At 35.3% G+C, this 144,179-nt stretch overlaps 1 protein-coding gene, 1 long non-coding RNA gene and 1 pseudogene across 3 annotated transcripts; 2 read left to right on the forward strand and 1 right to left on the reverse strand.

Moving 5' to 3' along the window:
- Positions 1–15,639: 15,639 nt before the first annotated feature.
- Positions 15,640–75,740, reverse strand: LOC149783600 (uncharacterized). The gene is made up of 8 exons (XM_089932872.1): positions 75,607–75,740; positions 74,000–74,674; positions 69,318–69,624; positions 66,830–66,940; positions 64,181–64,381; positions 59,419–59,715; positions 33,203–33,429; positions 15,640–15,792 (listed from the first exon to the last, which is right to left on the reverse strand). Exons 2-8 carry the CDS (start codon positions 74,627–74,629, stop codon positions 15,640–15,642), a joined length of 1,926 nt encoding a protein of 641 aa, XP_089788998.1. The 5' UTR covers positions 74,630–74,674; positions 75,607–75,740.
- A 20,595-nt stretch (positions 75,741–96,335) lies between these two features.
- On the forward strand, positions 96,336–107,420 carry LOC149783601 (uncharacterized). Its single transcript, XR_016414043.1, has 3 exons — positions 96,336–96,567; positions 104,235–104,331; positions 107,371–107,420. It is a non-coding gene; the product is annotated as an uncharacterized LOC149783601 (long non-coding RNA).
- Positions 107,421–116,666: 9,246 nt separating this feature from the next.
- LOC149783602 (uncharacterized) lies at positions 116,667–120,249 on the forward strand (annotated as a pseudogene). The gene is made up of 2 exons (XR_016413969.1): positions 116,667–116,803; positions 118,575–120,249. The product of XR_016413969.1 is annotated as an uncharacterized LOC149783602 (transcript).
- Positions 120,250–144,179: the final 23,930 nt, after the last annotated feature.

Consider the following 144,179-nt stretch of genomic DNA (forward strand, 5'->3'; position numbering starts at 1 on the left):
TTCAAGTATAACTTATTAGAAAGAAGATGAATCAGTATCCTCCTTGATATTTGGATAAATGTGTTCTAGGACGAAGTACAAAAGAAAAATGAACTAATAAAATTATTCTTTGAATGGACAATGCATTTGTTTGTTAATTGTGCATGTTGGTGTATTTGTATGTTTAGAGAGAGAGAGAGTATCTTGTGTAAGTTGCAATATCCTATTTTAAGCTGAAAAAGTACGAGTCGTATGAAAATTTGTCTTCATTTTTGACCCCCACATTTTTTATTTGACCCCCAGTTTTGACACCTAGGGGTTTTTTGTACCCTCAATTTTACACCCCTGGGGGATACACTGCGGCCTATAACTCGGGCAGAATTCAAGTGAACAGCTCAAACTTGTTCTGCAGATTTTATCCAAAATACTTCAAGAGTCATAGCTTTAGAATCGGAGCAGCAACAACTGCTGTGGCGCTGGGCTTGTCTAGTCAGATTCGTCAGTTAGGGTGATGGAAATCGCATGCTTTCAAATGATATATTAGATGTTCTGAACGTCATTCCAACCTCTAATTTCTTTCCATTTTCAAGTAAGTTAGCACACAAATGGGTATCGGGTGTTCTTAGTCACATTTTTGAAAAATCCACCTTCAGGTACATTTTCCATCATAATCATAAGCTAAATAGATATCACGTTCACCACTCATCCCTACATTATATATAGATATGTTATATCACGTTATTTTCATGTCACATAAATACTCACGTTTCTTTCCATTTCAGGTCTAGTGTGTTCACAGACCTGAACACCCTGAACACACTGTATAATCACATAGAATAGCAAGTGGGTTCACTGCTGATGAATATGACAGGAAAAGTACACACAATGGAGCCTCTGCTGAATAATTACAACAACCACGAATTTCTAAATAACTTGATTTGGTGGAAGTCAAGAACCATATAACTCAAACGTGAATATAACGGAATTGATAGTTGTTCACTAGGTGCAACTTCACAGTTGGCACTTCTATCGTTCTCACTTGGGAGTCTCAAATGTCAGTGAGCAGAATGAGAAAGGCATGGTTGATGCGGGCCACGGGCCATTTTGAGGATGCACGAACCACATGCAAAGTGGGTGACTTGCATGGTTCCTGTGTTATGGTGGTCTCAGCTCCCATATTGATTGTTTTTTGGTTTGATGGTTACAAATTTACATTCAGGTCTGAATTTAAACTATGCAGTTTATCAATTACTATGTTAAAGTAATTTTGTAAATAACCTTATGCATGTTAGATCATATGAATATATTATTATTTTCAATACAATTGTCACTTATGTGGCCTGCATCAACAAATCGTTTTTCAGTGTTATTCATTATGCTCAAATTCTTACTTTCCTGCTTAGTATTGTTATCCTCTCACGCACGCTTCATCACAAATGTTTAATTTAATGAAAAATGTATACAACATGATTTTGTACCAAGTCTGTTATTGAAACACAGCAGTATAATTCCAGGCTTGAATTCACTATAAATCCCAGTGAATGTCTCTGTCCAAGAAACTTATTTTTTATGAGCACTCTATAGTTCCACAGAAAAATTCAGTGACTTAAATAATTTTAAATAAATAAATTCCAGCCTAAATGAACTTCTGGACACAACAATAACACAAACTGATTCTGCAAGATCTTAAAGCACGAATAACAGACTTTCAGAAAAAATCAGTTACAGGACAAACTAAATGCAAAACAAAACCCTAGACTAGTGTTAAAAGTTCAGTATTCTAGAAAGAATTGAAAGTTTGTTACTATATGACACATAATGGACATCATGTAGTCCAAGTATAACTGCATTAAAAAATGCAATGTCCTTGATTCAGCTTACTATAATGATTCTCACACTAAGAGAAAAGTTGTTAACCAAACTGATATAGGGAGGGAAGGTGGGGTCCATCTTACAACAATGTAATTGAATGTTGCTAGAAGTCCCCCCCCCCCTTCAAATCCATCTATCTACATAAACTGATGATTATTTTCACTTGTAATGAGCTATGTGTTCATTGGATGATTTAATATAAGATCCCTCAGTGTATTTCAGACCACAGGTCCTCTACTTGAGCTTAATGTTGAAAAAAGCAATTACCTGAAGAGGAAAAAAATCATACTGAGTGAAAATAATTACTTCAAATTATCCCCATATTCCATTTTAACATAGGACTCTGTCTCTTTTACAGTAGCTGTATAAGTCTATTACGTCATTCGCTACACGTGGATATGCTCTTAGTACTTTGTTATGTAATGAAATCAAAATAACTGGTTCGGGTTTAGCACCTGCAGGAAAAGAAATTTTGTATATTTTCATGGATCCAGTACAGCTCTGCATTAATAATAATACAGGTCAGGGGCAACAATTCCAGGTGCACTTGTAGTTCAATGGATTAGGTTTAAATAGCTTTTTGTTAAAAAAAAACAACATAAAAGACCAAACAAAAAACAGTCTTTGACACATTTAGTCCCAACTGAATCTTAACTAAACTTTCCAGTCATATAAGCTAGGAAAGAAAGAAAGGAAGGAAGAAGCCAGAAATGAACAGGTAAAAAAAAGAAAGGAATGAACCAAATGGTTACAGAATCACTGCATTTATGTATGGATATAATGCTGAAGCAAACAAGAAATAAAGAGTTTAACAGAAACAACTTTATTCTCTATTTAAAGAAGACATCTCAAAAAATATTTCAATATGTAAACAATGAAATGTCGACCAGGATTAACGCTGGAAATGTCAAACTAAATGAGCATTTATGACACAAGAAGATGGCTCTACAAAGATTTCAATATGTAAACAATGAAATGTCAACAAGGATTAAAAGTAGAATATAAAAATAATGAGTATTTATGACACTAGCTATGCCATGCAACCAGGTTTTTTTGTTCTTAATTACCCCATGTGAAAGGCATCAACCAAGTTTGGTAATTGTAGATGGAAAACTAAATGTACTCCAAATTACTTGCTGGTTTACAAAATTTACAGTTATAGAGTGTTTATCAGCAAATGTCATTCTCTTTCATTTTGTTGAAACAAAACTCATACAGGTACAACCACCAGTGATGATGTCGTTACATCAATAGCAGATGTTGCATCAACCTCCACAAGAACAACATCAGGGCTTGTAATGAATGAGAAAATAACCAAGTAAAGAGATTTATCTGGACTATCATGTAGAAATTTAATGGCAGCCTGAAAATACAATTTTCAGATCCATTCATTAAATACAGAAACATTTCATTCATCATCCAGCACTCCAAGATTTCTGCATTCATTTTGTCTTCATCAGTGCACTGCACTTAGTTTTTGTCTCACTTGTAAAATTAGCCATTTCAAGGTCTGTAGCTAGATAGATTTCCAGTCTAATATCAATATATACCTGTGCACAGTAATTAAAACTTTATACTATTATCCAAATACAGATTTATAAACATTACTGTCTAATCACATAATGACATTTTAATTCTCTTATGCTGCATTGATTTCTTGCCACATATTAAATTTAAAGTATCTTTATATTAAAAATGAGATTCAAAGAACATGTAAACCTCTATAATGTAACTAATCAACAATTAGTTCAAATAAATGACTGTCTGAACTTTATTAGAAGCATTATAAAAAAAACATAATATCAAAATGTTTACAGAAAATCACATAACTTTTTGGGTACATGGTAAAAACTATATGTTAGCACAGCTGAATTTTTTAAAAATTATTTAAATAGTAGTTTAATGCAGATCAGAATATATATATATATATATATATATATATATATATATATATATATATATATGAATGTTTGATGACAAACATTTAAACAAAAATTACAAAATACTGCATATTCTCCTTGTTAAGAAAAATAAAATTAACACATCATTTTAAGAATTTAAACTACTACATTGCATGATTCCTTTTAAGAATTTTTCCAAGTCATTAATTCTGTATACGTTTATCTAGTACATCACATGATAAATTCTCAAGTTCTGATTGTCTGATTAGATGGACATAATTAGCAACAGCAGCTCAGTAGATAAAGGTTGTGTAATCCAAAGATCACAATTTGGATACTCATCATCCAGGCCAATCCAGGTCAGGTGACAGAACCTGGGCCATGTAATCCAATGATCACAATTTGTATACTCATCATCCAGGCCAATCCAGTTCAGGTGACAGAACCTGGGCTATGTAATCCAAAGATCACAATTTGGATACTCGTCCAGGCCAACCCTTATCAGCTGCCTGTGTGGACTTGAGAAAAGAACTTTGCTCATATTTCCTCAGAATGATAAACCCAGTAATGTATTCAAAGATCCTTGGGAACTGTTCCTTTATGTTGCCATCTGGTAGAGCATACACCTTCAGCTCAAGCGCTATATAGACCAGAAAACATGACAGTGAAACCCCCACAAATCTGAAAGGTCAGTATAGCAGAATCACTTCAGGACAAAAACTTCCTTAGTCCCAAAATTTTCTTTAATATTATCATTTTCACCCCAGTAAATTAGAAACCCCTCAACACTAAACACCAAAAAAAATTTGATACCAAATTTAAACTATACTCTTAAAAATACCCCATAAACGAAAACTCATTTAAAACATGGAAATATAATTGATCTGCTAAATTCCTGACATTCTGGAACAGATTAGTTATGATTAACAGGTAATGTAGTGGTCAGATCTGTGAGACAAGGACCCAGAAAATGTTCCAAGGGCACGCGAGGTTGAAAGAGCACTTGATGCACACCAACACAGATTAGGGTGATCTTAAGTCTTTGCATCATCCAAAAGAGCTGCTTTTATGATTAATTATATTAACAACTGTTTGTAGGCAAGGCATTTGAGAAATACTGTTTATGTGCTTATCATCTAATTGTTATTGATGCTATTCATTTGTATACATGATCTATATATAGAACAGTATTCGCTTTTTTTTTCTTCACTCAAATCTCGGGGCTTTGTTAACTATGCATGTGAACTCTGAAAGCAAATATCCACTGGATTTTGAAATCCTGGTCAGAGGCAGTGCCAGCTACAGTCAGGAGGTGCTTTCAAGTTGCCAGCTTCCCTATTAAAGATAACATTAGTAAGGATGATTATGAGGACAATATTCCCTTGGCAAGATTGGTTCATCAATAATAACTGGACACTGACCCCGAGTCCTTATATAAGTTTGACAATGATGTTCCTGTTGAACATTTGTAATAAGACAAATTGCAACATGAATGGCACAGTATATGCCCATGTTTAATAGTCCTCTATGCAGGCTCTAGTCTTACAGTGGAAATTACTTGCCAAATTGTCTCATTGACTCAGACCTTTGGACAATAAATGCAATCTTGAACCAAATTAAATGTACTGAGACCATTACTGTATTGGACTTACCTCTGACCTTTAGACACTAGAATATATTGGTTTCTCTATTAACTAAGTGCATGCCATCAACAAATTGTCAAAGAACTTAACACTTTAACAAAAATTATTCTGCAAAACAAATTTTTCTTCGAACTACAATGACACTGATTAGACCTTTTAACAACAAAAAATGCAATAGGCCTCTTCCATACCTTAAGTGGCAGCCCTCCTCAAACTTTAGTCATTTTATGAGGTCAAGAACTCAAGTTATTTTGCAAAAACATTTTTCTCTTTCCAGTCAGAGTAACCTTGACATTTTGACCCCAAAATCAACAGGCTTCTTTCTTATTTACAAGTTAGTCACAAGCTTTGGAAAAGGTACATGATTTAAAAGTTATATTTTGTGCTGAAATTATTTTTCTTCTCTCAGTCAATGAATTTGGCCTTTGATGTATTGACCCCAAAATGAAATGGTTTCTTTTTTACCTCAAAGACAAGCCATCCACAAAGTTTGATCCAGGTCTTTGATGCAGTGCTAATGATATTCTACAGATAACATTTTTCTTCTCGCCATCACAGCATTTGTCATATTTTATCCCACAAATATACTTCTTCCACACCCTACTTTCAAGCTACCCACAACGTTTTGTCATTTATAAAAACATTATTGTACAGAATTCATTTTTCAGTGATTTTGGCCTCTGCTGCTTTGACCCCCAGATCAAACGGCTTCTTCCTATCACCATGATCTTCGACCTTTTGACTCCAAAATCAATATTGCTTACCCTGAGTACAAAGTCTGGTAAGTATAAATGGTAGAGGACTTAATTATGGTGCAGAAAACAAAACTGGTAGTATATGGATGGACTGACAGACAATCAAACATATAAACATTGTAGGATTTAATGACACATCAACACAATACTGGTTATATGATGCTGTTTACAAGTTTTTGAAAAAATGTAAACAGGAAAAAATTACACAAAAAGTTATTAAGTTTAACCCTTCTAAATAAACATAAACTTGATGTACTATATGATAAAAGATGCAAGGTAAAGATGTTAAAATTCTGCAAAAGTTATATACAATAAAAGACGGGTAAAACAATATGTAACCCTTAAAAAACAGTGTTTACATTTTTGTTATGCAAACAGTATTCCCTTGAAAGTCAAAGATTTCCTCTGACATTGTATCATCATGAAGTTTGGATCAAAAATTTTTGTACCACTGAGTAGGGTAATACAGTCAATAAAAATGTGTTCCACCAATAATGGACACTGGCATGTGTGCTCTTGGGTTGAAGTTCAGTATTCAGGAGGTATATATGTGTCCTATATGAGTGTAGTATCACCTCACCTCTATCAGCTGTTCAATAAGATTCATACATCTTTCCCATTATGGACTTTATGTTATGAATATTATTTGTGGAGTGTTCATTTCACACATATTTCCAAATGTAAACGAAATGACAGTTCATATAAAGTATGAAGAGGGGAGCTCCTATGCTTTATCAGCCTATCCATTACCCTAATGACAATATGATAAGGCCATCAACAGGACAGAATACTTTTTCCACACTGCTTTATCAGTCTATCCATTATCCTAATATCAATGTTACTAGGGTATCAGCAGTACAGAATACCTTTCCAAGCATTATTAACAAAATCATGTTTCTATCAAATTTGGGATATTAACTGGCTGTAAAATTATCGGTTTTGCAACCCTTTCTACATACATCAATACATGGCAACAATGGGAGGGTGATTTGATTCATCTTACCCTGAATAATTGAAAAAACAAAATAAGAGGATATGTTGAATATCAAATAGTCTGAAAAGGATTTTAATAACCAAAGTGCTGATTCAGAAACACAGAATTCTGCAATACTTGCAGCATTGATATTTTCTGCCTGTATGTAAGGATGAATTTGTATGCCAAAAGGTGGAATGAAATTTGATGTTTGAGCAAACATGGTTTGGAATTATGTTCATCTGAGTTAACGTGATACTAAATCCTAGGCTTTTCAACATTTGTCCCCAATATATCTAATATGTGGAAGGAAATGCTACTGTATGGTAAAAAATTAGCATGAATATTTTAGTCTCCTCCACAAAATAAGAGAATCATCAAGAAAGAGTTTAATGTCATCATCAATTTGGTGTCACTGAGCGAATAGCATGCAAACAGTTTAGATTTTACATATTACCTTCTGACAATTTCTGAACTGTATTTGAACATACTGCATTGGATGTTTGGTAGCATGCAAAACCTTGGATCCATTGCAAATCAAAAAAGTCATGCACATATAATCAGTCACTGCCAGGATTATGACCTACCATCATGCTGTTAATTTTCGTACTGAATAGAGTGAATAACATTCAAAAAGTGTGCCAATATATGTTCTTTGTTCATGAAAGCTTCTCTAATGAAAACTTTAAGTCCAAATAGATAGTCAATTGTGCTCTTCTGGCAAGTCTGTTATTTATCATTTGCTCCATGGTTATAAAAGTACAGTTTATAAGCGATATAGGGCAATAGTTGGAAGGGTCTGTATGGTCCTTTTCCAGTTTAGATATTGTGTCTTGCCATTATGGTAGAAAATTGCCAGTTTTCGACAAATTTTAGTAAACATGTTTAGTATTGAGATCTCTGTTAGGTATATGTTTCAAAAGTTTATACTGCATATCATATGGTCCTGCTGTAGTGTCATTACCTTGTTTAGGAGAGACTTCTCTGAGAGAATAAGATTTATTGTAATCTTTAGCATTAGGAACTTTTAAAATTCAATAAAGGTTTTCTTAAACTTTTTGACATGGTGTAAGTTTATTTTCATGATATTTTTTTATCTGTCCAAAAAGGTTTTTGGTAAGGTCAAAACTATTTCAACAGATTTCTGTAAGTGTTTGATACAATTGTTTTGATTTTTTACAATGATTTTCTGTGCCGCATTCCAAACTTATCTAATGAATGAATGAGAGTTCAACCCAGAGACATAGAATCTCTGTTCCTGACCCATTCTCTCTAACCATGATTTACTGACATATTCAGGAATCGCCAAGAGCAAACAATATATTAAGCCACGGGTTCATACTGTGTTCTCATCTAAATTATTTTTCATTGCAATGTTCTATGCTGCAATTTACAAGCCATTAATTTGTGCCATAACTTGCATATTTTCAATAAAATATGTCAACAGTAAAAATGTACAATGAGAAATTTTAAAAATATGCATTCTGTACTGAAATTTCAGGACAGTATAAAATATAGTTCAAATCAGTATCGACTATGTTTCAAGTCATTATAAAATATTTTTCAACTCAATATAAAATATGTTTCAAGTAATTATATAATATTTTTCAAGTATTTATAAAATATGCCTGTGCACAAGAAGTCTAACCTGCTGGTAAAATGCAAGACTAGTTTTTGTACTGCCCATTGCCATTGAGGGGTGGATCCAAATCAGTTGAATCTGAAAGTGTGTGAATTTATGTGAAGTGTGCATGTATGTTGGAAAAATTTACTTAAGAGTCTTTGAATTAAAACAATGAGTAGTTCAAACTGATAACAGTAATGCAAGGAAGATTTTTTAGATTGCTTCAATTTTGGCCTGAATGATCAAATATCTGATTCCTATGTCATTAGAGTTGCCTCCCTTAAAATAAATCCAACCACAATTGCAAAATTACTGCCAGGTTGACAAAACATAGAGGCAGCATGCAGGTTCATAGCAACAGATACCTTATTACTTTTCTTTTTTTTCCCTTGGTCTTTGTCAAAAATTAAACTCTAATTAATAAAGTGAGTAAATTCATAAATTGGATTACAATCACATCTAGGAAGTTATCTACATGTTTTGCTATATAGTCCATAAAAAGATAAATCTGATAATTTGAAAAGACTGTTACAAAATAAAGGCAAAAGGCCACCACAGAAAGTTTCAAAAACAAAATCAGATGTTCTTTTTCCACTCATGTTTGTAATAAACTATTTTATCTAGGACAAATTTTCCAAGTTTCAATATAAATTTTGTAAGATAACATGCTTAGCAATGAAAATAACAATGAATAGATTTGGAGTACCAATAACTACATAGACACGTAAATTTAACAGTTGAACAACATAGTTATCAATCCTATTCATGATTTATATTAAAGGCACAAAGGTATTATCACACACACATATAAAATATATATATATATATATATATATATATATATATATATAAAGAAATGCAATAATATCACATGTATAAATTAATTATATGTTCTTAACACTATACTCACAACATAACATTAGGTTACTGTACATGTCAGTACAAAAACTGAATGGTTACCATGAAGTAGATCTCTGTATGAAACACAGTTTAACCTTTTCTGAAAATATAGGATTTATCCTTTTTAAAACTAATAACAAAGGACTTGAAGAATATAGTCCTTGAGATCCTCAACGCTGTGCATTTGTTATTTTGTGTTTCACTGTAATATCAATCAACATTTATTGAAGCAAACAGCTCATCAAATTTGGAATATTTGCTTTTTCACTGTGTGTCCTCCTACCACAGAGGTTAAATTAATGATCACTGTATGTCACTGAAAAAGTATTCATAATTTTGGGCATGCTCCAAGGAATATCAAGTTGTTCATAATATTCTTTTTCATAGGACTCAACAAAAACTGCAAGTCCAAAACATAACATGACCAATTAAAGCAAGGTAAAGTAAGTTATGACATCCGGGAAATACCTTTATAGCCAAAGAATTTACAAAAAGCCATGCCTTCTCAGGGATATTATTGACCAAAAACTTATAAAATGAATGATGCTTTAAGATTGAATTTTTGTACCAGGCTGTCACAAACATGTGATACAACACTATAGATATAACTCTGCCAATGGTAGTATGGATGGACCGCAAAGCTTTGCTTTGTTTAAATAGTGTAGTACATTTTATGATGCCTCTTATGTGTCAAGTTACATCATTGCATTAACAGATCTAGGAAACTAAGCTAAATCCAAATGTTACACAAATCAATGAAGCTTGGACAATTGGCCACAGTGACTTTGCTTTGACTGATGAGTGCAGTATATTTCATGAAGCATCTACAAACCAAGTCACATGACTCTGCAAGCAAAGATATAAGAACCACAGAAAATTAGTTGAAAATGATGGCTCACACAAGTAACTGCTGGAAAATATAACTCACAGTGACCTAATTTTGACTGAAGATGGTAGTCCTCATGATAAATCTTCATCCCTAGTAACATGGCTCTGAAATCAACAGTGTCAAACTGAGCTACATGCAAACATAAACCAAGAAAAACTGAGCTCAAAGTAAGTACAAATATGAGCATAAAATGCAGGTCAGTGACCTAGTTTGCAAATCTGTGGCATTCATCATTAAACATCTGCATACCAAGTCATATGACTCTACAAGAAACAGTTTCTGAGACAATGACCTAAATACAAACATTAACCAAGAGAAAATGAGCTTAACATTTAGGTAGGCAGAAAAACACTGAAGATATTCACCATGACTAATCTTCACTGACGGATGTAATGCACATAACGAAACATTTATATGCCATTTCATGTGACTCTATAAGATATGGTTTGGAAAAAGAAAGAAATATCAACACCTAAATGCAAATGCTAATGTGAGCACTGACAGCATACAAATAGATAAGTCACAAAGATGGACAGATATCATCAATCCATTTGCCAAAACTGTACTGAATTCTAATAAAAACCTGACCCCCTGAAATACAAAGGAATCTACATAAAGTGCTCTGGCTGTGGAAAGACTATTGTGTCACTTGACAACAAGTTTTAAAATACCTAAGCTATATATATATATATATATATATATACATATATATATATATATATATATATATATATATATATATATATGGGAGAGAGATACATAAAAATCAATGACAAATTAAATATGTTCACAGTGACTAATTTGCACTGATGGCTGTAATACTCTTGACAAAGCATTTACATACCATGTCAAATGACCCTACAAGATATAGTGTGGTAAAAAATGAAAAATGGCCTAAACAGCAATATCTAAATGTGAACCCTAACCACAGTACTGACATCATACAGAGACAGATGAACAGACATCAGTAATACATAAGCCAAAACTTCTTTGCATTATGATCAAATACTGATACCCTGAAAAAGGAATCTACAAGTTCCACGACAGTAGAAAGACTACTGAGTCAATTGATAGGAGCTTAATATATATAAATAACAGAACTAATAATTATTTCACATTCAATACAGTTTTTTCATAAAAAGATGTGAGAAAGCACTTGAATATTTGCTTTTGGTGTCATACTGACAAGTCTTCTAAACCTTCAATAAACATGGCCATAGTCAGCAAACTACTGATGCCCAAATTCTTCTGTAAACAATTGTAGAAAAACTCAGGGGCCTGAAATGGAAGAGAGAAATTATACAACTTATTTGATAATATTTTTGAATTAAAATATTTTCACTGTATAATCAATCTTGGTTTCCAATAGTAATTCTGCTTTTAGCTATCATTAGCATACATACTGGCCAATCTATTCCTATTTGCAAACTGATGACTGGGAAACAGCAGTATTTCTCCAATGATAAGGCCTCAATGTCTACATTGTAAACTATTTTGTCTATGATAAGTGTTGAGTGCCTTCATTGTAAACTAGTTTTTTTTCTGTAAGGCCTTGATTCCTACATGTAAGCTACTTTTTTTACAAGGCCTGGATGCCTACATTGTAAAATTTTATTTTCAGTGATAAAGTATGAATGCCTACACTGTAAACTAGTTTTTTCTATGATAAGGCTTGGACAACAACACTGTAAACTATTTTTTATATGATAAGGCCTGGATACCTACTCTGTAAACTATTTTTTCTATGATAAGGCCTGGACACCTACACTGTAAACTATTTTTTCTATGATAAGGCCTGGATACCTACTCTGTAAACTATTTTTCTACGATAAGGCCTGAATGCCTACATTGTAAGCAATTTAAATAGTTCGGAAATGTAATGAGACTAGTGCAGCAAAAGCAAACAATATATTCAACTAAAACATATATAAAGTGCACCTTGACATTAATTACCAGTATAGATTTCTGAAACTGCAATTCAAGACAACTTGGATATCATAGGTTTCTTGCTTATTCTCCCAACCTGAAATAATCTTTGGGTTTATGTTGAACTTTATGAAACAATGGTTGTCGTTTCTTCTGCCATGAAACATAATGGTATTCAAATCAAAAGACGATGTCCAATAAACATAACCATATCCATTCCTGCCTTTCTTCTCCCTAAAGATCTGAATATTCCTTTTCATACTTACATGCCATTTAAACTTCTTTTGTTTGATTGACTGATTGATTGTCATTTTACAGCACACCAGCACTGTAAGGGTATTTAGCTCCACAAAAATGATTATATGATAAATGATTAATGTGCAAAAAGTGGTTCATTATCAACAGCAATAAAAAGGCAAAAACAAACCAATGAGATGGTGAGGATAATACAGTATAAGAAGGTTCCCAATCAATGGAAAATGTAAATAAAGGGTAATTAGATATTGAAAGATATTTTGGGTAATTGACAATACATGTGATCATTGAAAATACTCAAAGAAAACAGATTACAAACAAGCTATATAGGTCTATCTTTTTCATCAGCAATGTATTTTCTTTCATTTGCTGCCCATTTGGAGAGACACCATTTGGAGACAATGCTATATTTGCAACAGTTTGATAATGTATGGGCAGTTTAAAGTGTCTTCGGTAATCCTTTAAGTTAGACTGGTCCTTCATGAACTCCACTGAATCCAGCATGAAACCCTTATCTGGACCAAACACAGACCAGCCAATATTTGAAATTGACCGCAACAATCATATTTTTGTAATCTTTGCTATTATTCTAAATGTGCATAATGTAAGAGTCATTTCAGTAAGGCTTACAGTCAAATTGTAAGGGTTGCAGGTCTTAATGGTAGGGCATGAGAATCTGAACTGAAATGGAATGGCTTTCCAATGTTGCATAAATATTTTATAGAATAAAAGTATCCAGAGCTAAACTTTTCATACAAGTAAATTTTCTACCTACTGTATACACTCATGTAAAAGTCAGATCCAACTGCTTACAGCACAGACCCTGATCTTCCCTGACATAATGAGCTGGCTGTTTTGGGTCCATGAAGTTTGTTAGGAGTTATAGACCCTGACCTGCTGGACCTGCATTATGCAACAGCAGGTCAGAGTCAATGTTGTTTGCAAATAGACCTGACTTACACAAGAATTTACATGTTAGTTTTTCAATGTTCTTGGATTCACAATTGGGTGGTCTTCATACCTCTAATCTCATTGTGACCAAAAGTGCAAGCTCTCTACCCGTCAATTTCTCAAAGTTTTTTCTGAAATGAAAATGAATTAGTTGACACATTTTCAGGCATAAATGCAATACAAAATTAATGCATTGTCATTTCTCATTACCACAATTATTTATTCAAAAGAAGATGCTGAATGGATCTAAGATTGCTAATCTTGATAATTGATCCAAGACGGCTAATCTAGATAACATTGTCTTAAATGTAATATAGTGTCCCAGTAATCAGCATTAAGACTTGCCTTATTTGATGGAGGATCTGCATCATCTCTATGCATTTCAAATGGCACAATTCAGAAAAACACTGCATATACATGTGTTCTGTAATTTTCATAATTATCTTTTTCGTATCTATGCATGATGTGGCATTATTATTATCTATTCTGTGATTTTGACTTTCATAGAATTTTAATGATGCAAGTTAAAAGAAAATGTTTCTCTTTAAAATCGTGGCAAAAAATGTCTGAGAGCTTGTAATATGCAAGGCAGGATAAAATATCTAAAGGCAAATTTATCTGACCGGACCATGAATCATCAACAAATTCACGAACATAGCAAGGGTCTTATAGAGCTCCCATTTTATATCGCTGATCTTGAAGGCCATAAAAGTGACCCACATTATAAGTGAGGAAGCCTAATAACACGGGATGTTTCAACATGAAAAGGGAGTAATAGTTACCATGAAGACACCAAAATAGGGTATGTAACCATGTAAAAACACATCATACCTTAAATTCACTATTTTTTGTGGGATACTATTTTTCATGGATATCGCTGTAGGTAGAAACCAAGAAATTAAAGATGGAATAAAGAGTAATGGAAACAATAGAAGCTATTTCCCAAAGCATGAAATTAAGTACAAATAACATTTCATAAAACTGTTAAAACTGACACCCATAAAATTAAAAGAATTCACAGTAATTGGTCATATGCAAAATGTAAAACTTGAAAAATGAAATTAAATAAATCAAGCAAGAATAAAAGACAACTTAACTAATAATTGATAAAAATACCTGAATTATCAGACCAACAGCAGTATACTGAGGGATTTAATAATGAGGCACATTTTACATGCATATACAATTTATTTACATTCAATTTGGAAATTTGTGTTTTTCAATTCATTAGCTGACATGTAATGGGACCCACTGCCATATCCCAACTTGCAACGAGCTTGTGTCTCTGTATTGTATGTTTATTAAAGTTTTTCAGCACAAGATAAGCTATACATGGTTGCCAGTATATCTGGTGAAGCAAGAAACCAGAAGAACCTCAGGATGAACAACCAGCCCACAAAAAGCCACTTGCAAGGTTTCTCACATATTTTTCTTGTCCAAGCCAAGACTCAAATCCATGCCAACAGGTGTCATGTCAGTGATCTGTAAAGGCAAGTGCTCTAGACCACTCAGTCACCGGGAGCCCAAATCATTAGAAAGGCAGCTGCATGTTAAGGGGATTTATAGTTAGAAACTATCGTATGAGCATGTCAATTTACCTATGTTAATAGGTTGCATTTTCCTGTCCATTTGATTGCATTTAATGGAATCCATGACCTAGCCTAAATAATGAGAGACATTAGTAAAATGTTGGGCATTACACTTGAAGGGTGTGCAATTTACTTAGGTTGGAAGGTTGTGTCTTTCAATCCATTTGTCGAGATTTAACGAGATCTGTAACTAAACCTGAACTATGTGAGGCACTAATATAATAATGGGTTTTAAAGTCAGGGACTGTTGTACTTACTTTGGAAGGAAGTTTTTTAATTCACTTCTTGACATTTAATGGGATCTATAACCACACCAAAAATTGTAACAGTATACTGGGGGACTTTAAAATGAGGGACCACTGTAGATGGGTCTACAATTCACTTACTTTGGAAGGCTGTGTTTTTCAATCCATTTGTTGACATCATTAGGAGTCCATTTCCGTACTACAGCTACAGGTGCAGGATGACCAGAGTAGACTGGTTTCCTTGTTGTTACTGCTACAGGTACACCATCCACTGTGTCCATGGTCTCCTCCTGTGTATTCATGTATTTGATCACATGACTACTGTGTTATACAGCTTACATTAACATTAGTTTTATATTAAATCATTAAAAAAACAATACACATGTATGAAGCATTGCATGTCAGTCATTTCACTACAATGTATTATGGTTTCAAGAAACAAAATCAGGGGGTCATTTTTTGTCATGTGATAAAATAATCTTAAATTAATTTTGTGCCAACTCCAAATTAAACAAATCGAACAGTTTTCACTCAAAAGTAGAAATTATTCATCCCACTTCATGAACTTCACTTGAAATTTTTGTGAAGAAACAAAAATTTTCAAGATGACTGCCATGACAGCCATATTGGATGAAAGATCAGCACCATTTTTATTTAGGCCAAGCAGATATTATTATAAGTCTTTTAGTACGAATCCCATGCTAATATTATTGTAAGTCTTTTAGTACGAATCCAATGCTAATATTATTTTAAGTCTTTTAGTACAAATCCCATGCTAGTATGACCATTCCTTCAGCAGTAACAGTAACAAGATTTTCAAGATGGCTGCCATGGAGGCCATAATGGAGGTCAGATTAGCAACATTTTTATTTAGGTCCATCTAGTTATTTTAAGAAGTCTTTTAGAGAAAACCTTATATTGATATGACCATCCATGTAGGAAAAGTACCAATAACAAGATCTTCAAAGTTTCCATTGTAACAGTCATATTGGGCATCAGTTTGGCCAGTTTGCATTGAGGACTAACTAGACATCATAAGTACTTTGGTGAAAACCTCATGTTCAAAAGACCAGAAGTAGTAACAAAATTTTAAACATGGCTGCCATGGTGGCTATATTGGATTTCAGACTGGCACCATTTTCATTTAGGATGAACTAGACATCATAAGAAGTCTTTTAGAAAACCCCATGTTGGTATGATGATCAAATGGTAAGAAGTAGCCATAACACTTTTTTCAAGATGGTCATTGTTGTGGCCATATTGGTTGTCTGAGCTTGACTATTTTTCATTATGACCAACTTGACCAAAGGATAAATGTGTTTGTAAAGTCTGATGACAATCCTCCAAGTAGTTTAGGAGGAGGAGCAATAAAAATCTTAATATATACTAATAATAGACCATCCCATTAGCTCTTCTAGGCTATGACCAGTAGAACTAAAACTTCGCCAGAATTTTCTTAAAGTGGAGGAAGGTTTTACAAAACTAAAAATAGAACTGATTTACAATGCAATCAAACGTGTTTATTACATGTAACAATGAGAGAGAGATTATGTGCCATAACTTTTCATCCACATCACCCTTAATTTACATTGGTAACTTCAAAATGCATTGATAACGACTTACAAAATTTTGAAAAAGCAATTTAATTAAGCTTTAGTTGTAGGGTTTAACATCATTTTATCAGCACATGATAGGCTATACATGGCGGCCATTATTAAGCTCTTCATTTCAAATAAGTATGTAAACTGCTGCTTATCAAATCATGCTTATCAAATCATGTTCTATTTAACATAAATCTGTGTAATAAATTGCATTATCAACCTGCTAGCAGTCTGATTTTCTTATGCTCTAACTATCCATTGTCAAATCTGGTCAAATTTCACATGTATGAACTTAAATGCTTCAGAAATTTAATAGACAGAAAGTCAGATGAGTCAGCATTACTGCAGTAACATTTATGACAATGTTAGAATTAATAAGTACAGTTCAAGATAACAAAAATTAATAGGGATTTATATTTCAATCTACATTACAGAGTAAATGAAGTAATAAAAGGGAAACATTTTTAAAGCCATTTAAAAAAAAGCCAATTATTAATAATCAGTGCAATTAGCAATGCATTTTACAGCCTTGACAAAAACGTGGTTTAGCCATTTAGGGTGATCTACAACACATTATTGATAGATATCATGTGATCAGCTTGTTCATACAAAAGCAGACATTGTTGAAGGGTTTAACGCCATTTTTCAGCACATGATGGGCTATACATGGCGGCCAGTATTAATGGTGGAGGAAGAACCCAGAAAAACCCCGGAAAGAACCACCGACCCTCGAGAAGTTACTGGCAAGCTTTCTCACATACCCACATTGGCCGAATCCAAGACTTGAACCTATGCAGACAGAGGTGAGATGGCAGTGATCCATAACGGAGAGTGTTTTAGGCCACTTGGCCACTTGGGGCCCCTTGCAGAAGTTAAATAAGTGGCCAAAAGGTGCGAACAAGAAAAATTACACTTAGATAAAGTTTTAATAAAGAAGAGGCATATAAAACTGAAGGCTATTTATTGCATAGTAAATACAATCGTACCTATTGATGATACCCATTTCACAACAAAGTTTGCAGAATGAGAGGCATTTCTGTTTAACTGCAAAAGATGATGGGTGATTCTTGCTGGATATGATATTGAGCAGCAGGGAGGGTGTACAGACCAGGTGGCTCAGATAAATTTAACCCTCCCACACAAACTTTCTCCGTAGAAGCCTCAGAAAGCAGAAATAACGCCTCCTACGTAAATTAATCCGCAAAATTTCAACCCAAAGTGTATTTTCAGACATAAAAAAAAATGGCAGCTTTTTGGGGGGGGTATTGTAAAATTTGTTTGCCATAATTGAATTTGGGTTGCAATTTTATGAGTAAATTTGATCAAGACCGACTCGATATCTACTACGAGGATCATGAAGATTAATCGTGACAAAACCGTGTGGTGTTGCCTGAGCGTGACTGAAGAAATTTTTAAACTTATTTATATCCATGTCGCCATTGCACCAAGTTTGATGGATATTCCTTAGCGTGTGAGTATCAACGCCATTGAAAACTGATAAAATATTACAATTATCTCTAATCACCTTTGGAATTTGCGTATATCGCTGTGTCACGTAAATCACATCGGTGTTCTTGTGTCGGCCACGCGAGAATATCCTAGCTGGGTTAGTTTGCTTATCCAGCATCACATCATCGAAAACAACAAGATTATTAGTATCGCCGTCTAAATTTTCCACTGATGGAGATTCATTGATGTCCGTGATAAATTCTATTGTGCCATCCTCAGTATTATCGCTAAATTCTTTTAGTACTTTATAACATCGCTGATCGTCAACGGATGGCGCAACTAAATACAACTTATCCCATTTTAGCCATCTCATTATCAAATTCAACAACAACTGCGTCTTTCCAGAACCGGATGGTCCGATGATTATCATTCTAATCGAATTCGGTAATGCGTCGACGTGTTTCACTTGCTCGCGTTTTTTCGTGGCTGAAAAATCAATTACATTCATGTTATTAGAATATTATGGATTCATATTGTGTTAAGTGTCGCACTCGAACTGCCACACTAAATCCAATCGAAGTTGTCACGCGTAACAACAGGAATGCTATCAAGGGAGAATGTGCGGTTTGTAAGACAATTAAGTTTAGATTTGTAAAAAAAAAAGTAGAACCGGAGGAGACATCGCAACCTCCTTAACAAATCTGCCTGGAACTCCCTGGGCGAAATATCCCGGAGAGAAACATTTACCAGGATATAATTACTGCGGACCTGGTACAAGGCTAGATATAAGACTTAACGATAATAATCAACCAAATCCTGGCGAGGATCCAGTAAACGCCATCGATAACGCATGCTACTATCACGATCTTGCATATCGCAGCGGAGATTTACAACAAAGACATCTCGCTGATATTAAATTAATTCACGCAATAGATGCTATTCCTGATAAAAATTTCAAAGAGAAATTGGCAACTTGGTTAATAAAAGGCGCGATGAAAGGTAAATTAGTACTAGGTGCTGGTAATTTATAATGGAGCAAATATATTATTCTCCGCGAGGATTTTGGCGAGGAAAATCAGCAATAGACAAACTTGCTAAGGCAGCAAAAGTAAAGCAATCTGTCGCTGAATCGTGGTTATCGAGGCAAGCAATTTGGCAAATTTATCTTCCTCCGCCTAAGAAAATATCATATGCGAGTTTCTCTGTCAGTGTCCCTAATGAAGTCCATCAGGCTGATCTTATGTTTCTTCCTTACGATACCGTTGACGGAGTTACATACAAATATGTTCTGACGGTTGTTGATATTGCAAGTAGGTACAAGGAAGCGGAACCGTTATCGAATAAAACAGCAACAGATATTGCTAAGGCGTTTAGCGAAATTTATTCACGATCTCCATTAACATGGCCGAAGCTTCTCCAGGTTGATCCAGGACGAGAATTTCTTGGCGCGGTTACTTCACTGATGAAAAAGAATAATGTTAAAATCCGTCGCGGTATTGTAGGTGTTCATCACAATCAAGCTATCGTTGAGAGATTCAATAAAACTCTTGCAGAACGATTATTCGGATATCAGTACGCGAGAGAATTTATTCAAGATAAACGATCTCACGATTGGGTAACAAGATTACCTCACGTGATTAACGCATTAAATAATGAAGTAACACGAACGATATCAATGAAACCCGCAATTGCAATTACAAAAGCAAAAATACCACTAAAGCGAGATTCTACTATTCCACCGGTACTAGGTAGCGTCACGGTTAGATATTTATATAAAGAAGGAGAAGCTGAAGGTGGCAGAAAAAGAGCAACCGATCCAAACTGGAGTGTTACGACACATAAAATATTGGCAGTAACAAGATCATCAGGAAGACCAGCAATTTATTTTCTAGATTCATCGGCACCACAACGAGGATTTACCAAGGAGGAATTACAAGTAATTCCAAATGATACTCAATTACCGCCATCTTCGTTAATGTGAAATTTAATCCTACCCAACTGAGATAATTTTCTTACTCGAGAAACTGCCAGATAAACTAAATTTGACCAGGAAATTCTATCATCGACGATCCAGACCTGGCCATCTACTGTTAATCCTTGTGATGAATGTATCGTTGCTGCGTATCCGAGTTTCCACGGTGATCTTTCTGCGTTTATTGCATCATTGACAAGATTAATATCAACGAAAATAATATCATTCAAAACTAATATTTTTTCTTCTCCACATGGCAAAATAACATTGATATTTTGTTTCCTAGTATCAGTTGGCCTATAACACAACGGCACCTGCAATGTTGGAAATTTATCACAATGAAGTTTGAATAATATTTCCTGAATAACATCGCGAACAATTTTTCTGCTAGCAACGATCAAATGATCTGGACGCCACAAGGTTAGAAAATTATCCATCGAAGTTTCGTCAATTATTTTTCTCATCACATCACATTGAATTTTATTAGGTTGCAACCGAATCATTTTTTTAAACTCAGTCAATAAATTATCATTAGATCTATAATCAGCATCAATCTCCTCATAATAATCTACAAAATTTCTAAGCCATCCATGTGGAGATTCACCATCAATAGGATCCGGTTGTCCATGATCACCGCACATTATTACTGCGGTGTTTTTTTCTTCTAGCCAACCCAGGAATAATTTTAACACAACTAAATTTACCGTGCAAATTTCATCAAATATTATAATCTTGTTGATATATTTGTTTCCCATTCGAGCTGGATCCCACAATCCACCGCTATACTTGAAATAACTATGATACGTACAAGAATTAACGCCACGTTGTTTTATTTCTCGCGCTAATCTATGAGTTGGAGTCAACACGATCATATCAGATTTTGAAAATAAATTTATCGCTCGTGTTGTTTTACCACTACCGCCAGGACCATTTAGGTAAACGAATTTGTTTCGTGAAATTGGATCAAACACTGATACTGCTGTTGATACTTCATCGCATTTATCTTTATGAAATTTATCGCAATCTTCTACATCCGCGTCCTCACAATAATCTAGAATATCCTCGTTTTTTATTCTCCAAGTTCCCCAGGAACCATCGGTGATTAAATTTTCCAATCTACATTGAAATTTCTTATTGATATAAAATGAATCCGTTGCAACCCTTACCGCGATATCAGAAAATTTATTTATCATCGACAGCAAATTAATACTCACATAAGCTAGCATCGATGATCTTAAATGAGTATACTGCGCTGACTCTCCATCGAGATAAGTTATCACTGTTCCTAATTTTTCTCCATCAATAATAATATTTTCTCTGTTGCAAAATATTCCACGCGACACTGTATCAGCAATAATAAAATCCATCTCAGCATCATTGATAAATAACCTAGCGTGTCTGTGTTTATGATCAACTGATCCTCCTTGAGTAAATTTACCAATTATTTTTCTTCCAATATCTTTCGCGTTCTCACAATCTGTCGGCAACCACACCTCGGTCTGCTTTCTATACGATATAATTGCTTCACTTACCGTCAATGATATTAACATCGACGAATCCAACATAAATCTCAACAATACCGTAGGGACCCATCTGCGTTGAGATAAATGCCGACCAAACCAAATATAACAAATTTTATGCAAATTTTCAGCAAGTTCGAATGAAGTAACATGAGCGAATCCTGTCATTACAAAATCGGGTAACGGTCCGTTAATTGCAACTCTAGTCATCTCGTTGGTGGGATGACCGAATTTAGCAAAGTAATCTGCACAATCACCATATCCAAGGAAACTTCCAGGGTAGCACGCGCTCATGTCAACGGAAATCATATCCTCGAAATAATACTTGGTATTCCATAATCCTCCATGGCCGTATTCGATACAGCTAAGTTGAATATCATTAAGAAACTCATTTCTCGTAGGTTTCCACGAATTTCTTTCTCTAGCAGCATGAGCAGCAACAGACGAAATGGTAAAGCAATTTGTCAGTAATCGATCTGGATTTGATGAATACTTCTCCGCGATATTTTTCATCGCTTCATGCAGTATTTCATTACGGTAAATATCTCCGCGTGGCAAGATAAATTGATCGTATCTTTCTTCGCTAGAAAATAACCAAATCGATATTGGATCGGACTTGGCTAATAGTTTGATAAACCTAAACATTGCATCGGAACTATCTTTGGATTCCACGGGATAAAACTTAACAACACGATCTCGCGGGAATATCATTACCGACTGACTCCACGCATGTGAATTATGATCAACAATTTCGATTGGTGTTCCTCGAGAATTATACGGCGATGAATATAATATTTCACCCGATAGTGTTTTAACCGTAATAGGAAATTTAAGTTTCTTACTTAACGCAGCAACATCATCGATTGATGCGCCATCAGTAACTGTCTTTGCCCATGAATTAATTTTATCCAATCTCAATTGGGTCAGACCGGATCCGCGACGAGCATTTTTCATATGCTCGATAACGCGCTCAGCTACGCAGTTTATCATCGGAGATTCCCTCATCGCAGGTAGATTTTTTGCATCAGGATTATTATTCAGCCGATAAATTCCATAGACAACAGCACTAGAAGGATACGCCCTAGCATAATAAGGACCATCAATCCCCAGCAGCAATCCTGGTTTCGAATTTTTATCAAGAACAACATTTTTCTTACCGCCGCGTACCGGATCTCGTTTATCACGAATAATCCAAATGTCATCGGGCATTTGTGCAATAAATTTTATTCCGAAAATAAATCTCTCTTCTTTGTGTGAGTTTTTTATATGTTCGATTATCTTCTTCGCTCGCTCTAGATTCATCGTAGCATCAACAAAGTTAGTTTTCCATGTCGACCAAACATGAATCGCTCCATCATCAAAAAATTCCTTCTTCGCACTATCAACTTCAGGAATGATATATTCTGCCTCATCGAGATCAAATAAATCCATTATTATATTTTAGACAAATATCTAAATATAATGAAGCAATGCGCGTGGATAACAGTCGGATCAACAAAGTCATGTGACAAATCCTGCAGAGGTGAATATTGTGGCGCTCATATATACGAAATTCGACGAGGCAACAAAGGACCACAACGATGTTTAGTTTGCCAAGTTGGTATTCGAGGAAAGACAAGATTATGTTTCTCCTGTGGAGGGAAAAAATATCGTGAGTTACGGAGATATTATGAAAAAAGATCCTCCTCGGTAATAAAATGCGAAGAAGATTATATTAATCGTTTCAAAGCAAATTTCGATTTAAACAAAGAGAATATCATATATGGAAATGAAATCAACGATTCCCATGAGTGAATATAAATCGCATCCCATCATCGAAGGTTACGAAGCATCTGAGGATGGTAATGTCAGAAACATCAAAACAAAGAAACGTGTTGGTAGTATTTGTAATTCGGGATATCTCAAATTTACAGTCCATAAAAGAAATGAAAGAACAGAATGTTATTCGAATCATAGATTTATATTCGAATGCTACAAAGGACCAATAGAGAGAGGACTTGTTATCGACCACATTGACGGTAATAAACTTAACAATAAACTTTCCAATCTGCGCGCGGTAACCCAGAGTGAAAATTCAAGATTTGGTAATAACCGTGGATTTCCTAATTATTCGAAGACTGTTAAATCAGTGAATCAAGCAACAGGTGAGGAAATCGCGTTTACATCGATGAGTGCAGCAGCAAAACATTTCTTTATTGAACCACGATCAGTACAATTTGTGGCAGAAGGAAAATATAACGCAACATTTTCTTATGATGCTGATTCATGGATCAAATTCTCCTACGTACCAATAATATTTGATTCGGAGAGTGACGAAGAATAATTGAATATCTCCGCAAAACAAAAAAAAAAGATTAATTTTTTGAAAATTCTCCTGGGTTTTATTTATTTTTTTCGCCCATTTTTCCCACGGATACAGATTTGGAAAATCTCACTTGCGATTTAAAAATCGGGAATCAGAGATTCTCACGATTTCACCAAAAGATTGATACTTACAGTTTCTCCTCGTATATCAAGTAAATTTCCTTTCTGATCCGTTAGTTTGAAATTTATTCTTGACAAAAATCGATTATGACATCGCAGGTAAAACGGATTCATTGGTTCCTTGATTATCAAATAACCGGGAGATGCGCTAGGTGAAAATGAATACAATATAAAACCCTGATTCGCTTGATTCGACACTGACGAATCAACATTATAACTACCCTCGACAACATCCGCGTGAAGATAAATCGCGATAACTTCCGTTATATTAACGATACCCGGCGATATGTGCCGTCCACCTTTGTCAGGATCGTTATTGTGTTTAAGAATCAATTCTGAATGTATTTTTTTGGTCCATGAAGCATGTAATTTCGGAAATAAATCATCGATGGTATCAGTGACGGATTTTCTCATCGCATCAAAATCAGAATTGGGAAATTTGAAATTTGGCAGTGTTTCCTCGGTTAATTCAAATACTCTCATGAATTTTTGTTTTTCACCCGAGTTCTTGATCAACTCAAATTTGCTGATAGGAAGAACATATTCGGCAATTGATATATCGTCGACTATCGCCCGAATAAACATATCATGATAATATTCAATATCATTCGCGAGTTGATTTAAAATTTTCACGTGCTTTATAATTTCGCTACATGAACTAGATTTATTTAGGATGCATTCATGAAATGATCCTCGCAATAAATTTAATTGTAATTCGTGTTCTTGAATAAACTCGTCTAATGTTCTTCTTACCAAGATACCGTCTATGGGGGCTATTATCCTGTTAATGTGGGTAGCGTCGAAGATTTTCATATCTGGGGGGATTTTAGGAAGAGGCAACCATGAGAGAATTCTTTCGTTAATAAAAGTGAAAGCGAACATTACCAGGTTAAATTTGTGGTTATTCATGAGATTGATGGCGCTGTGGATCAAAGGTTTGTGTTTGATATCTCCATACCATCCTTCGTCGGTTGTAAAATCTTCCTTTTTTGGTTCCGGTAGTTCTGGAAGAGTTTCATCATACCAACCTGGAATAATAACATCCGATTTCTTTGGTTTTATCAGAGGTGCGACCTCGGGCCAACCTAATATATTCCTGATCGATGATTGGTAAATATCTACCACGTACGGTGATTTCACTTCTATCATTGACGATAGTGTTGGATCATGTGAAGATATCTTTATTCCTGGAGTAGCATCGCCGGTTAAATTTGATATTCTAGTGGTAAACTCATTATTCAGCTGATCAATTTCATAACTGCCCGTTGGTATACCAACAACGATCCAATCGGGTGTTCCATCGGGTTTATTTTTATTTGCAAAAACAAGTGAATTATTTGGCATCAAATTACCGAATGATTTCGATCTAACATTAGGCCAGCTGTTGTAGACGCGCAATTGTGTTAATGCAATTTCGTTAACGCTAATTGGTGTTGAGAAATTAATACTAAACTCGGGTTTCGTTGAACTTAGCGATATTAACGTTGTTGTTGGTGGTGTCGTGTTTGTCACGATCTGGGCTAACTCGGACATTATTAATATTCATTTGTTCAATCTCCGAGTAAATACTAATCATTGAAGAAAATTCTAGATCGGATATAATACCATCGTTGAGACTTTCAGAAAGTAACAATGATAACTTCGAGTACGCGTCACTTACCTTAGTTAGTTTACTTTTGTACGAAGATAACTTTTCACTTGTGCACGATGATATTTTTTTCGCGATGATATTAAGAACACCCGCGATTGCTGTTGCTGACGAGATTATTATTGTTGCTGCAATTGGCGCTATCATTGTTACCGCGGATAGAATTATTCCTGCACCAGCGACCACGGCCGATACCGCGTAAACAGCAACATCAATGATAACTAATTTGCGCTGGTATTTATTTATTTTTGTTTGATAATCGTCAAGTTGTTTTCGCAACGAATCCTGCCATGATCGCGCAAGATTATATCGATAATCCGATGCGGTCATTTATTAGTTATTTATCATTCCAAATCAACAGGGAAAAATAACCTTTCATAATCCGAAATACGTTCGGCTAAAAATTCGAAAACTATACTATAACCAATTGGTCCCATATTGGTTCTATCTGGTGGTTCCAGCACAAATGTATTCTCGTAACCTGTGTACATAATATAATTAAAAAATTCACCAAAAATTTTACCACCTGCGGCTATTATTTTAAAACCTATCGGAGATTGAATGAATATTCGATAATATCCACTAATTGGCGGGTTAAATGTAAATTTGTTATTCACGGGTGTCCACCATGCCTCTTTTCGTACCTCTACCACAAGTGGCACACTACAGGTAAGATTTTTTGTTTCTACTTCCTTTGGTATCGAAATTCGCGATAATCTTCCAAGGTTCATTGACGATATTTTTGTGGTTATTTCGATAATTTCCTTACCTAATTGCTTTACGTCAGTGGCGTGACCAGTTTTATCGACGGATTGGTCAATCTTTGCTATTGTAGCGAGAAGTTTCGTGTTTAAATCTTGAATTTTTTCGTCGTACGTTGATGTATCGACCTTTTGACGCGCTAATTCACGTACCACGTTAATTTCATCGTTGATGGATTTTATTTGTCCTTGCATCGCGTTAATTCCCCTAGTAAATTCAGGAACAACAACATTGCCGAGTTTAATAATTTCCTCGTTGATTTTTTTGTTGAGATCGTCGATCGATGGTTTCTGACCCATCGAGATATTTACTTCGTTAATTTCGGCAAGAATATTAGTAATTTCCTCGTTGATTTTTTTTATTTTTTTGTTGAGATCGTCGATTGATGTTTTATCGATTTTCTGACTCATCGAGATATTTACTTCGTTAATTTCGGCAAGAATATTAGTAATTTCCTCGTTGATTTTTTTTATTTTCTCGCTAAGATCGTCATCGGCTTTCTTATTTGCTAGTTCGTTTGCGGCGGAGGAAGTATCACTGGATGTTTTTATATTCTCGTCAAATTTTTTGCTAAATTTATCTAAAGCATCGTCAAGTTTTTTAAGGTCGTTATTTAGCCTATTAAGTCTTTTTGTCATTCTATCTTGAAGATCGTCGTGTAATGCTTTATCGGCCTTCAGGGGTAACTTTGCTATAATATCGGCGATATCAGCAATAGATTTTAATACCATCTCCGATTGGCGAGTAAATTGACTAATGTGATCGCGGTATTCGTCTCGCTTGATTATGTCAGTTATTTTAACGTTGCTAGTTTGTAATCGCCCTTCGGTATTTTGAAAAACAGCAACTTCACCAGGATCCACCTCTGACAGTGATAAAAGATTGTTAATATCGCTCTTGGTTGCAAACTTTGATGTATCGATGTCGACTGCATCTTTTTTTTCTTTCCTAAAGAGAGATCTACCGTAAATGTCAACCATGATATTTATCTACGGTATATTCAAATAAAATTTTGCGAAAAGGACGAGATGATTTTGAAATTGCATCAAGGACGTTAATTGTCTCCCGGCCGCATATTGGTGGATCTACTAGTGTTTGTGTTGGAAGTGTTGAATACCAAACCGGAAGTTTTAATTTTGACACATATTTGATAAATTCATTCGGCGGTGCTAATCCGTATGAATCGAAATAAATAACTTCGCGAGGATTAATCGCGTAAGCAACCCAGTGAGTGCCAGGACCGGAATTTTTATCGAGATTTATTATTCCTGTCTCGGTGGGATTTGGTTTGTCCGGTAGTTGATCTCGCATAAATACGCCTCTAAAAAATTTTATTTTCTTTTTTTTTACTTCGTTGATTAAATCTAAATTTGAGGTTGGTAAGCTCGACTTAACCCGGATCCGTACGGGGGTCGTCTTAGGTAAAGGCCGGATCCTTGTCGTTGTTGCTGCGTCATCATTTTTGCGAGAAGAAGGGGTAAGAGAAGTCCGCCCTTTTTTTTACGATATCCCTTTCCCATAATTTTTCCAACAACTTTTCCTGCTATTGCAGAACCCGCCCCACCAAGTGCACCTAATCCTATTGTTTTTGCAATCAGGGGAGCCGCTGCAGCTATTAATCCTGGAATAGCGGCGAATAAGGGAAAAATACCACCTATTTTGATCATATCTCTGATCGCCCCTATTGAGATATTCAGACGAATACCAGTATTTGCCGATCTGGCTTTGGTGAAATGTCCGTGTTGATTTTTAGTTAACGATAGTTTGTTAGGTCCACCGTGAAGTTGATTACTTTTCAAAGTTAAACTTAAACCTCGTCGCGCTGCTGTTGCTGATTGAAGTTTTTTTACCTGACCGGGGGTCAGAGTAACACTGACGTGATCGTATGGCATATTAATAATCACTTTATCTAAATTTAGAATTTGTTACATGTTCTCTACGGGTGCATCGATGACTCTCATTCTACCACTGATACCCTCCAGGATCATTGTTCTATCGCTGAGAATTACTGCGATTGCTCTTGCTGGTCCTCCTGTGTTAATTCTGGCTTTGAAATGAATATCAACAACCGACTGCTTTACTAAATCGAGATGTTCCAGGGAAAAATAATAGATAGGATAGAGTGTATTAAAATCTAGTTGTGATATTTGCAATCCGGTATCAATATTTTGATCGCGTCCCATAAAACTTAGTAATCGATGATACGCGCGTGCCGTGGAATTGGTGGCATAATCGATGGCTATTTCCTCGGTTGGCTCCTGTTGGCCATTTATTCTTAATGATATGTTTGTTGCCCCAAATCGATCAAATATCATGTGACTATGCAGTTGATCATTTCTATCTACAGATTGAAGGGCAACAAAGATATGTCTAGGTGCAGAAGAACCTTGTTGTGAAGCAATTCGCCAGGTAAATATTCCGTTAATATCAATATCGTAGGAGTCAGTCATAGTTGTCAGCCAGGACATAACGGATTTTCCACCTTGATTCATAAATGATAATAATTTTTCTTCTATGATCATCGATGGTGTTATTGCTGGCATCCACAAGGTAATTCTTTCAAGGACAACTTTGCCGATATCAAGGGGATCTACACTTGCACCTCGCCAGATGGCTCTGTCATCATTGACATCTCGAACGAAAGATATCGTATGCTTCGCTCCGTAAATAACTTTTCTGAAATGTCTGCAAAATCCAAAAATATGAGATAACGGAATTGCGCAGGAAAATCTTAAACTCGGACCAACCAACATAAGTTTTCGCGTGGCAAATCCGAGATTGTAATTGTCATTGACGCCAGTTATTAAAGCCATCTGGGTGGCTGGATTACCAGTTGGATCATTTGGTACAGCGATGTTATACCGATTATGTTCCGCTTCATTAGAATTATCCTTCGCGAACATCATACTAGGACCGGCTGATCTGGTAAAATCATCCGAATATCTTGCTAATCCTATGATCGTCGTTGCTATATCAACATTATTCGTGATTGACTCAATCTCTTTTCCATCGATCATGTAAGTGGCACTCTTGAATAATGACATAATGCCGTTATTGACAAATCCAACTTTAAAATCTGCTCCAAAGTTGGTATCGTTGGCTCTAACAAGCCTTCCAACAAATTCGATATACGCCTCAGATGGAAGAAAATATCTTGTTGTATCGTGGACTTGAATTTCCTTTCGATTTCTTGAATCTGGCTCAACTACCTCGTACGAGAAATACTGGAAATCTCGCATTGATGTATCCATACCTACTGGTTCATCCATGTTAAATACTTCATTTGACACTTGTGAGAACATTTATTATTAATAATATCGTCTAAAACGAAGACCATCACCTGAAACGAAACTTGTATTTGCTAGATTTGTCCTAGCAACATTCTGCGCTAGATTTGTATTAGCAACTTCCTGCGCTAGATTTGTTATAGCAGCTTCCTGTGCTAGATCATTTATTTTTTTATTTGCCGCATCATTTATGGCCTTACTGACTTCGGGTGGCATTTCTCTGGTAATGGGTAATTTGACGGGTTGCTTTTTACGTACTAAACTTAATATTTTATCTTTGATAGCGTTGAAGCCTTTACTGGCCAAATTACCGATACCAGAAATGGCAGTCTCGCCGATCTTTCCTATCGCTTTCAACCCAAATTGCTTAATCACGGGTCCAATTTTAGGTATTACTCGCGTGACAAGACTTCCAACGATATCGCCGAATCCATTACCGTGAATATATTTGTATACTGGCAATCGAGAGTTTACTATGCGGACCTGTCTTGGTCTGCGTTGATTTTTGTGAATAATCATATTATTTCAATTATGTTGTTTTAATCGATAAGCTCATCAACAAACTCCTTATAAATGTGAGAATCGATGATACCACCACGGAATAATCGCTGACAAATATCTGATGCTTCGTTGACTATCTCACGGGAGTTATTTCCGGCTCGCTTTCCTCCGATTAATACTTCAAGACGAGAAACATCGTTGACAACACTGTCGGGGCAAACTGAATATCCACTTCCATATCCTTTTCCTAATGGATCCGGTTTTGGAGATTCCAATGGCGTTACGTAGAATAAATCGTCTGACGGCGTTGAAGATGTCCCTGACGACGATAACCCTGACAGCGTTGAAGATGTCCCTGACAATGACCTTGGTGGCAAATCCCCTGTAGGACTATCTTGTTTAGGATATTTTTCCCTTATAGTAAGATAAGGACTTATTTCAGCTTTTTCAGGAGTACCACTCCTCTCAGGTGGCGAATATGGTTCTTGTGGACGAAGTGATGGAAATGGTGTTGGTCTGCCTGAATGCAACGTTGAATAATATTCAGATATACCTCTCGAAATTTCCGGATCAAGTAAATGGCTTACCCTCTCTCTCTTAGGTGGCGAAATTGTATTTCTCGTACTCGCAGTTTTGTAATTACCAACATCCGATATAAATTTCCCAAAATCTTCATCGGAATATCTTACTGGTTTTCCTAAACTACCAAAATACATTATCGCATACCAATCAACATTTTTAACTTTATCAGCATCAAATTCTTTTCGCAAAAAGAATCTTTTATTTTCCGTAGAATCATCCGCAGTCATTTGAACTACTGAATCATAGTTGCCAAGTAAATACAACTTGTTTGTATTCAAATAATTATCCGCTGTTACACTAGGATCAATTGTAAACGAACTAATAGCCGGTGATGATATAAATTCGGGAACAATTATTGGTTCATCACTCTGATCTTTTTTCTTTTTTGGTTTTCTTTCCTTTTTCTGAGGTGGAGTTTTTTCTTTTGGTCTAGCTCCTAATTCCTCTGGTTGAAATATTGGCTCCTGTGGTTGAATATCTTCCTGTGATGTTTCTTTTCTCCCTCGTGTTTTAGTTTTTTCTTTTCTTTCTTGTTGTTTTCTTTCTTTCTCTTGCTGTTTTCTTTCTTTCTCTTGCTGTTTTCTTTCTTCCGCCATTTGTTTATTATGACCATATCTATCGTCTGCTGCTGCCATAAATCTTCTAAAAGATGGATCCCTTTCACTCGCTTGCGTTTTTCCATCATAAATTCTAAATAACATACTAAACCAACTTTTACGAGTTGGATATCTTCCTCTTCCTATATCAGACAAATAATCATTTCGAATACTGAACATATCTTCAGCAAGTTGACCAAATTGATCTAAACTATATATCGTAGATAGCGGTTGTGATATTATATTCCATCCCTCATCGGTGAAATTTTCTCTTAAATCATCGATATCAAATTTCCTTTTTTTTACTTCAGGTTTTCTCCCTCTAGGTCTTGCTTCAGTTTTTCCTTTACGACCTACTTTAAAGGCAATTGCAGGTTGTCCACCCTGTTGCGCTGCCGCTGCTGCTATTGCTAATCGATCGGGTAATGTTCGTGATTGCTCCTCAATACCTTTCAACGCACGAAAAATTCCACGTTTTCTGGCTTCCTCATCTTCCTTATCTTTTTCGTCACCATATACAGTTTGTTCAATTGTTTTAGTAACTGGCTTCAACCATTTTGCCGAAGTTTCTAAAATTCCATGTTGCATATCTTCGTAACCACGAACATTTTTCTTAAATAATTGTTTTGTCGGAATAAACTTCTTTAATGCCGCTAATTGCTCTCGCGCTAATCTGGCAGAATGAGGTTCTCCAACTGTGCTAGTTTTCCGGCTCATCTTATTTTCAAAGATATTGTTTTATTGTGAAATAAAATTAATATCCGCAGCCCACCATAATTCAATTATGGCACAAACAAATTTTACAATACCCCCCCCCCCAAAAATGCTGTTTTTTTTTATGCCCGAAAATGCACTTTGGGTTGAAATTTTGCGGATTAATTTGCGTAGGAGGCTTTATTTCTGCTTTCTGAGGCTTCTACGGAGAAATGTTTGGTAGGAGGGTTAAATTTATCTGAGCCACCTGGTCTGTACACCCTCCCTGCTGCTGATATTGGCTTCAAGACCCTTGCTGGATGTAATATTGAGTACAGGACATTTGCTGGATAAAATATTGACTATAGGACTTTTGATGGACATAATATTGAATGCAGGTGTTTTGATGGACTGAATATTGACTGCAAGATTCATGATGGATCCCATATACAGTGAGGGACTAGTATACTTTACTATATATATATATATATATATATATATATATATATATATATATATATATATATGCAATGTTTTTAAATATAGCAACAAAGATTTAAATGAAGAACAAATTGAAGAGTCATAGCTTTCTATTTTCTACTTACATATTGGCTTTTAATGGGTACAACTTTAGGTTCTACACCTTCATTTCCATAGCAGATAGATATCTCACGAATGAGCTCTTTAATCTTTACTTCAAAAGGATATTTTCCACTGAACTCATAAAAAAGCTTTGCTCCAATAAGGAAGCCTAGCCATCCATCTGGTTGGTAACCTCTTTCCATCTTCAGAGGAACAATTTTCTTTCTCAGCTGAAATGCATACTCTGCTTCTGTAAAAAAAGGGTGTCCTTTAGTATAGCAGTTAATGCATCCATACAACGTTACAGTTGTTAATTCCCAATTCATAGATAACCAACTCCACCAAATGTTGCAGTATATACAAACAACTGAATTTACTTTAAATAAGAGTTTTTGCTTTAATAAAGTCTCATATTTATACAATAAGATTTTGACGATTTTCCACTTATATCAGTGTTACAAAAATTTAAGTACACCTTGCTACACTGTGAAATAATGCCTAAACTTAGCTCTTTTGCTGGGGAATGATGTAATTGATTTTACTATTCATGACATTACCACACACAGTTAGTAATTTAGGGTGAGAGAGGTAATCAACAAGCTAACAGGTACAATCCACTCTTGGAGTGAAGCTGAGTAAGAAATTACACCTGCTGAGAGAAGTACAACTAGATGCATATAATTTCACTGGAATAGTTCTACACTGAATTACACTTAAAAACACCCTCAATCAGTATGAGTGAAATATAGTTAATACAGTATTTACTATATTCCTATACTAATGACAGGTCAAGCCATCTCTACTCTGGCTATTCATCAACTGAAGTACAATTACATGCATCCAAGGCAGGTATCATATATACACATTTATAAGCCTAGTCCAACTGCAAAATGCACAGACCCAGATCTGCCACTGACTAATGTGCCAGCAAATAACGGTCCATGCAGTCTGTTAGGAGTACTAAGTAGAACAATCTACAGTGAACTTGATCTGGTGTATTAAGTGATTGTAGATCAGGGTCTATAGTGTTCAAAGTTGGACTTAACTTTCAAGTCAGTATATACAGTAGTTACCTTTGGATTCGTTAGTTTCTTCTCTTCTAATTCAAAAGACCAACTTCTGAAACATTTTATATGCATTATATGCATTGTCAGAAGTTGATAATATTATAAAAGAATCAAGTTCTGTTATCCCCAGAAATGTCCTTTGTTCCAAAAGCTGCATTTTCTTTCAAAAAGATGCAGAGTTATGAAAAATGCCCTACTTTTTACCTAATCCCTGCAAAAAACTCATAGCTGGAACACTTGTACCATATATGCAAATGTTGTGGCTCACCATTCAAACCAACAATATTGTTTCCATAACAACCTCAGCCACATAGAAGCAATATTAAATCATTAATAGGCATTGATCTTTCTCATTATCAATCCAATCAAGAACTTGATTATGTAAGCCAATATTTCAGGTTTGATCAAAATCAGATCAGAAAATATATAGCTTCCAGGGTGGTAACAATCTTATCCAATCTGATGCATGATCAAGCCAATAATATACATGCATTAACTCATTATCAAACTTCTACAAGATCCTGATGACATAACATACTCAGCCAATCAGATGCAAGATTATTTCATCATTATGCATTGATTTTTTTTCATTATAGAATTCATCCAAGGTCTTGATGACATAAACCCATAATCAGGGTTCCCCCACTTTTAAAACCAATATTTTCAGGTCTTTCCCTGGAATTTCCTGCATGGAATTGCTATGTGAAGGATTGACTTATGACCCTTACTAAACAGAAAGAAAAACATTTTAGCTTTGATAGTGTGTATTTTTTCAATGAAAAGTTTATTCATTTTTAGACTCTCCCATAACATCTGAATCAAACATACGACCATGTACTAAAACACAGGACATATCGCCAGGAACATGAATAACTATATCAATTCATATAATTATGCATGTAAAACTTTTTAATTTACAGAACTACAATGTTAACTTTACTCTGCATAACAGCATATGTTGGTATAAAGACAGTATTTAGAATAGACTTGTTTTCAATTTTGACAAGAAATCCAAAAAAATTACAAGAGCTAATTTTTTAAATCCACTTGACATGAGGGTCTGAGAGAAAAGATTTCCAAGCACTCATCCATAGAGTGAGATGAAACATACATTTGTCCCTGTCATCACTTTGTTCAATAATGTACACTTATTAGCATCACCTCACTGCTTACACTCTTACCAAAAACTGACTGGCACCTGACACAAGCTCAATACTAGAATCCTTTTAAATCTGATGTCTTTACTCTGAATATGGTATTTTCATGATCTCAAGCAATTTTAGTATAAAGTTTGCACTGTGAGTCCATATAAATTGCAAAGTTGGCACACTTTACAACATGTTCTGGACTGACAGCAAATGGACAATATATGCTAAAGTAACAGACAAATGATATAAGCTAAAAATATAGGCAATGATGAGGTTCAGAGCTTTTTATAAGCGTGAATCAGCATCACTTGGCCAATTGATGAGTAAATAGTACAATACCTTGGTACAGCCAATCTTAAAATGGTCAGATTCAGGATAGGTGGTTTTCCAAAGCACTGCTTGTCAACATTTCTACTCGCAATATAATGTGAATATTTTATAAAGTCATTGTCAAGGACACCTAGAGAATGGGATTCTGCATTGAAAATTGCCCCAAGAATTGGTAAGGTCTGAAATTAAAATTCACCATAAATGCAAGTGGGAGGTGTCAAATTACTACTGACGATAATGCTTAACACTATGTTCCCAGTACAAACTACAAAAGAATAAGCATATATTTATCAGAACACATTTTCACTGACATTACAGCTCAAAAGAGAAACTCAGTGTGATATGCTTTATTATTTTTCTGTAAGATTTATGGAGATTACATACTGCAGACATGTTGGCATAGTATTATCATAGACTGGTCTTTTTTGATCTTCAGCACAAGAAAAGATACTGATACGGAGTCGAGTAAGGGGTAACCAGCCTACTTGACCAATCTGATTACATGAGTGCTTGAAATGACTATACAAATATGTTAAGGGCAAGCACTCTAATGATCATTATAACCATTGTATCTCAACTAGCCATTTCCATAGATCTGAAACCTCTGAAAATTCCAGTAAGAACTGAACAAACTTAACTTACAATTAGTTCAATCATTATTCAGTTAAATATTTTTTTCTGCCATCAAGTTGACTCAGATCAATATTTGTGAAATTAAAAGGCTTTTCCTTATCAGGAACAAACCTATTATTTCTCCTTATACCAAATTTTCTGGCAGCTAGGAAATCCAGTGCATAATGCAAGTATGATTAAAATGGGGTCAGACATGGGCTTCAAGACAGGTAACAGGCTAAGTCAATCAGATACACGCTCGCCACATCCTGCATGGATCTTGTTCATTAATGAACTCCTATGAGATCTTACTGATAAAGGCATATATTCCAGGTTTGATAAATCTCACATTAGAAATATGGCCTTCAATGTGGTAACAACATTACGTACAAGATCCCCTCATTAATATGCATGGACCTTGCTCATCATAATGTCTGAGATTTTGATGATATAAAACCATATTCCAAGTTTTATTGAAATCAGTTAGAAATATAATCTCCTCAGTGTTAACAAGCAATTATTCTCAGACAACTGCACAATGTACAACACACAATGTACTACATATGCCAAAGCCATAACATAAGCTCTCTTGGTCTTCTGGCTTGGTAAGCTATAAACTGGACTGGATGAAGACAAAAAAACATTTGTACAGACCCTGAAACATTTACATACCCCAAATATGCATCTGATGCAAATGCTTCCAAGAGAATTTGTAAAGAAAGTAACTGCATTAGAATAAAAAATGTCTGGCTTATAATTTATCATTTATGGTTAAGCGTTTGTTGCAATTATACTTTTGTTATGAATTCTTCATTCATTATTAGTTTTTCTGCATTCACTCAGTTTTATTCTGAATTAATTTTCCATTCATTTAAGCAAAGATTTGTTCATCAGTTTGTTGTATTTCAAAGGGGTATGTAAATGTTTCTGGGTCTGTATATATATCTGGCCCTTTTTTCATCAATGTCAACAGATTTTGTCGAAAGGAGAAATAGTAGAAAGGACACAAAATCACCTTTTAGCTTTTACTTTTAGCACATGGAAATCTTTCATATTCTTGAACAAAAAGTTATAAAATCCTCAAGTTTGAGGAAGTTCTTAAAAGTTCCTCAGAGATAAGATGATACTCCTCTAAGGAAAATTAGAAATTTTATGAATGGGTTTTTAATCCCTAAATTTGTTAAATGTTCTGTGAAAAAGATAATTGTTACCAAATGAGCAATAACAAAGATATTCAAACCTCTCACTTGAGAACAGAACTTTAAAATGCTTAGTGAAAGTGGAGCCAGGGCATATATCATTTCCATACTGCAAGTTGTTCAAATCTGTTTTGTTCAATCAAAATATGGGCAATTTCTTATTACAATGCTGTCCATGGAATCTGTGAAGTACTGTTTTATAGGGAGACCACCTTATAATGAAGTACATTATCAAACTAATTTTAGTATTCCATAATAAATTCAACCCATGACCATAGCTGTCTTTAGTTAGGGAATGTGTTATAATGAATGGCACTGCTGAGATGGAATGCTGGATAGTCTTTATCATCCATTATTTATTTATCTGAGTTTCATAGTCCACTCAGTTTATAAAGCTACTTTTAAGATCAATAATCAGTGTAATTCAGTATAGGGTCAGTGGCATAGCAAATGCCCAAACAACCCTTGCAACTTTAGTGGGGGAGAGATAGTGCCAGTCGGAGACAAAATTCCCTAAAACAACTTTTCTTATTGGAGATTCAAATTGGGGGGGGGGGGGGGAAAGAGATAGTGCCAGTCAGAGACAAAATTCCCTAAAACAATTTTACTTATTGGAGATTCAAACGGGGGGGGGGGGGGGGCTGACCATAATTTCTTGATACACCACTGCCTAGGCCACTGCTTAAAAATCATTTAGTTTTATTCAGTTATAGTGACCTAGACATTTGGCCTTTTGAAACCACAATCATAGGCTTCTTCCTTATCCCAAATGTATGCCATCCACAGAATCTGGCCCTGGTCTGTATTGTAGAACCAACATTTTATTGAGAAAATCATTTTTCTTAAGTCACAGTGATCCTGACCTTTGATCTTTTGACCTCCAAAATTAATAGGCTTCTTCCTTTGCTAAAGTGTAGGTCATTCACATAGTTTGGTTCAGACAATGTTAATGTGGGGAAATCATTTCTAATCTTTAAGTCACAGTGAGCATCAAGAAGTAATTTTTGAACCTAATTAGAGTTCTTCCTTACCCCAAAAGCAAGCCATCCATAAAGTCTGGTTACTGTAGATGAGCAGCAGAGAGGGTGAACAGACCATAGAATTCCGACAAAACAAATAAAACAAACAAATAAATCATCTCGTAGAAAGGTCAAGATTTTACAAATGAACTTTTCCTTGAGATGTTTTATTTCTGCAATGACCGATTGTACTAATAAAACCTCAGTTCGAAATAGTATCTGAAAAAATAAAGTACTCTACGTGTTTATTTATTTCTTGTTTATTTTTTTGATGACCAACGTTGGTAGGTACCCTCTCTGCTGCTGCTCTTTTGCTGATATTAATTAAATTATTATGTTATAATAAAATGATACATCCAGAATCTCATACTGCAAGAACAGCACGAGAACGATTAGAAGCAATTAAAAAATTTCTTCCTGTCAAAGACTCATTCAGAAAAAATCTGCAAGCGCAGCAAGAAGCAAAAGTTGAGTATGAAGAAGACACTAAAAAACTGTTTAAACCCGTCACTGCAGCTACTGAGAAAGTTGCAACTGTCATCAAAGAAGATCTTCTTCCGGTATCAGAAAAAATAGCAAGAAGAACTAAACAGGCAAAGAAGATTTTACGAGACCTTCCAACTGACATAGCTGCGGCTCAACCTCCACCTGTTGGTGAGGAAATACTTGAAGGTATTGGAGAACTTCGTACTGAAGTCGCCGATGTGAGAAAAAAACTTGCATCTAAATCCAAATCAGGAGGAGAGAGCTTAAAATTAACTGCAAGATTTAACGAAGGAGTTGTTGAGGAAATTAGAAATATTGAAAGAGAGAAATTACCTGAGATGACATTAGATAATATATCTAATAAATCTAATTTTTTAAAACCCTCTCATGAAAATATAAGTAATGATAATTTCATTAAATGGATATATCGCGTATATTACAATAAAAAACAAGCTAGAGGTCCAGAATTTGAAAGATTTAATGAAGAAGTAAATAGACTTAGAGGGAGACGGGAACAACTAGGACAAGGAGAGTCCTCCCAGTATCAGCTTCCTCCACCTCTGCAACAAATAGAACAACAGCAATCTTCTTCGCCGCAGCAAAGGTTGAAGTCGGAAATTAAAAAGGCTAAAGAGTCACTTAAATCATACTCCTCGAAGAAAATTTCTTCACCTTTACGTAAAATTTCTGCACCAGATGTAACATTTACACCGACAGATTCACCACATGGATTTCAAGAAGGTGACTCACCCCTGGTCACCACTGAAGTACTTACTCCGGTAACGCAACCACCAGTATTTAAAACACCTCAAGATGAACCTAAAACAGGACATGGTTTATGTCCTGATAATATCATCAATGACGTATCACGGTTAGAAGTTCTCATAGGAGGAAAACGTGCCGGAAATAATTCACCAGAAATAACCAATGAAGCAGCTGATATTTGTCGGCGACTATTTCAAGGTGGTATCATGGATATTGGCGTTTACCGAGAACTTATCGATGAGCTCGTTGATGATTAGTTGTTAGATAAATGGTAAATAAAATAAGATGATTGTGCATGATAATCATCGTAAACCCACACAGGTTAGAGCGGTAAACTCACGATTACCAATCTATAGTGTTATTTACGGAAATGGACTTGGTGATGTCATTCGGGGATTATTTACGAGGATAGCTCCAAAAGTAGCACCTGTTGCAAAACAATTATCGATGAAGGCTATTGATATTGTTCGTGATAAAGCTCCTGGTGCAATTGTCAATGTTGCTGGTAAGGCGTTCTCGGCGATCAAGGAAAGACTAGCACGATTATTGCGACGAAAACAACAACCACCGGTGAAACTGGCAAGTACTGAGGTGATGCCCGCAGATGTTAGTAAAATAATAAATCAGGCTGCAAATCAAAAACTAGCGGCGATATCTGAAGAAGCAGAAAAAAATATAACAGCAAATTTAATAGCAGGAAGTGGTCTTCGTCGACGATGATCATCATTTGGAAAAATGGTAACTATAATAAAAATGTTCAGGCGCGAATCAGACCCAGCATTTGATATGGAGGCACCTGTCCTTAAGTACGAGTCGGTACGTGATTATCAATTTTATTCTTATGACGCAAGACTACCAAATCAGCGGGGGAGAATCGAATTACAGGTTCATGATACAAGTAGATATTTCTTGCCCGCTGAGGCGTTTATTGAAGTAGAAGGTAGACTTGTAAAGGGGGATGATACGGCATATGGTGCTAATTTACGTGTTGGTTTTGTCAACAACGGAATTATGGCACTGTTTGATAGCGCCACATACATGATTGATGGAAAAAATATTGAATCAATTCAGAAGGATGTTGATGTTGCTACAACAATAATTGGTCTGGCGAGATATTCTGACGACTTTACAAGATCAGCCGGTCCAACAATGATGTTTGCTAAGGATATGACCAACAACGCTGATCATGTTCAGTATACCAAAGTACGGACACCACAAGATACTGCATCTGATCCACAACCGGTTGCTGATGGTCCTGAATACGCAGCCAGACCAGCTGCTGCTTTTGATATTATAAAAAGTGTTAGTGCGACTTACAACCTGGGATTTGCAACACGCCGAACAGCGCTGTCGGGAGATAATAGAAATTTTTCGTGTGCAATTCCATTATCTCACATCTTTGGATTTTGCAGAAATGTTAGAAAGGTCATCTTTGGAGCTAAACACACAATTGTGCTCGTAAGAAAAGGTGATGATAATGATGCAATCTGGCGAGGTGCTGGTGTTGCTGATGCTGGTAAAGTAGATATAACAAAACTTTCATTGTGGATGCCAGTAATGACTCCATCTATTACTGAGGAACAAAAATTACTATCTTTTATGGATCAAGGCGGTAAATCATTGCTATCATGGTTAACAGTAACCACAGATGCTGCTCAAAGCAATATTAATGGTTTATTTACATGGCATATAGCATCACAACAGGGTGTTTCTGCACCACAACATATTTTTATTGCATTGCAAAATATTAACCGGATAAATGATCAACAACGTTCACATATGATATTTGATAACCTTGGAGTTAATGAAGTTTCCTTGCGGATAAATGGACATCAAGAACCAGCCGAGGATATACAACTAAATTTTGATCAAAATCATGTAGCGCGCGCATATCATCGTTTAATGTCATTCAATGGACGTGATCAAAATATAGATACCGGTTTGCAAATATCACAACTAGATTTTACAGGTCTATATCCGATTTATTATTTTTCACTAGAACATCTTGATTTATCCAAACAATCTGTTGTTGATATACACTTTCGAGCTCATGTTACTAACCCTCCTCCTGATATACCCGGTCCACCAATTGTTCTCGGCTTCTACAGAGCGATCGCTGTCGTACTTAGCGACAAAGCCATGTTACTTGAGGGGGGCAGTGGTCGAATGAGGGTCGTTGATGCACCGGTGGAAAATATTTAATCGTGTTATTTAGAAAAATATTATTTATATAAAAATGTCGTAAAGTCATGTTAATGTTACTCTGACCCCGGGTCAGGTAAAAAAGCTTCAATCAAAAACCGCCAACAAATGCAGAACTAAAATATCACTAAAACGAGATCATATTAGTGGTGGTCCAAACAAATTATCGCTGACAAATAATCAGATTAAACATTTCAATAAAGCCCTAGAATCAAAAACTGGAGTTCAATTCCATCTCTCCCCGAGCGCCATCAAAGACATGGTTAAAACAGGTGGTATATTTTCCCATTTCTCGCTGCCATTCTGGCATTAATAGCTGCAGCCGCTCCAGCCGTAGCAAAAGCGGCCGCGTTAGGTGTTGCTGGAGCGGCGGGTAAAAAAATTTTCGAAAAAGTTACTGGTGGACGATATAACAAAAAAAAGGGACGCGGTCTAAGATTGCCAGGATCTCGTTGGGGGAGAGGACTAAGGCTTCCAGGGTCACTTCGTTAGACGTTCCAGCATCAAATTTTGATTTACTTAATGCTGCTAAAAAATTAAAAATATCCGCCTTTAGAGGTGTTTTTATGCGAGATCAATTACCGAAACAACCAAACAAACTAGAAACAGGTATTATTAATCTCGATGAACGTTCTGGACCTGGTACTCATTGGGTATCATACGCGGTTGACCCGCATGGAATTGTTTATTTTGATTCATACGGGTTAGCTCCACCTGTTGAATTTATCAAGTATGTCGCACCACTCCACGCAACAACCAGAGGTTCCAAAGTTTGGTATTCAACGCTACCCACACAAACAATGACAGATCCGCCAATATGCGGCCGTGAAGTAATTAATGTACTCGACGCTATATCAAAATCATCCAGGCCGCCACATAAAGTCGTGCACGATTATACAAGCAACCGATTTGTTGCGCGTAAGGCGTTTTAAACAACGGATCTTATATAATGGTTGACATCTACGGAAGATCTTCTACTAGTAAGAAAATAAAATCCGATGTTGATCTGTCGAAGTATGCGACTAAGGATGACCTTGCTGATATCATGAACCTGGCTGGAGTTGACCCAGATGAAGTTGTTATTTTTCAAGATCGATATGGTAAACTAAAAACCAGCAATATCAAATGGAATGATATAGTCCGGCGAGTACTCGGTGCAGTTACAGATAATATTCCCGTGTTTACTGACGGTGGTAGAATCAGAGATTCAAGTATGTCACTTAAAACCATCAGAGATGAAATTGCAAAAAGTGTTGCTAATCGTGTGAGAAACACCGGTGACACAATGACAGGTGAACTTAGCATGAACGGGAACAAAATAGTAGCTGTAACAGCTCCAAAATCTGACAACGACGTCGCAAACAAACTATACGTCGACGACGTGGATGGAAAACTATCCACGCTGCGGGCCGAATATGATGTTCACGTAACCGGTTTTACAAGGCTTCGAAGAAATTTTCAAAAAACCGATGATGCCATAAATAAGTTCTTTGGAACTCCTTCCGTCATCGATATAAAACTTTCTGATATCAAAAGTAACCTAGACACGATCAAACGAACACAGCTAGACATCGTAGCGGGAATTCCTGAGATTATCAGTAAAACCAGTCTGATTAAAATTCCAGCTGAAATAACTCCCAGGCATATCACAAACATCGTATGCACGGTATCATCGGGATTTGCAACATGGTCAAAACAAAATAATACTATCAAATATACCGCAACAAGCACTGGCATGTACAGGCTGTCTGTGTTTAGTGCTGCAAAATTTGAAATATTTACAACGTTTCCATGGCGTCATTCCACCAACAGGTTTTCCGGGGTTGTATCTGTTATATTAAATATCGGAACCGAGGAAATATTTATTCTGGAAGCCGCTGATAGGACATTAACCGCAACATCTTACTGGTGGTGTTTGGAATTTGTAGCTGAAGCACATCAATTGGTTACTGCATAAAAATATATATGGACGGTGCACAATACAGATACAATCAAGCGCGTGAATGGCAGGCGGCGCTAAAAGATCAAGTCGATCAATATACAGTAAAAGTAAAAAAATATCGACGACGATTGGTTATCGTTGATGTGATTGTTTATTCAGTATCCGCTGTTGTTGCTGGAACCGGTGTAATATTATCAGCGTTGACAACGATGGCACCAGTAGCTGTAACTATTTGTATTTCAGCAGCAACAACTATTGCAGGTGTGCTTAATATCATCACAAAAAAAAATATGTACTTGCACGAGCGAAAAATTATCCGATTACAAAATAAAATTACATACAGCGACGGTAGCATACTCGAAATTATCCTCGTTGTTATCAGCAAGTCTCAGTGATGGAATTATATCTGATTTCGAATTTTCAATGATAACCAAAATATACGACGAAGGTATCGGTATTAAAGATACAAGTATCAATAATGACAGAATTACTCCAGCAGATCGTGACCAACACAACTCCGCCAAAGATAACGATGATCTCGGTAAGTTCAATTAATCCTGAATTTAGTGTTAATTTTCCTACTGCAATTCCAGTAAAAGAAATAGCACTAGCACAATTACGAGTATATTACAGCTGGCCAAATATCAGATCAAAATCATTTAATGGTACACCAGCAAATAATTCGCTCGTTTGCTAACAAGAACAAACCCGATGGAACACCTGACTGGGTTGTTGTTGGAATACCAACTGGCAGTTATGAGATTGAAGAGATCAGTGAGGAATTTGCGCGCAGAATAAAATCAATAACAGGAAAGGAATCAAAAATATCAATTAATGTTCATGAACCCACCCTGTCCTCGACGATTGAAATAAACTCGCCTGATTACGTAGTTGATATTTATAAATCTTCAATCAGATCCGTGCTAGGATGGCCTGAAATTCCCAGGGTGTATGAAGGACCACCAGAACCAACGAGGGGTGATTTTACGTCAAAGACCAGTCTTCGTCATGATATTAAAATGAATTCAGAATGGTTAGATTACATAGAAGTAAAACCAGGATGGAGGGGGAGGGCACCTGTATATGATACTAGAGCTCTTTTTTATAATCTTAATGAACGTGTTATTGCTTTGAATATTGATTCTATATTTGCTTCAATAAACTTCGACCATGAAATACAAGTAAATAATTTACGTGATAGTTTTCAAGAGTATTTATTTGATTCAACATCTGCGCGCGATAATATTATTAGGTACATAGAAGTTTTAAATTATATAGTTAATTCTTCTGAAGTTATCTATAATAGAATTAGAGATATGGTTCTTAAGTCATCAGGCGATTATAAAAATCCTTCGCAGCCAAGTACAAAATACCCGAAGCTGACATTGTAACGTTTAAGTTTCCTGATTATAATCCGGATAAATTAAGAAAATCTGTCAGTGATGTCATTGATGAGTTTTTCCCTAAAATACATGATGCATGGAGAAAACTAGCACCATATCCAACCGTTCTCAGATATGATAATGATCCACATGGCGGCGGAAGACACGTCTCTCCGGGAATCGTTAATATAACACCGACGGTCGCGGTCAATCTGGTTTGTGACGTAATCGATGGCAGCTATCAAATAGATCTCGGAAGATCAAATCAAGCTCAACAAGGATACATCCTGTACACGTTCACACCACAAGTTCCCCCTGGAAGTTTAATCGTGCAAGAACCAACTAATCCTGTGTATTTACGGTGTCACAATAATATGTTAACAAGAATCAATTTTAAACTCACAGACCACCTTAATCGCTTAATTGACATACGTGAAGAAGAACTTGTAATAAATCTGTATGTAAAGTCGTAAGACTTTTGTCGTAAGACTTTATCGTAGATCTTTATGTAATGGAGGGTTTACCAACTCACCCATCAGAGTTATAAATAAATAATAATTCAGAAATAAAATAATAATTCAGAAATAAATAATTTGTAAAATTAAGAAATTTGTACAATTTTATGTTTTTGATGGGGTAAATGGTACTCAAATTAAGAAATTTGTACATTTTTGTAAATTTGATGGGGTAAATGGTACTCAAATTAAGAAATTTGTACAATTTTATGCTTTTGATGGGGTAAATGGTAGTCAAAATTAAGAAATTTGTACAATTTTGTTAAATTTCAGTAAAAATAAATAAATTAATTCAGAAATAAATAAATAATAATTCAGAAATAAAATAATAATTCTGAAATAAATAATTTGTAAAATTAAGAAATTCGTACAATTTTATGCTTTTGATGGGGTAAATGGTAGTCAAAATTAAGAAATTTGTACAATTTTATGTTTTTGATGGGGTAAATGGTAGTCAAAATTAAGAAATTTGTACAATTTTATGTTTTTGATGGGGTAAATGGTAGTCAAAATTAAGAAATTTGTACAATTTTGTTAAATTTCAGTAAAAAAAAACAAATTAATTCAGTAAATAAATAAAATTAATTTATAATAAATAAAATTTATTAGGAACAATTTGACAAAGTTAGAACTTTCTTGATTTTGACTACCAATACACGTGGTCAGCGTTGACATGGACCCCAGTTACCAAAACTTTCATTTTCATTATCACCAGTAACGAAGTTACCCTGGATCGTTTCACCAGTAACGAGGTTACTCTGGACCGTTTCACCAGTAAGGAAGTTACTTTGGATCGTTTCACCAGTAACGAAGTTACTCTGGATCGTTTCACCAGTAACGAAGTTACTCTCTGACATAATTTTTCTTAATAGTCTTATACGGGTACTAATCGTTTTCTTTGCCTCATACTCGTGGGATAATAACGACTTAATTCTTTCTACGGCGGCAGAGAGAGGAACGAACTCCTTCACATGATCATCTTCTACGGTAGCTAGCGACTGAAACATTGCCGCCTGAATCCGTTTCATGAGCCTGTATTCAGATGATAGTGTGTGTGTCCCCTGGGTTTTACGTTCTTGTAAAATCTCAAAGTCAGAAACTATTTTTTCAGGATTAAGTTCATCAGATATATTAATTCCATCTTTTTTCAATTTTTTAATAGCAACAATTACATCATTGATATTTTCATGGTTCATTATATAATATATAAATCTTTAAAATAAAAAAAAATATCCCTAGAACACCTATCGAGTGTATTAGCGAGTTCGTCGGGATGTTTCAAGGACAGTACAAACATATAACTTAACTAAGGATACGCTCAGCAAAATCCCACCCACAATAATTAATCCAGTGGGTGATACGAAAATATGTATCAACCACAAGTCAATACTGTGGGTGAATTTTGCTGAGGGGGGGGGGTTTGCGGTTCCCCCCACTATTATAAAAATCGCAATTATGCGTACACCACCGACAAATTGTCAGCCATGGGGGTTTGATCCTGGACCGCGAGCGTCACAGTCCAATACCATACTGATTGAGCTATCAAACCTTGTTACGAACATATGTTTTGGAAGTTAATATATAGTTAGCTATATAGCTAAGGAACCAATATTTACACTAAACAGCGGTTTCTGAATAATAACAGTTTCTGTATTTATAACAGTTTCTGAATAATAACAGTTTCTGAATAATAACAGTTTCTGTATTTATAACAGCGTTTTCTGCATAATAACAGTTTCTGTATTTATAACAGCGTTTTTCCTAAGCAGACTGAGAATCAATAACAACAGTTTCTGTATTTATAACAGCGGTTTTCCTAAGCAGACTGAGAATCAATAATAACAGTGGCATGAACACACCCGCAGGTCGATTACCATGACAACGGTTTCTGTTCTACACACAGCTTCCTGCGGATCAATAACATTATCATGATCTCTCGTAATGTTGTATGATGGGGAAATATTTAAAAAACATAAATAATACTTCTACGAGTAATTAATTACGATGTAATTAATTACGATGTAATTAGTTAAACTGACTAATTACGATCATAAAAAAATCAAAAATCTACGAAGAAAACTATATATTACAAAGTAATCTCCCTTTTATATAATCAAAAATTCAGTAGTGTATGGAGGACCTACTGTGACATAAATTAAAAAAATTAATTCAATGTGGTGATGATAGTTAATAATGTGGTGATGATAGTTATTGATACTGAAATGTAATTTTCTGCTTATATTTTTTCGAGAAAGTAGATCTGGTTATATTTTCTGCGACGTATTTTACCACACGCGAGTTAATATCAAAATATGTCGCAGCCGCGTTCATAGACTGAAATATAATTTCTTTGCCAGTTTCTATGTTTGTGGAAATTACCGCCCTCTTTCCGATTGTCTTACATCTTCCTGTATTACCACGTGTATTATTCTCACTGTATGTGACAACACGAAGGTTGGATAAATTATTGTTTTGAGTATCCCCGTCAATATGATCAATAACAAGACCGTCATTGATCATCCCATTATGACATTCATACGTAAATCTATGACATATATAATGTTTCTTCCCCCCCTCGCATGTGAACCTTAGATAACCATGATTATTAATACAACCAACTTGTCTCTTCAACTTGCAGTGTCTGATGATACCATTAATATTTGATTCATAGTTTGTTATGACAGGATGTGGGACAAATATATTTTGCTCCATTATAATAATATTATACGTTTAAATCATTGTTTGTCTGAAATCTTGATATATAATCCCTCACGGATTTTATAGCGTTTTCACCGCTATTATTTTTTTTTGTCATAATATCTTTTAAGTTCTCTGAACCGTTTCCCGCCGCACTTTCCACATAATTCTGTTTTTCCTCGTACTCCAATACCACACCGTAGACATGGTATTGGTCCTAGACTTCCTCGTCGTATGTTTTGTGAGTGTATCCAACAAAATTCCTTTCTACAGGATTTGTTGCATCGATTTACTGAGCCGATCATCAACCATCTACATTGAGACATTGTATATATATATATATATATATATATATATATAATTTTCTTTATTTAAAAATTTGTTTTAATTATATGAACGAGTTTGAGAGATTATCCCAAACTAGGCCTGTTAAATATAAATTCAACCTTGACAGATTATCTTCTGACTTGCCAATACGAGATCTGGTTGATCCGAAAAATAAAAGTTTGATCTCGAAAATTCACGACGCCAAGAAAGAATTTTACACGGATGGTGCATCTCATACATGGTCAACGTTCAAGATTATACGCACTGACGGAGTCAAGGACGCTGTCACGGACGCCACAATGAACGACAAGCGAGCGGCAACTATCATTAACTACATCGCTGAATACGAGGGCAATCAAAAATATTTCTTCAGAGTAAAATTTATTGTATTAACAGAAACAGGTAGTTGGATTATCCGTGACAAATATGATCCTGTCCTTGGTAATACTAAAACTATCATATTAAGTAAAAATTCCAGACCGGGTCTACTGACGGGTATTGACAAACCGTATTATGAGCGAGCATATCCTGTAACGGCGGTTATTTATGGAATTTATGAGATAAATAAAAAACCCAACGTTGATAAACTAGTGCCGATGAAATTTTCAAGGTTAAATTGTGTGGCTGAACGAGTAATAGAACACTTTACAAACGCGATGCGTGGAAATGGATTAACTGATTTAAGGCGTGAAAAAATAAACTCGTGGGCTGATTCAGTTAAGGATACCAGTGCTACAATAAAAGATGTTGCTGAGTTAGGAAAAATATTAAAATTTCCAATAACTGTGGCGACAATAACGGGAGAAGTACTGTACCAGTCGAAATATAAATCGAAAGGAGCTCCAATAAATATTATCGATCATAACGCGCACGCATGGACTAACGCGGTAACAATATTTCCACGTGATCGAACTGTTAGATTTTACTCCCCAGATAATTCTGGGGCAGATATGTTTGATTTTATTAAAGAAATAAGTAAAACCGATCCTGTATCGGTATGGTTATTTAAAAGTAATGAGGAGGGTGAATTTGATCAGTTTGTCAAACCGAACGGTGAAATATATCGCACAGAATCCCTCCATGACGAGATGAAAAATCTCGCGACGTTTTTACAGTGCAAGCACGCGGAAAATACTGACAAATTACTAACTAATTGTTTTACCGTTCCATCTGTTGCGGCTCATTTCGCCAGAGAACGAAATTCATGGAAACCAACACGATTTGATTTACTCGAGGACGTACGCGCAAGTTGCGTCGAATATGGACATGGCGGATTATGGAATACCAAATATAATTACAATGATGTTATTTCAGTTGATATGGTTGCATGTTATCCAGGAAGTTTTCTGGGATACGGAGATTGTTCTGTGTACTTTGAAAGATTTGGTCACCCTACAAACGAGATGACGCGAGTGGCAATTAATGGACCATTACCTGATTTTGATCTGACTGGATTCGCCTGTATTGAGTCGTTCGAGTTTAACGAAAATCTTCACAAGATTTGTTATGTTTGGTTTGGTAGACATTTTTGTGAAAAACGTTGGGCACCTATAGTTTTGTTACGATATATGCTAGATTGTATGATACTGACATCGTTGGTGGTCAGTGAGGCAATTATATCATATCATGCACAGACCAAAGTTTGGTTGCCCATGTCAGATTCTGAAGTTATTAGCGAGTTTAAGGATGTTTCCGAAGATGATATTCCTAATAAACTCAAAACCGCAAAAGATCTCGGTAGAAAAATTATAGGTAAATTTACTCAAGGTGGTGCATATGATTATAAAAGACATCACGCACGATTAATTCTAGATGATGCCGAGTACGATTTTATAATCGCTGATACAACAGCGAAAAATATATTTGTAAATCGAGAAAGTGTTTATTTATCCGACGGAACAAAATTGGGTACAATCGTTAGTTACATAAATGACGTATCCCCACAATATACTCATCTAAGATCTTCCATGTTGGCTTATGTTTCTATAAATTTATTATCGATGATTAATAGATTTCCTGAGACCGCAGTCAGAGTCGCAACAGACTCATTTTATATTTCAAGTAAATATTTAGAACTTGTCATGAAATTTACAAGTAATGATGAACGATGGGGTTCGTGGAGAATAAAAAAGGAACTATTACACAATTACACAGAATCAGCAGATGTTACAATGAGAGATTTTTATCGTAGGGGTAATAAAATATCAGAAATGTCGAAAGCACCATCGTTGAGTGATCCAATAACCAGATATAAGACAGTATATCTCAATGGACCTGGTGGATGCGGCAAAACAACTCGAACGATTAATGTTTTTAGAAATTCAGATATAATCGTGCTGACACCCACACACAGACTTGCACGTGAGATGAAACAGCGGCAAGTACAATCGTGCACGTATCATAGTTTCTTTCGGTGGCGCAGGGATACATGGACTCCTGAACGGATGGGAGAAAAATATATACCTAAAATAATTATTTGGGATGAGATATGTACGGTGTCATTGGATACATTAAAAATGTTTCTTGATTGGTTGTTGACGAAAAATACCGCCATAATAATGTGTGGCGATCATGGTCAACCGCCGCCCTTTGTTGGACCATCTCCACATGATTGGTTAAAAAATTTCGTTGATTATTACGAAGAAATAGATGATGATCATAGAGCTCTTGATGCAAATTTGAAGGAGTTTAAAAAATTAATCAGATTACAATCAAACAAAATTCAGTGTGAAATAATACGTGGAGTGATCTCAGAGACATCAATGAGTGATTTTTTGAATTTATGGAGACCCACCGATTTGATCGTAGCAAGTAGAAAAATAATCAGAGACGCTTTACAACAACAGTTATTTCAACTACATAAAGAAAAATATTCAGAACTACCCGTACCGTTGTGTTATAGACCATCAGATACACGAAAACAGAATATTAATGTCGATATTCCAGGACCCTTGACAGAGTCAAGGAAACAGAATCTCGTATTAAATGATTTTGTCGCCGTTGATATCAGTGTGGTCGAAGATGCAATACACGCTGACAAATCTCCATGGGTGTTGGGATACGCTATGACAATCCACTCGTCTCAGGGATTAACTATTTCTGACACACGAGTCTGGATTGTAGACGATCGCATCGAGTGGTCAAATTTAGTTTATTTGGCGGTATCGAGGGTCAGAAATATATCTCAATTACGTAGAATCATAATTCCTGAAATCGTTGATAAATTTAACATCATCGATGATGATATAATAAGAAAAAAATTAATCGGATACAAACAATCTGATAAAAAAAATAAACGTGACTTTGATCTTGATGTTGAATTTATTATTGAGTTAAAACAGCAGCAGAATAATCATTGCACCAGTTGTAATTGTATAATGATATGGCGATATTCGAGTAATGATTCAAGACAATTCACCGTAGATAGAAAAGATAATAGTCGCGGTCATACACAAGAAAATACCATGTTAACCTGTCTTGAGTGTAATCGACGTAGAGGCACTGGCACCCTTGGCGCTAGTGCTAGTTAAGTGATCAAAATCACCGGAGTGATTTTGGTGGTAGTTGTGTATCCGCGGGAATTATTTGTAGTTGTTCACGTGTAAATCCACGTTGAGGAGCGGCCGAATCTAATCTGTAGATTGCAGGTCTGGAAACGCCTACATTTCTTCCAGTGGATCTTGTCACGGTAGATATTTTGTGTGTGGTAACACTCCAAATAGGATCAGTCGCTCTCGCTTTACCACCTTCAAGTTCACCAGGCTCATATAAATATCTGACTGTGACATCACCTAATATTTTTTGTTTTCCAACATCTTTTCGTTGTGTTGGTATATTTATTTTTGTGACCGCGCTAATGGGTTTCATGTTGGTTGTTCGTGTGATCTCATTATTTAATGCAGCTATCACGCCTGGTAATCTTGCAACCCATTCGCGAGATCTTTTATCCTGAATAAATTCCCTCGCGTATTGATATCCAAATAACCGCTCAGCAAGTGTTCGATTAAATCGCTCAACAATTGCTTGATCACGGTGAATTGCAGTATGACCTCGTCATATTTTGGTATTATGTTGTTTCATCAGCGATGATACTGGACCAAGAAATTCCTTACCAGGATCAACCTGTAGTAGCTGTGGCCATCGCAGACCACCTTGTGGTCCGAGTCCTCGTTGATAAATTCGTTCAAACGCATCGGCTACTTCAGATGATGTTTTCGCTGATAGCGGCTCTGCTTCTTTATATCTACTTGCAACATCAACTACAGTTAGCGCGTATTTGTATGTTTTTCCACGCACAGTATCATGCGGTAAAAACAATATCAGCTTGATGAACTTCATTAGGAACACTGACATCGAAATACGCGTACTGAATTTGTTGAGGATACTGGAGAGGCAAATTTGCCATATTGCCTGTTTAGATAACCACGTTTTAGCAGTAGAATGTTTAACCGCCGCTGCATCAGCGAGTTTACCAATTGCTGCTTTGCCTCTCCAGTATCCTCTCGGTGAATAATAAATTGATTCCATTATTAATTACCAGCCCCAATCGCTAATTTACCTTTCATCGAGGATCTTACTAACCAATTAGCTAATGATTCTCTAATATTTTTATTTTTTATAGAATTTAATGAATGAATTAATTTTACATCTGCAATATGCCTATCTTGTAGATTTTGACTTTTATAAGCTACATCATGAGCATGACAAGCTCGATCAATAGCGTTTATTGGTTCCTCGCCTGGTTTTGGTTGATCTTGATTATCGAGCCTGATATCGAGTCGAGTACCAGGACCGCAATAATTATATCCTGGTAGATGTTTTTCTCCACTGTATTTAGCCCATGGAGCACCTGGAAACTTTGACATCAAATTAGCAATATCACCACCGCGCCTATTAGGCAAAAACGAAAATTTCTTTCTACTGCATATAGAACATTTTCCACCGTACGCTATTTTTTTGTTTTTTGTTATAACTGTAGCTAAATCAGTAGTTGGAGTTTTAACTCTACAGCGTAAACAATATAAATTCATGTTATAATATATATGGATATAATTGATTTCTCAGCAACTCGGCAACGAGAGCCAGTTAAGCATCATCCTGCGCTACCGAACTCCATCAGAATGATTATCATAGGACCATCTGGATCGGGTAAGACGCAATTATTACTTAATCTGATAATGAGATGGTTGAAATGGGATAAATTATATTTAGTAGCACCATCCGTTGATGATCAGCGATGTTATGATGTACTTAAAGATTTCAATGAAAACGCGCGATTACTGGATGAAGATAATGATGTTATAGAGTTTATAACCGATATTGATGAAGCACCATCCGTAGATTCCATAGACGGATTTATTAATAATTTAGTTGTATACGACGATGTGATGCTAGATAAACAATCAAATCCAGCCAGAATATTTTCCCGAGGTAGACACAAAAATACAGACGTGATCTATGTTACTCAACGATATACACAAATTCCGAAGGTGATCAGAGACAACTGCAACATTTTAGTTGTGTTTAATGGCGTAGACACACACACGTTGCGAAATATTCATCAAACCTGGTGTGGTGGTGACATGGATATAATTAAATTCAAAAATTTCTTCTCACGAGCGCAAGCTACTCCGCATGGATTTATAACAATAAATTTACATGATCCAAGAACAAGATATCGTGTGGGTATTGATAAAATATTTGGGTAACAGGGGTGATGATAAAATTAAATTTAATTAAACAGATATCATTAATATAATGAACAAGTGTGCGTGGCTACGTCAAGGAACAACAGATAAATGCAACAAAAGGTGCCGTGGAGAATATTGCAAGAAACATAATTATCTTATAAAGAAAAACCTTCATGCTGGTCCACGAAGTTGTGCTGGTTGTAACAACGGTGTTAGAGGATTATATCAGATTTGCAAAAATTGCGGTGGAGATCGATATCGAAGTTTGATGAACTATTACAGAAAAAGAAAGAACATAAATCCAAAAATAGAAAAACCACCATCAGAACTTGAATATTACTTGAAACATAGAACAAATTCCGAAGATTCAGATGAAGATGAAACAGATGAGGAGAAACGACAGCGAGAACGCGTTGAAAAATATTCATCAAACTTGGTATGGTGGTAAATTAATAGCAGCAGAGAGGGTACCTACCAACGTTGGTCGTCAAAAAAATAAACAAGAAATAAATAAACACGTAGAGTACTTTATTTTTTCAGATACTATTTCGAACTGAGGTTTTATTAGTACAATCGGTCATTGCAGAAATAAAACATCTCAAGGAAAAGTTCATTTGTAAAATCTTGACCTTTCTACGAGATGATTTATTTGTTTGTTTTATTTGTTTTGTCGGAATTCTATGGTCTGTTCACCCTCTCTGCTGCTAGATGATTGAGAACTTAAGTTTTTGCAGAAGTCATTTTTCTTCTGTCAGTTATTGTGATCTTGACTATTGAATTTAATATTAATTGGGAATTAGCTATGACCTATAACAAATAATGTAATTGAAATTTCAAAAATATGTCACACAATAAAATAGAAGTATTCACCATACCAGATGTTATATGAGGTAACATTTAAAAGGAATGTGTTTTTGTAACAAGTAATCACTTGCATATGCCAAGAAATTGATTATTTTCAGAATAAATAGATAAAGTTAAGCTCTATTAATATACTTGCTTATAACTCAGATCCAACTGTGCACCCAGACCCCAATATAATGAAGGTCAAACTGTGCACACAGGCCCCAATATAACTCAGGTCCAACTGTGCACCCAGACCCCAGTATAACTCAGGCCTAACTGTGCACCCAGACCTCAGTATAACTCAAGTCCAACTGTGCGCACAGACCCCAATATAACTCAGGTCCAACTGTGCACACAGACCCCAGTATCATTCAGGTCCAACTGTGCACACAGACCCCAATATAACTCAGGTCCAACTGTGCACACAGACCCCAATATAACTTAGGTCCAACTGTGCACACAGACCCCAATATAACTCAGGTCCAACTGTGCACACAGACTCCAATATAAGTCAGGTCCAACTGTGCACAAAGACCCCAGTATAACTCAGGTCCAACTGTGCACACTGACCCCAATATAACTTAGGTCCAACTGTGCACACAGACCCCAATATAACTCAGGTCCAACTGTGCACTCAGACCCCAGTATATCTCAGGTCCAACTGTGCACACAAACCCCAGTATAACTCAGGTCCAGCTGTGCACACTGACCCCAATATAACTTAGATCCAACTGTGCACCAAGACCCCAATATAATGAAGGTCAAACTGTGCACACAGACCCCAATATATCTCAGGTCCAACTGTGCACACAGACCCCAATATAACTCAGGTCCAACTGTGCACACAGACCCCAGTATAACTCAGGTCCAACTGTGCACACAGACCCCAGTATAACTCAAGTCTAACTGTACACACAGACTCCAATATAACTCAGGTCCAACTGTGCACACAGACCCCGATATAACCCAGGTCCAACTGTGCACCCAGACCCCAACATAAGTCAGGTCCAACTGTGCACCCAGAGCCCAATGTAACTCAGGTCCAACTGTGCACACAGACCCCAATATAACTCAGGTTCAACTGTGCACACAGACCCCAATATAACTTAGGTCCAACTGTGCACACAGACCCCAATATAACTCAGGTCCAACTGTGCACACAGAATCCAATATAAGTCAGGTCCAACTGTGCACAAAAACCCCAGTATAACTCAGGTCCAACTGTGCACACTGACCCCAATATAACTTAGGTCCAACTGTGCACACAGACCCCAATATAACTCAGGTCCAACTGTGCACTCAGACCCCAGTATATCTCAGGTCCAACTGTGCACACAAACCCCAAAATAACTCAGGTCCAACTGTGCACTCAGACCCCAGTATATCTCAGGTCCAACTGTGCACACAAACCCCAGTATAACTCAGGTCCAACTGTGCACACTGACCCCAATATAACTTAGATCCAACTGTGCACCAAGACCCCAATATAATGAAGGTCAAACTGTGCACACAGACCCCAATATATCTCAGGTCCAACTGTGCACACAGACCCCAATATAACTCAGGTCCAACTGTGCACACAGACCCCAGTATAACTCAGGTCCAACTGTGCACACAGACCCCAGTATAACTCAAGTCTAACTGTACACACAGACTCCAATATAACTCAGGTCCAACTGTGCACACAGATCCCGATATAACTCAGGTCCAACTGTGCACCCAGACCCCAACATAAGTCAGGTCCAACTGTGCACCCAGAGCCCAATGTAACTCAGGTCCAACTGTGCATGCAGACCCCAATATAACTCAGGTCCAACTGAGCACACAGAACCCAATATCAAAAGGAATGTGTTTTTGTAACAAGTAATCACTTGCATATACCAAGAAATTGATTATTTTCAGAGTAAATAGATAAAGTTAAGTTCTATTAATATACTTGCTTATAACTCAGGTCCAACTGTGCACGCAGACCCCAATATAACTTAGATCCAACTGTGCACACAGGCCCCAATATTAACTCAGGTCCAACTGTGCACCCAGACCCCAGTATAACTCAGGCCTAACTGTGCACCCAGACCCCAGTATAACTCAAGTCCAACTGTGCACACAGACCCCAAAATAACTCAGGTCCAACTGTGCACACAGACCCCAAAATAACTCAGGTCCAACTGTGCACACAGACCCCCGTATCACTCAGGTCCAACTGTGCACACAGACCCCAATATAACTCAGGTCCAACTGTGCACACAGACCCCAATATAACTCAGGTCCAACTGTGCATACAAACCCCAATATAACTCAGGTCCAACTGTGCACACAGATCCCAATATAACTCAGGTCCAACTGTGCACACAGACCCCAATATAACTCAGGTCCAACTGTGCACACAGAACCCAATATAACTCAGGTCCAACTGAGCACACAGAACCCAATATAACTCAGGTCCAACTGTGCACACAGACCCCAATATAACTCAGGTCCAACTGTGCACACAGACCCCAGTATAACTCAAGTCTAACTGTACACACAGACTCCAATATAACTCAGGTCCAACTGTGCACACAGATCCCGATATAACTCAGGTCCAACTGTGCACCCAGACCCCAACATAAGTCAGGTCCAACTGTGCACCCAGAGCCCAATGTAACTCAGGTCCAACTGTGCATGCAGACCCCAATATAACTCAGGTCCAACTGAGCACACAGAACCCAATATCAAAAGGAATGTGTTTTTGTAACAAGTAATCACTTGCATATACCAAGAAATTGATTATTTTCAGAGTAAATAGATAAAGTTAAGTTCTATTAATATACTTGCTTATAACTCAGGTCCAACTGTGCACGCAGACCCCAATATAACTTAGATCCAACTGTGCACACAGGCCCCAATATTAACTCAGGTCCAACTGTGCACCCAGACCCCAGTATAACTCAGGCCTAACTGTGCACCCAGACCCCAGTATAACTCAAGTCCAACTGTGCACACAGACCCCAAAATAACTCAGGTCCAACTGTGCACACAGACCCCCGTATCACTCAGGTCCAACTGTGCACACAGACCCCAATATAACTCAGGTCCAACTGTGCACACAGACCCCAATATAACTCAGGTCCAACTGTGCATACAAACCCCAATATAACTCAGGTCCAACTGTGCACACAGATCCCAATATAACTCAGGTCCAACTGTGCACACAGACCCCAATATAACTCAGGTCCAACTGTGCACACAGAACCCAATATAACTCAGGTCCAACTGAGCACACAGAACCCAATATAACTCAGGTCCAACTGTGCACACAGACCCCAATATAACTCAGGTCCAACTATGCACACAGATCCCAATATAACTCAGGTCCAACTGTGCACACAGACCCCAATATAACTCAGGTCCAACTGTGCACACAGACACCAAATATAATTCACATCAAACTGTAAAAAATATAGACCCCAACATAATTCAAGTGCATGTGCAAACAACATAGACCCAAATATAATTTAGGTCCAACTGTAAACACAGATGCAATCTGTCTTTGCATAATGTGACAGATGATCATGGTCTATGTAGCTTGTTGTACATATTACTCCTAATGAAATGCATACTCCCATATCATCTGGGGCATAATGTGATGGTAGTTCTGGGCCTATGCAGTTTGCAGCTGGATCAGCAACTGCATATGAATAAATTATTATATGGATCTAAGGAATGGATTGATCCAGGGTTTTTCACCAGATCATTAGCAAGTCTAGGCTGTAAAATATGAAACCTCAATACAAACATCATTCAAATATTTGACAACATCTGAAGGGCTTTCCTGATATATACAATTTACACTGATATGCAAATCAGTAGAGGTATGTATGGTAGCCTTCTTTCTTGCCTATGACCAAAAACAAAAGAACCAAAACCTCAAGACAGAAAGCTGGACCCACACTGTTTTGAGTTTAACTGTATATTAGCCAACATTAACAATGTAAAACTACTTCACTGTTTATTTTTTTATAAAGTTTACCTGCTCTACAGTTTGGACTGTCCTTGTATTTATGTGACATACATATAAGAATAACATATGCATGTTCTACAGCCTCAGCCATGGCCTGAAGTGTTGAGCCACCCATGTTGTCAATATCCATCCACACAGAAAAACCATGTTCTTTAAGAGAGTCTCTTATCTGTACCAACTCCTTCTGATGGCTCCAGTTGTAACTGATCATGATGTGGCCTTTCCCATCTTTTACAGGTGTTCCAGAGCTCTCACTTGATTTCTTGGCTGCAGTTTTGGGTCTGTTCTTTTGTTCAAAGGAGCTCACTAAATGGATACAATTTTTAGGATAGAAATATTTATAATGAGAAACATCTTCATGGAACATAAATATTCCACTGTATTTCCTGGAAACTGACAAAAAGTAATGCTTAGCTGGATGGATGGAAAGATGGAAGGAAAGACAAATTTATGATAATCCACATTTTTGCTGAGATGCAACAACATCCAACACATGCAGCCATTTTTGCTACTGAAACATTTTAAGAATCCTATTCACAATATTGTCATGTTCAAAAGTAACACATCAAACTTTGAAAATCTATCTATCGATCTGTATCATTGTTTCATCATGGAGGTGTGACTTTACCAAACTAGTGTCAATTGTGTTAATCTGGAAAAAAGATACATTGAAATTGTCCAAATCTAATGTTTTACCCAATTAATGATGAAAATGTATGCTTATTCTGTTAACATTTAACCTTTCTGTGAAGTTTGAGCATTTGTCCCCAACAGTCATATGAATTTTTTAATCAGCTTATGAACTAAGGTTAGCAATAAAATCTACAACATTGAGTGTACCATGATATCACATCATATAACTGCCCCATGAATTTAGTCACTTTAATAGATAAATGAGACTTTTATACAGAAACCTTTTTTCTTCTTTCAATTTAATTTACCTTGACAATTGTCTCTGTGACCAAGAAATCAATAAGTTTCTTCATCAGTAAAAGCCATTCATGAAGTCTGGTTGATGTATGTCATGTAGAAGCAATATTATTGTGCAGAAATCTTTTATATTCCTAGTCAGTGACCTTGTTCTCTAGAATCCAAAAATTAATTGAGTTCATCCTAACAACAAATGTAAGCCATCCACAAATTTCCGTAAGCAAAGATTATGAATAACTCAAGCTATTGTGAATAAATCAGTATTTTATTTCTTCAGTTACATTGAACTTTAATTTTTTTATCCTTAAACACTGAAATCAATGTATTGTTCCTTGCAAAACATGCAAACTATCCACAAAATGTAATAAGTGCAAATGGCGGAGAAGCTGAGTTACTTTGCAAAAACCATTTTCAACTTTCAGTCACAATGACCTTCATCTTCAAGCTTTTGAACCCAAAATCAAAAGGATTATTCCTTACACCAAATGCAAGCTATCCACAATGCTTGGTAATTAATGATGATGGAGAACTCAAGTTACTTTGCATAAACCATTATTATTCTTTCACTCAAAGTGATCTTGACATATAGGTTTGATTTAATGGCTTCTTTATTACTGCACATGCAAACTATCTACAAAGTTCTATAACTGTAGATGGCTGAGAACTTGAGTTAAAATATGGACACAAACTTGGCAGGCACGTAAAACATTGTGTACAGTGAATCTAACAGACTCTAATGCTTATATTGACTTTATCCAGGTGGCATGAACAGATGTGGTAATTTTTACCTTCCCAGACTGTACCAGGAACAAGTAAATTAGTATTAAATTTAACCTAATTCGACATTCTGGCTTTATCCTAAAGTCCACCATATTCATCTGATGATAAACCCACCAAGCTATCACCCCATTTGTAGAAAATTTGAACACGTATTTTCTATGCATAGTTTTACAAGGCAATAAGCCTAGTACTATCTTTGGACAAATTTATTGGGATAACATTTTGGGCTTATGATGGCAGAAATACTATAGACTGTCCACCTAGTCTTTGCATGGGAAAATACTGTATGCAACCCCACCACCACCACAGTCTTATCATGGAAGAAATTCTGTTTGTTGGCAACTGGCCTTGTGATAGGACAAATGCTGTAGGCTGGTCCTTGCCTCTGCTATTATCATAAAAAAAAAATACTTCAGACTGGCCCACTTGTCTTATTATGGAAGAAATACCCTAGTCTGGCCCAAAGTCTCAAAATGGAAGAAATACAGTTAGTTGTCCCTGATCTTATCATGGGAGAAATAAAGTAAACTACCCCCCGTATCTTACCATGGGTTGTATACCATAAACTGACTCCTTGGTTTTATGATAGGAAAATTATTTTAGGTTGATCCCTGGTTTTGTTGTAGTTGTATGTTGATCCCCTGGTTTTACTGCTGGAGAAATACTATAGGCTAGCCAATCAGTTTTGCCAAAGCAGAATAATGTAGGCTGACCACTGGTCATATGTAATAAATACTGTAGGTTTGCCCCTGCTTTTATTATGAGTTAGCCCCTTTGTCTTATCATCAGAAATATATTGTAAGCTATCCCCTGTTCTTATAATAGGAGAAATACTTCAGTTTGTACCCTTATTCTTTACATGAAAGAAACACTTCTGGCTGGCCCCTAGTATAATGCTGGAAGAAATAATGTTGGCTTTGTTTGAGGAACCTGGATATAGTTTTCATTTCATACACAGAAAGATTTATGATCATGCAACAATCATGAATGTATTTCAAAATAATCCATAACAGCTATAGCAAATTTTGTTTTGATTAATGCCAAAAAATTATACTTTTGTCAGTTTTATCCTTTTTATCTAAAAATATAAACTTTGAATTTTATAAAGAATCTGAGTTTCAGAAGATATTTATAATAAAAACTGGTGGTATGCTAATAAACTATTTGCACACTGCATGAAAAAATTTGGTTAAATACAATAGCATAATTAAAATTAGCCAATCATTTATTCCATAAATACTGTAAGCTGGCCCATTGTCTCATCATGGGAGAAATATCATGTCATGGCCCATGGTCTTTTTATGGGAAAATATTGAAGGCTGACCAAAAAAGACTTACTGATGGGAGAAATATTGTAGGCTGGCCCCTTTTGTTTTGTCATGTGAGAAATACCTTTTGTTGACATCCTGTCTAACTATGCAAGAAACACTGGACAATGGCACTCTGGTCTTATTTTAAATACTGTAACATAGCACACTTAAGTTATCATGGAAGAAATACTGAAGGCTGGCCCCCTGGTCTTCTCACAAGAGAGATACTGTAGGAAACCTTTAAGTGTTATCATAATGGGAGAGATACTATAGGCTGGACCTAAGTCATATATCATAGGCTAGCCCCTTGGAATTGTCATGGCCTCCTATTCTTATAATGTAAGAAATACTGTGTGATGGCCCCATGGTCTTATCATATGAGAAATATCATATGCTGGTCCTATAATCTAATGATGCAAGAAATACTGGTCCCATGGTTATATCATGGGAGAAATAATGATGGCTGGTCCCATTCTTGAATCATAGCAGAAATACCATTGGTTGGTGCCTTTGTCTTATTGTAGGAGAAATACTTTAGGATTTGCTTAAGGATCATGGATGCAGTTTTCAGTTCATCCACAAAAGAATCCATGATAATGCAAGAGTGGTGCTTTATACAGAAGTTTTAACAACGATAAATAATTCCATGTTGTATGAAGGCCACTGATTACTACTCTTTCTTCCACTTTTTATCTATACTGATGTTGATTCTAAATTCCATATAGAATTTGACTTCAAAAAGTTATTTTTACTACTACATGCATAAACTTATGTCAAATAATCAGTACCATTAAGAATTACCAATCAGCTAGTACTAGTATTGGATTATATAGTTTGACCAGTTCAGTGTTTGCTGGTGATTACATCATTGTCAAGAAATGAATAATAAAAATACAATTATGTATCTAACATCATAGCCATAGACTGCAGACTGAATTTGAATGAACCTTGTATACATAGGCATACAATGAATGTATATATACTGTATACTCATATACAAGTCAGGTGGAACTGCAAAGGACATTGATCTGCCTTCACATAATGCACTACCAGATCAAGGTATATGTTGATTGTTTTACTGATTAATTCTAAGATGCATAGAACCAGTTATTCATAATGAATCAGCAGATCTAGGTCAGGAAAGTTACACTTGGATCAGACTTGTATCTGAGTGTTACACTTGGATCAAACTTGTATCAGAGTGTTGCACTTGGATCAGACTTGTATCAGTGTTACATTTGGGTCAGACTTGTATCAGAGTGTTATGCTTGGGTCAGACTTGTATTAGAGTATCAAAAATAAGTCATGCACAGCATGATGAATGGGTCAATTTTGGTTTTCCTTTTATAATATACTTAACAATAATTAATTTATGTTAGTTTTAGTTTTATAATGTGCTTAATAATAATTAATTTATGTTAGATTTTTTTATAACTGTAATATATTTAATGTATGTGATTTCTTATTCTTATAATATGCCTCAATTTATGTAAGTTTTTTATTTATTATGATAATATATTTTACAATTATTAGTTTATGTCACTTTCTTTTGTAACATTCTTTGGTTTCCTTGTCTGTCCCTTCGCATTTGTCATGTCATCATATTTTTCATTATATCACCAATTTAAAATGAACTTTATGCCTGGAGTGGCTCAAAACTCAATACTATACAGTAAATGGACACACACAATAATGCACAACAGAAAACTTATTGAATATTGAAAATATGAAACATATATATATATATATACCTATGTGTTTATACTTGTCGTTCTTTTGAAGCTCCTCTCGAAGAATCCATAATGTTCCATCAACAGCCTTTCTGACTTCCTTATCTGAGGATTTTCCTTTGAATTCCACCAGCAAGTCAATGATTTTCAACTTGGGATCATCTAGAATCTTTCTGTGGTTTTCTTTTTCAAAAGCCAGAACCCAAATAGCTCCAAATGACTCTGTGTTTTAAAAGAAAATAACATTATCTCTCTATCTCTCTCTCTCTCTCTCTATGCTACATGCACATTAACTAGCATGCAAGTTTAACCAATTAATATACATGTATATGCTTTATTGCTTCATAAGGTGGTCTCACTAGAACATTGTATACTCTGGCTCCCTCCAGGATATCATTTTGATTGTGGGAGGTTGTGGGTTTGAACCCTGGCCAAGTCAAACAAAAACTTATAAAAATTATACTAGCAGCTGCCTTGCTTAGAGCTCAGAACTAAGAGGTTAGTGCATAGGGCTGGTCAGCCTGGTATCTGGATAATGTGACTGAGTGAGACATCAGGCTACATTTCTGTGTCACGATGCCTTAGTGCTAGACATCACTATAAACTAACTACCACACTGCAGACATTGTAGAGATATGACTGAAAAATTGTTAAAGCCAAGTTGAAAATTTAAAACATACACACACACACCAGGACAGGATTATAATGAAGGAGTACTGTATATGTATTATTACTTCATTATAAGGTGATCTCACTATAAGGCTGCATGCTCCATACCTCCCATAGACTTATAACAAGGGAGTAACACATATGCATTATTACTTCATTATAAGGTGATCTCACTATAAGGCTGCATGCTCCATACCTCCCACAGACGGACTTGCAACAAGGGAGTAACACATATGTATTATGCACTTTATTATAAGGTAGTCTTGTCATGAGGTGAAAGTTGATATTAATAGAAACTTGACCATATCTGCATTTATGGAAGTAGGACTGAAAATAATATTACTTCCACATTTCCATAAATAAGCTCATGTCCACATTTTCCTGATTCCATGTGTGTCCATTAAATGAGATTTATAGCACATGACATGTATTAGACTGGTCACTTTAAAAAGGCTGCAAGCAAAACTGGTCACATGTAATGATGGCCAATTCATGTACGAGTTAACTATAGCTCCCTCAAACAGTGGTTATGCTGTACTCAAATTGCATTTACTGAATGCTTTAATGTGTAAAATGTTTAACAATCACATAATTTGAAAGTCTTGATGACATTTTCTATTTACCACAGTATGATTCTGAAGGTTGTAAATAGGCAACCAGCTGACCATTTTCACTCACCAGTAATAGTGGCAATTTATGGAACCAATTTAATTACAATTTAGGAGTGCTGTTTACAGTATATTTGCCTGCCCAAGTAACAATTTTCTTGCCCTATAATCAACATTTAAGTTTTAGTCATGGACAGCAGGTTGCAAATTAACCTAATAATGATTCTTAAACAAATGCTCAGATGGCAAACGTTTGTCCAAGGTCTGTGGGTTGTACTTTAAGAAAACATTTGTAAATATGCTGACATAGTCTTTTGACCTTAGAAAGTTATGGAAGCAAACTTCCTGGTCACCTTATTGTTTCTTAGGTTTTTACATTGCATTCTGATAAACAAAATTATTCATTCCTATTTTATCATCTGTCTTTGCAGAATCACCTTTTGCATTGTGTTCAGATATAATTTGAGAGGAATTACTGAGTCAAATTATTCAATGGAATTACAAAGTACTCATTGACATTTTGAACTAGCACATTATATTTATGATTATTTTGAATCCATTCAAAAAGACTCTGGACTACATCACAGTGAAACTTCAAGACTCTCAGTACATCAGCACGTTCAAGATAAAAGGTCATTCAAAACACTCTATACTTGACTATTTAATTCACAATACTGTAAGTTCCTCTTAAATTTTCATCTAATAACTTATAGAATAAAGTATTTGTTGCTTTTACAAAGCTTGCTTGCTTTACACAAAATGTATGATCTCCCTTTGAATGGTATCAACATCTTTAGGAAATATGGAGTTAACAAGGAGCTTTCGCTCGCAGTGTTTAAGAATGCACATCAACTAATATCAGTGTAAAAATAGGGGAAAAATTATTTTCTTAAGCAAACTGCCTGAATCCAGCTATGACAGTACTGTCAAAATTTGTATACAATTCTGGTATACATGCAAACAACACTGACCCCAATCTGCCACAGTGACTGCACAATGTACTAGCAGATCAGGGTCTATATTGCTTGTACACTACTGACAACTGAAAAACTGTAAAGACCCAGATTGTTAGCACATTATGCAACAGCAAGTCTGCAACAATGCAGCTGGTTTCAACTTATATGACTGTGAGGATATAAGTACAGCAAAGTCCAAAAATATTCATAAATGTCACTAAATTTGATATTTTATACATTTAATTTTAACTTCAATCAAGTAGAAGCCAGAAAAAATATACCCTCTATCATATGACTATAAAATGAACAAAATAGCCACCATAGTCTATGAATTTCCATGAACAGAATCACAATATACTGTCCTTCATGCTTGAAGGTACACCAACAATAAGGACATATTTTAACTGATAGCATCATTACATATGAATGGATTTTACCTCTTTGCTCTTCCACATTTCCACTTTTGGCCAGTTCAACTAGGTGAGGCAGACAACCCTTCTGAACAAGAAGTTTCTTGTTTGCATCATTTCTGGCCAAGCAGCGCACAGCTGTACAAAAAAGAAATCCAAATAAATGTCAGCATTTTTTCTGACCTGCATCTATCAACATATGGGGAGTAATTTTAATAAACTTTGTTAAACCAGAAAGATATTTTTTTAAAAATGTCTGCATTTTTTTTCTTGAACACATCTGCAGTCACTGCATTGATCATTTAACTGGTCATATGACTAGTTATGAAGGCTTTGTCTGAAATGGACTATTAGGCACTGTACATGACATGGTGTTTGACCCTACTAACACCAGACTGGGGTGACTACCTAAGGTGTGTCCCTGGGCAAGGAACTTTAGTCCAACTGCTTCATGTGTTGATGTGCTTTTAACAGTGAACAAATTAAACAGGGTTTTACAAATCATGTGCCTAGTGTCACTGTAGAGGCTACTATAATGACTGAACATTAATTAAGATTCCAAGTAGCCCTGTGGGCAACTGCCTGTCTGTGAATGATATAATGGCCTATTTCATATTTTTTTTTAAGCATGACTTAAAAAATTATTTCACAATGGTAAAAAATACATTTTAATTACTCATGGAAAAAATAAAGCCTTGAAGCACAGTTTACTGTGTCTTCACTGGGCACCTAAATTGATTCTTTAAAGAAATCCTGTCATAAATGGTCTGATTTATGAGTGTCCATGCACATATGCTTATTGATGCTAATTTTTAACTTTCATTATTAAAAATGTTCTCATCAAGATTATTAAAACGCTAATTGTTCAAAAGAATATTTAATGTAGGTAAATAAAAAAATACAAATAGATGATTGTGTCAATCTCAATTCTCATGATTTAAAGTGTCTCAGTTAAATATACAACATGGTAGAATTTGGGTAAATGGCCACATTTGGTTTGTGAAACTCCTCAAAACTTGGACCTTAGTAAACACAAAAATTCCACAAGATCAAAATTGACATCTTCCCTTCTTTAAGATCATTCTTTATCTTTGGTAAATTGAAACCATTCTATTGCATATACCAAAACAAATTTTGATCCTAAATTTCAATTTTACATTTAAATAAAACTCACTTCAAACTTGGAAATGTATTTAGCTGCTTAATTCCTGTCACATTCTAGACCAGACTGTTCAGTTAGCTATCGCTGTTGACCAATAAATCTGTCCCTGTAAAGATTTTATATTCTGATGGTCATTACATAAATACTGTTATGGGGACAGATTTATGTCTAGAAACACTGCAGTTGGCTTATCGTAGAAAATGTCCCAGGGGCATCTGATGTACAAACAATATTAACAAAGTCTGCTGATATTAGGCAAGTCTTGTGTTCTTGCACCATATAAAAGCCAGTACTGGTAAATTCTAAATAACTAATTGCTTGTTGATAAGCCATTTAAGAAAGATTATGTTTATCTGCTAATTATCTAATTGTGATCGATACTATTTATTTGAATAAATGGCCTATGATGTGATTGTGTTGCAAAAATATTTACAACATAAATAAACTGTTACATTCATGCGTTTTTAAAAACAATGTAAAGAACAATCCATGAATTTCATAAATACTGGTATTTTCATGTCTGATTATGAAATAATCATTTATGGGCACAGGAATTTATGGTGATTGTGGTCAAACTCCATTCTACATATCTCTTTCTCTTGCTCTCTGTCTCTATGGACCCCCTGGCTCTCTCTCTCTCTCCCAGACATATATATGTACATGTATGTGCATACACAACACACACAAACGCCTTATTTTGTGAAAATAACACAGATGGTTACAGCACAAAATGCTGGAAAAATCTCAATGTTACGAATGACTTTATCTGTCTAAATGGGTTTTTCTATTTGCTATCATATGCCACCTTTACAGATGGTCATATTTGTTAGAAAGATTAACAAATGGTCTTCCAGAAATTGAGGCACAATGAGTGCACTCACTCAGTTTTTCACCATTTCTGTATTAAGCTAACACTTTCCTCATATCAGCAATGTGTGTACTGTATCTAATAATAGACAAGGACTACGGTTGAATACAAGTCATATTCAGATTGGAAAATTCCACGTTGCAGCCTTTTCCTGGTAAATGAAATATTCAAACTTGTATTTTTCTAAGAAGAAATGGTCACTGCTTGGGAAATTTGTGTCAACTTAGCCCTTGACAACTTACTGTTAAATTATAAGTATCCACTAAGAAACAGTAAACTATAAAACTGACATCTTACAATAAACCCAAACACAATAATAAGTATATGCCCTACTTTAAGAAATTTCAGCAAATTCTGATTTCTGAAGGCTTGATTTTTTGTATTCATGACACCAACCTTGTTTCTCTCAAAATGTATCTGGGTGGCAACCTGGAATAATCACATGAGCAGTAGTCACTGAAGATAATAACTAAAATGCAACTTACTCATTGCACATTCTTGTGCCGACCACCCCAAATTCCTGTGATGAGGGTCTTTAACTGCCAATCCCAGTGTTTTCAACAAAAATTCTAAAACATCAGGCTTGTCCTGCAGAATCGCACTCTCTTTCTCATCAATGACATTTGCTAGAGTTGACAATGCTGACAAACGGTAGATTTCTTTCTTTGCATCAAGAAAAGAACTGAAAACAGGCACAATTTCAAGACTGCGTAGGCGGGGAATGTTTTGGTCCACCATGGAAGTATTGTGATATATGGATAAACACCATTTCATGACATTCTCATCATCGGGCTGAAATATTGAAGTTTTCATTTTCAACTCACTCAAACCTTCTAAGTGCATAAAACTAAAACAAATGAATTGTTGCTCTACAATAACAAACAAATTAATACATAAATCTATGATGTATAATTTAAGATGAAACTTGCAAAGAAAAATTAAAAAAAATATGAAAGACAGCCTTTAAATTCCAGTCAGACTCACTTCTGGAAAAGATTTCCACCATCCTTCTTTGATAACTTTCCAGTATATAAATAATTTCATTCATATCGCTTGAACTAAAATCTGACGCCTAATCTGCAAGAAGAAATTAAAGAAGAAGCTCTTATTTTACTGAGAGACTGTCCATAAACATTTACAATAATAAACCCGTCCAAATAAATATAAACATAAGATAGAGCAATAGTAAATAGAGAATGTAAATGTCGGAAGATTCTGTAAAATCATGTATAGAAATTAAAAAATAAAAGTAACAAATATTTTTAAAAAATCTTTAAAACATCTTGTCAAAACTTTATTATAAACTGCATTCCCCAAAAATAGATTTTGTCTGGTGGTACATCATTATGTAGTTTCTAATACAATTTACATCCAAATACTTCTGTCTCACATGCTGGAAATCAACACACTTGACAAGAATGTCTTCCACTGATGGTATGATACTAGATATGGTTCAAGCAATAGGACTTATTCCTTATCCTGATATGTATGTCTAAAATGCAATCATCACAATACCGCGTCAATTACTTCTGTAAGAGGAATGCCACTTTCCAACAGTGGGTTTTATGTTCTTATGCTTGTGTGTGGAATTTCCATTAGACACATATTGCCAAGTGTAATGAAGAATCTTCTATTCATATACGAGTGAATGCAGGGCAGCTCTGGCTGCTTTTTCTATTCTTCATTATCCTTTATACCCTGATGATTTTTTGAATTCCCAAGAGTCAATGGAGTTTTGATAACAATGGTGGGGTTTCAAAAATACAAAACCTTGACTACTGCTGATGACAGTAAAACAAGATGCAAAGGCAGAATCATGTTACTTATTATTTGGTTCTAGCTGACAATAATTATGTTTATAAGCTATTTTTTGTCAAAAGGATAAGCCTGGACAAACTTAGCTATACAATCTTGTACTGTTACAATCTGTTCATAAAGTAGTAAACTGGAAAAGTTTGATTTTGTAAGACTACAGCACATTCTGAGAGTCCAAATTATGGGTCACATCCAAGTTAATGAATCAATAAGCAATGGGGGACTTCAGATGAAATACATCCAGTATGACATGTTTTTAGTCCTGCCATCTACCAAGACAACCTTTTCGATCAAACTAGGTTACTTTCCACAACAGCCACCATTTTTGTGTTAGACTCCGTGGAAAATCTTCATATACCTCAAACATTTTGTAGATGAATGGAATTACCCAAAGTATGGATACAAAGCAGAGGTGAAATCATTAATTGTTAAATTGATATGTCAATAATGTTTTCCATATTGATACCCATATTAATACAAGAGGTGAAGAATCAATACAAAATTATACTTACCCTATACATGTTACTTTACTGTTCAGCAGTCATGAATAAATATTAGTGATTTGCCTTTTTGGTCTTAATTGGCAATTCATCTGAGATAGATATATTCTGCACATAAACCCATTACTGTCAGCAGAAGAAAACAAACTATTAACAATACCACCTGCCTTCTGCAAAATGTTAAACAAGGGAACTAAGTCACATGGTTTGAAATCTGTCAATCCTCACCAACTCCATGCAAATTATTTTATCCCATCAGAATATTCAACCCGGGACAACATATATCAACATAAAGAAGACAGTGCTGATTCCTTCCCCATGTGAGATATAGGTATCTTACTGATTCATTCCCCATGTGAGATTTAGGTATCTTACTGATCATTTAATAACTAACTTTTAACTTGGATCACATATGAATGCTACACTTCCAGTGCATCATACAGTAAAATGCGACATTTAGTTCTGACTTTTGGTTATTGCTTGTTCTGGTACAGAGTAAACAATAACCAAAACCAGAACTGTAACTTGTTTACTGTTTGGCAAACTGGATGAATTGATATATAAACTCAATCCAAACAGATACAAAACAACCTAGAAAGTTAACACAAAAGTGGCTTTTAAATTATCTGAAAAGTACTTGTACTGTACATGGAGAACAAGTTTTTGTACGTTTCTTTTTATGATGATACAAGTAACATGTAATCTGCGACTGAATGTGAGATAAGAAAATAAAAGCACAGACTCTGCTAGGGGATAGATTACAAACTGTAAAAGTGATGATTTATAGTTGCCACCTTGCTAGTTTTGCAGAAAGGCAGTGGCTGTTGTCCATAATTTCCTTTTTCAATTACAGAGGTGAGTGCTTTTGGCTGCAGCAGTTGTTTTGCATCTGCAGGAAGTACAGTGAGATGGGTTTGGTTGTCATTCATCTCCACTCCTACATACAGAGTTGTTTTTGGTGGTTTTCCTGGCATGAGGAAACTGGACTATTTTTAAGATAACACCGTAATGCCTTATAGCTTTCAAGTGAAAATATGAAATTGGTAATAAGATGTTTTTAAAGTAATCAAGCAGTACAAAACAGATGGTGTAGTTCCATGAGGAGACTGATCAATCCAGTAATGGTCTAAAAGGTTGAATTAAAATCACTGACAACAGGTAACATGTTTGGAAGCAATGTATTTTCTTTTTTTACCTTGTCAATGATGAGAATAGCATATGAACAGATGATGAATTTGCTGTAATCTGCATACTAGAAATACAACCAATCTGTCAACATGTACAAAACAGTACCACCCTACCAATGGCAGATGTTATCAAGATCAAACCACCAACAAGTTGATACATGAATGTGTATCAATAATGTATCATACATGTATCATATTCTGTGTAATGTGAATCATATATATATGTATGCAGTAGAGGGTATCATTTCACCCTGAATATAATCTCATATACCAGCCATTATCAGATTTCAGTGAGAAATTGTAACATATAATCAACCTCAAACATCTGAATTAATTTGTTCATTATGAACATTTCAAACAGGAAACATTTGACATAGAAAGCATTCTTCACATCAATGGCAGCGATGAACTCATTTTTCTGGACGACATATAACTCATGACATATGACTCATCCAGAAAAATGATTTCATCACTTCCATTGATATGAAGATGCTTATTTTAGTACATTGTATTCCAATATGTACAGTTTATAAGAAATTTATGATTCTGAATTTTATTAAAAACATAGCTTTAACAATTTTTCAGTTACACTGCCATGATGTCTGCAGTGTGGCACTTTATAGTGATGTCTGGCACTGAGGCATCATGATGCAGATATGTAGTATGATGTCCCACCCAGTCACATTATCCTGACACCAGGCCAACCAGTCCTAACACTAGTCTCTTAATGCTGAGCATATAGTGAGGCAGTTGTTAATACTATTTTTATAAGTCTTTGGTATGACCGGGGTTTGAACCCACAACCTTCTGCATCTGAGACAGTGCTCTAACCACTAGGCCACCAGAGCAGTCAAGAAATGTCTAAAGTTTATCAAGAATATGCAAGTTTTTCAACTTTTTTGTTTACCCCTTGGGGTTTCTCTTCTCCAAGAGTGTTCATCAAAATCCTTAAACCTATTTGTACATAGTTTTGACAGCAGTGCGTTAGGTGTTCCTACTATATTGATGGACTGCTTGGGTGGCCTAGTGGTTGGAGTGTCTGCCTCGGATGCAGGAGGTCGTGGGTTTAAACCCCAGCCAAGTCATACCAAAGACATACAAAAATGGTAATAACAACTGCCTCGCTAGACGCTCAGCAATAAGAGGTTAGTGTTAGGACTGTATAGTTGTGTTCCCCCAAACTATATTACAGTAGTCAAGAGGCAGTTGTAAAAAGTAACTCTGTAATGTAATGTAATGAAGGCATTGATTTTCTTTAGGAGCCTAGGATAAGAGTTTGTTTTCTCTGAAATATAATTTATATGATGAGTTCATTGCAAGTTATTACCTACTAATATTCCAAGAATTCTATCTAAACACTTCATTTTCATGTCAATGGAAGCAAAAGTCTTGTTGAAAAATACATGAGAGAAAATAGCAAGGTTGCAAACTGACATGCTGCATGTGAGAGAATAACATGCAATGTACAAATGCTCAGACTTTTGCTTTTACTTAACTAGTGCCCACATCCTTCACAAATGCTTGGATGAGGGGACAGTTTCCAAAAAGTAGACAATTTTTCATTTTACATTTATACAACTGCAGAAACAAGATGCAAGTTAAATTTGTATTTTACCAGTAAAATATACTGGGTATTTTACTAATAATATACAACTGACAAGTTACCTGTGCCTTTCCTTGCATATGTGCAGGAAGAATTGTTGAGAGAATTCCTTTTATTGTCTCCAGAAAGTTTGGCTCACCTGCAATGTCATATGTGACTTCAGGAGTACAGTCAGAATAGTTCAGTAAAGTAAGTAAAGATTTTGATAATCCATCTAACTGGTGAGTATCTGTTTTCCCCTCTTCATTTCTGTAGCCCCTCTTCCAACCATCCATTATCACTTTACACATAACACTAGTAGATTTTGACTCTGAAAGCCGCTGTCCAGCCTCACATCGATATTTCTGAATGACATCATATGGCAAAGGGCCTATATTCTTAATGGAAAAATATGATGATGAGAAAATTCTAAGACTCTTCAATAAATCTCCATTCCAACTCCCATCCTCTGTACGTAAACCTGTAATCTGCTTGACTGTATCAATTGCTTCATTTAGAGCTTTAAATATGTTCTCTTTCCTGATTTTAATTTCCTCTTCTGTTAATACCTTCTCTCCATCAACACTCTCTTCCTTCTTATCAGGTTGTGACTTTTTCTCGCTTTCCATACCTGTTGGTACTACTATTTTCTGTGGTGTAGAATTTGAGCTTGTTGCTTTATGATGTGCCTCTACTGATGAAGAGCTACCCATAGCAATACTGGTAACCACGTCATTCAGTTACGGTCAAAATTGTATCTGTAAATAAAATATTTGAATTATGAATGCATTATGGTGAATGGTTTCATTCTTAGCACTCCAACTTTTGTCCTAACGATTACATATATATATTTCCAGGTGCTGAAAGATCTCTAAATATCCACTCACCCAGTAAAGCAAGTATTAAAAATATTCACTCGCTCATATACTGGTTCATATATGTATCAGTGAAATGAAATACAATGACAATCATATTGATGTTTTACTTAATTTTGAAAAAATACAGGAATTCATAAAATACATATTTTACAAACTGATTATTCATAATAAGAGGAAAAAGTTGAGTGACGTACAGCATGCACATTGCCAATGTCTTACACAGAAATAGGAGCACTGGGCGGCAAAGTGGCCAAAGGCTATTGTCTTTGTCTGCATGCACATTGCCAATGTCTTACACAGAAATAGGAGCACTGGGCGGCAAAGTGGCCAAAGGCTATTGTCTTTGTCTGCATGCACATTGCCAATGTCTTACACAGAAATAGGAGCACTGGGCGGCAAAGTGGCCAAAGGCTATTGTCTTTGTCCACATAAGTCTGAGTCTCAGCTTGACCAACATAATTATTTAGAAAAAGCTTGCCATTAGCTTCCTATGACTTGATGTTCGTCCCAGAGCAGTGCTCAAAAAATCTAAAAGCCTGACACCCGGGAACCCTCTAATTTCAGATCGGACCCCTCTAATAATAAGTGAATTGCCTACTGGGCATGTACAACAAAATATCTTATTTCTGTAATACGCTCTCTCCGCGCGGTGCGTGAATGTCAGCATCACTTATCTACTAAACTAATCAAGATTTTGATTTAAAGAAACAAAACAAAACCCCCAAAAAGCCGAGAACAAAAAAACGCCGGTACCGTAGTATATGCGCATATTGCGTTCGTCTATCTAACTATGCATATATTACAATTGTTACCTTATCATCATGCAATCTATGTCAGCTAAAGGATGGAAGAACGCCCTGTATTAATCTGAAGCTTTACACGTGATTTGTTAAAATAAATGTGGACCATAACTTGCAATCTGTTTGCGCTCCTCTACTAGGATACGGTGTAAACATTCGTCGGGTAGATGGTTACTCTACAATATTGCTATTGAAAATACAGGTTTCCAGTTGTCGGAGAACCAGTCATTAAAGGTGCGCACTTGCGACAAAATGAATTTACCTCCCTTAGAGCGTACTTTTCGTTAAGGTATCACGGTACCAATTTTTTTGTCCATAGACTTTAACCGATTCATCCCCGATCCCGTCTGTAGGCGTGATGAGGCTGTACCCTACTTCCGAGCTCTGCAGCATCAAGGTCATTTAAGATACACCAACGTGGGTTGTATTTAAAAAAAAGCAGACAGATATAACTCTCAATTAAATATACATAACAATGCATACATACACATATTGACACTCAATAACTGTCCCCCACCAATTTTTAGAGTTAACTGTGCATATCTAGCCTGATCTCTTTGATTTTAGCTTTGCCTTTAACTCTCCCCACCCATGAAAAATTCCAGCCTGCGGACACCCAATCATGTATTGATTTACCTTTATCCGCATTCATATTGCTCAAGCAGAGACAAAAAGAGAAAGAGAGATGGGAAAGGGAGGGTGGGAGCACAGATATACACATACAACACATACTCAAAGAAGAAAGCTAAAAACTATGAAACTCAGAACCGACCAATTATTTTTTCGAAAGAGTGAATATGATTTTCTTTCAAGTTCAGACCCAAAATAAAAGTTCACCCCACCCACCGAAATTAAATGGCGGGTCCCTTTTGTTACATCATGCTAACAGCAAAATGGCAAGAAAACAAACATAATTTAATTAGGTTATTGAACAATTCTAATATGAAGCGGCTACAGATATTAGCAAGCAAGATGAAAGAATGAAAATGTGACAATATAAATAAGAAGCAAGGCATCAACCTGTAGCAATCACCCTTTCAAGTAGTAGGGTTGTTCTGTGTTTGTATTCATTATGGCTGTTGCCATGTCTGAATGAAGTTCAGCAACTTACCTCTTGAATAGCTATACCTTTGATACCATACCTTGCTGTCCGGCCCCTTGATATGATTGTGAAGTGGCAAGAACTATTCTTCACTCTACTCAGTCACAAATGAAATTAGGTTATGATAGAAATAATCAGGATAGGAGTTTTCAGTACAGTGATACAGATTTGACCCTCTTGATCATGCCTTAAAATCCAGTTCAAGTTAAACTGTATGGTCCCTATACAATCGAAATAAGTAAATTTATTATTAAATCAAATAATTGTGCCTACCCTACACACAGAGAATATAGACGATGACATTCAAACTGAAAGTAGTTACTTTGGTTAACATATCTACGGAATCCAGAACTATTAAACGATCTGGACCAGAAAGTTTTACAGCTACAACAAATAGAAAAGAGTAACTAAAACAACTGCTATATTATGATGAGCACTTGTTTTTGAAGTACCGAGATGAACAAATAAAATGCATCACGACGTTGATATTGTAGATTCTTCACCTGTAAAATAGCATGCCAAGATTAGATGATCTTAATAACAAAGTGGAAATGCTAAATATGTTACCAAGTTTGGCCTTTTAAATTGATTTTAGCAAATTCCACTCACGCAAAGAGTAAAAGAAGTTTCAGCATTTCCAAGTCAATATCAGTATAAAGTGATACCATTCGGAAGGAAAAATTATCCAGCAACATTACATCGTCTACTGAACATGTTAGTATCTGGTCTAGATAATTGTGACGCGTACATCGATGACCTCATCATTGTGAAGATGTCAGGAAAGATCATTTGGAAACCATTCAGAAATTCTTCGATTTGCTTGGTGTTGAAAATCTGATTGCTAATTTAGATAACAGCGAATTTTGCAGTGATTGTGTCGCATTTTTAGGACATATTGTGGGGCAAGGTCAAGTTAGTATAAAGTAACTGATGCCATTTTTGGGTAAGGCTGGATATCATCGGAGATTTTTGTTCAAATTTTCCATAATTGACGAACCTCTGACAAATGTGTCCCACAAGAAATCCAAGTTTGATTGGTCTGACAAATGTCAGGAATCAGTTGACAAATTAAAAGCCATACTTAAAGTTGTGCTTGTTCTTTCAGTACCAAATTTCAGCAAACTGTTTAAAATGCATATTGATGCAATGGTGGCCGGACAAAATGGTAGCGGGCAAAATGGTACGGACAAAATGGTATGGACAAAATGTTAAGTGGACATAATGGTATTGGACACATTGGTATGGATAAAATGGTGCGGACAAAATGGCACGGCCAAAATGGTATGGGACAAAATGGTACTAGGATTAAATGGTATAGAGAAAATGATATGGATAAAATGTTACAGACAAAATGGTATTGGACAAAACGGGATAAAATGGAACACATATTAGAATTTCGCTTGCTAACGAAAATAATAATTACCTAAAATCATAATAAAATTTCATTTTTATACACATATTAAAATATTCACGCATCCATAAACTAACTGAAAAAGATACCAATACAAATGATTTTAATTAAATTCGTGTAACTTCGGAAATGTTAATTGCATTTTATAAAAAAATCCTCAAGTGAAACTGCTAATAACTTATGCCGAATCTGCAAAATGCAACGATACCAAATAGTAATTAAATGCAATTTTAATGACTGAAAAAATTCGCAATAATTTTGAATCAACAAAATCAGTCTTCTATGACCTAAAATCAATTTATGTCAATACACCTGTGCATTAAACCCATACATAAACTAATGGACAATGGTTATTCATATCATCTGAGATAGAGTTTATGTTGGTCTCATTTTTAAATCAGACAACTAAAAACATTTTCCGAACTGCGCATTGAACCTAAAATATAGCCAGTCTGGCGTCGGACAAAGCTGACAGTTTAGAGTAGAATAAACTAGACTGAGTTATAACAGTATTGTACGGCATATATAGTTTATCGATCAAAGTATCAAAGTGAACTGCGCGCTAACGTCTGGGTGCCATTAATTTTTGTAGTTTGAATCTAAACTGAAAACAGTTGCATACCACTTTAAGAGGACTTTATTGTTTTGATTATTTAATTATTAAACTTGTCAAATTTTGTCATCATGTTAGAATATGTTACTTCTCAAAAAGGGACTCCCAAGCTTGTAGTTCAAGGTTATTTATTTACTAAGAACACCGATGGCAGTGATGGCAAGGAGCTCTGGCCTTGTGAAAGAAGAACATGCAAGGAATGAATTCATATACAAGCGAATGTAATCGTTCTTAAAGTTGAAGTTCATAATCACACGGTAACTCATGGACATGTCGAGGTTGAAACAGATCGTGCCAACATGAAAAAGAAAGCCGAAACAACCGAAGAAGCAACACGATCGATTGTTCACACTGAATTGCTGAGTGTTGAAGTTGCAACCGCTCATCTACTTACAAAACGATCAATCGTATGACGAGATGTACGAAGGCATCGTCAAATGGCTGGACCGGATGATCAGCAGGACATTATGGTTTATTCTCAGACAATGAGTAAACGGCCATTCATCCGTGTCAATAGAGACAACATGATATTTTTTCAGCAGACGATGATATGGATTTCCTTTATAGTTATAGATATTCTAACTTTCATTTTCTGACCATAATGTTAATAAAACCTGATAAGAAAGAAGTTTAACCCTCATACTGATAACAGAGGTCACTCATCCTTAATATGAAAAACACTGCATGTAAAAAGGATATGCATACCTGTTCAATCTTTCTTATACCCATTATATAATCGAACACTCCGTCACCATTACAGAGGCATTGGATACATATGTAACCTGCACAATATTGAACCAATCAATGCTTTGTGATTTGTCTATCTAGTGTCAACTGCAGAGAATGAATGCCGTACACGTGTATATGGAATGGAAACTTTAACTGAAAACCATCAACAGTATGACCACAAACGTCTGCAGTGTTGGTATCCTATGCATCAATTCCTTAATATTATTACATGAATCATGTCGAAAATATAAGAATTGCATTGAAACTATTGTTTTTGGTTGATAGTACTACTTAAACTAATATTATATTGAACTTCACAATAAATAATAATAAATACACTTAAGTTACTTTCGGAATGCCATATACATATATTACTAATTAATTAATGAAATATTTGTATCCTTCTAGTAAAAGGTATGTTACTATTATTCAAAGTGCACTGCCTGTACCTTTTCCCGACTGCCCTATTTTCAACACTGTATATTAAAAATGATATATTGTATGCTAAGTAAATGATTTACTACATAAACTAATTTCATTTGAGAAATAGAAATATTGATTGAAGTAGTGGGTATAATGTGCGAAAAGGACCGATGATGTTTTTCATAATAGTTTCAACCGATATTTCTATGTCACAAATGGTAATATTTTATGTAGTAACTCATTTTTCGTACTATTTAATATATCTGTATGTGTCTGCTTGTGGTAAATATCTCACATTCAAGATGGTTAAAGGGTGATTAGAAGCATGCCAATTTGGTATAATACCAGTGAACTTTAAACATGCATCCATACTGATTGTTTGAACCGCCTTGCAACAAAACCGTTAGTATTGGCCCGATTTTGAATATTGTTGATATTTTGCTGTAGTTGTCTTTCAGTTGTATGCATATGTTATGATCGATAACATATTAGAAAGTCATCAACGTTTAAGGAGCAATCCACACCAGTAGTCAAGCACTTGGTAATGCTATTAATTGTGATATTGAAAAGTGTCACAGATAAGATACTGCTCTGGGGCACACCCATATCATGCCGTGCATATCAGAGAGGGTGGAGCCCACTCGTACCTTGAATTCTCTGTCTGAGAGAAAGTTTGATATGAAAGAGGGCAGACGGGCTTTTAGACCCAGATCGTGCAGGGCATTTAGTATTCCGTACTTCCATGATGTGTCATAGGCCTTTCCTAAATCAACGAAATCCGCAACTAAATGTTTCTTCTTGATAAATACGTCGCGAATAAATGTTTCCAGTCTAACCAGATGATCACTGGTGCTTCGGCCATAACGAAAGCCACTTTGAAAAGGGGATATTAAATTGTTAGATTCCAAGTACCATACAAACTGAGAATCGATCATTGGTTTCATGTTTTATACATACAGCTCGTCTGTGCAATGGGTCGATAGTTAGTAGGATATGCGCTATCTTTACCTGGTTTGGGAACTGGTATTATGTCACGGAATTGTATACATCCTTTTATTTATTAAATACATGTACTCGGGTTTCGTTTTTTGTGTACAATGATACCCGAGGGTGATTCATGTATATTGTACAAAGATTTCGAAATAGTGAGTTCGGTTCATCATATGTCACACGCGCGAAGTGCTTTCGATGGGAACAACCGAATACTTCCAGCGCACAGACGATGTATTGCGGGATCGTCTGAGTATAAATGCCTCACCGTAAGACTAAATCTTTACATTACGGAACATCTTGTCAGTGAGCTGTCTACTTTGAGGATTGCACATCTTCAACTGTAGAGGTATGTGAGTTACTAATTTCTTGTGTATATGTTATACGTATTGTACTACCACGTTTATTATTGTATATTTTCTATATAGCTTCGGCTTATGTAGTATCATGCAAATATTTTCTATTCTTGTTTGTGACCTTGCAAGAGATTTATATTAGCAATATACAAAGTTGCATTTTTAAGAAACATTTAGTACCGTAGGATTCTTGTCAGGCACGGTTAGGATCACTTCTGAACTTGTGTATTGTTTTGTAATTATTGTGCCGATAATGTAATCTGTGTAGCTTACCGTATATAACGTCATTACGTTTTATCGTAAATGCCCCTGTCATGTATAGTACACAGTGTTAGATGTATTTTCAGCTGACCAGAGTGATCCGAATCTTACCTGTATAGCTGACCAGAGTGATCAGAGTTGTCGAAGTCGACGTGGTACTAGCTGCAGAGCTAACCACAGAAGTTGACCATAGCAACTGTAAAGCTGAACCATAGCAGCCGTAGAGCTGAGTAAACAGTGTTGATGGTCGAGTAGCAGGTGAGCATTGCTGACCGAGAGTAGTGAATGGGGCCACCCTAGGGACAATGGGAATTACCATTAAAAACACCCCTGGGCCACTCTAGGGACAATGGAAATTTAACATGGGGAAAATTGCTGGGCCACTCTAGGGACAATGGGAATTGAACATGAGGAATAGAGTTTGGGTCTGTCTAGGGACAAGGGGAATTGAACAGGGGAATAGATCGTGGGACTGTCTAGGGACAAGGGGAAATTGAACATGGGAATAAATCGTGGGACTGTCTAGCGTCAATGGGAATTTAACATATAGAAATTGAACATGGTGGGTCTGTATAGCGTCAAGGGGAATTGAACATGGTGGGATTGTCTAGGGACAATGATAGTAGAGGGTCAAACACAACAGAGACAGAGACATACATACACTAGCACAAGCGTGAGATTTATATATAAAGCATTACCAAGACCTGAAATCTTGCTGGGGTGTTCAAAAATTTGCATAATTGTAATGATGCTATAAATAGCTATAATCAAGGAAATGCTCAAGGACAAAATGGATGTGACTAAAAGTAACGCTAAAATGACGAAATTGTCCCAGAATTTAAAGGAAAATAAACATATCCCCGAAAATTAAGTTACAATGGTTTAGACTAAAATGGATAAAATTAGTAACTACTTACAATATCAACTTGTGTGACGATCGTGGATAAACACCCATGTATCTATTTATAGCTATAATCAGCTAAAATTCCTATGAAATCCCACTATCTATTTATACTACAACTTGTGGGTTATTCCTTTGGAAAATCCCACTATCTTTTTATAGCCTCACCTTGAGTGACGATCCTGTTTATGAACTCTAGTACATATGTATAGCTACAACCTATGGAAATCCCCAAGTCCATATTTATAGTCTCGAAATTTCCAGCGTCAGTGACGTCACTGTACTGAACACTAGGGGATAAATGTCAACAGTGTTGCAAGTGGCTGACCTGAATACACGCTTCTGCAGGTAGGTAGGTAGAGTGTATCTGATAGGGCTAAAGTGAGTTTTTATAGGGACAAACAGAGACCAATACACACACACACACAACGTACGCGCGCAGACATACGCGCGCACACACACACACACACACACACACACACACACAGAGGGAAGAGAAAAAACAATCCCCAAATATACTATCAATACAGAAGGGAGATAACACAAACCCCAAATAAACTATCAACACAAACGTACGCGAACGCATACAAACCCCAAATATACTATTCACACAACGTCGCTAACGCATACAAACCCCAAATATGCTATCCACACTCGGGAGGAAGAAGAAAAAAAACAACCAAATATACGATCTACACAATGTACGCGAACACACACACACACACACACACACACACACACACACACACACACGCACACACAGAGGTAAGAGGAAAAAACAAACCCCAAATATACTATCAACACAGAAGGGAGATAATACAAACCCCAAATAAACTATCCACACAAACGTACGCGAACGCATACAAACCACAAATATACTATCAACAAAGAAGGGAGATAATACAAACCCCAAATAAACTACAAACGTACGCGAACGCATACAAACCCCAAATATACTATCAACACAGAAGGGAGATAATACAAACTCCAAATAAACTATCCACACAAACGTACGCGAACGCTTACAAACCCCAAATATGCTATACACACTCGGGAGGAAGAAGAAAAAAACAACCAAATATACGATCTACACAACGTACTCGAACACACACACACAAACACACACACACGCACACACAGAGGGAAGAGGAAGAAACAAACCCCAAATATACTATCAACACACAAGGGAGATAATACAAACCCCAAATAAACTATCCACACAAACGTACGCGACCGCAGACAAACCCCAAATATACTATCAACACAGAAGGGAGATAATACAAACACCAAATAAACTATCCACACAAACGTACGCGAATGCTTACAAACCCCAAATATGCTATCCACACTCGGGAGGAAGAAGAAAAGAACAACCAAATATACGATCTACACAACGTACGCGAACAAACACAAACACACACATACAAACACACAGAGGGAAGAGGAAAAAACAAACCCCAAATATGCTATCAACACAGAAGGGAGATAATACAAACCCCAAATAAACTATCCACGCAAAAGTACGCGAACGCATACAAACCACAAATATACTATCAACACAGAAGGGAGATAATACAAAACTCCAAATAAACTATCCACACAAACGTACGCGAACGCATACAAACCCCAAATATACTATTCACATAACGTCGCTAACGCATACAAACCCCATATATCCTATCCACACTCGGGAGGAAGAAGAAAAAACCAACCAAATATACGATCTACACAACGTACGCGAACACACACACACACACACACACACACACACACACACACGCAGAGGGAAGAGGAAAAAACAAACCCCAAATATGCTATCAACACAGAAGGGAGATAATACAAACCCCAAATAAACTATCCACACAAACGTACGCGAACGCATACAAACCCCAAATATACTATCAACACAGAAGGGAGATAAAACAAACCCCAAATAAACTATCCACACAAACGTACGCGAACGCATACAAACCCCAAATATACTATTCACACAACGTCGCTAACGCATACAATCCCCAAATATGCTATCCACACTCGGAAGGAAGAAGAAAAAACCAACCAAATATACGATCTACACAACGTACGCGAACACACACACACACACACACACACACACGCAGAGGGAAGAGGAAAAAACAAACCCCAAATATGCTATCAACACAGAAGGGAGATAATACAAACCCCAAATAAACTATCCAAGCAAAAGTACGCGAACGCATACAAACCCCAAATATACTATCAACACAGAAGGGAGATAATACAAACCCCAAATAAACTATCCACACAAACGTACGCGAACGCATACAAACCCCAAGTATAATATTCACACAACGTCGCTAACGCATACAAACCCCAAATATGCTATCCACACTCGGGAGGAAGAAGAAAAAAAAACAACCAAATATACGATCTACACAACGTACGCGAACAAACACAAACACACACATACAAACACACAGAGGGAAGAGGAAAAAACAAACCCCAAATATACTATCAACACAGAAGGGAGATAATACAAACCCCAAATAATCTATCCACACAAACGTACGCGAACGCATACAAACCACAAATATACTATCAACACAGAAGGGAGATAATGCAAAACCCCAAATAAACTATCCACACAAACGTACGCGAACGCATACAAACCCCAAATATACTATCAACACAGAAGGGAGAAAATACAAACCCCAAATATACTATCAACACAGAAGGGAGATAATACAAACCCCAAATATACTATCAACACAGAAGGGAGATAATACAAACCCCAAATAAACTATCCACACAAACGTACGCGAACGCATACAAACCCCAAGTAAACTATCCACACAAACGTACGCGAACGCATACAAACCCCAAATATGCTATCAACACAGAGTGAAGAAGAAAAAGTTTTTTGAAAGCACCTAAGCCCTCACCTGCAATGACCAACTCTGCCAAACACCTACACCCCACCCCTCACTCCCAACACTACAAAACCCATTTAACCCGTTATTTTATCAGTGTGTGATTTAGGAAACATCAAGACACAAAATGATGGATGAAGAGACTGACTATTGTTTACCGACTTGTATGCCTAAAGAGCGTGCGTGAAGGAAAACATCCTTCCATTTCAATTCTCACTAAAACATGATCCAGAGGGATAGAGAGAGGTGAAAGAGCACAATTTCATAAAGTGTGAGTAAAAACAAAACACGCCATCCTTATTATACAATGTCAAGACCAAGAGACACTTACGTTTTCTTTCTGGTCTATTCTCTTTTAGAAGGTAGTATGAAATTTCACATCAGGGCCAACGCATCGGCTCACATTGTCAATTTTTCCATTTCCATGTCTTTACTGGCACAAGTTCTTCATCATCTTCAATTTCTTCTTCTTCTGAATCCCTCTTCTCTGTTTCGTCTTGTTTTTGTTTCTTCTCTTTTCTCGTGTAGATCGTATATTTGGTTGTTCTTTTCTTCTTCCTCCCGAGTGTGGATAGCATATTTGGGGTTTGTAAGCGTTCGCGTACGTTTGTGTGGATAGTTTATTTGGGGTTTGTATTATCTCCCTTCTGTGTTGATAGTATATTTGGGGTTTGTATGCGTTCGCGTACGTTTGTGTGGATAGTTTATTTGGGGTTTGTATTATCTCCCTTCTGTGTTGATAGTTTATTTGGGGTTTGTTTTTTCCTCTTCCCTCTGTGTGTGCGTGTGCGTGTGTGTGTGTGTGTGTGTGTGTGTGTGTGTGTTCGCGTACGTTGTGTAGATCGTATATTTGGTTGTTTTTTTCTTCTTCCTCCCGAGTGTGGATAGCATATTTGGGGTTTGTATGCGTTAGCGACGTTGTGTGAATAGTATATTTGGGGTTTGTATGCGTTCGCGTACGTTTGTGTTGATAGTTTATTTGGGGTTTGTGTTATCTCCCTTCTGTATTGATAGTATATTTGGGGTTTGTTTTTTCTCTTCCCTCTGTGTGTGTGTGTGTGTGTGTGTGTGTGTGTGTGTGTGTGTGCGCGCGTATGTCTGCGCGTGTACGTTGTGTGTGTGTGTGTGTGTGTGTGTGTGTGTGTGTGTATTGGTCTCTGTTTGTCCCTATAAAAACTCACTTTAGCCCTATCAGATACACTCTACCTACCTACCTGCAGTAGCGTGTATTCAGGTCAGCCACTTGCAACACTGTTGACATTTATCCCCTAGTGTTCAGTACAGTGACGTTACTGACGCTGGAAATTTCGAGACTATAAATATGGACTTGTGATTTCCATAGGTTGTAGCTATACATATGTACTAGAGTTCATAAACAGGAACGTCACTCAAGCTGAGGCTATAAAAAGATAGTGGGATTTTCCAAAGGAATAACCCACAAGTTGTAGTATAAATAGATAGTGGGATTTCATAGGAATTTTAGCTGATTAGAGCTATAAATAGATACATGGGTGTTTATCCACGATCGTCACACAAGTTGATATTGTAAGTAGTTACTAATTTTATCCATTTTAGTCTAAACCATTGTAACTTAATTTTCGGGGATATGTTTATTTTCCTTTAAATTCTGGGACAATTTCGTCATTTTAGCGTTACTTTTAGTCACATCCATTTTGTCGTTGAGCATTTCCTTGATTATAGCTATTTATAGCATCATTACAATTATGCAAATTTTTGAACACCCCTGCAAGATTTCAGGTCTTGGTAATGCTTTATATATAAATCTCACGCTTGTGCTAGTGTATGTGTGTCTCTGTCTCTGTTGTGTTTGACCCTCTACCATCATTGTCCCTAGACAATCCCACCATGTTCAATTCCCCTTGACGCTATACAGACCCACCTTGTTCAATTTCTATATGTTAAATTCCCCTTGACGCTAGACAGTCCCACGATTTATTCCCATGTTCAATTTCCCTTTGTCCCTAGACAGTCCCACGGTCTATTCCCCTGTTCAATTCCCCTTGTCCCTAGACAGACCCAAACTCTATTCCCCATGTTCAATTCCCCTTGTCCCTAGACAAGCCCAAACTCTATTCCCATGTTCAATTCCCCTTGTCCCTAGACAAGCCCAAACTCTATTCCCCATGTTCAATTCCCATTGTCCCTAGAGTGGCCCAGCAATTTTCCCCATGTTAAATTTCCATTGTCCCTAGAGTGGCCCAGGGGTGTTTTTAATGGTAATTCCCATTGTCCCTAGGGTGGCCCCATTCACTACTACCGAGATTGGCGGGCGATGATTGCTTGATTGACAAACCTGGAATACTGACTGCTTGATTGACCAGTGTGACTGGTAGCCAAGTGTGCTGGTGACGAAGTGTTTAACTACATACATGTAATCTTTTAGGCGTGGGCTAATCTTTGGGGTTTGTAATACCCAGTGTGTTTTGGGGACTGTACAGATATGTTGTACATCTTTCTCTTTGTTTTCATCATTTCTACTATATGAGTAAAATACCACAGTTTAACTACTTGAGTAAAACACATCATTCTTTCGTTGTGAAATCACTGTAAATAATTCACCCCTTGTCGTTGTGCTGTGTAAGGTCATTTATTTATATTTTTATTATTTAGTTCGTGCCGATTATGTTAATTGATCCCATATTTGGATATTATACGCACGTATTATTCATAATTCTTTTTTCATTCAAGTCATTCGTCATCAAACATTATATTTGTATCACCATCAAAAGTGTTCTGTTTTAAGTCCGAAATGCGACACAGTTATCTTGTTACATATTACTGTTGTTTCTTTCCAGATCTTGGGTACATTACCTATAATCCATAAATCATTGAAGATTTTCAAAAGAGTTGTTAATGATGATTCTAGAAGGTGTTTCAAAAACTGGCAATGTATTTCGTCAGACGTAGCGGATGTATCGTGGGCGTTGTCTAAAGCCTCCATAAGATCCAATAGTGAGAACAGTTGGTTGTAAGTTTCCGAGTTGTTGGATGTGAATTTTAAACGTGACTTTTTTTTATTTTTTAATCTTCGGAAGGCTTCTGATTAATTGGATGATAAGGAATTTTTCGAGAAACTGTCAGTAACAATATTTGCTGTGTCACTTTTTGAACTAAAATTGTTATTGTTCAGTTTCAGATGTCGGAGACAATTGTGTTTTCCTTTTCTGTTTATTTTGCGGATAGTGTCCCAAGCTTTCTGAATAGAGGAAAGAGAGCGTAAAGAAGAAAAATATTTCTTCCATGATGGTCCATTGCTTTCCTTGATCGTGTGGCGAGCTTTGACCCGGAGAATACTGTATTTACTTAAATGTTCGGGCGTCGGATGATTGTTAAATTTTCACCGTGCTTCTTGGCGTTGTCTACTGGCATCTTTACATTCTTTAGTGACCCAAGGTTTTGGAGTTCTTTTACAGTTCAGTGAGGCTTGGGAACGACTTCTTCTGCTATCTCGATTAAGAGAGAAGTATAATGCTGAATAGGGTTATTAACGTTGAAAAGGGTATCCTCATTCAGCCTAGATTTACAGAGTGCTTCAAGCATTTCAAACGTAGCCCAGTCGGCCTTCTTTCAATTCCATTCTGAATTGCGTCATCAATTGTAGAGTTAATATTTTCTAGGGAGATTGGAAAGTGATCACTGTTGTGAAAGTCATCGATGACCTTCCAATGATAGTCCAAAAGCAGCGAAGGAGAACAAACTGTCAAATCGATACATGTGTATGTACCCGTTCCTGGGTTTAAGTACCTCAGAGATTTGGTGTTATATAGACACAAATCATGTCTAAAAATGAAGTCTTCTACTTTGTGGCCTCTGTCACTTATGTTATTTGATCCCCATGAAATGTTATGGGCATTAAAATCCCCGTGTAAACAATGGCGCGGGAAGCTGTTGAACATGATTGTCTAAGTAGATTGGTACTAGGTTGGTGTTTGGCAGTATATAAAAAGAAAAGGTAATCACTCGGTGTAAAGTGACATTTGCAGCAATGGCTTGCAAATTTGTTTAAAGGGATGATGTTCTGGGCAGCCCTATTGTTCACAACAACAAAAACTCCTCCTGAGGTCCTGAAACCATCATTAAAGTAGTTATTAAAATGGGAGTAGTTTTTAAGTGTGATGTTGTCCGTATCTTTCAAGAATGTTTCCTGCAGGCATTGTATTACAGGATTGTGTTCATTAAGGAGCAGAAGAATATCATTGCAAATGGTTTTAACTCCTCGACAGTACCATTGTATGATCTTGTTCTTCATTATAAGTTTAAGGTAGAGATTATGAAGCTAGGTTATACCTTTCGCGGAGGCAATCTGTGCAGAATGTCTGGAGGATGTACAGGGGTATTTTTTGTTGGTAGGTCTGGAGCCACCTTGAGCACATGGAACAGTTTCTTCTGCATCCATGCACTGAATGTCTCCAAACCTATTATAGAGTTTAATGAGGTCATCTGACCCATTTTGTTGCCTATTTCCTTGAAATCTGTTTGTATTCCTTGGTGATTTTGGTGGTGGGGTATTATTGAAAGTTGTTTGTGTAGATGCCGTGTTTTTCTGTGCTTGGTAATGGGGTGTATTAGAGTTTGATGATGAATCGGGTGGATCAATCTGAGTTTTAGCGTCCGCTTTTGTTTTCGGATTTCTTTTCTCTACAGTGGAGAAGGATGGGCCAGGAAGAGATGTTTTTGCCTGAACAAGCTTTCTGGCCTCTGGATAGGGAATGTTAATGTTAGATGTTTACTTTACCCTCTATATTTCCAAGTATTTCAATCCTTAGAATTGGCGTGGTGCTCCTTTCCACAGCTGACACAATGCGGAGTTGCACTACACTCAGTTTCCTGATGAAAATGGTCTCTGCATCAGCCACATATTTGTCTTTTTGAGCATCTGTCTTCAAAATGGCCATATTTCTTGATACTTATAGCACGGAAGTAGGTTCGGTATGTGTATCTCAACCATCACTTGCAAAATGCCAACTTTGACCACTCTGGGTTCTGTTGGCTTGTTGAAGGTGAGTACAATGGTGTTGGTGTCCTGCATTTTGTTATTACATTTAATACGTATTCTACCGACTGCAGTGACACCTTCGTTTTTCATTCTTTCAATGATATCTGTATCGCTGACTTCAGTCAGGTAACGACAGCAAATCGCGCCTTTGTATGGATTTAGTATTGTGTGAGCGATTGAGGTCATCGGAATATCAAAGAAAGTTTTCATTTGCTTGATATTTTTTGTATGACCTCGTCGCTCACACTCAACAAGAAGGCAGCCCGATTTCAACCTTTTAACACTTTTTGGTGTGCCGATCGATCCAGTCATTGTCTTTTCAATCACAAAGGGAGAGAGTGTGGCAAAAAGTTTTGAGGCATCTTTAGATTGTATAACCATGACACAGATCTAGTTTTGGTGCGTTTATTTTTATTTTTTTAAAATTTCCATGTTGGTTTGTTTACAATTCAACACACGTGCTCCCAGCCTACCATGCAGCCCAACAACGGGACACTATTCAAGTGCCAGGGATACACAGATGTTATACTCAGTCGGAATAATTACCTCCCGATTGACCCGTTAAGCCACCGTCTTCTAGGAAGTCTTCTAAGACTTGAGAAAGGGAAAGCTAAATGGATAGAGTGTAGGGGCAACGGTGGTATCAAGAGAGATACAAGGAGAAAGATAAAGAAAGTGAGCGAGTAAATAAAGATTTCCTAGGGTTCGGCATGACCAGCCGATTTGTCGAGACCGGGCCCATCCCGACCACCCGTCTAAAAGAAGTAGAGGCCAAAGCAGTGTATTGCATCGGAAGTCCTCTGCTCAACTATCGGGATCCTTTCCTCCACCGACACGGGATGCGACCCACGGCAAACAGGTTGCCTCTACTTAGTCACCTCTTATGACACGTAGTGAAGACACGTCGGGCCATGCTACAACCCTGGACCTGCAGGTGGTTATCAATCAATGAGTCACTGAGATACCTAATTAAATGAAAGTATCACATCTTGCCAATTTCCATTCACTGAAATTGGCAAATGTTTTCGCAATTAATAAACTAAATTCAAATAACAATTCGTTTAATTATCGACCCACATTTAGTCTATCTGTACTTTCAAATATCATGGAAGAAACATGTCAGAAATTATCTCTTCGGATATCCTGACAGGTATCGACTCCTTCGTAAATCACAATCCGGTTTCCAACAAGAACATTCATGTCAAACTGCTTTGAGGAAATTTATAGACCAGTTGCTACTAGAAATCGAATCGGCCAGCATAATGGCACAATCTTGATTGATTTTAAAAACGCATTAAACTGACTGAACATTCGTCGCTCATTACAAGACTATCTGATTACAGTGTTCTTCAAACTCATTTGCTTGGTTCACGTCTTGTTTCACTATGAGACCAGACGCTGATTGAATTTCCGATTAAACTCGTACTTATGTCGTGTCCTCAGTGCTCTATATTAGGACTTCTTTTTCTACTCTTTATTAATGTCAAAGACCTGTATCCAATGCACTCTAACACATAGTCGTTTCGCTCTCTCAAACATAAATTTCTAGACTCCGTTAAAAATATATTTCAAATCGACATCAATAATATATCAGTTTCGTGTCACCAGAACAGAATGTCTGCTACGGTTATTAGTATCAGTCTTTAATTATAATATATATGGCTTGAGAAGGTCATAGCATGAATGTTTGAGTTATTTGTAAATAATACGATTTAGTTTTTCGATAATTCTTCAGTGATTCTGATTATGTTGATCACATGCGAATATTGATAATACGTAGTTGGAGTACAATCAGCACGTGGATATACTTTAGTCTATGCTAGTTTTGTGAGATTTGTTGAGAAGAAATAGTGATTTAGTTTTAATATTTTTTCTTTGGATTAAACAGAGTGGAAAGTCTTTGGTTGAAACAGTCATTACTCATCTGATTATGTTAAGTTTATTCAAGGATTTAATTATTTAAATAATTCCAATGAATTGTGTTGAACTTTGAAGGACATACGTTTTGTTCACCGTTCACATGATTACGTTGAAGTAAAAAAACAATAATAAATTTGGATTTAGGACTGTATTCTTTAGTGGTGCTAGCACGGTAGCACATAAACACATTATAACCTTCATTTGTAATACATTTTGACAGTTTCGGGATTAGTGAGAAAATAGTTGTTCAATAAGGATAATGTTCTAGGACATATACTCTGAAAGTTATTTTTAATTCTTTTACTTCGTTTGATTTCATACTTTATTTCGATAATTTATAATTTGGAAAACGGAATGCCTGGTGGGTTTACCAGGTCTTATTACCTACGTTTTAGCCCCTAGACGCAATAATGTATCTGATGCTATGAAAGTCGAAACAAGCAGAGACTATCCAAAATCATAGATTTAATTCTAACTCACAATGAAAAATAGAAACCTTCCTGACATCTACATTGATCGACATATATCATCTGTAATACACACATCGATCAATATGTGCAACAGTTTCTTACAAATTAATGCCTACATTTTTATCTACCCAGTCGTTGTTGTTGAGTATAATTATAGTGGCGTGCGCACAATTGTGCATGTGCCACTTTTTTCTGACTGCATCGCAGCCTGCTAGTATGTGTTCCTGGGGAAGGGAATGGTGCCACCTCCCCCAGGCTTGTATGGGTTCAAGGAACTCTGCTAGTTTGGCCTCAATCTGTGGGTCCATAAAGGTCCCTTACAGTTGAATGGTTGGCTGTCATTAGTGGGAAGGAGAGCTCGGGAACGGTCCTGGTTGCTTCACATCGCTGGTTTTTTGTTGCATTTGCCTGGTGTTTCTTGCTTATTTTTTCTTTCTTTTTTTTTCTTCTTCAAAATGTTCTAAAAAGAGGAAGTGGGTGTTCTATGCTAGTTATAGAGGTTATTAGTAGCCTGAACCTTAATTTTCTGGACATATACTAACACTAATAGATTACGACTGTACCATTGTATCCTATACAGAATTGACACACTACAGAAAAGGACCGAGCGAAATATTCTGAGAATTCCTATTTACTACTCCCTCGAATGCTTTTTTTTTCACGTCTATACAAAAACGTATACTTTATTTTAATGGAATCATTACTTATAAGTCTATAAACGATCTTTCTCCAGCTTATATTCCTAATCAAAATGAATCAAGATGATCAAATAGTTGGCGCTATCTCCTATCAATACTTTTATGTATATTTAATTTGTATTAGTCAGTATTGTCTCCATGATTATACGATATGTATAGTTGTATTTTGGACTTGACCTTGTCCAAAATCTTGTTCACTGTTTGCTTGACTAGATACATTGATGTTGCTTTCATTTTGTAAGCAAATACTACTTAGTCAATGTTTCTCTATGAGGTGAACTATTAGAATCATCATCAATGGAGTTTAATATGTTTGTTTGTGTCTGGGTCTAGGACATTGGCATTCCCAGTGGATAATCATGTTGTACCTGATGTTTCCCAGATGCTTTATTACAATTTTAGTAATAGATCTCGTCTTGTTGACAACTTAGGATGTTCTAGAATGGCAAAATCCATTAAGTGAGTTTATTTCCAGAAAATGCTAATTGCGACCTAGGTCAAGTAGATGGTTTAATAAATTTGTTTACATGAGAAATTAGCCATTCTTGCATTAAACATCTGAGGCAGAATCAGTCTTATTGTTGTGTTCAGTATTTCATTTTAGTGTAATATTCAAATTATTATTGACTAGAAATACGAAGTGCTCATCTATAATATTATTGGACTGGAACATTAATTTTGGAATTATAGTGATTTCAGGCAATGACATTTTTAATTATATTATTCTTATACATCAAAAAAAAATGTCAGCACATCATCACAATCCAGACCATTAGTACATCACTATATTCGAGACTACAGGCACACCATTACGTTCAATATTGCAACATATGTTAAATACCAGTGGAATTCAGTGGGAACTTTTTACCTTTAAACCTATGCTAAATCTTTCAGGGCTATTTGGAATTTAATTCTTAATACATAAGTTCTTTTTAAATGTTCACTTTTAATTCAAGAGAAATAAATGATTTGTTAAATATGCAAAACGTGGTTTTCTGTCTTTCATATTGGTTACTTTAAGAACATAATAATAACAAAAACGAATTCCTTATTCCGTGTTCGAAAACCAACCATTTCAAAACTTTTTTACTGCATCAGTACCGACCTTTTGAAATGCGTTACCCCTGAGGATGCGTACTCAAATTTCCTTGTTTCAATTGACAAATCATTCAAAAAATTCATTTCTTGACTGATATACTAAAGCCACCCAATATAAAATGTTATCATTGTGTCCAGAAATAGTATGTGCATTTATTACTACTCCGATGGTCTTAAATGCAGTAAGAGGAACGAGCTAAAACCAACAAGTTTAGTAGCTATGAACAAATACTGTATTTCCCTAGAATACAAAGTGAAAACTTAAAAGGAATTTACAGTATTATGGTTCAATCCAAAACAGTCCTAAAAGCTCTCTCACAAATTCAGAAGTATAGATTATTCCAAATGAACTCCAGTGGTGTCCCGAATGAGTTCTAATGTTGAATGCGTTGATGTGCCAATGGTCAGGATTAGTAATGATGCATCATAATTATATAATCCAAATTGTCCTTGAATGCATTCGATATCCTCTTTTCGATATTTTAGATACAATTATCGCACATTTATAAGTCTAAATTTGTTTTGGATTTCGTTCATTCTGTGCAGCAATAATTATTTGTATCCAGTCAATTTAAAACAGGCCGAATCCTTCACAGATAAGATACAACACGATAATATAAATACAAGCCTCTCTTCTTATGGAACAGTATAGCGAATGTAGTAGGCACTTCCAAGATATAACATTTCACAAAAAATGAAGTCATTTATGGCTTAGAGTAAAGTAACAGAGCTAATGTATAAATTCGCTTGTAAGTCTGCTTCAACTGGAAACTGCTAAGATCAAGATCTGTCAGCGGTTAAATCGCTAGCAGTTCTGGATCTATACATTTTGTTGCAAGTACTCAGCAGAACAAGCAATACATACTCCGATCTGCCGACGCTTTAAGCGACGGTAAAGCTAAGTTGTTTACAGTTGAACCCAATTTATAAGTGAGTATCATCAGTATGTAAATTTAATTTCTTCTTATACATTCCAATAATTACCGCAGTATCGGCAAATAGTTTATACTGTGTTGCTGATCTAGCAAGTCCAACATCACGTTTTATGATCAATTGACACTACAACGTAGTTAGTACATGTATGTTTACGTTATGCCATTAGTAGGGGTACTCCAAAACAACAAGATCACCGCCGCTTCTCAGATGTCTTTATGAATCTTCCTGTCTGTTCAGGGTATTCATTCTTTCTAGTATACATGATCGACTACCATTAGATTACGGTTAGCCGTTGATTTGATTTCTAGAGGTGTATCCCTATCTAACATTGAGTAATCCCTTTTCAAAAGCACTTGAACAGATATCAAGAAGTGGTGACCCACCAAAACGTGTTGGTTAATTTTGAACCTTTCTTTGCATTGAGTTGCACTTCCTTACTTCTCTACGTTTTGCCATTCGCTGGGCTACCAGTGAATGACTGGAAGATCAGGTCTAAAATAAAATAGTGTAATTATCATTGCACCAATAATGCAAATATTCTTTTATTGTGCAAATATTACGGTATGCCACAAATTCTTTAGCAGGTCAACATAGATTTAAGAGATAAGAGACGCTACATTACTTTCGCTTGTACTATATATAAGTTTAGAGCTGAAAACTTTTCCTGTGATACAATAAACCAGAAGTCAATATTAATCTCATGTGAAGAGGTGATTCCAAAGAATATTTGTGTCATGACGAACAAAATATGCATTTGCCCGATAAAACAAAAAATATATTATTCGGAACATAACAACATTTAGACTGTGAAATAAAGTAGTGGGTACGGTCCGAGTAAACCGAACGTTTTTATAAACCGATAAAAGGGTTCGACTCGCTAAGAAAGATCGCATAATACATTGTCGACTTCATCGTAACACAACAAACATTGCTGCACGATATATTTACGATGGTACGGCACTCCTGTGGCCTTATTTTGATATCTTAAGTGTGGGCTGAATACAGCAGCCTAATTTCGTTTACAAAAACATACATTGGGAAAACCAGCTCATCAAACTTTGTTTCAAAAGATAAACCTGGAAAGTAAGGTTGTGCATCATAAATGTAATAACACGGATTGTTGGATAACTCATATAGCGGTAATCTCTCTCTCTCTCTCTCTCTCTCTCTGCATTTTAACTTAAAGACTATATCTAGATTACATTTTCATTTTAAACATTGTATCTCGACATAAAAATCCGTCGTGACGTTTTTAGTATATATATTTTCAAGAGCCAATAAGATCTACTAAGTTTACTTCAAAATAAACAGAAGAAGTTCCGTTTTTGCATCCTGTCTGAAGCGAATGAGGGAATAGAAGGACCATTTTTGGCGTAATATTTATATCGTTGAAACAGCCATGAAAGAACTCAGATATATTCAATGTTCTGTGATACAACAGTCGGTATATATATATATATATATATATATATATATATATATATATATATATATATATATATATATATGTGTGTGTGTGTGTGTGTGTGTGTGTGTGTGTGTGTGTTTTAATGGAGATATGTTATTATTTAACAGGGATATCGTTAGCTGTTTCCAAACTCGAATCCCATGTTAAAAATTGGGGCGTTGCTTGATTCAAAACATCGAGTCCCCGTCTCAGATTAATCGACATATAAATAGACAATATATGACACATTTTGTTATCGCGGCAGCAGGTAACACAGTACAACTGTGTGTACTTGATTATACTTCAGGATGTGCTGCAAAAGGAGAATTAGACCAAAGTCAACTGGTGTGCCCAGAATGGAATGAAGACAAACATAATCAAGTTTCAGGACATTTGCACTAGCCCAACCCAATCCCCATCCCCCACACAAAAACTAAAGCAAAATAAAGACACGTGGTGGTTACTCATCTTTCTTTATTTTGTTACTCTCATTTGCATACCTTGAATTTTACATTTGTCAATTAAACAAATAATAATTTCAATAACAGTATGATGTGTTGTAATATATTGTTCTATATTTACCTGAAATGAAACAAAAGATCTTACTGTAATGAATCTAGCTGTTCGTAAAACTTTCGTAAATTTTAGTAGTGTTGCAAAAATTATAGGTATAAATACTAATTATAACTTTAAATAACCACAATTTGCAAATTTTGTTTAGATCAAATATTGTAAATAATAATGCGCACAGTATTAGTGAGGTGCCTTAGTGCCTTACATTTTCATTTTGACATTAGTAAATATGAAATGATTTTCTAGATATTGACGTTTATGATACAAGTGATGTCTGCCTCTATAGAAGGATCACTTATGTACTTATACTTGACAAAAACTGATCAACCTCATTATCGGTTGAATATGAACAGGAGATAGAAACTAATATCCACAAATATGTGCTGAATATTACAACATCTGTGAAATTACAAGCATTGTGTATTGCGTAACACTTAAAAATTAACTTTGAGAAAAATTGTATCACCGTTATATTTTTTGTCTTGGCACAATTTTAACGACATACTTCTTGTTCAAAACAAATTGATATACTAATGAGAAGATTCTGCACTCCGTCCATTGGAATGGGTTTCAAACTATTTAGATATAAATTAATTGTATTGGAAACATATATTTCGTCTCTTTCCAGACTGCCCTTACTAAGTCCGAACTTTTAATTTACAATTATTTTACGTATATTTGATTTTATTTATATTTGACTTAATTTAATTGTTTGTAAGTTTTAAAATCTTTTTATTTTTAATTTCATTATGTCAATTTAATGTAAGTTTGTTTACTCGAAATTTGATATTATCCCAGAAAATTTAATTTGACCTGAATCTTTTCATCAATACCTAATATTAGAAACACTAATTCTGACTTAGTTCCTGGCCTTGAGTGGGGGTCAAGTAATCAACTTCTTTTCTTATTCATTTTTAATGTGTGAATCATAATTGCGAAATTGATGCTGTATTGGATACTTGACCCTCGACATGTAAATATTTTTTAGTGAAGCAAATAATTTTTTCTCGGAGTAAAATGATTGGATTTTATCAAGGTCATACTGCGGTTACGTGGTTTATTTTTATATGTAAACATAATCACGTAATTTTTTATCGGAGTAAAATGATTGGACTTTATCAAGGTCATACTGCGGTTACGTGGGTGTTTTATATGTAAACATAATCACATACCAGGGCATGTGTTTTGCTCAATATTCAAGTTTAAAACCATTATTTAGAGAAATAATCTCAATTGGGCTTCTAAACTCTGGGACGTAAGGTGTTTCTTTTGTTTTGTCATTTTGGGAATTACATTTTAATGTTTATTCGACTTATTTGGATTTTGAAAGATTAATTCGTTTCTCTGGAAATATTTTGAGTGCTCATGCAGAATTCTTGAACAAAGAAATTTCATTAATCCAAGCACCGGATTATTTCTTGTGTTTCTACAAGGAAATGCAGATTTCAACACAGTACAGGATACAGTATACATCATCGCCTTCCATCTTGGATTCTTCGTTGGGACTCGAACTAGAAATCATTAGAACATTTTATTATTAGGACTTCTAAAATTGTATTCGTGTATTATTCTTGGATTATTTTTGGATTTGATTTTGAAAACAGTAAGTTCTATTTCTTTAATTTTTGTAGTATATTTCCAGGGAAATAAATTATTTGTTAACTTTGGCAAAGCTTCTTGTTTTCACTCTTTTTTGTGTTACTGTTTATTCGAGCATAAACACGTAACATAAGAATTGGTCGCTTGTCCTCGGATAATCTTGAATTTTGGTTAAAATATTTCAAACGACTTTGTTTTCGAAATTTGAATTCCCCTAGTTTTTGAAATCTTTTGTGAAATCGGGAAGTTTTTTGTGAAATATCGTCAGAAGTAGAGAATTGTTTTTAAATTTTACTCAGGAGTGGTTGAGAATCTTGAATATGGAAGTACAGCTAAAAGCAAGTTGGAATCAGAGATAAGACAAGTTCAGTTTCAGATCGAAAGGATACGAATGGAAATAGAGATGGAAGCAAGACGAATGTAGTTTCGGAAATAGAGAGATGAAAGACAAATGCAGTTTCAGAAAGAGACAGAAGTAAGACCAATGAAGTTGCAAAAAGAGAGTGAGGAGAGAGAAAGGCATGTGTATTCGCGAAAGGAAGACAAAGAGAAAGAAAGACAAATGAAGTTACAAGAAAAACAAATGCAGTTACAAGAAAAACAAATGCAATTAGATAAAGAAGAAAGAGAGATAGAAATGTAATTTCAAATTTGGTTGAAAGAATTAGAGCTGGAAAAGGGAAAACGATCCCCTACTTTTGATGTTTTAAGAAATATCAAGTTAGTACCTTCTTTTCTTGAAGACGAGGTAGACAGATACTTCGCTTAATTTGACAAAATTGCTGAGAGTTTGAAGTGGCCAAGAGAGTACTAGACTCTATTACTTGAATGGGTACTCATTATTAGAGCTCGTGATATTTACATTTCACTGTCACTAGAGCTGAGTGCTGACTATGACGTAGTTAAGGACTTTATCTAGATGGGTTATGAGTTAGTCCCTGAGGCTTATCGGCAAAAATTCAGAAACTATAAAAAAAAAAAAGAAGCTGACCAGACCTATCTCGAATTTGCATGGGATAAAGCACGACAATTGGATAGATTGTGCTCTTCTAGAAAGGTTAATAAAGATTACGAAAGTCTCAGACAACTCATATTGGTTGAAGAGTTTACGAACTGTGTCCATTGTGGCATTAGGGTTTATATTGACGAGCATAAGATGGAAACCTAGGAAAATGCAGCTCGTGCCGCTGACAATTATGCTTTAGTTCATAAAGTTTCGTTTGTAAATAAGACTTATTCTCAAGTGTCTTCTGGCAGAAAAGTATTTCAGCCTAATACAAGCCCTTCTAAAACTCAGACTGGAAAAACTTCTAAAAATCAAGCTTCTGGTAAACTTGATTCAAGAACCTTGTCTCTTCCTGCGTGTAGCTATTGCAAGAAAAAAGGACACGTTATTTCTGATTGCTACAAATTGAAAAATAGGCATCAGAATCAAGACAGACGTATTCCAAATGCTCTTATTTCTAAGAGGTCAAGGTCATGGTCATGTATTGAAAGCAATACATTTGTTGGGTCTAATAAACCCCAGTCAGACGTAATTATGGAGATGTATGAACCATTCATTTCGAAGGAATCTATATCATTCTTGGGTGATTCGGCCAATCCTATCCCTATTAAAATTTTAAGGGACACGGGAGCTTCTCAGAGTCTTTTATTGTCAGGTGCTTTTCCTTTTCCTGAGAAGTCTTCTTCTAATGAGAGTGTTCTTATTCAGGGAGTAGAGTGCGGCTCTTTTAATGTTCTTCACCATTGTGTATATTTGCCATCAGACTGGGTCTCAGGACCCGTGACATTCGGCACAGTCTCTGTTTTACCCGTTGAGGGCATCCATTTATTACTAGGCAACGACCTAGTTGGAGACAAGGTTGTGGTTAATCCACTTGTAACTGACAAGCCTTGCTTGGATCACAAAGTCGATCCAACTGAAAAAGAATTCCCTGATTTATTCCCAGCTTCTGCAGCTACCAGAGCTATGGCAAAGAAAGCTTTTCGGAATGACGTTGATAAGGAAAGTATTACTTTATCTGACACTTGTATTGGTCAGGCTTTGATGAGGTCACGTTCACTCCTTGTTTGGATCAATCAAAGGATATTGATCACAATGATCCTCTTTTAACTACTCATTCTCTTTATTCTAATCAGGGTGACAAACGACAATCAATAGTCGTCGAACAGGAAATAGATCATGAGATCTCCTGTTTGCTTCAAAAAGATATTAGTAAAACTGAAGCCACTGAAGCTCCTGTCGGTTATTTCATTAAAAATGGAATTCGTATCAGAAAATAGAGACTTGCCGAGGTACCTGCTGGTGACGAGTGGTCAGTGAATTATCAAATTGTAGTTCCAAAACCTTACAGACAGGACACACTTAGTCTGATCCATGACACTCCTTTGGCTAGTCATTTATGTATTGATAAGACTTATCAGAAGAGCTTGACTCACTTATATTGGCCAAAAATCAAGTGATGTTGGTAAATACAGTAGATCTTGTCATACTAGTCAAATGGTAGGAAAACCCGATCAGAAGATACATAGGGCTCATCTACAACCTACCATTTAGTAGACTTATGGTAGATTGTGTTGGTCCGTTACCTAAAACCATGTCAGGTAACCAATACCTGTAAACCATATTTTGTGCGTGAACAAATACAATATCTCCTTGCCTTTGAAATGCGGTTGATCATGTGTTCTGCTGCACAAGCTATTGGATTCACGCTCCTTTTTTCTTGTTATCTGGAGCATCAGGTTTCATTCTTGTAGCTGGCTGGATGCCTCCGAACTTCAATGTCCGGGTATTGTCATGATGTATTTGAAGTAATCAATTGCTAAAGACATATCTAAATTTAAAATAGTGTCTCATGAACTATCTGTAAAAGAAAATCAAAATGACGAGATATTTCTATCCAGCTTAGAAGGCAAAGTTAAACTGCATCAATAACTTTATCGGAATCTTGTAAACCTAACTTGTGTCAATTTATCGACTATTCGTGAGCACTTTTTTATATCCTATTCAGTTAATTAAAAAACACTTCTGCAGTACTTCTTCTTTGATCTCCAATGCAAAATATAACTCCATGCTGTATAGTTACCATTGTTTTTATTTGTTGTGTGACACTTCCACAATATATATTCGATTTCGTTCCGCAAAACTTTAAAAGTTTGTCTTGTATTTGCTATTGTTAGAACTTACTACCTCTAAAACTATTTTGGCTTACTTTTTTCAAAATGTGCATAGTGTACGAGTCATATTCCTACCTAAATACTGTATCTCAGCTCAACGTCACAACAAAAACATATTTTCATAAATTATTCGTATAGTTCTTCCACCGTTCATATGTTGATCTGCCTTTTGCATACATAAACGATCCGTAATAAATAAAGCGATTATCTTACGCAATACCCAGCAAAAATGTATATCTTAATATCGTTCTCAGAATCAATGTTTATAGAAAGAGCAAGACGCTACAATCCACATGTAAAATTAATCAAATGAAGTTTTGTAAATACAATCTCTCCACAAATATAATGAGTCTTAACCCTATCCTAGGAGGAACAAAACAACGTCTGAGATGTATGCAATATTTGTGCAGATGAATAGGTTTAGGGAGTTCAACATCTAAATCAATTTATGTACAACATATACTTTCGTCTGTTATATGATTAGATATAAAAAAAATAGGCACTGAAACAAAGTTGTGCGCCTTCGATATGTAGATCTGGTTCATTTGTGTGTGTGTGTGTGTGTCGGGGGGGGGGGGTACTGTTACAGGCGAAGCAAAACTTTGATTTCAGAGTAAAGCAACAAGTTTAATAAAATATTCAAGATATTTCTACATCATCGGATTTTGGCTGGAGTTTTCACCAGTCCCAAACACACGTGTTCGCCACTATTTAAATACGGTAAACCTTTTCAATAGCGATCATCAGCCATTTTATATTAAACTTTACTGGTTAGCTGTTGACTGTTAGTTATCACAGCTATCCAAACGCGATCATTTATCTTTAAAACTGGTTAAAGTACAAGCAGCAAGCCTCTAAAAAGCAGATGAGAAATGACAGCAACAACAGCAACAGACAAAATAACAACTCATTGCTATTAAATTGTGGTATATTTAAATTGTGGTTTATTTAATTTTAATCCTTTTCTTGCACCACATCTCATTAACTTTTTTTATCTAAGACCAGCAGCAGAGCTACAAATTGTTATTCGCTGCCTAGCTTGTCACTCAGCATTAAGAGGTTAATGTTAGGACTGGTCGGCCTGGTGTCAGGATAATGTGACTGGATGGGATATCAACCTACATGTCTGCGGCATGATGCCCAGTGCTAGACATCACTATAAACTGCCACATTGCAGACATCGTAGCGATATGACTGAAAAATTGGTAAAGCTACGTTGAAAATCCAAATCACACACACACACACACACACACACACACACACAAATTGTTGTTCAATGTGAGTGTTTGTACTGCGGTACGTTACACAGGTTAAGTTGGGTGGAATATAACTGATTAAGTGACACAAATAGTATAGTAAACTATTGTCAATACAAGATAACGTTAAGCTTTGATACCTAAAAACCGTTCGATTCGATTTGAAGCCAAAAACCTTGAAAGTTAACTTTATGGTATCAGTAACGGGCCTGTAAAATGTCTAATTTTTTGTGCAATTAGTAAGGATACTTCTATATAAATGAGGGTGAGCGGTGCTAAGGACAAATAGTGATATTACCAAAACAGCTATGATGTATGTATGCAATAGCTAGAAGCCCAGTGCAATATGCAGTTGATTGCATTAAATGTCAACCCAAATTAAGAAAACTAGAGATTTTTTGCAATATTCACGGGTAATATCCATAATTTATTACTGACATAATTTCAGTGACGATTAAATCACTTGTTGATATTTCATTTAACAGGGTGTTTCCATCGGTAATATTCCCTTTAGCACCTCTAAGAGCACTTGCTAAATTTTCGTAATATATTACCCTGATCTTCTATTTTAAATGTTTGAATTATTAAGATCATAATGAATTTATAAGATACCGTATTAATCTGTCCCTATTTTTAAATCTCGTGGGTGCGTGCAAATTTCGTATTGCTACATGCATTTCCAACGCTTATATTTGCTCTTCATGGTGTATTGATTAGATATGGACTTTACAATCTATTAATTTATATTCAGAATGAGACGACACACTTTATCAAACTTCCTGGAAAGGAAGGAAGGTACATCTTACATGCAGTGTATGAATTATGCATGACTCCTTATGATGGCAACTGTAAGATTAAATTCTCTCTCTCTCTCTCTCTCCCTTTGTCTCTCTCTCTCTCTCTCTCTCTCTCTCTCTCGTTTTAATTTTAAGATTGTGTGTTTGTCGGATAAAATGGCTACATAAAATTAAAAGCTATTGAGCACAATCCCACAGCCAATGTACCATATGCCTTTTTATGACCTTTCAAATATCCGACGGAGAAAATGAAAGGTCGTTTTATTTTATAATATATTTATATCGTTAACACTGTCCACATCTAGCTGAGATTTAACCAATCTTTGTTTTTTTTTTTAAAAAAGGTGCTGATTTAAGTTCGAAAGTCATCACGCACACGAACACATTTCTTAACATCTAAAGTCTCCCGTTAATTTGTCAAATATTGAAAGTCATGAATTTCCCATGTTGGAAATTAGTTAGTCCCCGTTACCATATTGATCAAATGGTGTCGGGAATTTTGTAATCACCACAATAAGTTTATGGGTTTTTTTTAATTAATTATTTTGGTGACCTAGCTAGTCAGAAAAAATATCCTCATATTATGTTAGTGATCGATCCTTTTACCTCCACCACAATATGAATAAGTGTTCGTTGTTGTGCTATATTTTGAAAAAATGATATTTACAACAGTAAGAACATTTTTAAAATAGATATATAGATAGAAGTGACATTTAAATACATGTTTTAGGAATGAAATCTAAATTAGGATACATTCTAATCGATGAACAAAGTAGCCACGCCTAAGCAAATCATTTCACGATACATACTTGTTGTTGATTACTTGCATCAACACATGGCCAAACGCTTCTTCTTTTCACTATGTTCTTTCATGTGTTGCTTCCGACCTTTCTTTTATTTCGAATTTATAAAACATCAAATGTGATCTGACATGAACAAGATTATGTAGTAAAATTTCATCAGATATATCTGGAAATGAGCTTGTTCAATATAAATCTTTCTTCTGCTGTTTGACTATCGGACTGGCCTAGATTGAATTTGCCGCTGGTTTTCTTTAGATAAATTATAGTTCCCGAATGTGTTTTGGCAGAGTATAGATGCCTCAATTATGTATTTTAGCATGCAAACAACCCTCCACAGACTAATGCAAAGCCGAAGATACTAATTCAGATCAGTACCCATTAATGAATATGTCGTTACATGTATTGTTTTAATGTATATAAATTGCCAGATCCTTGTATTATCAGATGCTTTTGTACATTATGGAATTGCCTTCACATACATGCCAAGAATGTAAACTTGGGAATTTTTTCTCTAGAGTGCACCTTATATTTTTAGGGCTGGGGTTGATGGTTATGGAGGTGGCATGATACCTGCAAAAACCGAATTGAGGCAAAGCTTATAGATTACAAGATCGCATTCATCCGAACTGATCCCAAATATTTCCTAGTAGTAGGTTTTAAATGTTTTTGTGACAGTAGTTAGTAGAATCATTTTGGCTATCATCAGACTAAAGTGATTTTGATGAAGGGTCCAGTTCAAATATTATGACTAGTGTTGACGTAAACCAATAATGAGTAGGAATTATTATGTTTACTGTTCAAATCAATCAGTGATCTAAGATGATATTTTACCAGAACTATAAGCTGTTCTCTCGTAGGAGATGGTATAATAAAGCGTTACGTTGGAGCGTTCATTAATAACAGCATTTAGTATGACAAAATAATTCATCACAAACGTATGCAGCATCGGTAGCATGCATTTTAATTGGGTCAGAATTTGTTTTCCTGTTTAACTCATGTGGGGGGGGGGTTCTAATAATTATTGGCAATTATGAATAATTTTCTTAAGAACCTTCAATTTGCACACATTTACAAGAACAACAAGATAGAGTAGAGGACTAAATAATGTTAATTTGTATGGGTTGATGGTGCTGTGGAAATTAGAGGGTACACAAATTGCAGACAAAAATGCAACTCGTTTGAAATAGTAAACTAATCCAGCTATAACCTGTTATCAGTCGCAAATTAAATTGATTACCAATCAAATCTATTTCTTAAATATTTTCCACACGGCTCGTCTGTCAATCCTATACGCATATTTACAATACCTAGTCTGACCAAATGAATCAGCCTAATGTCAAAATCAGTATTTTTTATTGTTGTTTTTTTGTTTTGCTGGGTTTTTTTTGTTTGTTTTTTTTTTCGTTTGTATATGACCTTTTGAATTAATGTAGGATTTCGAAAAGTAGTCACGCTTCAAACTGGAACTTGATCACGAAATTATTTTAATGACCAAAATCACCAATCTAACATCGATAAACTTTCATGTTCACACGCATAAGCATGTCATAGTATTCTAAATAGTCTGTATTAATGGCTATTTCTAATTGAACGATATGAGACCACAGAGAGATGTTAGCTTCCATCAAATAAGATGTAACATTTCTAGATAGAATGTAAATAGCTCAAATTCAATATTTCAAGCATTTAGTTCACTGGGACTAGAACGTCAAATATATAACATATAAGTAAAATAGATTTGTTCCAAGCATATACAGATACATGATGAGAACACGAGAAAAATAAATAATATACAATTATGTATGTTGCCATGTTTCAGGGCTGTTTCTTCAGCTTTAACTGAGAAATTGTATATTACTCTTTTCTCTCTCCAGTGTTTAACGATTATACCAATAATTTTACACAATGAGATAACGAAGGAAAAAATAATTAGGTGACATGTATTCACAGGAGCGAATTGTGCTTTTAAAAGTGTGGCAAAATCCACGCAGTAGTTGTTTTTTGGGAACTGTAACAAGATTAGGTTACATAATGCAGAGCTAGCCGAGTACCTTGCTCAATGACACGCTGTTGTAGATATCTTAGATTGATACATTTGTCCGATTCGAACCAGCTGAGTCTCATACATGATACAATTGTAAGTCATATTGTTTGATTTTGCACATTCTTTGAAACTGTTTAAATTCTATATATTTATTTTCTGTCTCATAAAATCGAGAGCAAATATCAATACTTTCTAACAGTTAACATTTAACGTGTTGCTGTAGGGTTTAACACCATTTTTCAGCACAAGATGGGCTATACATGGCGGCCAGTATAAATAGTGGAGGAAGAACCAGAGGTTCGTATTTTTTTATGCTGTCATGCACATTAATTTCGGAGTTAAGTAATTTATTTTATGTAGTTCGCAATCCCATAATACCTTAATGGAAGTGATCGATTTTGAGAAACACTGGAACTTGGAAACGGGATAAGAAATGTTAGATGGTGTTCCGGTTACCAGAACCATGTGACTAATTATACTGACCGAGCCCAAACTTAACTCAAACATTGTTAATATTCTGTGCCCGATATCTTATCAGTTTGACCAATGGAAGTAACTGAAATGCGTACAGTATTTCAATAATGGCAGAAATAAGGAAAGAAAACGAGATAAACATAAACAAGTGCATCTTTTCATCTTGTGCGTGGACGCGTGTGAATGAAGAGGAAAAGAGACGGATAGAGAAACAGATTGAAAGATAAACAAACATAAAAGTAAGTGGATATGTTATCTTTGTGCTGAAGTATCTGTGATTGTGTGTGTATGTACACATCAACACTGTGGGGTATTATTGTGTGACCTGTGTGCACACCAACATTGAGATAAGTAGTAAATAGTTGTGTATTCTCACATTGATAAAATAGCTATCGTTGTTGCTGTTGTTTTTGGTTTAATGCCATTTCTCAGCACAAGACAGTATTTATATGGCGGCCAGTATAACTGGTGAAGGAAGAACTCGTGAACGCCCGTTAAGAACAACCTACTCATGGAATGCAACTGGCAGCTTCTCACATACCTACACTGGTCGAGCCCGATGCTCGAACCAGATCGGACAGAGGTGAGATGGCAGTGATTGGTAAAGGCGATCGCTTTAGACCGTTCGGCTATTCTGGGACCCAAGTATATATCGTAAAAACTTATAAAAATATTGTTACGACCTTGTTATTAAAATAAGCAGAAAAAGGAGTGGAAGCCAACCAGTTTTCTGAGCTTTAAAATATAATTTATTTCCCTAAAATCCAAAGTAACAGAGTAAAATAATTTTTAGTATGGCGAATGAAATCCTAAACAGTCATAAATGTTCTTTCAATTCCAAAAGTATCGAACAATCAGAATGAGTTCCAGTAGTATTCCGAATAATGTTCTGTAGTGTAATGATATATCAACAGTATCAAAGAATCGCAATCATGTAATGCACAAATGTCTTTAAATGAATTCATAGTAATTCTGTTACAGTTATTCAATATCCAAATGTCTCTAAATGAATGTTAGAGCAAGGTAGTTTCAACGAATGATAAGTAAATGAATGAATCCTCTCAATATAACTGAATAACTTCAAAGACTGGTATTACTACATCCCAAATACAAAGCTCATACACAATATAGAAGCGATAATCTCAACTGTCAACAAGGCCCAGTGGGTTTCACTAACTACTTTGGAATTAGATTAGTTTGGCCTTTCAGAACTCATGTCATGAAGTTAAATCACGTGATGTTTACTTCGGATTAATAGTACAGCTCAACCTTTGAACAGTATTAATAAATGTACGCACTATACAAGAATGGCTTACCATTAGAGTGCAAACTTACGATTGATAAGAAACAATTAGTATATAATTATTAACTAAATGACCAGTACGAACTGTTCATGAAAATACTACGCATAGTACAGTTATACATAACAACATTCTTTCACAATAATCAAGATAATGAAGTTTATCTGCAACACATTTATATACAACAGCAGCAGGCAGTTGTCGACGCCAAGTGTCCTGAAAAACAGGACAATTCACACTAATCGACCACGCTGCTGGGAGGTGATGACAACAACGGTCTCGATCACAGACCCACAAAACCTTGAATAATTTATCATAATTGCTTTGTGCATGTCTACTTTGTTTCTGATATAACAATTTATCAGCATATGTACACACACACACACACACACACACACACATATATATATCTATATATATATATATATATATATATATATATATATATATATATATATATATATATATATATAGTACTATTAAAGGTGGGTTGCAGGCTGTTTTGTTGTCCTCCTGCCTGTCTTGTGGCAGACGAAAGTGTTGTAAGCAGATGGAATTATGCCCACAAAGCACGTCGTCCTTTTCTGCACTCTTGCCACAAATATCGATGAAATAAATGCATATTTCCTCTGCTGAATGTTAATTATTTGACACTTATTCATCTGCAAAATAAATGATTGCCTTTTTACCTATTTATTTCCGCTTTCTTAAGCATTGAATTGAATTGAATAACATAAAGTGAGCTACCTCCAATTGTGTGCTAATATTTTTTGCACCGTAAAAATAGAATGACCCGGAAGTAGTATATTTCAAATTTACTTCCCGTGATTAGTACTGTGAGGGATCTAAACTGCCGGGCAAGCGGGATGGGGGATGAATAATTTGCCTATGTCACAATGGACGCAGACGCCAGCGCCAGCGCCTTTGATTTGTAAACAAATCATGTACAGTCGCGTAAGAGGCGCTTTGCGTTGTGGTTGTTTAAATTTGTTTCTGAATGAACTAAAACAGATGTTTCATGGACTGCCACATACCAGCTGCTTTGGCACATTCTGCGTTAAATTTGCTGATACAATGTTTCGGATTTAGGCTAGCAACAGTATAAAACAGACGCAAGAAAGGGTCCTTACAAGTAACATACAAGTGACAAGTCATATACTGTCTTCTTTAGCTGGTGATAAGAATGGCAAAAAAAATATGCTTACAGTTTTACATCCTGAATTTTCTCAGAATGTACTTTCTTAGTTCTGCAAATCCGAATTACATGAGTCATGTCATCGGTTCTCAATCTTGATTACACATTTCGAAATTGTACTGTAATTTCGATGATCAGTGCAATTACATCCTCCTTACTGCACACAAAATGAAATAAGCATTAAATTCCATAGCGTCTTTTTGATAATTGCAATTGAAAGACTTCATATTTTTCCCACATTATGATTTCAAACATTCAATGACAGAAACAAACTCGTTCTTATTTTCCCATACAAATGCAGTAACCTATAAATATATAACCATAGCCTGACGGATTCCGAAAGTGTAAACGCAATATTTACATCACCCCGCTTGTGTGACCATTTTTGTCTGGTCTCACAAATGGTTGCATCAGCGCATTTTCACTTTATATGATACTATTCAGTTTTTAATATTTATTACATTGAAGCATTATATAAACAATATTACCTTTATGCACACATACTCACGAACCATTAGGCTACGTCGCACAATAGTATGTCATTTTCATCAACATTTTATCTTCTGACAACTGTAAAGGGGCGTAACAAAGTATGTGTATTATTTCCTTTGTTTTACCCAATACAATACTAATCCATAATATGGCTGTGTAATAATCTGTACAATAATTAAATCGCTGTTAAATGCTTGCGAGGTAATACTATTATTATTAATAATAATAACGTTATGACTGTGAGAGTAAACTTTCGCCCTGTTGCTGCTCGGTGAAAATAATACTAATAAAGCAATTATTGTGAGAGTGAAATATTACCCTGTTGCTTTTAAATGTTTGAGTGGCGACGGTAATAGTGATTGCATGAGAGAATTATCACCCTGTCGCTTTTATATGTTTAAGAGGGATTCATAATAAGAATCAAGTGATGATTATAAGAGTGAATTGTCGCCCTGTTGCATTTAAATATTTGGGTGACAACAATACTAGGAAATCGATCCCTGAACTGGTTAAACATCACCATGTCGCTGATAAATATCAGAGTGAGGACAATACTAATGATGTCATGATTGTAAGAGTGAACCATCACCCTGTTGTTTGAAAATGTTTGAGTGATGACCACAGTAGGAGAGTGATGATAGTAATATTTACATATATAGTCCCATTAGTTACCGTTTTTGTTGCGGATCAATACCCAGCATATTGACCGGAGTTAAGTAACAATTTTCACCGCTTCCTTGTATGGTAATTTTGTGCCAGCGTTTGAAGAACTTCCTTTGTCTACGTCGAAATAAAAATGGCAACGAACTCTGACCGCGTCCAAAATTTTGACTTACCAAGCTATTGCTTGAGATGAATCTAGAAGATACAGAATTATTTCTTCGGCCGTGTGAGGAAGAGATAAATGTGGAGGCAACATATCTACTGATAAGGTGACGTAGAAAATTTCAATGAAAATCAGAAAACGTACAATAAAAAAGCGATGACGCAACGAAATGTAAAACAGCAAATGTTCAGCGATGTTTCTGGATGTAAAGAGAGAGTGGGGAGACAGAGATTAGGACAAGAGAAAACGTCCACCCACTTCTACTGAATAACTATCTTAGTGAACTTGTTGTTTTTATACATAAATGTGACGGTTCTGAATAGGAAACCACTTCACTGGAAGTATTGCAAAAATTATATTGAAGACATTTAGAAGATAAATGATACACACATTCATTTTGCGGGAGAGGATTTCACAAAGCAGGAAAGCAACCAAAAAGTGAGCTTGAAAAAGTCAGGGAAAGGCATGCTGGCTAATGCAAGTCAGACGCTCTCTAAGCTAACCAAATGGATATTGGAATTCCAAGACCACTCCAATGTGGAGTCGTTTATATTTTGTTTGAAAGCTGTTTGAATTAAAAGGTAGAGATGAGCATCAAAAACTACTGTTTGAAGGCATACAAATTGAAAGTATCTAACCTTGTATATAATGATCAATCAGTCAGTCAGTAGATTCATGAGCTTGTTCTGTTTCAAGTAAACGGTGTTCCTTTATTCATTCTGAATAACGTTGTTTTATCCCTTACTTGGAATCTCGGGAAACACAGTTGCTTCAAAATGAATGCCAATCCTTATTTTACGGTATTATTCACCACTGATGATGCACAATACCCTAGGAGCGTTGATGAAGGTTGCTGATGAACGGGACTTCAGAGTAGAATCGCGAATCACTGTCAGGAAGACAACAGTTACCACACTCTACAAAGTCGGTGTGCCAACAAAATAACATCATGCAAATCAAAGGACATACACATATTTCATCTATCACAGCATACGACAGTGAACAAAGAGTAAAGGAACAGAAGGACTATTATTCAGTCCTAACACACACTCCTGTTCCAAATCAACCCTCCACAAGTACTTATTCGGCAATGACAGCTTCATCTGGAAACGACCAAGTCGCTCACAAAATCCACATAACATTGCATTCTCGTTAGCAAGCTAAGTTTTGATCATTGCTGACGCGCGCTTTCACAGAAGTAAAATAGTGCATATTAATGCCCGTTGCTCAGGTTTCATTCAATAATTGAACAACATGTAAAATATTAAGTAAAACAAAATAATTTCATTGCTTCAATTGTACTAATCCTCTAACATAACAGAACAAGCGACCAATATTTTTAATACTCGTTAAATAAACTATACATACATATGTATCTATGTATGCATGTTTGCAAGTATGTGTGTATAGTTCATGTGTGTGACAATATTATATTTTATATTCTTTGACATTCAGCAGAAGCAGCTGACAAGGAGCATAAAAATTATTTCAAAATATTTGATGCTTAATGCGTATATTGATTTCTTTTGAGCCTGAATTCCACATTACATAATGAAAATCTCAACCGTGTGATTTCTTTTGAGCCTGAATTCCACATTACGTAATGAAAACCTCAACCGTGTGATTTCTTTTGAGCCTGAATTTCACATTACGTAATGAAAATCTCAACCGTGTGATTTCTTTTGAGCCTGAATTCCACATTATGTAATGAAAATCTCAACCGTGTGACATCATAACGTATACCTGAAAAATATAGATGACATTCGAGTTGGTCATATTGTTTTAAATACCGTCGTCTTGTTTTGCCTTTACTTGTTTTATTCGTGTTTTGTTGTTTCTTTCTTTTGACATCGATCAGATTCGTTTGTGCCTCATTTGTTTCATTTGAGTATTGATGTTATAGTTGTAAATATCGCTTATTTTATTTGGCATTTTGCTTGCTCCATTTATATTTTGCTTGTTTCTTTCGGCATTTTTCAGTTTTGTTCATTCCTCGTTTGTTTTATTTGGCTATTAATTGTATTGTTTATGCTTTAATTTTTTTATATTTTACGAGAATGCTAGTTTTATTTTAGTTTTCTTGTTTTATTTTATAGTTACATTTAATTTCTTTTAATTTCATATTTTGGCGCCGATGGTTTTTTATATTACGCTGTTAATGTACAGATGAAGCTGACCACAATCTTCATTGTTATTGAAAAAAAGTGTGCAGATCGTTTGGGACCGATAATGATTGCGGAAAATTTAGTAATGTATTTTCTACTCCTAAAGTAATAATAATAATAATAATAATAATAATAATAATAATCTATTTTTCATTTGCTGCGGGAGAGTCGAATAATTTTATAATTATAATGTAAAAGAATCTTTACGGCAGAGCAGCTATTTCTAAGCCTGATCAACGTCACATAGTTTTTTTGCTGGTTTCTATCCTTCAACTTGTTAAAAAAAGAAGAAAGAAATTGACTGGGAATCCTTTCTATCTTATGATGGGCTGGTTCAAAGTGTAATTGTTTACGGTAAAACAAACAAAACAAGCGACAAACACAAAAAAACATACAGGCGATTGAAATGTTCTTAAAATTTAGTCAGTTGTTAAAATCACGTGTCATAACATGAACCATTTTGATAATAGTTAACTAATTTATGAGTGTGGCATCGACAGCTTCTATCATACCAAGATTTGTACATCATCAAAAAGTGACACTTTTATGAAAAATATATGAGTGATCTCGAAACAAAAACAAAAAATGTAATAAACTCTATAGCGAATTTCCTTAAAAAGATGAACCCATTCAGTTTATCGTATAAAAGCAAACATGGCAGAGTTTTTTTTTCATTGTATCTTTTGCTTTTTATTTCAAATTCGCCCTGAATAAATACATTGTAGTAATTATGTCCAACTGGCATTTCCTTTCCAATAGCACGTCATGCTTTTGTAACTTTCTTCAAATGTATATGTCTCTATTTCTTTTTTCTAAGCAGGCGCGAAATTTTGTTTCACCTCTGTCCTCAATGCTTTAGTGATAAGAATCATTTTGTCAACAGCTGCTCCTAAACTGTTAAATAATAATAATAATAATAATATAGCCATGATGATAACGATGAGCTTAATGACAATGATGATGAAGTTTGGCCTAGAAAGTTTAAACTTTCGTACTATGAATGATTTGACATATCGCCTGTAGAATAAGGTGTGAATTGACGATGCATCTGAATAAGCTAAAATGGGGTTGGGAAGAGAAGAGGGGAAGATGATGATGTAAAGATTAAAGTAAATAATGTGTCCTGATTGAAGATGAATCAAATCATGCATAGACTGATTAATTCAAAGAAGGCACGTAGAACAGTCGAACGGATATTTAGGTCTGAAGATGGTGTGTACGGGAGCTGACGTGCACTCGTGATTATTTGTTGCGTGATGTTTTAATAGGGTGGAATGGAATTTCCAACAGGTTTGATTCCATTTTAAAATTAAATCAGAGAAGTTTAAATATTCATTTCCATCCTAACAAAACACAAAATCCGCATTTTTAGAAAGTCAAGACACGATGCATGGTCACTGAAACGCAACACTAATTTTCTTTATAATAGATATGCGTGACTTCATTTGAATCATTTGAACAAGCAAAGAAGAAAACATTAAACGCCTGGACCAATCCATTTAGTTACTTGTCAACTGATAAATCTGGAACACATACATTTAAAACTGATGCAGCAGACAAAATTTCGAAAACACAAATCAGTTTTTGAAAAGGTATAAGGGCCTATCCTTCCAGATAAAATGTTTAAAATCAGATTAATTATATACGAGGTAATTCATTTGTTTATAAACTTTACAACGTCAACGGAGAGATGGGGACAATCTAGCAAACATGAGTTATAATGGCAAACAAAATGTAATATATACAGATAAAAAGACGACGACGAAAAGAACGAATAGCAAAATTTATTTAGATAGAAATTGACAAATTTTGTTACCAGTTTGGAGCTCGCAGTAACCATTTTGTCATTAAAATAGTATGTCTAAACAGTTCAGCGGCGACGTATCAGCGCGCAGCGGCAACGAGTTTGAATTAGGGAAAGCATCATACATATGCATGCGAAATATTAAGGAATATGAACAGTTTGAGCTTTTGAAAGATACAAAGTTTCTATAATGTGGCAAATGTGGATAAAATAGCGCATTAGAGCATGAAAAAGTTAACATAATGCAGGACATTTGAATATGTGACAATCGCAAAACCAGAGGGAACAAATTGCATCCAACCATATCACCAGTAATAAGAATATGGTATATTTAAAAGACGTGGTAAGATAACTATAACGTAGAAAATATCCAGCAGTTTAATACGATGTATTGCAGATAAAAATGTTGAAACAGATAACATTAAAATATATGAAGCTGATTCAAACTATATGCACAAAACGTTATGTTTAAAAAACAACAATATAAACGACTACAAGCTAGCATTTAGTACACACTCAACGGATTAATAAATACAATATTTTATGCACTGACATCTTACTAATCAGAACGAGTAATTTTATGTACGAAATAACAAAAATGCAAGAACGATTAGTTAGCAAACAACGATTTTACACGTCATATGACACGTTTGTCATGAATGATCTCTGGGAATATAAAATATTATTGAAAGGAGACAGCACGAATGTTTAACTAGTTTGTGGATAATATCATAAATCTAGTTTAAAGTGGTGAAAGAAAATGAAATAATTTTCCATATATATCAATGCAGGTTACATAATTCTGTTTTCTCCACATCATATTCCCCTCGTAGTATTGTACAGTTGATGGATATAATAAGCAACACAATATCTGGCCGTTATATATAACTAAGTGCATGAAGTTTTAAACCCTCATCACAAAGCCTGCACATATATATATATATATATATATATATATATATATATATATATATATATATATATATATATATATATATATATCACATAGAGTAAAATTAAAATGGCTTTTAAAGTATTGGTATAAAGCCTTAATTAGTACTATTGGTATATCAAATTGTGATCCGCCCATGGCGCAATAATACGCATACATAAACATTCTTGGGTCTGTGTGCTGTTTGTTCTATTCCATTAGATCAATGTTGAATTTCCACTCATAAATCATTAGTGACGTATGAAAATAACAATAAAAAGTAATAATAATCCCCGTTTTCTTAATGAATTTAACATGGTACACAATTTAATCGGAATCCTTTCTTTTTCAGTTTTCCCCTCCCCACTCATGCACTAGGGAAAACATGTACAGAAAACTGGAGTGAGAGAGAAAAATAAGTTGGGCTGGATAAAAATCCTTGAAACTGAAATTGAACCAAGTAACCTACAATATCATTCTTCATAACGGTATGTTTACACTTCCCTTGGGACCTCTCTTAAGTGTTTATATAATCAATAATACAAATATGCAGCTGCCAATCGACACAGTAAGGTAAATGTCTTGGTAACCGGGCACACATATGTAATGTATTTTAGGCTTTGTTGATGTTGTTGTTTTTCATAAACCTATTATAAAGTTCTAAAAATCGATTATTGATAATTAAATATGAAAATATCCGAATTCTCCCCCACCCCTCTCTCTCTCTCTCTCTCTCTCTGTTGACCATCGTATCAAGATAATGGCGAAAATCCATGAAAAGACGAGAATAGAGGATCTTCGCTTGTGTAATACCACAACGTCTGTGGACCTATGAAGTATGATGGTAAATGTTAAGTCAAACCGACTAAAGGAAGAGAGAGAGAGAGAGAGAGACAAATTTATGGTCGGTTGAAATGTTAGTTTAAACAGTATAATGACTTAGATCAACTTTAAATATATTAAAATATTTTAATTACGTATTGTTGGTTCGTCGTTTCGCTTAGATTCTATTCCACTTTAATTTCCTTGTGCCTGTAGTGTACGTCAGTACTCAAGAATCAATGCATATGTAGGCCTAGTTCTCTACTTTGTTCATTAAAACCATATTTCAGGTATAAATTATAAGTGTAACTTATATTAATTCAATCAATGTGAATACAAAAAGAAACTCAAAAATGAAAACAATCAACTTATCAATATGAAAAGGTGATTGTGAGTAGGCACAAAAAGACCGGACTACATTTTATAGCGACCACACTCGGCAGGGATGTGAGTTCTATCACACAGTCAATACACATTTGCCTCTCGTCAATCTAGCTCCGTTCAAATGGCAATATATATATATATATATATATATATATATATATATATATATATATATATGTGTGTGTGTGTGTGTGTGTGTGTGTGTGTGTGTGTGTGATATAAATAAAATATATGTATAGTATTACGCTGTATCAATGATATACCACTCGTTGTATAAAGTTTCCATTAAAAGGAAACTCTGCAAGCCTCGTTTTTTCTAATGAAAAATGTATACATCTCGTAGTATATCAATGATACAGCGTATACAATATATATATATATATATATATATATATATATATATATATATATATATATACTTGCAAATTTAATCCTAATTGTTATAATAGCTTTTACGTAACTTTTGATATACATTGACTATACTACTATACTACTAGGGACTTGTGCATTTAAATCTGCAAGTCCCTGATTAGCTGCAGATTGATAAATTACAACATCCTCTACTTCGGCAGATTATGGAAAGTAAGGAATGTTTTGAAACGGAGACAAATTTATTAGAATTAGGGTTAAGTGTTCACTCGATTGTCCATTATTTAATGATCGGTACATATTAAGTTTCATTGCATTCATCCATGTTGTGTTGAAATAAACTGAGCCATCAACACAATATAGTTTCGTACAAAGATTTCTTTATATGCATTATACGATGGGCATCGACCCCCTTAGATATTTTACTACATTGCATAGATATCAGAAATAGACCATCAATTGCAGTTCACTCAACTGAAACACATTACAATCTGAACAATATTTGATTATATAATTTATCATATTTCAATGACTCGGTCAAACAGTATTTACCAAAATGTCAATAAAAATTATGTGGATGAGATGTGTATTTGCTACAAACGTTTAAATTCTATTTGAATTTCATATATATCTGTTTTTTTGTGTGTATCTTTTTTATGAAAGTGATGTCACTCTCTTTTACAGGAAAACTCCTAGATATATGTTCCTGATAAAAACATTTAAATACAGTTCTGTTCGTGACAATGTCTGATATAATAGATGTTTACTCTAAGCAAGATCAGTTTTGTGTCTTTGTTGTTTATGACGACGAAGATGATTGGGCAAGAATAGAACTGCTACGTTTACTAGACGATAAAGGTATTAGATGTTGCTTTCTCGAGAAAGATTCAAATCCTGGACAACCTTTTTTCAAAATTTTGACTCTCTTCTACGACGATCAATGAAAGTTTTATTTGTGATATCTACACAACTTTGTAGGAATAGAGGACAGTGGATGGTAAACATGGTATTGGAGACACATACGGTAGAAAGAATAATTACTTTTATTACAGACGGAGATTTGTCTAGTAAAAATGGGTTCTCTTGTCTTAGATGTACTAAAATAATTCAGAAAGATTCTGGCGAATGGAAAGACAGGTTGATAAAGGAAATTAGAGTAGAGACCCCAGAGTTTTGTCAGCTTCTAAGCACTGGCCCTGTTTCTAATCTCCTCTTTCATCGCGGCCTTTGTCTTCAGAATTTTCAGACTGAGATATTTGGTCTTTCTCTTGTCGCTGGTGACAATTACTTTCGAGTGGACATGGAAGAATTCTCAAAACATCTAACAGTTCATCAAAAATACCAAACAATTGAAGCATGCGGACAGTGTAGAACTCTATGCAATATAGATACTTTCGTGAGCCTTGTCATAAATACAGACGTGCCATTAGAGGAAGGTACGGATGAATTAACTCAAGCTTTCGGACGCCTCTGTCAGTATGTCTGTGATGCTTCATCAATATCTTCAAGCTTTTCACCTATATCCATAGTTAGTGGACCCTTTCAACCAAATCAGCAATCATTTGTATCGGATCTTTCTGAGGAAGTTTTCGACGCAATAGCATTTGAATATGGAAGACGTCTAGTTAAGCCATGGGTGCCTGAATACGTGGATTTTCAAAAAAGAATGGAATCATTCCATGGCGTTTGGCAAGATGGAACAAGCCCACCTGCAGAAAAGATGGCAAAAGCTGGATTTTACTTCCTTGATATGCCCGATTTGGCGCAATGCTTCTGTTGTGGTTTAAGTCATTCGCCGTGGGCAAAAGAGGATGATCCTCTACTTGTGCATGCACAGTATTTACCAAGTTGCAGTTTCCTTCGACATAATTTACCAAAAGACTATATTCATCCTCAGAGGGTTCGTCGATACTTTAAAGTTGTTGAAAAATTTGAAACTTATTTGCAAAGAAAGCAATCATTCGACAACTTTGACGTCACAAAATACTGTCAAGGCACAGAAAACCAAGAAAACAAAGAGGATATCACTTGCAGACTGGCAGAATGCGGATTCTTCTACCAAGGCATAGATGCTGAAATTATGTGTTTTTCGTGTGGCTTAGTAGTTTTCTACACTAATTGTAATGTTGATCCTTGGTTCCTTCATGCCAATTTTTCGTTCTACTGTCCATACCTGCGGCTTACTAGAGGTACTTCTTTTATAAAAACAGTAAGTCAAGCAAAAAATCTTAGAGACACAGGACCAACAATTGTGACCATTTGTCTCAAGAAATTAGATGGACGTCATCGACTTGAACTTGACAACCTAATGAAGCCGTGGCAGAGAAAAGAAGATCAGAGAATTTCACGGCAGAAATAGAAATTAGCATAAAAGAACAGTTTCTAGTCATTAGGTTATATATATATATATATATATATATATATATATATATATATATATATATATATATATATATATTCAAAATAACATGGTTTTTAAAGTGTTGGAATAAAGCAAACTGATACACCTATACTATTGGTATATCAAATTGTGATCCGCCCATGGCACAATAATACGCATACATAAACATTCTCGGAGCTGTGTGCTGTTGGGTCTATTCCTATTGACCAATGATGACTTTCCACTCATTAATCATTAGTGACGTATGAAAATAACGATAAAAAGTAATATTAATCCCTGTTTTCTAAATGAATTTAACATGACATATAATTTAATCTCAATCCCTTCTTTTTCCGTTTGCCCCTCCACTCTCATGCACAAGGGACAAAACATGCAGAACTATGGAGTTAGAGAAAAAGAACTTGGGCTGGAGAAAAAAACCTTGAAAATGAAATTGAACCAAGTAACCTACAATATCGTTCTGCATAACGGTATGTTTACACTTCCTTTGGGACCTATCAAATGTGTTTATATAATCATAGATGCAAAGTTGCAATTGCCGGTCAAGACAGTAAGGTAAATGTCTTGGTAACGGGGCACACATATGTAATGTGTGTAAGGCTTTGTTGATATTATTGTTATTTCTTAAACCTATTATAAGGTTTAAAAATCAATTATTACTAATTAAATATGAAAATATCCTAAAGTCGCACACACATACACACACACACACACACACACACCCTGTTGACTATCGTATCAAGATAATGGCGAACATATATGCACAGACGAGAATAGGGGATGTTCGCTTGTGTAATACCACAACGTCTCTGGGCCTATGTGAAATGATGGCAAATGTTAAGTCAAACCAACCAGAGAGAGAGAGAGAGAAAAAACAAAAAGATTTTGGTCGGTAGTAATGTTAATTAAAGCAGAATAATGACTTAGAACAACTTTAAATATATTAAAATATTTTAATTACCTCTTGTTGGTTCGTCGTTTCACTTAGATTCTATTATACACTAATTTCCTTGCGCCTGGACGTCAATGCATAGACGAGCATATAGTATTCAAGAATCAAAACAAGTCTGTAGGCCTAGTGCTCTACTTTCTTCATCAAAACCATCATTCACGAATAAATCATAAGTGTAATTTATATTGATTTCATCAATGTGAATAAAAATAGAAACTCAAAAATGAAAACATTCAACTTATAAATATGAAAAGGTGATTGTGAATAGGCACAAAAAGACCGCACTACATTTTGTAGCGAACACACTCGTCAGGGAATTGAATTCATTCACCAGTCAAGACACAGTTGCCTCTCGTCAATCTAACTTCGTTCAAATGGCAAATATATGTATTTGTATGTGATATAAATTATATATATATATATATATATATATATATATATATATATATATATATATATATATATATATATATAATGTACGCCGTATCAATGATGTACCACTCGTTTCCTTTTAATGAAAAATGAAAAATGTATACATCTCTTGGTATGTCATTGATACAGCGTACATTTTATATATATATATATATATATATATATATATATATATATATATATATATATATATATATATATATTGTTGTGTATTTTTAATTTGCATTAGATAGTTTTTCTTCCCATGATTAAATGTTATACGTAAGTGCATTTTGGACTTGACCTTGCCGAATGGAAGACACATTTCTATTCATCCTGACGGTAAGGAAAAACCTAAGAGAAAAACCAAAATCATAATTAAAAAAAAGGCAAGGATAACATAAACTGAATAATTTAAGTCAACCTTCAGACAACCAAGCAATATACGAGTACGTTATCTTTGTAGTTGTTATGGGTATTACCATGTTGTTTACCTTTCAAAGTGAATATGTTGTGTGCTGAAGGCACAAATTGCATCATCCTTTTACCAGCGCAATATAAGACAAGGTATGATAAATACATTATTCATATCACACAAGAAAATATATCACAGAAAGAACATATATATATATATATATATATATATATATATATATATATAATTTGTACAAAGCAAATATTATGTAATTGAAAGATTTCCACATCACATCTGCCACATAAGCCGCAGCAATTATGCTTTTAATAATGTATTTCTAAAAATATTTTATAATAAAGATTGATCTTGTTTGTTTTGTTTTTCCTCTGATTCTTTTAGAGCCTATTTGTTCTTTTATCGCTGAATCTGAAATCATGACTGATTTGTACAGGTAACTACAAGGTTAATATCAAGTTATTCAATATTGCTTTAATGACACAAAAAGTACTCGGAAAATTAAGTTGTACATACACTGCTAGGCAAATTGGACATGCTTAATTACCAGTATTGTAAATGTAAATGTTGAAATGGTTTGATCCATCAAACAATGTACACTCATGTTGCAGACGCCGGAGCATTTAATTTATTAAATTTGTATGATAATGAACTAAATAAGCCATTTCATCCATTTGAAGGTAGTCATACTAGAGTTGACCATGGCAATGAGTTTACTGAGTCACAAAAGAAACTTTCAACCAATCAAACGAATGAACGTGATATAAACAATGTCCACAACAAACGTTAGACACTTGGTATTGAAAATACCATTCTGATAATTTAAATAGTTATTTAGAAGAAATGTTCATAACTATTCACAAAACAAATGGTTCAGGCTATGACACTTGATCTCAAGAATCTATACAAATAGTTAGAAATGCATATCAAGGCCATGGGCCATCACGTCTCCCTCAGAGACCTTCCATTTTTTAAGCCAGTTCTCCCTCAGAGACCTTCCATTTTATAAGCCAGTTCTCCCTCAGAGACCTTCCATTTTATAAGCCAGTTCAAACACTAACATAAAAAAAACTGCAACTGAAGAAGATGGGATTCGATAGAAAACCAAAAAGCTGCATAGCCATTCACACAAGACGAGTAAGTCTTATTTCCATTTGCGAAATGGGCCGCCACACCGGGCTGCTTTGCAATTTTCCCATTTGACTTTTTTGAGACTGGTTTTTTTTATTATAGTATCGACATAAATTCTATAGGTCATTTAAATAGCTGGGGTCTGTCCAACAAAGAGCATGCAGGTACACAATATTAACATAAAATTGTCATCTTTTGCTTTTAATAACAATGACAATAAATATACTTACCTTTTTTCATCTTGAATTTCGTCAAAATGTACTGTCTTAGTGATGCTAATCAGAATTACACGGGTTACACACTGCAAAATAGTACTGTAGTTTCGACTACATTTCCAAACGAAATATCCTCCTTACTTAACTCCAAACGCAGTGAATGTGATATTCCCTAGCAAACAATATTTAATCCAGTTTATTTTGGATAATTTCAAATTAAAAGACTTCATACATTTTCCCATATTATGATTAAAAGCAGTATTACTCAGAAAAACTGGTTCGAGGTATGACATTGATACACACTTTTGCAAATTTTAAGAAATCCTCTCCGATACAAAAAATTGTCTAACAATAACCTTTGACCCTATTATCCCTTTTTCGTTTCCGTTTTTCTACATCCAAATTACTGAATCAATATTTCCAGCTCCAAATATCATGTAAGGTTTCAATTAAAGTTTGAACTTTTTGCATGTGCATTAAAGTTATGCTTGCTACCTTAATTATATTGTTCATTGACTCAAATGATGTGCATTCTCTCTTTTAATATAAAATGGAGTGATTGTTTTTAAAAGAAAAATAACATCCGAAAACATAGGGAATTTTCGTTTTGTTCTTGCTGTTTTCTTTTAAAAGTATGTTACCAAACATTTACCATTGAATTGATCATATTTAACAAGTTGTATGGATGTTTTTCTCTTCCTCCATCTGCCCATAACATATTTGAGTTAATAACACCCATGTTGTGTCTGCATTTCATTATTAATGAGGGTTCACTTTATTCTGACAATTTATTAGATATCTCTGTTGAGAATCTTACATTTAAGTGTTTTAAATACATTAATATCAATGTTAACTTAAATATTTTGAAAATTTCTAAACAATTCTGATGCTTGTGTATGATTGTGATAACATATACATCTACATATATGTAGGTAGTTAGATAGGAAAGACATAAATAGACATGGACTGATAGAAAGATGATGCAGGTAGTTAGGTGAGGAGACTGACATGTCTTGATAAAGTAATAGCTCATTATAGTGAGGCTGATAAAAGTAATGCAATATACCATATTACTGTGAGAATGCTTTATAATGGAATACATGTTACATATAATTTTATTACCACTTAATGCAGTCAGCACATCTGAAAAATTACTGACATGCAAGATTTAAGATTTTGCATAGTGTAACATTTAAGATTTACATTCAGTACAAATGAAAGCTTGATGGAATGTGTTTAGATGTTTGCATTGTCCAGATTGTATTGGATTGATGTAAGGCACTGATTCAGTTTTGTGATGTACAGCATGGTCACTTCATGTATCATATAATGATACATTCTAATCACAATGAAGCACACAGACCTTTTACATGATGCTAGTAATTTTAATTGAGGAAGTGATGTATTATCCACTTTATCTTGCAGTATGTAGTAAGAAGTCCTACTGCAACAAGGGGAGATAATTAATAGTAAATGCAAATAATACAGTTGCATTTGAAATTGGTTTCAAGGGGACATTTACTACATGTAGATATTGTCTTAGTACTTTATGATGTAATGAGACCAAAACAAAATACCTGGCTCAGCTTTAGCACCAGCAGGAAAATAGACTGTACCTGTTTTTGTGATCCAATACAGATCTGCATTAGGAATAATAAAGTTCAGGGCCAACAATTCTATGTGCACTTGTAGTTACATGGATTAAGTTAGAACAACTTTAAAAAACTAAACAAACATTTAAAAAAAAATATCCTGGACACATTTAGTCCCAATTTTGTTTTAAATAAAGTTTCCAAACAAATTTGTGGAAAGAAAGAAACGAAGGAAGGAAGAAGCCAGAAATGAACAGGAAAAATAAAGAAATGAATCGAATGGATACATATCAATCACTGCATCTATGTCAAGAGATATCACTGAAGCAAAAAGCGAACAAGAAATAAAGAGTTTGATAGAAACAACTTTATTCTCTATTGAAAGAAGACATCTCTAAAAATATTTCAATATGTAAACAATGAAATGTTGACCAGGGTTAACACTGGAAACGTAAAATTAAATGAGTAGTTGTTGTTGTAGGGTTTAACGCCATTTTTCAGCACACGATAGGCTATACATGTCGGTCAGTAATGGTGGAGGATGAACCCAGGAAAACCCCGGAAAGAACCACTGACCAACAAAACTAAATGAGTATTTATGACACAAGATGGCGCTACAAAGATTTTAATATGTAAACAATGACGTGTCCACCAGCATTAACACTGGAAATGTCAAACTAAATGAGTATTTATGACACAAGCTATGATATATAGATAGCATTTGTTCTTCCTTACCCCATGTACAAGACATCCATAAATTTTGGTAACTGTAGATGACAATGAGCTCAATCTGCACCAAATTATTTCAGGCACATAAAATTTGCAGTTACAGAGTATTTATCTCAATTTCTAATTATCTTTACATTCTGTTCAAATAAACCTCATACAGGTACAGGTCCCAGTGACAATGTCATTACATCAATGGCAGTCATTGCATCTGCCTCCTCAAGAATAATGTCAAGGCTTGTAATGAGTGATAAAATAACAGAGTAAAGAGACTTATCCAGGACTGTCATGTTTAAATTTAGTGGCTGAATGAAAATTAATGATTTTCAAATATACTGAGGATAATGCATCTAAACTTTATTCCAGTTTTATCGATCATTCATCATCCTGGATTTGCAATCGCAGATTTTTGTGTTCATCGTATTTGCATTAATTCACCTGTATTCTGTTTTTGTCTCATTTGTAAAATTGACCATGATTTCAAGGTCTGTACCTAGATAGATTTCCAGTTCTATATCAATATATACTTCTGCACAGTAATTAAAACTTTATACTACTATCCAAATACAGATTTATAAACATTACTGTTTTATCCCATGATAATATTTTAATTCTTGAATGCTGGTTTTGTTTCTCACTACAGTTTAAATTTACAGTGTGTCTTTATATAAAAATGATTTTAAAAAATTCTAACCTCTATAAATGCACAAATCTCAAATATTTTATAAAATAAGGATTGTTTGAACTTTGTTATAAGTATTAAAAAATCATAATCTCCAATTGCTTTGAGTGTATAACTTGTGTTTCAATCACTTTTTCATGGATGGTGAAAAAATTATGATGTGTTAGCAAAGGTGAATTATCATAGAAACAAATTATTTTACATTGTAATTCAATACTGATCAGAAAAAATATATATAATGTGTACTTTTTATTGTTTTCTTTACTGTGAAAAAAGTATAGTTTTCAGCAAATTGGTTCAAATGTTATATAAAAAATAATTCCAAGCTGTGTATGTGAATAACACAAGGTTAATGTGGTCTTTAGATTCATAATCAAAACATTGGAAATAAAAAATGAAAAACAAAATTCTTCAACATGAATGAATTGTTGATAACAAACATTTCAAATGAAACATTAATTTAAAAAATATTGACGATTTTGATTTTTATCCATGCCAACCATGGTCAATTGACAGATCATGGGCCATATAATCCAAGAATCACAATTTTGATTCTCGTCCATGCCAACCCTGGTCAGTTGACAGATTATGGGCCATATATGCCAAGGATCACAATTTTGATTCTCGTCCATGCCAACCCTGGTCAGTTGACAGATTATGGGCCATATATGCCAAGGATCACAATTTTGATTTTTATCCATGCCAACCCTGGTCAGTTGACAGATCATGGGCCATATAATCCAAGGATCACACTTTTGATTTTTATCCATGCCAACCCTGGTCAGTTGACACATCAAGGGCCATATAATCGAAGGAGCACTATTTTGATTTTTATCCATGCCAACCCTCGTCAGTTGACAGATCATGGGCCACATAATTCAAGAATCACAATTTTGATTCTCGTCTATGCCTACCCTTATCAGTTGACACATCATGGGCCATATAATCCAATGATCACAATTTTGATTTTTATCCATGCCAACCCTGGTCAGTTGACAGATCATGGGCCATATAATCCAAGGACCACAATTTTGATTCTCGTCCATGCCAACCTTGGTCAGTTGACAGATCATGGGCCGTATAATCCAAGGATCACAATTTTGATTCTTGTCCATGACAACCATGGTCATTTGACAGATCATGGGCCATATAATCTAAGGATGACAATTTTGATTCTCATTCATGCCAACCCTGGTCAGCTGACAGATCATGGGCCATATAATCCAAGGATCACAATTTTGATTTTTATCCATGCCAACCCTGGTCAGTTGACAAATCATGGGCCATATAATCCAAGGATCACAATTTTGATTCTCGTCCATGCCAACCCTGGTCAGTTGACAGATCATGGGCCATATAATCCAAGGATCACAATTTTGATTCTTGTCCATGCCAACCCTGGTCAGTTGACAAATCATGGGCCATATAATCCAAGGATCACAATTTTGATTCTCGTCCATGCCAACCCTGGTCAGTTGACAGATCATAGGCCATATAATCCAAGGATCACAATTTTGATTCTCGTCCATGCCAACCCTGGTCAGTTGACAGATCATAGGCCACATAATCCAAGGATCACAATTTTGATTCTCTTCCATGACAACCCATGTCAGATGCCCCTGTGTGTCCTTAAGAAAGGCACTTAGCTCCCATTTCATAAGTATGATAGAGTCAATAATGTGTAATATTGCTATTAAAGTCAGATTAATAAAACAAAACAAAGACAGTTTATGCATTTCTAATTGAAAAAAAATGTTATACGTGATAAAAGCAATTATACAAATTTAAGTGGATGATCATACCACATGGTAATGTTAAGTGATCTCATTGGATGTGCTAAATCTAACAGCCTTCTCCTTTGGGAACTGCTCTCTTACAGTGCCATCTAGTAGAAAATAGTGCCCTCACTTTCATCATATAGACCATAAAACACTAGAAGTGAGCAGTTCTCTCAAGAACAGACAATAACAGAATATTAGTGTGTAAAATTAATCCATGTGATATAATCTCAGAGCAGTGTTAGAGGAAAGAATAAAATATAAAATTATGTTTAAAACAAAAATAAATGTGATAATCAAAATGCAGCATGATTTAATACCATAAACAAACTGTGATTGATACAAAAATAACAAGAAATATTCTACATATACAAAAATATATCTTAATCACAGCAGTGTTCTCTATGAAGGGTTACATGCAATTTTTACAACTATTTTCCTGTCATAAAAATCAACATATTTTATTCTTACATGTAAAAAGTTGGCAACACTCCTTTTAATATACAGAACACTGGATGAAAAAGAGGTTTAGGAATATGTTAATTAGTGTCCATTAGAAGTGACATTTAGAGTTAAATTTCATATTTTAAGGACATTAGTCACAAAATATGAAAAACAAAACTTCAAACTCTAAATTCATTGTTGTTGTTGTCATTGAGGGGTTTAATGCCATTGTTCAGCACATGATAGGCTATGCATGGCGGCCAGTATAAATGGTGGAGGAAGAAGCCTGGAAAACCCCCGGGAAGAACCACCTACCCATGAGAAGCTACTGGCAAGCTTTCTCACATACCCACATTGGCCAAATCCTAGACTTGAACCCATGCAGACAGAGGTGAGATGGCAGTGATCCGTAATGGAGAGTGCTTTAGACCACTTGGCTAAATTCAATGTCTTTAACAGTCCTCTACATAGGCACTAGAAGTCATTACTGACACTTAAATTTACTGGCCAATGGGTCTTATTGACTCAGACCTTGCGCAAGGTATGTGGTCTTGTGCTTAATGTACAGAAACCAGTATTGTATGAGATTTACCTCTGACCTTAGGCCCAAGAACCCATTGGCTTCTTTATTACCCTAGGCGCAAGCCATCCACACAATTTGGTCAAATAACTTTCTTTAGAATAAACATTATTCCACGAAACCCATTTTTCTTTGAGCTACAATGACCCTGACTTGGACCTTTTGACACCAAAAAATGCAATAGGCTTCTTCCATATCTTAATAAGTACAAGTCGTCCACAAACTTTAGTCAATGTAAGAGGTCAAGAACTTAACTTATTATGCAAAAGCATTTTTCTTCTCTAAGTCTCAGTATCCTCTATATTTGGACCATAATATCAACAGGTTTCTTTCTTATGTGTAAGTTATGTGGTGAAGGTACACAAATGAAAATTAGCATTGCTGCTTTATCATGCCTTCCATTACCCTAATAACTATGCCATCAGTGGTACAGAACAATTGTTTCCGTTTGTAAGCACAAATCATGTGTCAATGAAATCTGAAATAATAATGGACTGTAGAATTACATGACTTTCTACATTAATGCACAGCCACAATATGAAGATGACTGATTTACTCACAAAGAAAAATGAAGAAAATAAACAAGGATATGCTGCATATTATTTGAATTGGCAAATATCTAATATTAATTTAAGGGATTTTTATAATGAAGGTGCTGATTTCTGAACTAGAATTATGTAATATTTGCAACATTCATAGTTTACGCTCACGTGTAATGATGAATTTGTAAGCCAAAAGGTGGAATCAAATTATGTCTCTGCAAACAACATTGGAATTTTTTGTTCATCTGAAATAAAGTGACAGTTCATTTCACTCAACACAGAGGCTTTGTGAAAGAGCAGTTCTAAATGCTCTCAGCAAAGTCAAAGTCGGGTGATTGTGTACTGGATCAAGCATCTGCAGTCAAGATTACCTCTTACTAATGATCTGTATAACTGGACCAAGTCCTACCAGCATACTCCCCAATTTATGCTTGCCCCAACTAAGCCCTGGGCTTTTCAACATTGTCCCCGATAAATCTAATATATAGAAGGAATGTTATTTTATGCTTAAACAAAAAAAAAAAACAAAGGCCATTATAAAAGAGTTCTGAGTGATCATGAATTTGATGTACATGACAGATGTATGCACACATACTTTTAGATTTATGAATTCCTCCCTTCAAGCCATTTCCGAACTGTATTCAAACAAAGTGTGGCTGATGTACAGTAGTATGCATGCTCTTGGAACTATTGCAAATGAAAAAGTCGCCTACTTATAGTCTGTCAGTGCCAGGACTATGACCTACCACTGTGCTGTTGATTTTTTACTGAAAATATTGACAATTTTCTGTCAACAGGTACACCTATCTCCTGAGGCTAATTTTCAGAAAGGGTGTAAATATATGTTCGTTGTTCATTAAAGCTTCTCTGACGAATGTTTAAAGTCCAACTAGACAGCACACAAATCTAAACTGATTGCCTCATAATAGTTTATTGGATTCAAGACAATAGATGAGTCTGCCATTTGTCATTGGTCGATGGTTTTGAAAACAGAGGTTATTAATGATGGGACAAAAGTTGGAAGGATCTGTATCATCATTTTCCAGATTAGGTACTTGTATCACTGTTGCTTCTTGCTATTACAGTTTACTCAAATTTTGGGGCCCTGAGTGGCCAAGTCGTCTAAAGCACTCACCGTTATGGATCACTGCCATCTCACCTCTGTCTGCATGGGTTCGAGTCTCAGGTTCGGCCAATGTGGGTATGTAAGAAAGCTTGCCAGTAGCTTCTTGTGGGTTGGTGGTACTTTCTGGGTTTTCCTGGGTTCTTCCTCCACTATTAATACTGGCTGCCATGTATAGCCTATCTTGTGCTGAAAAATGCCATTAAACCCTATAACAACAATTACTCAAATTTTAATGAACATATTTAGTAGAGTATTGAGAGCTGTGTCAGGCAAGTGTTTCATAAGTTGATAGTTGATATCATCCAGTCCTCCTGAAGTGTCATTAGCTTGATAAGAAGAGACTAATCTGTGCAAAATCAAGCCATAGTCAAGCATCACTTATGAAAGACACGTATAGTTAGAGTAAGACTGTCCAGTGTGTTCTAGATCTGCTTGCCCCAACTTGTACTAAATCCTGAGCTTTTCAACAGTTGTCCCTGATATATCTAATACGCAGAAAGAAATTTTATTTTACAGTAAAGTTTAAATTTTGGTCTACTCCACAACATGAATGAAAGAACCATCAAAAAATAGTTTTGAGTCATCATCAATTTGGTGTAATTGAGAGAAGAATGTACAATTTTAGATTTAGAAAATTTGAACCCGTTTCCTTTGCACAATGTCTGATCTGTATTCAAACATATTCTAGTTGATGTTCACTAGTATGCACAATCTTGGGTCTATTGCAAATCAAATAATCATCTACATGCAACAGATCAGTGCTTGGATTATGACATATCGTCATGCTGTTAATTTTGGTACTGAAGAGAGTGACTGACAATATGCTACACATAGGTACACACATATCCTATGACAGCTGTCACAAAAGGGTCCAAATATATGTTCTTTCTTCAAGAAAACTTATCCAACTAGATTAACCAATTGAACTCCTCCTGCACATGAATATATACCGAATGCATGATATCATTGGATTCAATATACCAGCTGAGTATATCATTTGACATTTGGTCCAAGGTTTGAAAATACAGTTTATTAGTAATATGGGACAATAGTTGGAAGGGGCTATATGGTTCTTTTCCAGTTTAGGTATTCATATCACTATTACGTCTGGCTATTACAGTGGAAACTTGTGTAATGGCTGAGCTAGGTCCTGATAATACTATCTTGGAGTATCGCACCAGGGATGAGTATGCTTCTTATCAGCTGATTAAGGAGGGGGAGAATGGAGTAAACTTGAACTCTTGATTTCTTTTCAACCATAACACAAGATGATTCATTTATTAAGAAACAGCGAATAAAGTCAGTTTATAACCATGACAGCCTTGTTGTTTTTGTACTAAGCCAAAATACTATCATTGTTTGGAGGTACAGTATGGTATATGATAATTTCATGCAACTTGTCAGGGTACACATTAGTACCATACTATTAGTTCATTATATTATTTCTTCTGATGAGTGAAAATTATATTAGAGTTACCATATGTGGATTTAGTTGCAATAAAGTTTACTACAGAAGATAAACTATGACTTGATTGTAATTGTGAAATGTAAAAATCTGCAAGGAAAACAATTGCTTGACTTTACACTTTAACTATAGCGTAATACTTATTTGAAGTGAGTTGGTATAGATGGAAGTAAATTGGCTGTCAAGTCGGTGAGGAAAACACTCATAATGACTTAGACAACTAGTAAATTATAAAATAGACACATAACTTATGTTTTATAGATTGCTAGAATAATCAAGTACTGTTGAATTGAATTTAGAATGTCAAGTCGGTGAGGAAAACACTCACAACGACTTAGACATTTTATTTCCCAAAGAACTTTGTTGGACCTATAATTTAAGAAAAAGGAATTGTATATTTGTAATACAGAGAGACTTCTCTGTATGTCTTTAGCTTCATAAAACTAATTAAATAAAGAAAATAAATAAATAAATAAAAGTATTGGTCTGTGAGGACAACACTCACTTGACCATATACATGTAACTGAGTTTCAAATAATAAATGATATAACAATATCTAGTTTGCTTGTAAAATAAATTAGAAATGACTAGAATGCTTATAATTTGGAAGAGAGAAAGGAATTCAAAACATTAAAAAAATAACTTTAAAAAAAATTGATTTGTACTTAAATAAACTTTATAAAAATATTTAATGTCTAAAGTATTGCCTAAAGTTACATAGCTATATTACCGGGTAAACTAAACAAAACAAAAAAATAAAACTAAATAAAACAATAACTGTGATGTACCTAGTTTGATGGCTGCTAGCTGATTGAACTCTCTCAAACAGCCCACAAAGCCTTATATACTCCTGACAAAACCCACAACCAACAAAGCCCACAAAATCCACAATGCCCACAAAACCCACAGTTCATGCAAAACCCACGAAACCCATAATTTTTGTTGGAATATTCAAACCAGCATGCGCTAGTATTGAACGTGTATAGTTAGTAATTTTCACAATGATTATTTATAGAAATTACCAGATGGAAATTTAACACATTACTACATTGCGATTTAATTGCCCTAAGTAAAAAAAGAAAGAGAAAAAAATCAGTTTTGTATTTCGTGGCACATATCGTGTTAGTCTGTCACTCATAGCAATGGTTTGGAAACCATGTTATGCACTCTTACAATATTACCGAGGTAGACCGCATGACAGGGTAGTCAACATGTATATGTAGTAAAAAAATAAAGAAGAGGAAAAACAAACTTAAATGCAATGAAATGAAACATCATTGACTATAAACACATTGATTATGTACTGTACAGTCTTAAGCGGTTAACTAGAAATAGTCATTAATCGAATTATCAAGGATGCCAGCCATCGGCATGATACTCCCTATTTTCACAAAAACAGGTAGACCTTACCAGCTAACTATTAATCGACAAGTAAACAAACAAAGGATCCTAGAAAATAGTAATGTCAACTCATTTGAGCAATTCACTGCTAATGCACTGATTTATAATTTTTAAAAAAAATCTAGACTGAATTGGGCGGCTTGTTGTTGTTGTTGTTGTTGTATGTTTTAACGCCATTTTTCAGCACAAGATAGGCTATACATGGCGGCCAGTATTAATGGTGGAGGAAGAACCCAGGAAATCCCCGGAAAGAACCACCGACCCTCGAGAAGCTACTGGCAAGCTTTCTCACATACCCACATTGGGGCGGCTTGTATGAATAGTGTTTACCATATACACGCATGCATAACTCATTCCCTAAATGCAGGTTATTACACTTGGCAGTTTTCCCAAATTTTAGTGAACATGTGTAGTAGGGTATTGAGAGCTGGTTCAGATGCTGATAGCATATTTCACCTGGTGCTGCTGTAGTGTAATTAGCTTGAAAAGAAGAGACGTGTATTTCTCTGAAAGTGAATGGTTTACTGTAATCTTCAGCATTAGCAGATTTTAAAGATAAAACTTTTCATCAGCTTTCTACATGGTGAATATTTTGAGAAACTTCTTGTAATGCATTTTTTAAGGATAACTTAGCCAATGCAGTTTAAGATTTCTGGTAAAGTCATAACTACTTCAAAAGCTTCCCCTAAGTGTTTGATCATTCTGATTTTTGGGGTACATTGTTTTCAGCATTTTGATAAATAGGAATATCAGATGTGCTACAATATTCGATTTGCAAATGACATGTTTCCCAACTGATTTAATTTCCATCTCTGCCCAAGACATTATAACATAGTCAATTGCAACTTATGGCAAATACATGGATAACGAAAAAAATGACTTTGGACAGATATAAAGCTAATATGCCTTGAAAATAGAACTAAAGTAATCCTACCCAGATTTAACAATACATGAAGCCTCTGGTTCCTACTGTCTTTTCACTTAAAATATCTTTTACTGCAATATACACCACTCCCTCGATAACTCACGCCCTGATTACTCGCAAGCCTGCTTATAACGCAGTGTCAGGAATGGATCCCATTTTTTAAACCAAAAAATCACCCCACCCCCCCAATTTATTCCTATTTGTTGAACTTGAAGAAAATCACGATCAAAATTGGTAACGGAAACTTTGATGTATCGCTCGTTTTATCATTGAAAACGGTAGACAGAACCTGGAAATTTTAATCACACAAAGAAATATCAAATTTAAAAATAACTCATACAATTTTTTTACATTTTCTTTCCAAACGACATTCCTAGTACACCGTAATTAACAATATGTAAGGAAATTTTGATCAATGAAAATGTCACTTACGCCGAGTAGAGGAAGTACTTTAATAAATAAATACAAATTAAATAATTTTTTTATCAATTGAAATTTGTGTTCTAGTTCCATCTTTTAGTTTCTTTTAAGTGTAATCGTCATAAGTGTAATGTGTCCTCTTGTAATTAACTGTAAAATGCATCAATCTACTGTAACAGCTATGTCCACCAGCATTTCTCTGAGAACCTAATTAAGTGCCGATATTTGTTGCATTGTTGCACTGAATTAAAAGCTGGCCTCCTTTATATTATCAAGCTGATTATGTTTTTTGAATAAAAAAAAGAGGTGGAATAAAAGAAAAGTTAAAAGGCACAAAAATCGGACTACCTTTAAATCTAGCGGCCTCGGTTGTACGTCAGGTGAACTCACTTCATTTGATCAATTGAACACTGTAATAAACGTTATTGTGTATGTAACAGAAACTACCTTAAATTAACCGACTCTTTCTTAACTGTGATCAAAGATAACAAGGCAGCAAAGCGAAAAGAATACTTCGTAAAATAAAGAGCTTGATTTCACAGATATGGACCATTGTGGGCAAACAAGTTTCAGAGAATTCTTGAACTGGCGTTTAGAGATATCCTCAGGGATGATAAGAAATTTCATTATTACTTCCAATGAAATCATGACATTAACATTGTACTAACTGAACAATAAAAAAATGAGTTTCAACGCTACGTGTCACGAAATAAATATCGCGTGTTTTTCAAAAAAAAAGGAATCTAATTTGGTGGTGTATCAACAGTTAGTCTAGTTCCCAAATTGTGGACTACCAATTTGGCAAGATACTATTAAATACCACTACGGGAACCAGAGTCATCAAGAAAACAAAAAGCAGTGATGTAATACACAGATTTTTTGCATACACATGATGTTTTTCAAACCAGGTGGAATGATCTTTCATATGTTGGATATTTTGAGATAGAAAAAAATGTTATTGAAACAGAATAACGAACAACTTCATTAGAAAAAGCGCATTACTAAAAATTATTATTGACGTGATTGTAAAATGAGGAATCAGTCATTAAACTGCCCAGTTCCCTAACGCCGCCCCCCCCCCAGTTTTCTCGATGTCAAAGCGATTTTTTTCAATTTTTGGAGGTCCCTCTGTAACTCGCGCCTCAATTATAGTGCGGTCTATGTTTGTGGACCCTGTTGTGCATGAGTTATCGAGGGAGAGGTGTATTATAATTTGTAAACTATAAATTTGTTTAGAAATTGTATATTTGGAATAAAATGTGCACCAAAAGTAACTTTTCTTAGCTGAAAATGTATAACAAGAATTAAAAGAAAAGAATTCTGCATTGAAATTTCAAGTCAATATGAAATATGTTTCACGTTATTATAAAATATGTATCAAGTCAATGAAGATATGTAACAAGTCAATATATAATATGAAACAAGTCAATGTAAAATATGTAACAAGTCAATATACAATATGTATGAAGTCAATATAAAATATGTATGAAGTCAATATAAAATATGTAACACGTCAATATACAATATGTACCAAGTCAAAATAAAATATATTTCAAGTCAATATAAAATATGTATCAAGTCAATATAAAATATGTAAAAAGTCAATATCAAATATGTAAAAAGTCAATATAAAATATATTTCAAGTCGATATAAAATATGTATCAAATCAATATAAAATATGTAAAAGGTCAATATACAATATGTGCCATGTCAATATAAAATATATTTCAAGTCAATATAAAATATATTTAAAGTCAATATAAAATATATTTAAAGTCAATATAAAATATGTATCAAGACAATATAAATTTATTTCAAGTCAATATAAAATATGTATCAAATCAATATAAAATATGTTTGCACACAAGAATAACATGCTGCTACCCTGGTGGATGGGTGGGTTCAAACCAACTGCATCTGAAAGTGTGTGAATTTATATGCAAAGTGTGCACATGTGTTGGCAAAATTTAGTTTAGAATCAAATGAATAAAATGAGAGTTGTTCATACTGATATAAGTAATATAATAAAAAGATTTTGGAGACTGCTTGAACTTTTGCCTGAATTAATAAACTAGGGCAAAGAGTCACCTCCCCTTAGAAAGTCCAACTACCACTGCAAAATTACTGCTATGATGTGACAAACATGGACAAGCAGGCAGGATCTGCAGCAACAGATGCCTTGCTATGTTTTTTTCTTTTTTATGATAATTGTTAACAATTAAACCCTATATAATAATGTGGGAAATTCATAAACTGGATTAGAATCTCATCCATGAAATTATTTTAAAGGTGTTTTTTGCTTTAGTCCAAATAATGATATCTTTGAGGATTTGAAAAGATTGCACAAAACAAAGGCAAAATGGCCACCACAGAAAGCTTTAAAATATCTACATTTTTTCTAAATTGCGTTTGTATTTTATCTAGTAAAAAGTTTTTAAAGTTTGAATATAAAGTTTGAAAGACAACATGCTTAAGAAAGAAAATTGCAATGAATGGTTTTAGATAATGAATAATTATATAACGGCATGTAAGTTAAATGTGTATGGAGGACTCCCGCCTCAGTGATTTTCTGCATCCCAGATCAAAAATTGGCGTCCAAATATGCGTAATTAAGCGTTTCTGAGATCTCCAAGTCCATCGTCTCAGCTTGGAGGTGAACCTTTACCAAACAGTGTTAATTTTGTCTATCTGGAAAAATGATCCAGTGAAACTGCCCAAATCTCACGCTGTACTGAATTAATGAGGTAAATTTATATTCTATGAACATTTAACCTTTCTGTGAAGTTTGACAATTTGTCCTCAAGAGTCATGTGCATTTCTGAGTCAAATTAGGGTTAGCAATGAGGCTTTATTACCATGAGAGTACCACGATTATCACATCATACAACTGCCACACGAGTTTAGTCATTTTAACAGAGAAATGAAACTTTCATGCAGAAATCTGTTTTCTACTTTCAGTTTAATTTACCTTGACATTTGTCCCTGAGACCCAGAAATCAACAGGTTTCTTTAGTCACCTTAAGTACAAGCCACTCATAAAGTTGATGTAAGTCATGCAGAAGCAAATGCAAGCCATCCACAAAGCTCATAATCAAAGATGATGAACTCATGCTAAAGTGAATAAATCAATCATCTTCCTTCAGTTACATTGGCATTTGACCTTTTGATGCTGAAATCATTATATGTTTTCTATACAACACATGCAAACTATCCACAAAATTTGATAACTGTAACTGGTGGAGAACTTGGTTTACTGTGCAAAACCATTTTCAACTCTGCAGCACACTGATCTTCATCTTTAAGCTTTTGAAGCAGAAATCAAAAAAGGTTCTTCCTCGCACAAAATGCAAGTTATCCACAAAGCTTGGTGAATGAAAACGATGGATAACCCGTGTCAGTGTACATAAGACATTATTAATCTTTCAGTCACAGTGATGCTGACCTTTGAACCCTGAAATCTATAGATTGCTTTATTACTGCATGTGCAAGCAATCCAGTGTTTTGTAACTGTAGATGGCAGAGAATACTAGTTAATATATGGACCCAAACTTGGCAGGCACTTAAAGAGTTATGAACAGTGAATCTAATAGACTCTAATGCTTATATTGACTTTATCCAGGTGGCATGGGCAGATGTGGTAATTTTTACCTTCCCAGACTGCACCAGCAACAAGCAAATTACTATTAAATTTAACAAAATTCTACATTCTGGCTTTATCCAAAACTCCATCATATGCATCTGATAATAAAATAATACCCATACAATGACTTTCAAGGTCTTAAACTGAGGTGTTCATTATTTCTCAATGACTTTTAATGACTCTGTGTGTGTGTGTGTGTGTGTGATTTGGATTTGTACAGTAGCTTTAAAAATTTTTCAGTCATATCACTACAATGTCTGCAGTGTGACAGTTTATAGTGATGTCTAGCACTTGGGTATCTTTGCTACGACTTGGCCAGGGATCAAACCCATGACCTCCTGCATCTGAGGAGAACATTCTAACCATTAGGCCACTGTGTGGACCCTGGATATTCATTGTTACCAGTAGTATGTGGATGTATAGTTGTTGTTTACATGTACTTAAATTGGCCTTGATTCTGGACTGCATAAAAAATCCATTGTCTTGCTGAGGATACCAAGAGGATGAGGCTATTCATAGAGGAAATAAAAACATGTGAACAAAATAAAGAATCTTCACAAATATCTTTGTGAGATGTCCCAACATATCCTGATGGCCAGGTATCTTGTTTCAAAGGATTGTTAATTTAATTTGCATTTTATGCTGCCATTGGTAGCCATCATAAACCTTTTTTCCCTGCAAAATGGAAACTTTAACAGTACAATAAACATGTTCCAATGACTTTGGAAAATGTGACCATTGATTAAATTCCATTGCTTTTATTCAAGTTCAGTGCTGACTTCCTCTGATGAAGGATGCATTCTTTTTTATTGAAGATTGTTGCTGGCTTGCTTTGATGAAGGGTACATGAGTTATTGAAGATGCCACGAAAAAGACAACTTTGGATGACCAAATAAAAATGCCTCTTTGTAATGCAGCAGCAATATCAAATAATTGTAGAAAACATTATGGGTCAGATCTGGCAGCTTGTCTATAAGGATTTGTTCCATCTATGACCTAGGACATCTGTCGACATATATTTTTATCTTGATGCCGACATAAACATGAGAAATCTGGTAGTTTTTATTCTTAAATAAAGCTGATCTATTTGTTGTGGTTCTTTCTATTTCTCTCTCTTTCTTAACCTCTCCATGGATAGCTCCAAAATTAGCAGAACTTGCTAATTCAAAACAATCTGTGAAAGATTGTTTGAAGGCATGCCAGAGATTTCAAGGTGATTAGGTGATAATTGTTAATAATATCACTTGTGGGATTTTTTTGACAGTTGTATTTGGAAATAAAAGAAGGCCACCTAGTTTTGTAAAATGTGTACTTGATTACTGAAAATTTAGCACCTATAATCAATGTTTATCAAAGTATTATGCCACTGAATTTACTAATCCATACTATTTGTTGCCTTGTTTAAAGAGAAAAAGCAGGGTTCATGGTTTCTAAATAAAGCCATAAATGTCTCACCTGCCTGAAGTAGTTTTATGTGTAATGATGTCTACACTGAGAACCAATCATATTTTCATTAACTGAATGAAGTTAGTTAAAAAAGAAACAATTATAAATAGCTATCCTATACATTACGTCTTGATAACCAACCAACCATGGAAATATGATATGATAAATTAAAAGGAAATACCTACTGCTATCAAAAGTTTTTTTTAAGTTTATATACTGGATACTGTGACTATCATTGCGAAATCTAACATTGTTAGTACTGATAATAATTTTGATGGATCTTCTTAGATTGTGTCCATAAACGTAAGTTCTAGGAAAAACTATAGTATATCAATGTCCAAAACTTACAAGGCACTTAAATATTATTTTTCCCCACAAACCTGTGGTGTCTACAAACAAACAGTATCCTAAAATAAACTGTAATTAGGGTATGTCACAAATCTAAAATGACCTTTATGCCTATTATGGCTCAAAAATCAACACCAGACAGTAAATTAAATAGATATATGTGATAATGCACAAAGAAGGCAAACTTATATACATATATATATATATATATAATACCTGTGCGTTTATCCTTTTTCTTTTGAAGCTCCTTTCGAAGACACCACAATGTTCGATCAGCAGCCCTTCTGAACTGGTTATCTAAGGAAATTTCTTTTATTTCTTGCAGCAAGTCAATAATCTCAGTATCATTCAGGATACTACTGTGGTTTTCTTCTTCAAAAGCCAGAAGGTGAATGGCTCCAACTGCCTCTGTGTCATAAAATAAAAAAGCATGATCCATCCAACATGCAACTTTACTAGCAAAAATGTTTCACCAGTTAGCATATTTGTATATGTATATTTTACTTCTATATAAGGTGGTCTCACTATAACGCTGCATATTCTGTAACTCACATGGATAAAAAATGGTACTAACAGCTGCCTCGCTAGGTGCTTATGAGGTTAGTGACAGGACTGATTGGCCTGGTATCAGGATAATGTGACTGGGTGGGATATTGTGCTAAATGTCTGTGGCATGATGCCTCAGTGCTAGACATCACTATAAACTGCCATACTGCATACATCGTAGCGATATAACTGACAACTTTTTAAAGCTAAGTGAAAAATCCAAATCACACACACACACACACTTAACTCCCATGGACAGACTTATAACATGGGAATGCCATATATGTATTATGTACTTCTTTATTAGGTAGTATTGCCATGAGGTGATATATGACTTTAACCTTCATTTTCTTCTGATGAGAGTTTATATTAACAGAACCTTAGACATCTGCATTTATGGAAGTAGGACTGAAAATAATTTTACTTCCAAATTTCCATATTTATTTCCATGTTCACATTTCCCCCAAAACATATGCATATGTACATTAATAGCTCAAATCATGTAATAGACCTTGGTCCTTGTTCACATTTTCCCAAATACATAGGCATACACCACTCCCTCGACAACTCGCACCCTGATAACTTGCAAACCCACTTATAATGCGGGGTCAGGCTTGGCTCACTTTTTTTAACCAGAAAATACCCTAAAAATGTATCCCTATTTGTTGAACTTGAAGAAAATCACAATCAAAATTGGTAGCGGAAACTCTGATGTATCGCTCGTTTTGAAAACAGTAGATAGGACCTGGAAATTTTAATCAACACTTTGAAATATCAAATTTAAAAATAGGTCATAACATTTTTTTACATTTTCTTTCCCAATGACATTCTGCAATTAACAATATGTAAGGAAATTTTGATCAATGAAAATGTCACTTACACCGAGTGGATGCAGTACTTTAATAAAAAAATACAAATTAAATAATTCTTTTATCAACTGAAATTTGTGTTCTAGTTCTATATTTTAATTCCTTTTAACACATTAACCCCGAGCAACGACTTTACGGGGCAGGAGGTAGTAGCCTACTGCCGAGCTCTGTAACATCATGGTCATGCATGATACACTAACTTGGATGGTATTATATAAAGGTAGCCAGATGTAGCTCTACAATGATACCAAATAATCTGGAATATCTAGTTGCACTACAAAATACAGATAGAGAAACCTCATTTTTTGGACCCGACTTTTAATTACGCAAAATTCGCCCATGGTCGGAATCCCATTTTGTGTCCGGATATGAGACTTTTTGGTCTCAGATCTAAGGCAAACTGGTACAAACTGCAAACAGACAGATGACCCTCTGCAAAAAGTAGGATAAGGTGGGCATTTGGAATAAAGAATGGTCTCCATACAAAAATAATGGCTCGGTTTAGCAAAAAAAAAAAACAACAAAAAAACAAACAAGTCCAACTTTTACCCTTCTGCTCATGCGCAAGTCAAATAGCCAAAAGAAAAATGATGTTTCTAACACATCTAGGCAGTATGTTATTGAAAGATGACCGGGGATTTGGTGTTTTTGAGTCTATTCAGAAATGGCTTTCAAAATGTGTTTCCTACTCGATTTTCAGGCAAAAATGGCAAAAACCTCCAGGGGTTAATGTGTTAAGTGTGCTCATCATAAATGCAATGTGTCCTCTTGTAATTAAACATAAAATGCATTAATCTACCATAACAGCTATGTCTGCAAGCATTTCTCTGAGAACCTAATTAAGTGTTGACAGTGTTTTGATAACTGACTTCCAGAAGTATTTGTTGTATTGTTGCACTGAATTAAAAGCTGGCCTCCTTTGTATTACCACATTAATTATTTCTTTTGAATCAAATAAAGGAGGTGTAATAAAAGAAAAGTTAAAAGGCACGAAAATCCTACAAACTTACAATCTAGCGGCCCTGGTTGTATGTCGGGTGAACTCACTTCATTTGATCGGTTGAACACTTACAAATGTTATTGTGTATGTAACATAAACTACCTTAAATTAACCGACTCTTTCATAACTGTGATCAAAGATAACAAGGCAGCCAAGCGAAATGAATACTACGTAAAAAAAAGAGCTTAATTTTACAGATATGGACCATTGTGGGCAAGCAAGTTTCAGAGAATTATTGAACTGGCACTTAGAGATATCCTCAAGGATGATAAGAAGTTTTCATTATTACTTGCAATGAAATCACGACATCAATAATGTACTAATTGAACAAAACAAAAATTGAGTTTCGACGTAGACGATTGTCTCACGAAATAAATGTTGCATGTTTCAACAGTTTGTCTAGTTCCCTGCTCTGTAGACTCCCGATTTGGCAGGATAATATTAAACACCAATATGGGAACCAGACTCATCAAGAAAACAAAAAGCAGTGACGTAATGCACAGATTTTTTCGCGTACACGTGATGGTTGTTGAAACCAGTTGGAACGATCTTCCATATGTTGGACATTTTGAAAATAAATGTTATTTAAACATAATAGCGAACAACTCCATTAATAAAAGTACGTTATTAAAAATTATTATCAACGTGATTGCAAAATGAGGATTCAGTCAATAAACAGCCCAGTTCCCTAATGCCGCTCCCCACAACTGTTTTCTCGATGTCAAAGTGATCTTTTTTTAATTTTTGGAGGTCCCTCTGCAACTCGTGCCTTGTTTATAGTGCAGTCTATGCTTGTGGACCCCATTGTGCGCGAGTTATCGATGGAGAGGTGTATGTACATTAATAGCACAAATCATGTTTTAGACTGGTCCATGTTCATATTTTCCAAAATACATAGGCATATGTACGTTAATAGCATAAATCATGTGTTAGACTGGTCACTTTAAAAAGGTTACCAGTAATATGGACAGGTCACATATTATAAAGATGGCAACTTGATGTGGGACATTAAAGTGCATCTGCCAAACTCTATGAGCATAAAATGTTTATTTTGCTTAGGAAAGGCAGTTCATCGCTAAAAAAAGTTAAATAACTGATTACCTGTTAAACCCCCAAGTCTTCAAAAGCATAATGCAAAGTATAAACTTTACCCAAGGTGGCAACCAAAAAGTCTGAGTGTGTCTCCCAGGCACTAGACTGGGTCCATTCTAGACCTTC

The sequence above is a fragment of the Sinohyriopsis cumingii genome, chromosome 14 (genome assembly GCF_028554795.1).
Source record: "Sinohyriopsis cumingii isolate HCF-2022 chromosome 14, ASM2855479v2, whole genome shotgun sequence".
NCBI lineage: Eukaryota > Metazoa > Mollusca > Bivalvia > Unionida > Unionidae > Sinohyriopsis > Sinohyriopsis cumingii.

What these genes read in the sequence shown, in the direction of transcription:
- LOC149783600 (XM_089932872.1), bottom strand. Translation starts at nt 74,629, where the DNA reads ATGGGTAGCTCTTCATCAGTAGAGGCACATCATAAAGCAACAAGCTCA. An exon ending in AAATGTGGAAGAGCAAAGAG is followed by an intron (nt 64,382 to 66,829) that starts GTAAAATCCATT and finishes TTTAAAACACAG; the next exon opens with AGTCATTTGGAGCTATTTGG. An exon ending in CGACAAGTATAAACACATAG is followed by an intron (nt 59,716 to 64,180) that starts GTATATATATAT and finishes GTATCCATTTAG; the next exon opens with TGAGCTCCTTTGAACAAAAG.